Source organism: Uranotaenia lowii, chromosome 1, assembly GCF_029784155.1.
Source record: "Uranotaenia lowii strain MFRU-FL chromosome 1, ASM2978415v1, whole genome shotgun sequence".
In the NCBI taxonomy this organism is placed as follows: domain Eukaryota; kingdom Metazoa; phylum Arthropoda; class Insecta; order Diptera; family Culicidae; genus Uranotaenia; species Uranotaenia lowii.
In genome coordinates, this window is record NC_073691.1 from 67222019 (window position 1) to 67359128 (window position 137110).

General features: G+C 37.8%; 7 protein-coding genes and 2 long non-coding RNA genes across 12 annotated transcripts; 3 read left to right on the forward strand and 6 right to left on the reverse strand.

Annotated features, from left to right (window-relative positions):
* Positions 1-9752: 9752 nt before the first annotated feature.
* LOC129753534 (patj homolog) lies at positions 9753-50528 on the reverse strand. The gene is made up of 2 exons (XM_055749360.1): positions 49566-50528; positions 9753-13263 (listed from the first exon to the last, which is right to left on the reverse strand). The coding sequence occupies exon 2, from the start codon at positions 13155-13157 to the stop codon at positions 10968-10970; it is 2190 nt and encodes a 729-aa protein (XP_055605335.1). The 5' UTR covers positions 13158-13263; positions 49566-50528; the 3' UTR covers positions 9753-10967.
* A 13902-nt stretch (positions 50529-64430) lies between these two features.
* On the forward strand, positions 64431-66106 carry LOC129755263 (uncharacterized). The gene is made up of 3 exons (XM_055751668.1): positions 64431-64556; positions 64619-65009; positions 65732-66106. The coding sequence occupies exons 1-3, from the start codon at positions 64543-64545 to the stop codon at positions 66029-66031; spliced, it is 705 nt and encodes a 234-aa protein (XP_055607643.1). The 5' UTR covers positions 64431-64542; the 3' UTR covers positions 66032-66106.
* Positions 66040-66972, reverse strand: LOC129755274 (N-alpha-acetyltransferase 40). Its single transcript, XM_055751681.1, has 2 exons — positions 66224-66972; positions 66040-66170 (listed from the first exon to the last, which is right to left on the reverse strand). The coding sequence occupies exons 1-2, from the start codon at positions 66781-66783 to the stop codon at positions 66095-66097; spliced, it is 636 nt and encodes a 211-aa protein (XP_055607656.1). The 5' UTR covers positions 66784-66972; the 3' UTR covers positions 66040-66094.
* A 1660-nt stretch (positions 66973-68632) lies between these two features.
* On the reverse strand, positions 68633-74701 carry LOC129760847 (uncharacterized). Its single transcript, XM_055758524.1, has one exon. It carries the CDS (start codon positions 74699-74701, stop codon positions 68633-68635), a length of 6069 nt encoding a protein of 2022 aa, XP_055614499.1.
* Positions 74702-76886: 2185 nt separating this feature from the next.
* LOC129751073 (ATP-binding cassette sub-family D member 3) lies at positions 76887-115891 on the forward strand. Of its 4 annotated transcripts, none has more exons than XM_055746368.1 (11): positions 76887-76952; positions 77468-77867; positions 86830-86942; positions 98602-98792; positions 98873-98970; positions 99029-99279; positions 99339-99418; positions 99574-99706; positions 99772-99869; positions 99926-100411; positions 114987-115891. In XM_055746368.1, exons 2-11 carry the CDS (start codon positions 77755-77757, stop codon positions 115398-115400), a joined length of 1977 nt encoding a protein of 658 aa, XP_055602343.1. In that variant the 5' UTR covers positions 76887-76952; positions 77468-77754; the 3' UTR covers positions 115401-115891. The 4 variants fall into 4 exon arrangements, with proteins under 4 accessions (XP_055602343.1, XP_055602335.1, XP_055602326.1 ...); XM_055746360.1 differs by having other exon boundaries at positions 76893-77027; XM_055746371.1 differs by having other exon boundaries at positions 76898-77027; positions 77596-77867.
* LOC129751093 (uncharacterized) lies at positions 115752-117389 on the reverse strand. Its single transcript, XR_008738597.1, has 2 exons — positions 117147-117389; positions 115752-115943 (listed from the first exon to the last, which is right to left on the reverse strand). It is a non-coding gene; the product is annotated as an uncharacterized LOC129751093 (long non-coding RNA).
* Positions 117390-118075: 686 nt separating this feature from the next.
* Positions 118076-119943, forward strand: LOC129756709 (uncharacterized). Its single transcript, XM_055753701.1, has 2 exons — positions 118076-118265; positions 118686-119943. Exons 1-2 carry the CDS (start codon positions 118195-118197, stop codon positions 119632-119634), a joined length of 1020 nt encoding a protein of 339 aa, XP_055609676.1. The 5' UTR covers positions 118076-118194; the 3' UTR covers positions 119635-119943.
* A 391-nt stretch (positions 119944-120334) lies between these two features.
* Positions 120335-121625, reverse strand: LOC129738438 (probable cytosolic iron-sulfur protein assembly protein Ciao1). Its single transcript, XM_055729646.1, has 2 exons — positions 121234-121625; positions 120335-121171 (listed from the first exon to the last, which is right to left on the reverse strand). The coding sequence occupies exons 1-2, from the start codon at positions 121508-121510 to the stop codon at positions 120432-120434; spliced, it is 1017 nt and encodes a 338-aa protein (XP_055585621.1). The 5' UTR covers positions 121511-121625; the 3' UTR covers positions 120335-120431.
* Positions 121626-128506: 6881 nt separating this feature from the next.
* LOC129739933 (uncharacterized) lies at positions 128507-129753 on the reverse strand. Its single transcript, XR_008736020.1, has 3 exons — positions 128857-129753; positions 128694-128792; positions 128507-128621 (listed from the first exon to the last, which is right to left on the reverse strand). It is a non-coding gene; the product is annotated as an uncharacterized LOC129739933 (long non-coding RNA).
* Positions 129754-137110: the final 7357 nt, after the last annotated feature.

Consider the following 137110-nt stretch of genomic DNA (forward strand, 5'->3'; position numbering starts at 1 on the left):
GGCAGCGGCCTAAAGAATACTGCCACTGGGATACTGGTCCATGTCGTACGAGGCGACTTATCCAGTACTTCCCAGATACGTTTATCTCATATTTCTGTCTATTGGAAATCAATGAGGCTGTATCTGGGCGGGGGAGAAAATAAGTCAAGGTCAATTATTGCATGCAGAGTTCAGAAGTTTCTCAAGTTCAAAACATTGGAAGAAAATGTTTTGAATCTGATCAGTTTTAAATTCTTGCTAGTGTTTTTTAACCATTGTACGTATTTTCTCTCGAGAAGGGTATGCCAATAGTGCATATGTAGTACATGCATAGGCACAAGCTGTATTCTTCCATATTTTCTCGTTTTACCAATTTGGAATATGATTCTTCATTTAACTAATCTCTTTGCTCTCCTAGTAACTCCGTTCAATAAAATCAAGTGTTCAAATGTGAATCGCAAACGCATCGCTTATGGTCCCATTGCTTTTGGCTATCTGTTAATATTAACCGATTTGAAATCATAGAAGAATATGATCTAAGTAACATCAGTTATATCTGTTACGTCAAGCGCAAAATTAGTGTATTTTCCTTATAATGGACAAGTATTCAGTCCCTTCTATCTTTGGATTAGTAACAGAATTTTGTGGAGGTAAATGTCCGTTCATATAAAGATATTTAATTGTTAAAATTGCGTCATGGTTATTCAATCATTGAAGCCGTACAAATATCGTTTCCGTGGAAAAAAAATTTCAAAAAAATATTTTTTTTAGATTGCCAAAAGACTTCAATATTCCCTATTAAATCAAGTTTTTGACCAAAACTTGTATTCACCTAATATATGTCACTTCTCTTGTATTGACACATGTTCCCTTAGCTTTAGAATGGTTATAGTGTTAAGAAGAGTCAAAGCTCCTTCAATATCGTACTCTGATATTTCGTATCATACGTCAATCCTGGTTCTGGAATCCACTGATACAGCTTCGTGCAGTGTTAATATCGCTTGTTTCAAATATGGCGTCACAGAAGCTCATTGTAGTCGTCTAACCAGAGCGCTAACTGGTCAGTTAAATAAAAATATATAAAATCAAGACTTTGTGCTCTGAATCTCCTGTATGGTTAAGCTATGATTCAGAGGTACTATTGTACCTATATTTACCTTCCTTTTAGTGTGTACATGTCCCTCTTTTGCCCAACTTCATTTTTTTATATATGTCAGAATTTAACAAAGAAAGAAAGTTTAAAAAAAGTCCTTATTTCCAATATTATTATTCTAAAAAAGGCTTCATTGCTTAAAAATCCCAATGTGGATAGGCTAAATGCCAACTTTGCCATTATAAAATCGTTTATTTGCCCTCATTGTAGCATCCTGGTTAGAACATTTTCTGATCATTGTAAACTCAAATCTCCTGAATTTTGTAGTTGTGAATCAATAATGAGTGATTCTTTTTAGCTCATATATGCCTGTTTTTCGTTTGCTAGAAAGCTCGCCTATCCTGTTACAAGTGTATCTAATTCTAAGAATTTAAACTAAAATAACAATCTGTCATTTTTCACCCAATGTGGTTATAAGCTTCGATGCTTCAAAATCCCTACGTGGATCGGCTTTATGCAACAAATATTTATTTATTTTCTAATCCTTTTATGGTTTTCAGGTTTCTCATGTACATATATGATGAAATCTGTAAAAAAAACGGCTAGGCACAATTTTCCCGTTTGTTTGGATAACGTGCCGCTATCAAGCCTACCCCTTTTCTGATACCTGATACCTGATGCAAAAGCAGGAACGCGAATGTTATAAAATGATGTAGGGGAGATGAGGGCATAACGAGCACCCGAGGCATAATGAGAACTACGCTTTTCAACGAAAGTGCGTATTTTCTTAAATAAATTTTCATGAGGATTTGTTTCGTACTTCCTATAGTATTAATTTTTCACAAAAAAAGGAATCTCCTTATCATCTTTACAGAGATATTTAAAAAAAACTAGCTTGGTTCTCAAGTTACGAAAATATTATAATTTTTGAGCACCACGAAATAAGCTCTTATGATCTTAAAATAACCTTGATCTATAATGTACGCACTGCAACATGATGTACACATTGTTTCTCAATTTTTACCATCATAAAATTTTTGATTTTTCACTTTTATCAATTTTAAAACACGTTTTTACTTAAATTTGTTGACTAGGGGCATATAGAGCACCATATTATCGAGGCATAATGAGCATTTTCTGCCGTAGAATCTAGCAGCGAATTAAAATTGATTTATAGCGCCACACCTTGACTAGTTTTCATCCGACAATTTAGCCTATTGGTAAGGTGTCGGAGAGGTAATCAAAAGACTAGAGTTAGATTTCTGTTCGAGGTGATTTTTTTCCATTCACAATTCATGATCGATTTTTTTATTGTTACATTATACGGCTAGTAGCATCATCCTCCGAACAAAGCACTTAATGTGTGAGCGTGCGTGAATTGTTTGTATTCTACAAACAGACCTAGATTATTTTGTTATTGCTTTGTTTGATGAATCTACGACTCACCTGACTTCATCGAATTGAATTCGCTGCTAGATTCCCCGGCAAAAACGCACATCTTGCTCTGATTAATGGTGCTCATACTGCCTCAGGGGGGGTTCTCATTATGCCTCCACAGTGGCTGGTTTTCAGCTTTTGGCAAAATTTTTTAAAATGCATTTTTTAACGTTTTCATCTAGTTTTTCACGTTTCAGCCCGTTAGGGAATAGGCTTTTCAAGTGTCTGAACACGAAACAATAATGTAACCTCCATATTATAGCTATTTTCTATGGTTAAATAACCGTTTTCCTTAAGGTGGCCATTATGCCCCCATCTCCCCTATTCCAACAGGTGGAGGTTGGATGAAGAAATATGTTTTTAATAAAAGATCTAGTATTCGGTTCCACGTTCAAGATACTAATGAACGAGAATTTGTTTCCTTATTTGAAATAGAGTATTCAAGTTCCCATTTTAAGTTTGCTCTCGCTTTTTTGATCGATGCAAGCTTAGTTCGGCTTACTAATTTTAAGGTTAAACACAACAGTAAATGAAATTCTGAAAATTTAAAAAAATCACCGACTAAAGTTTGAAATATGAAAAATTTATTGGCATTTTAAACTTTAAATCGACCATTTTTCTCTTATAACTCTTTGGCTCTGAGGGCCTCAATTGAGCTATCTTCAAAGCATTTTTCCTAATACGCCACAAGAAGATGATGACATTTATCGAGAAATCAAAAACTTCAGCTCAATCAACTATGTTGTCTAATATCCGTATAGCTTCATTCGAAATAAGCAAAAGGAATACTCCTCCAGTTGTCAGTTTTGATTTTTTGTATTGAAGGTTGCTTAGAACAAAACATTTTTAATACCTTGTTTTTATTTTAGAAGGTCATTGGAATTTTATTTCATTCTTCTTGATAACACCGGTCCAAACAGAGTGTTTTAAGAAACATAGCAACAAAATTTGATGATATTTCGATGAAAAAGAGACTTATCGTATGTTACCAACTCGGTAACATTGTTTTTGTTTTTTTTTATAATTTAAATTGATGGATCGGAGTTAGGTTTTAAATTATTGTAAATAGTTAGAATAGATCAACGGTGTATTCAGCACGCTTTTGGAAAGAACGCAAGTGTGCAGCGCCGTGGTTTCTTGGTGAGGAAAGACAGTCCACCAGCTCTCTTGGTTTCCGGCATATACGGATGCATCCAGCAAGCGCTCCGCAAAAAGTGAGTTCGACAACGAGTTTCCACGGTCCGAACAAACTTCAACGATAAGCCGTGCGCGAGGTAACGAATAGTGTGTGGTGAAACGAAACCGTAGTCCGAGGTGTGCCAGCCTATTCGCGCAATAACCCCAAAACCAAGAAGCAGTTTAGTTGGTTGGACTTGCCATCTTTTGTGTGCTAGCCGCCAGCCCAATCGAGCCGCGATCAGCCTTGTGTGCGCGTGATCGATCAGCTAAACCGAACCTCATCGAAACCTGTGGCATGTGCATAGCCATTAGCGCGTGGTTGGTTTGCCGAGTCGAAGAAGAAAGAGACAGAACCGCATCATCCAGCCGGTAGTGCGTGATACCGCGTACCAGGCGTCGCCCGGCCCGTGCCGACTCAGACGATCGGCCGAGTGGGTCGACTGTCCCGTTGCCTTCCCGATCTCCGTGTGCGTTACATCCCATCAAGAATTTGCCGAATACATCGATTTTACCAAAGGAATTTATCTTTTACTAGGAATCCACCCATCCGGAAGCTCCCCCAGCCTAACATACGCCCTGAGACCCAGGAACAAAAGAGGCCTTGAGCGCCCAAACCCATTAGTCCCCGTGGCTTTAGACCAGGGACTGGGTGTTGATGGGCAGCCCCTTCTGGGCTGATCCCGTTCCTGGGGAAAAACCAAAGTTTCACGTATTGATTTTCAACTAAAAGCACAAAAAACACCCTACACTGCTTTAAATGACGCAGTAGTGATGTTTTCTATTAATTTGAACAGAATTATTGAAAAAGAATGCTTTTTCAAAACTAACCGATTTTGTCACTGTTCCCAATTTGTCACTCTAAAATGCATCACGGGGGTGACAACATCGGGGATTCACTGTATATGTATCCATTCGAAAACCACGCGAATTTATAATTGTTTTTTTTTTTATTTTCTTGGTGCACTCAGAAAACGTTGATTTGCGTTAGTCAACCGAAGATTTAAAAACACTCGTTGATCGATACCTAAGCCTAGGTCTAAACAGTTTATTGTCTTTCCTCGGGCGGCTCTCATTATCTTCTCCTTAAATGCGTCACTGGTAAAACGGACCAAAATAGGCGCAATGCCTTTTGCGTTCGAAGATAGTCGAGTAATTCCCAAAATATGCTCAGCATCCCAGTCGATGTCCAAGTAGGCTACTTGAAGTAGCTCATTATTCCGTGAATGATTTGCCCCAAATCCTCGTCAGCCAAGCGTATCACATTGCATATCAATAAGTGACTATTCAAAGATGACTGTTTCAACATATTCATCTCAAAGTTAAGCTCCTCGGTATTTCGGCGCAGTTCGGCATTTGTCGGCATTCGTTTGGGTTATGACAAATTTGCCACATTTCGGCACAAAAACAATATATTTGACATTTTAACACTCCACCGCAGTTTTCACGTAATGGCACGTTTTCAGATCCAACCAAAATAGAGAATCAACTTTTTTAGATCTATTGAGTGCTATGCAGGGAAAACAGTCGCATTGGGAGTAGAGTGTCCATGTCCCGGCCATACACAGTAAACGAAAATTACCGAGTTCGGTAATTTTCTTACCGAAATCCTAACATGTGTAAATCGTTAAACTGTTCGGTAATTTTTTCGGTAAAAAATAAACGAACATCGGTAAATGAAGAATCGATTTCCCGATGATCGTTTATTTTTTACCGAAAAAATTATCGAACAGTTTAACGATTTACACATGTTAGGATTTCGGTAAAAAAATTACCGAACTCGGTAATTTTCGTTTACTGTGTATTTGATTGCTTCTTGCTGCAAAATGGATAAAATTGAGAAAGATTTTTCACTATCGATAGAAGCTGATTTGCTAGACTTCATGCTATCATCAAATCTGGTAAATTTTCAGATAGCAGAAAGATCTAAATAATATATGTTGCTAAATAGAGAATTCCATTTTTGTTGTTGTGTTGCTTTATGGAAATGGTTTGGTATCACATATTAGTTGTTTTTCATTTTTAGCGCACGGTTTTCGTAAAAACTCTTTTTTAATTATATTATATTTTGTTGATGTCCATGTTTTAATAATCTAAAAAAACAATAAGCCTTTACCATAAACCAAGGTAGAACAATAATTTTCCTTGCTGATTATGACATATTTTTCAATTTACGTAGTGTAATTTTTCGAAAATATAGCTCGATTTATTGTGACAGGGAGCTCCCAGGATTTTTCAATCGTTTCCCGGGATTCGGGAACTCCTGAAATTGTTTGTTTCCCTGGAACTCTCGTGATGAACACTCTAATTTGGAGGCAGTCTTCTTATTATATTTATCCATTCTTCGTGTCAATTGTTATGAAATACTGACTTATTTGCAGCTTCCACAGATCGTCAGCATCCTCATCCAATTGTTCTATTTTTTTTTTCTTGTTAATCTCCGAAATGCTTGACAATGAAAAGTTTCTGGCTGGAAACCTGCTAGGAGTTCACTTAAGAGCTCGTTTTGCTGTCCATTACGAAAATTAACAAGTGTTCCCCCGCTATCGGTGCCAATATTTTGCGCACGAATTGACCACCGTATTTTGATTTTACCGGAGGCAGCTGTTTTAACATGTAGAAATGAAGTTTGCCTGTTTATTTGTCAGAAAAAAAATATCTTTTTTACCACTTTGCTTATAAAAATATTCGAATTTCGCTTGATAAAACTTGTCACATTCCTCAACTTCATGGAATCAATCATCTTCACATTTTTTTTTATACTGTAAGCTCCTCTAGGACTTCTTAAACGATTAACCACATAAATGTTGGTCAAATATTTCATATACAGTTGGTTTTGGGTGTCGCACTGAAATTCTCCTGGATTTTTCGCTATCCTGCCCAAAAAATTTGTCGGATCGCTTATTTAACTAGCTAAAAAATTTACTTCCATAAATAAACAAGCACCCAAAAATGGTATCGGTTGGAAACCTAAGGTTCATAATAAAAATATGCTCATATCGTCTTAATTTTGTCTTGCTCTTCCACATGGAAAAGGAATTTTTCATGAATTATCAATAAGTCTCTCAAATACAACCAATTTGAAAATCATAGCTTGTGGGGAATCATGGGCCACATAAGGTGGGGTATTTTAGTCCACCTATATTTTGGTGTTTTTATACATGTTTATAACTTAAACTACATTTATCTTATCTGTTATGTTTCCTGATGTAAGATGAAGAGTTATGAAAAATATTCTGTCAAGTTAAATGCGATAGAGATAAACAAAAATGTTATATAAGAAATTTTGCCAAAACATTCGCGAACCAGTTTTTTTTAACTATTCGATTATAAACAACATTCACATTTTTTTTACTTGCTTTATAATAATAACTAAATGAATTATAAAATGTTGTTTAGGATCAACTCATCAACTTTGCATGTTGTTTGGTCAATTTGGTCTTGGTGGCCCACGATTCCCCATATTATTAAAAAAAATTACAACAGTCAGAACTCGGGGAAAATAATTTATTTAAAAAAAATTTAAAAAAATGGCAAATGATACTATAGAAATGCATAAAACCATATCATCAATCTTTTTTTTATCTTTTATAATGAAGAAGTTATGGAACAAAGTAAAAAGTGGCCCATGAAAAATAAAATTAAATAGTGTAAACTGTGAAAAAGTGCTGTAATCTAGTAAAATCCGAAGATAAAAGGTCCGCTGACTATTTCACAGTCTGTTAGTATCAGACAAGGAGAATTCTATAAGTTTGTCTACTACCCAAGAGTCTTTGCATACTATAAGGCGCAATTTTCTAGTATATAAATACAGTATTTTTAGTCCTTCTTAACAGATAATTACTGAATAAACATAACGGAATTTAGTAATTAGTAATTTCATGATAACCAATAATCACGATCCAAGTATATCTTTTTGGACTCTAAGGATCAATTATACCCGAAAAATTAGGGGAGAATGTGGATACTTGATCCCTGGGAATACTTGATTCCTTAGCTATATCTCGAAACCGGAATGTCTTACAAAGATCAAATGTTCTAGAAAAATGTGCAAAAATGAGCAAAATAACAAAACTTGTAGTTTAAAAAATTTTAACAAAATAATTGTTTAAGTATTTGAACTTTGTTTGAAAAATTTCACAAAATGTAACTTGAAGATCTTTTTTCATCACTTTAAAATGTTCCTTACATCGGGAAATTATGAAAAAAATATTTGTTCCAATGTATCAATCGTTCGAGTGTAAAATGAATTTCATAATGCCATATTTTTAAAGCAATGGAAAACTCTCAACCTTTTTCAGAAAAATTTTTCTTAAATGTTGATTATGGGTACATTATGGGATCCCCTAGACTTGGGTACAATTGATCCCCCTTCCAAACGGCATATTCTTCTTCTGAATTGATCGTTATGATTGCTGATTACGAGATTACTTATATTTATCCAAAAACTAATATTTATCAAACAATTGTCTGAAGAAAAAAGCAAAAATAATTAATTTTCTCTTAATTATAAAAAAGAGCGCCTTTAAGTATGCAATGTTATTAGCGTTAAGACAAAGTCATAGAATTTTCTTCATATGTCTGCTATAAATTGTGAAATGAGAACAAACATGACCAAAATACTCAATTAACATTCTATCTTGGGGTTTTGTTTGATTTTTATAAAAGAATTAGGGCTTCCTGAATAAAAGATCAAATCTCCTTTAATAGGGGATCAAGTCTCCCCTAACTTCAGAAAAATCGCATTTTTTTTTACTCCCACGAAAATGCTTCTAGTTCGTCAACGGGTTTAAGTATCGTTCTTATTTTTGGAGCATAGAAACTTGAAAATACAAGCAGTCAGAAAATGTCAAAGACGGCGAGTTGCTAAATTTTCCAAAAAGCTATGGTGAAAATAAGAAAAGAGGATCAAGTATCCCCACTCTCCCCTATTCTTAAAAAAAATTGAGAGTTAACTATTGCTTTGAAAATATTGGATTATGAAGTTCATATTATACTCTAACGATTGAAATTTTGGAATAAATATTTTTTATTATAATTTTGTCATGTGAGTAAAATTTTAAAGTGATAAAAAATGATCTGCAAATCACATTTTGATAAATTTTTCAAACAAAGTTCAATAACTTGAAAACTAAAATTTTTAAAATTTGTTGAGGTAACAGCATTGTTGTTTTGTTACATTTAGCTTATTTTTCTGTAACATTTGCTATTTGTAAGGCATTCCTGTTCCGAAATACACCGAATGAATCAAATATTCCCAGGGATCCTCATTCTCTCCTACTAAAATGCATTTTTTTTGGTTTAAATCACTCTGAAACAGTCGACTTGTTTAACCAGTTCAAATGCCGCAGTTTTATTTTTTAAGTCTATTAAGCTAAAACCTAGAAAATAAGTGACTCACTACAAAACACTTAATTCATATAATCGAAAAAAAATTAACTGAATAGAATGTCATCACTAAGTTCATAAACCGAACACTGGGCCACCAACCAAACAGTTGTACGATAGTAGATATAATAACGCCATGTAAGAGCGTTGATTGAACACTCTTAACGTATCGAGACAGTCGAAGATTTTGTTTTCAAAAAAAAAATACAAATAAATCTGTTTCAAACTGGTACTTCACAGGTAAGCCGTTGCTCGATTTTACGGTAACAAATCGTCAAAATTAATTGTCAGCTTTCTTATTCCATTGAAACATTCTACTATTTTCTTCTTCACTTATGTACTCTTTCTTCAATCCTTGTTAAACCAAGTTAAACCCGTCTTCCCCCATCCGAAGTGTTTTTTTTCGTTGCTTCCTGTCGTAACGCGAGGGACGAAAATAGGCGTGGAATCTTCATTTTCCGCTGACATAGACGACAGCAATGTGCCCCGACTACATTCGAGGATTCGAGTTATTAGGACCGGAAAAAGCCATTGGAAGATTTATGCTTGTTACGCGCTCGTGATTTTTGGACTGACTGCTTTTGCCCCATGCAAATCGGAAAGCTGGTCGCTATCTAAAGTTTCATTCTTTCATTTCTTTTCTGTTCCGCTAACTAACAAGTATGGGGGTTAGGGTTTTTTCAGAATATTTTATTATTTCGATTTTTTGTGTTCAATAACTTTTACTCATCCACAGAGCCGTGTTCTATTTGGTTCTCATAATTTAAAAAGCTTTGCTTTTTTCGCTTCGTTACTCGATTGTGTCTATATATTCTAGAGTGATGTGTATTGAATTTCTTTTGTTGTAGACTATATTCTCTCTTGTTATACGATAGTATTTTGAAATTGGAGTGATAAAATTTGTTCGAAAGTTTTCTTTCTTCGTCGGTGAAGATATCGTACAGTTTATATGTCATTGTTTTGCTCTTATTGTTTTCATTGACTGTCTTTTTAACCTAGATCGAAGCTTTTGTTGTGCTGCACTTTGTGTGGCTAATAGCTTGTATTTCTAAATTAAAAAATTTGCTACCATCGGGATGTCACATATAAAGAATTTTTATTCCTTTATAGTTTTTAACAAAAATAAAACATCTTAGGATAACATTTCTTTAAGAATAGATAACACGAGTAACATTTTTGATTGTAACTGGAACTGATTGTCACATAGAAACACAAATAAATTATCGTCCTCAATGTCAATAGTGAGTTCAGGATACCGTTTGTATTTTCATTAGAAACAAAATATCTTGTGCAGTGTTTCAATGCGCATTGTTTTACTCTAGCAATTTGCTTTGTGTTTAGTATTTTATGTGTTATTTTTCGATTTTAGCAGCGAACTAATAGAATTTACGCAGAACGTATTTTTTCCGCAAGCCGTTTATCAAAACTACTTAATGTTCCTCGGTTATTTTGTGTCCTTCCTAAGGAAGGTCTGGCCCACGAAATGCGACATAATCTCGTTTTATGTTTTCCTCCCGTTCATTATCTCTTAGTCAGCAGCATGCATGCTACCCTCTGTTGCTAAAAAACATAGCCATAATTCAACACTTTGTGTTTGCCTGTGTTCATACTGTTCAAAACCTAATAAAATTCGCACTCATTAGCATATCGTTTGCGGTCAAGTAATTTATGAAGTCGAAGTGTCACATTTATCTACAAGCGCACTCAGGATAGCTACTGCTTAATATCCTACGGATGGAATTGACATCTATAGGAAACTGATTGTTGAACAACGGAATAGGTATTGGAACTAAAATGAACTGATCTGCTTTTAACAGTTGTACCGAGACTTGCAACCATCTAGATCGGGACGAGATTAGATGTCAAGCTCGAAAAACAGATCAATTATCTGTAGTTAGGTGGTAGGTGTTTCCGGTGTGGACGAAAGGTTGTTATCCGACGTTGAGAGTGGCCTGCACAGACCTATCCGGGCCGTTCCTAACGGAATTCCTTTCAGTATACTCACCGCCTGGTCCAACGTTGCCCCTTGCAAGCTATGTTCGTTTACCGAAACCAACCGATCACCAGGAAATATGAAGTTTGTTGCCTCAGCTGATCCCCCGGGAATCAATCCTCGGACCACGATCACAGTTCCTTCCGTGTCCAACGGATCCTGGTAGTCTAGAATAGAAAATCCGAATCCTCGCTCGGTCTTTTCGATGTTGCAGTACATTACTTCGTTGGTCCACAGTGCTAATCCGGATATCTGTTCAACAGACTTCGATCGCTGTTGATCAGTGAGAGTTGCTGTACTTGAAGTGTACAAGGAACTCTCTGACTGAGCCTTCGTCAGGATACCTTGAAGGCTCTGTAGGCCTCCGGCTAAGATGCTTCGCGCTTCGAAGGCCTCGGCGTTTTGCGAAGTATTGATCACAGTCGGTGCAGAAGTACCACGTGCACAGATAACTCGCACTTTTGATGGCAGCTCCTTGAGAATTTTTACTACTTCGATATGTTTCAAACCCTGAAGACGATGTTCATTGACTTGTAACAGTTCATCCCCCGGTTTCAAAGTCCCATCACGACCCACTGGCCCATCTTCCAAAATCGATCTGATATAATGATGGGGACGCACTTCTACTCCACCCTCTACCTCAACCGTACCTTCCAAACTTATCCCTAATCCAGATAATTTGTGAATATCCGCATATATCACTAGATTATTAGGAATGTCTCTTTGCCACATCGACACAATGGGATCTATTTCCACAATTGGTGTCACCAGCTGAGAAGCACTACGCAAATCATCACTAAAGCAATCTATCATTAGGTCCATATTCTCCCTCATAGGTGTGGCAGCAGTCGAAGCTGCCATTGCCGCTATTATTGCTCCATTTTCATACAACCCATTCTCACTACAATCGCCGTTTTCCAACATATAGATGTTGGAGTCGTAAGTCGTAGCCGATTCCATCTCTGGATCAATACCGCACTCACCACACTCGGTTACAATCGAGTCTGCATCTGATTTGGCTGGGCAAATAGACAACGTCGTCACCGATGGTGACTGCACTATTGAGCACCTTTGCTGACACTGGGAAACGTGCGAATTGCTCGCATTCTGTCCATTAGACGAAGCAGTATCGATCAAGGCCACCTGCAGGTGTTCGAACTTTCGACCTCTCAAGAACCGTTCCAACTTCAAGTTAACCGCTATATCTGTGTTCCGCAAAATCTCGACCGCCTGATGATTGGTAACTCCGCTCAATGATTTTCCATCCACAGCGACTATACGATCATTGATCTGAATTTCACCACTCATGTCCGCAGCACTGCCTTCGATGATACTTTTCACAAAGATCCCCGACAGGTCTTCTTCCTCACACACATATCCGGCAACCGTTATTCCTAAGCCATAAACGTTTTTCCTCAGCTCTACCTCATACGACTCCGTTTCGGGTGTCTCCGGGGAGTCAACGAACGGTTGCTGAAGATCCGGAGAAGTCAGCTGAGGTGGGAGCTGCGTTTGATGCTGCTGGCTCAAGTCCAGCAACGGTTGGCTAAGCACTTGTGGAATTGATATCGATGAAGGCGAGATCAGCGCTAAACTATTATTATCGATATTTATTGTATTATTGACGGCAACCACTTCGATGTGAGTAGGACAAAGTTCTTCCGATTCTTCCATCGGTGACTGCAAGAAAGCTCCGGAAGTGTAGCCAGCCGTCTGTAGCAATGTTCGATCCAGTTCCTCCGGATCTGTTAACATTTTGGTCGGTATGATTGGGGCATGGCTGGCCAGCGCCTGATAGTCCGGGGAGGTTGGCTCCACCGGTCTAGCCACTATCAATCGCACTTGCTGCCCGGTTTGCCGCAGCACGGTAGCTACCTGTTCGGAGCTAAATCCTCGTAGGTTGACATCTCCGATCTGTAGCACGTGGTCCCCACTCTGCAATCGGCCGTCTCGCTCTGCGACAGATCCGGGTATGAGTGCCTTGATGACAACTCCGGTACTACGTCCACCCACTAACATGAAGCCGAGACCGTTGCCATCGTTTACCAGATCGATTATCTCCACCTGGGACCATTCGCTGCTTAAAACCATGGTTCTAGCGAAATGGGTGCCAGGCACGCACAAAATTGCATCACTGAATGCGTGGGTCGCTTATGTTGACTACTTTAGTTTTAGGGTTTATCCAATGATGTTTCATCTGTGGAAGATACAAAAAACATGTATGAGAACTTGAAACTTAAACAATTATTCTTCAATCGATTCCATAATTGATTAATTGATGTGGAAAAAAGGTTGGACTGGACAAGAGAAAAAATATTAAAAACCGAGTTTCCAATCGTTGTAAAAGAACTGCTATATTTGAACTCAAAGATATTTTCAAGTTACCACATACATTTTATCACGGAACGAACCACTTTCAGTTGTTTGTAGGTAAGGTCTAGCAATTGAACTGCTACATAACTTCAACAGTGATTATCACGAAGCATACAAAACTAAACTCGATGACCGACCACTTGATTACATCATGACTTATTTGTAAGTAGATGAGTTTGTTACTTTTGTATTCAAGTGTTATCCGAAAAATAGGCCGAAATTCTAACGTAACACTATGATTGCCTTGCTCTCAGCTTGAAGAAACCGTAGAAAGACAATGTTCGTGAGTTGACCGAAACACGACATGAAAACTCAATATCAACATTTAATACCCAGTACCGAGAAGGAAATCGAGCCCATACCTTCACTCGACCTGCGATTACCGTCTCATGACCCTAGCCGCTCGATCACCGAGGCGATGCGTATTATCAGGTATCAGATATCAGAATGGGGGTGTGCTTAATAGCGGCTCGTTATCCAAACATACAAAAATTGTGCCTAGCCTTTTCTATCCAAGATTTTATCATTTACCTATAAACCTATAAAAGGAAGAAATAAATTCAATCTATTAAAGATGGCATAAAGCCTATCCACTTAGGGATTTTTAGCATTAAAGATCTTTTCCACATTCAGTAAGGAATGATAGTATGTCTTTCTTTTGTCACATCTGATTCACAACTACCACATAGGGGAAAAGCGGGCTATATGCGCCTATTAAACAGAATTATTCTGATTTAATCAAACATTACACCGAATTTGTATACAAAAACTATATACACAAGAGCAGACATCTGTTTTCTATACATTGGAGTAAATTTTATGTTGAAATCTCATTCGGTATTTGAGAAATTGTAAGCGTTGCTAGTCAATCGAAGGAGGCCGCGGTGATCTTGTTGTAGTTAAATTAAATAAATGTTGCAGTGTTGTTTGTGGGGGTTAAGGGGTTCTCCTTGGTGGAGCAGTTCACCAAGCCACGCTAACCAGGCGAACGACCGAGCGAAAGATGGTCGTTCAATAACCCACCACCAGAGCGCAGTGCAGAGATGTGAGTCGTTGTCTTCGAGCGAAGAGGCGAAGCGTGCGATAGGGCGAGGCGAAAACGAGCACGGGACGGGGGCAATGAACGGCAATGGGGTCAGAGCAGGTCGTAAAATAAATGACCATTTTACTCAGCCATTAGTTCGCGAACGCATCATAGCGATCCCAAAATTTCAACGATCGTTTGCCAAAGTTTGGTGCTTTGTTCCATCCATCTAAACGGAACAGGAATCATCGCCATTGAAGGATTCCATAGAAAGGAAAATCCAGTCTTAAGCTGGAATAGATTGGAACTCCAGGTAACCCTACGCCATTTTGCCCCTGCCCAAATTGTATCCCTAATATGCTCCTGAATTTTACCAGGACCCCGCTGTTTCGGATTGATTTTGAATCAACCGAGCCCTGAGAGCGCCACAGCGCTCTACCACCTCAACCGACCGCCGTCGGTGTTACTCAATTCCGTACCTGGTTCAGCACCCAAGGTGGGGCCAGGTACGACGTCGCCACGCGCTCCGTTCTTCGTCAAAGGACCTAGTGCGCCACTGATAACATCGACCGACCGCCGCCGGTGCTACTTACCCTCGTACCTGATTCAGCACCCAAGGTGGGGTCAGGTACTCAGCATCCACGCCGCTTGCTTACCGTCAAAGGACCATCAGTGCCCGGTTCAGCACCCAAGGTGGGACCGGGTACAACAACACGACCCGCTAGAGCCAGCCAGCTTCCAAGCCGACCTCACCGAACCCGAGCTCGACGCCAAGGGAGAAACGGAAAACTTGTCAGTGGAAATAAGGTCAGATAATTAGTTTAAGAAAGTGGTGGGTGAACAAAAAACTGCAGATCATTAAACGGTACCGAATTTTATCCGAGGAGTTTTCTTTAGCTCTCCCGAATTTCCCTGCAACTTAGTTAGTGTAAACTTTCCGACCCTGGGATTAAAAGGGGTTCACCGCAAATCTGCCGATTGGCTAACAGCCAGTCTTACACTTTGGCGCCCAACTAAAACTGCCTTACCGTTACTAGTTGTAGGGGTTCCACCGGTATCCGTTGCAGAATTCTCTGGGAAAACATCCAGGTTTCCTTTAAATAATTTTTGCAGTAATTGGTTGAATTACAAAACTTTCAACCGCTTTTGAAATTTATTTCATATTTAACAGAGGGGTTCTGAAGTTCAAATGAACGGGGAAAACACGATTGTTTAAAAATTTAATCGGAGTGAAGTTGAATTTAGAATTTATCTTTAAATTGGAGCGATTTTTAACTGTATGTTGTGATGATTTGGTGTGATGAACTGTGATATTGAAAAGTAAAACAACAAAATCAAAAATTTCTTTATTTTAACCTAATTAGTTTTGTACAATTACATTTTAAAGTGGCCTGTTATGTGAATGTACCTACTGTAATCTAACATTTTAATCTATTTTTTTTAATTATTATTTTTTAATCATATGTGTTTAATTTATTCCCTTGGTGTTAATTTGATTCATGATTTTATCTCATTGACATTGCATTCATTATTTTGGTAGTTCTATATAACTTTTCTTTTGCTGTTCTTGTGGATTTTCATCTATCGTTTAGCTCTGAAATTCTCTGCGCGAAAATGGAATCACAACTAAAAGAACAGTATTTAACGATTAACCCAGCTCATCTTTCCGATCAAGAACTTGATCATGAGTTGCGTATCCGCCACACAGACGTGTCTGATTTGAGGCGCAGCAGCCAGGAACGCGCTCTACGAGAGCTGTTAAAAACTGAAAGAGAAAAAGAAACAAATGATTATGAAATACTATGGGAAAAGGCAGAAGACGAAATTAATGAATGTGGAGTCAAGTTAGATGAGATTAGGAATGCATTGAAGGGCAAAAAAGCAAAAAAAGTTCCAGACCGTTTATACAAAACCAAACTCTTACATGTATATTTCAGGATGCAACGATTAAAGTTACATGCTAAGAACGAAGATGACGTTAACAGCATTGCTATCATTGCTGTTGAGTGCACCAAACTTCTGAGCATGTTCTTTTCAATCGTTTCTCCACTACAAGAAATTAGGCAGGCTGAATTGAGCGCAATAAACGAAAGTATGCAATCTGCCATGAATATCGAACAGAATGTGGATGAACAAGGTGTACACGAAAATGAACAAGCTATGAATGAGCAAGACGGTTACGTTGACCAGATTTCTAATGCGGAAGAAGAGCACGATGAATTCGGAAATAATTCATTTGATGCGGATCGGGAAATTGCTTCGGGCTTATTAGACGAGAAAGACAAAGCTATCCTCGAACTGGTAGGCGAAAACAATAAACTGAAATCAACGGTCAGCCAATTGCTCGAACGCATTTCGGCTTTGGAACGTTCTCGCGACAAAAATGAGCCCGTGGTGTATGCAACCGGAAAAAAGTCGAGCAGTTCCGTCCGTTCAGAAACTGGCAGCACAAAAAAACCGACTAACTTTGATGAGTGGTTGAAAATCAAAGGTGCTTCGTTACCAAGTTTGGTCGAGAAAGTTAAACCACCGTCTATCTGCGAAATTAATGAAAACAACACCGAAATAAGATCACGTCGTGACCGCCTACCCATTCACAAGTGGACCGTTCGATATGATGGCATGGATAATGGTAGAATAATTAACGAATTTTTAAAAGAAGTCGAGTTCAATGCAAGATCGGAAGGTTTCTCTAAAGCAGAATTGTTTGCGTCTGCGCATCACCTTTTCACGCGTAAGGCACGTGCCTGGTTTATGGAGATTAACGGCTCCAACGAATTGGGTTCATGGGACAATCTCGTCAAAGAGCTTAAAAGCGAATTTATGCCCATTGATATGGACTACCAATACGAAAGGTTAGTCAACTCGCGTAGACAGGGTCCGCGTGAAAAATTCCAAGATTTTTACCTTGATGTCGTCCGTATTTTCCGTTGTATGTCCAAGCAGTGGGATGACCAGAGAAAATTTGAAGCTTTGTTCCGCAATACCAGGGAAGATTGCAGGACTGCGATGCTGGCTGCCGGCATTGATTCAATTCCTAAAATGAGGGAGTTCGGTAAGCGATTTGATGCAATCAATTGGCAAATTTATTTCAAAAAAGAAAATCGTTTTCCGGGGAGATCGAATGCGGAAATCGAAGAAGTATACGATCAAAGAAATCGTTTTGCAAACAGTTTTGAAAATGAACATAGATATAAACGAAATACAGATCAATATATGAAAAACAGTAACAACAATTATAAACGAATTCAATATCCTAATTACCGTAACAAACCGTTAGAAAATCAAAGATCGGGTGAAACTCAAAAATTTTCACAAAGACCTAAAGCTAAAACAACAGAAAATTTTGCGGGCTGGAATCAAAACCCCAGCACAAGTGGAACTGATCCAATCCAAAGAATCGTTAAAGCTTATATCCCGGTTAAATACGGCTGCTGTTTTAATTGCCACGAGCAGGGCCATGATTTCAAAGTCTGCGAAAAACCCCGGAACATGTTCTGCTGGGCTTGTGGCTTTCCAGGCTTCGCCACTTCGGAATGTCCTTACTGTGACACAAAAAACGCGAAAAAGGCTGTTCAATGAGGCAGAGCAGTCAACCAAATTCTGTAAGGCCTCAGGTTCTAATTCAAAAGATCCAACAGACATTCTCCAGCAATTGGGTTATACGAAAGTAACGAATCGTGCTAAAGATGACGAGATTGCTACGTTGCTCGTAAATCTTAGCAATGACTCAAGACCTTTCGCGAAAATCCAGCTGTTGGGGATTGAATTGATCGGTCTTTTGGATAGTGGAGCTGCACGAACGGTTGTGGGTGTTGGGGCGAGAAAAATAATTCAGTTATTAAATTTAAATCTTGATCCAGCTTTCGTCAATTTGAAAACAGCCTCTGGGGAAAACATTGAAACCCTAGGGTGTGCCGACGTTCCCGTAACATTTAATAACACGACAAAAATATTAAATTTAATATTCGCCCCAAACCTCAAACGGATGTGCATTTTGGGGTATGATTTTTGGCAAAAATTTGGTATCATTCCTTCGATTCAAAATCCGCCAGCAAATTTAGATGAATGTGAAACTTGTGAAATCACCGAAGTTCAAAAAACTCTTACCGAATCCCAATTACACGAATTGGAAAAGACAAAAAAGATGTTTTTTCATGCCGAGGAGGGTAAATTTGGAAAAACGAACGTCCTAGAGCACGTCATCGAATTCAAAAATGAGTTCAAAGATGCTGCTCCAATCAGACAGAATCCCTACCCGTGGAGTCCGCAAATCCAGAAAAAAATTTACGAAGCTCTGGACAAATTATTAAAAGACAATATAGTGGAACCATCCAATTCGGATTGGTCGCTGCCCATCATACCGGTCGCAAAAAAAGACACCTCCGAAGTAAGAATTTGTCTCGATGCGCGAAAGCTCAATGAGCGCACAAAAGGAGATGCCTACCCTTTGCCGCACCAGAACCGAATTCTGAGTCATCTAGGTCCAGTGAAGTACCTTTCTACCATCGACTTGTCTCAGGCTTTTTTTCAAATTCCATTACACCCCGAGTCCCGGAAATACACGGCATTTTCGATCCCTGGAAGAGGACTCTTCCAGTGGACACGTTGCGTAATGGGGTTATGTAACTCGCCAGCCACTTTGAGCAAGTGTATGGATAGAATTCTGGACCATGGTGCTCTCGAGCCGTCAATATTCGTGTATCTGGACGACATTGTGGTAGCATCTCAAACATTTGAGGAGCATATTCAGCGCCTGAAAGATTTGGCTGAACGCTTGAAGAAAGCGAATTTATGCATCAACTTGAAAAAGTCTAAGTTCTGCTGTCAACAATTGCCGTATCTTGGGTACGTCTTGTCCCAAGATGGTTTACGGCCTAATCCCGATCGCGTTCAAGCGATCGTTGGATATCAGGTTCCGAAATCGGTAAGACAGCTCAGGCGATTCCTCGGTATGACCAATTACTACCGTAGGTTTATCGAAAACTTTAGTGAGATTACGGCACCTCTCACTGACTTGTTGAGAAACAAGCCAAAGAGGGTGCAGTGGACCACGGCAGCAGATGATGCATTCAGGACAATTAAAGATCGCCTCATATCGGCGCCTGTAATGGCCAATCCTAATTTTGCACTTCAGTTTACTGTTCAAACTGACGCTAGTGATTCGGCTATTGCAGGTGTCCTCACTCAGGTGCAAAATGGAGAGGAAAGAGTTATCGCGTACCATTCCGAAAAATTAAAAGGGGCTGAGCTGAACTACCACGCGGCTGAAAAGGAAGGACTAGCTGCACTTCGCTGCATTGAAAAATTCAGAGGCTACATTGAGGGAACCAAATTTATTTTGGTTACCGATTCGTCTGCTCTGACTTTTATAATGCGTGCGAAGTGGAGGTCGTCCTCCCGTTTAAGCCGGTGGAGTATCACGCTTCAGCAATTCCAAATGGAAATTCGTCACAGAAAAGGAAAGGAAAATGTGGTCGCCGATGCTCTTTCTCGATCTATTGAGACACTAGATTCGGAACCGGAAGATGGGTGGTATGAGAAGCTGTTCTTGGAAGTTGAAAAAAGCCCAGAAAATTACATCGACTTTAAAATTGATAATGGGAAACTTTATAAATTCGTAGCAGCAAAGGCAGACACACTGGACTACCGTTTCGAATGGAAACAGTGTGTCCCTGCCTCGCTGCGAACCCACATTCTTGAAGATGAACACGATAAGAGTCTTCATATTGGCTACGATAAGTGTGTAGAAAAAATCAAGCGTCGATTTTATTGGCCACGCATGTGCAGCGACATACGCAAGCACGTTGCCAAATGCGTTCCGTGCAAACAAAATAAACACGCAACAACCTCCAGCGTACCTGAAATGGGCAAGCAGAGAATCGCCAGCCGGCCCTTTCAACTCATTTGCATGGATTACATCCAATCTTTACCGCGGAGCAAGCAAGGCAATAGTCATTTATTAGTTGTCATGGATATTTTTTCAAAATATTCCTTGCTTGTCCCCGTTCGGAAAATTTCGAATGTAAATCTGTGTAAAGTGTTGGAAGAGCAATGGATCAGACGTTTCTCTGCTCCCCAAATCATCATATCGGACAACGCAAGCACGTTCTTGTCCAAAGAATTCAATAACTTTGTTTCGAAATATGAAATACAACATTGGACTAACTCGCGCCACCGCAGCCAAGCTAATCCGGCTGAACGGTTAAACCGCACGATCAACTCAATGATCAGATCGTACGTTAAAACTGATCAAACTTTGTGGGATACACGTATCTCTGAAATTGAGTACGTAATCAATAACACAGTCCATGCATCCACAAAGTTCAGTCCACACTGTGTAATATTTGGCCACGAAATAGTGACTAAAGGCTCTGATCACCGTTTAGAGTCAGTCGATGATCTATCGGAAGAGCAACGGATGGAAAAATGGAGGGGAATAAGCAAAAACATAAAAAGTCTTGTGGTAGGCCAGCTCAAAAAAACCCACGACGAAACAAAAAGACGATACGACTTACGCCACAAGCGCTACTCACCCTCATTCCAACCGGGCCAGCGAGTGTTTAAACGCAACTTCCGACAGTCATCAGCTGGCCAAAAATATAACGCCAAACTTGGGCCTCAGTACCTCCCTTGCATAGTCCTCAGTAAACGGGGCACAAGCTCGTACGATCTCGCGGACCTGGACGGCAAACCGTTAGGGGTTTTCTCGGCCGCAGATCTAAAAGTATAAACCTTGAAAACTTCGCAAATGTTCGGGTTCGTACGCAAAAATAGGAACGATTTCTGAATAATCATAAGCATAACAGCATAACATCGCATCGCAAGAGCATAACATTGCAACACCGTTCTACGCGTCACGATCAACCCTGCGTTTAAATATATCATCGCAGCTCATCGTCGTAAAGCAAACATCATCGTAAAGCGATCGTTATCAAAGAGGTGGCACAGTGGGTGCACTCATGCCTACCATCAGTGAAGTAGCCTTCATACATGTCCATCATTATGGTCATCATCATCACACATCCATCTGAAAATTGAAAACAAAAAAAAAAGTTTGGTTTAATTTATTGCATGTCTCGAACATTCCAATCGGTAGTGTAAAATGAAAGCAAGTATGAACTTAAGTGATGCATTTGCGTAGGCACTTATTCATCCGAACTGCACCCAATCGTTTGTCTTAAGCAGTCGTAAGAATATTCCAAAACGGTCTTACGCACACTAGTGTTCAAAACGAGCTTTCGTAGCTTACAAAAAAAACCATGCTGCTTTACTTACCCATAATGCAGCTAAGTCTTATCAGGCAAATTTCAAGGAATAGCCGGGAATTATCCATAAACTTCAATGTTTAAGGAGAGCCTCAGGCCACTGCCCGCCAAAAACATTAAAATTAGGGATATTACCATGAACCTTGCCTAGAAAAATTGCCTGATAAAACTGTACCTTCTATCCGCATGCTATCCAGTTTGTGTTGTTTACGTTTGCCATCAGTTTGACAGATCAATAAGATCCATGTGATCACATATACAGTTGAAAATGGTAAATTTAGTAGAAAATCGCAACTCCGACAGATCGCGTGAAATGTTTCATTGATCATGTTCAAGCATAGCATGACTGTGATATTTTTGTTTGTAGATGCTCCTAATAAATATAATTGATTGTTTTAATTTAATTTTAGCTCATAATTTTTAATTTGTTTCACGTTATTTATTTATTAATTTTAATTCGTACTATTGTAAAACTTGTTGGAATTTGTAAAAACACTTGAAATTTATATTGGAATTTGTAAAATATTTTTAAGCAATCTAAATAGAATCGGGTAGTATTGTGTGAGGTTATCAAGTCCATGTGGCTTTGATATTTTGATCGCTGGAGACCGGAGTCGAAAGACGCTGATGGTCAGTACAGGACCAAGTGTCCCGAAACTGAGAGGAGTCGGGAAACCGATGATGATAACTTATGACCCCGATACTCAAACCACAATACTCGAAGATTTTATGCGTTTTCCTCTAGTAAAATGTTTTTCGGAATCTATTACGTTCAGTGTGAAATATTTCTCCAGCAACCGTAAAGTTCTGTCAATTCAACCGTGCGATTATTAGTTAGTGGAAACAGGTTCAGAGCTATGTGTTCTCGGTGTGTTCGCTCTAGACTAGTGATGGTTTAAAAGGAAAATATTTACTTTGTAAATATTTTTCCCCGAGCAGTGGGAGAGTGTAAGCGTTGCTAGTCAATCGAAGGAGGCCGCGGTGATCTTGTTGTAGTTAAATTAAATAAATGTTGCAGTGTTGTTTGTGGGGGTTAAGGGGTTCTCCTTGGTGGAGCAGTTCACCAAGCCACGCTAACCAGGCGAACGACCGAGCGAAAGATGGTCGTTCAATAACCCACCACCAGAGCGCAGTGCAGAGATGTGAGTCGTTGTCTTCGAGCGAAGAGGCGAAGCGTGCGATAGGGCGAGGCGAAAACGAGCACGGGACGGGGGCAATGAACGGCAATGGGGTCAGAGCAGGTCGTAAAATAAATGACCATTTTACTCAGCCATTAGTTCGCGAACGCATCATAGCGATCCCAAAATTTCAACGATCGTTTGCCAAAGTTTGGTGCTTTGTTCCATCCATCTAAACGGAACAGGAATCATCGCCATTGAAGGATTCCATAGAAAGGAAAATCCAGTCTTAAGCTGGAATAGATTGGAACTCCAGGTAACCCTACGCCATTTTGCCCCTGCCCAAATTGTATCCCTAATATGCTCCTGAATTTTACCAGGACCCCGCTGTTTCGGATTGATTTTGAATCAACCGAGCCCTGAGAGCGCCACAGCGCTCTACCACCTCAACCGACCGCCGTCGGTGTTACTCAATTCCGTACCTGGTTCAGCACCCAAGGTGGGGCCAGGTACGACGTCGCCACGCGCTCCGTTCTTCGTCAAAGGACCTAGTGCGCCACTGATAACATCGACCGACCGCCGCCGGTGCTACTTACCCTCGTACCTGATTCAGCACCCAAGGTGGGGTCAGGTACTCAGCATCCACGCCGCTTGCTTACCGTCAAAGGACCATCAGTGCCCGGTTCAGCACCCAAGGTGGGACCGGGTACAACAACACGACCCGCTAGAGCCAGCCAGCTTCCAAGCCGACCTCACCGAACCCGAGCTCGACGCCAAGGGAGAAACGGAAAACTTGTCAGTGGAAATAAGGTCAGATAATTAGTTTAAGAAAGTGGTGGGTGAACAAAAAACTGCAGATCATTAAACGGTACCGAATTTTATCCGAGGAGTTTTCTTTAGCTCTCCCGAATTTCCCTGCAACTTAGTTAGTGTAAACTTTCCGACCCTGGGATTAAAAGGGGTTCACCGCAAATCTGCCGATTGGCTAACAGCCAGTCTTACAAAATTGATTTTATTTTAACTGTTGTCAAAATTACCGAACCTTAAACCGTGCGGGCTAAATGCGCCTATTCATGTTTTAGACAAAATTTCTGTGTTTTTGACGATATTTCCGTAAAATTTCATTGGGGATGCTAGAAACTGATAATTTTAATACGACAAAGCCGAAGTTTTATAAAAATATATTTCTTTTATAATTTTATAGAATAAAACAAAAGTTAGGGTTGCCATATTATAGAGGCAATTCATCCATAAGAGAAGCTGTATCAAATCTTTTTTGAGATCTTCAATTCTCTCTAAAGGTGTTAATCAGAGCCTAAATTTGAAGTTTTAATGATGAAAATCATGTATTTATTCTTTTTAAACTGTTATTTTAGGATACTGGCATTTTTCAAACATGATGGGGGCATACAAAAACACTCTCTTATTCCACTTCCCAATCATTTTCAAACCATCATAAAAGCTTAAATTTGTTTTACTTTTAAGGTTCATTTGAATTAGAAACAACAACCTCCCAACTTTTTGTTTTGAGCTTCTTTCTAATTTAATGTATAATTTTTAAACGTCAAAATATTATATCAAAAGGTGTAAAAAACTTGTATGAATTTTTAAATTTTCTTGAGTTAGTTTATTAATAAAATTCTTTCTTGCCTTATGTTCAAACCGTATTACCCTCAAAATGCATTGATTAGATATGCTGTCTTGTCAGCCATTTCGTCAAACGGCCGTAGGGTCATTTAACCCGATAGGCCCATTTAGGAAACCTTTTCCTTAATCGGGTTCTAATTTTAAGTGCGTTTTTTTTTAATGTCACCCAAAAACCGAAAAGCCGAATATTCGGCACACCGAATATCTAAGTATTCGGCCGAAGATAGATTTATAAAACTTATACAATAACAGGCTTGTCAATTTTTTTCTAATGATGTTGGATAATTTATAAAAAGTCTAAAATTAATATTAAAAAGCTACACAATCATCATAAACTTATGGTTTCAGTAAAGTTGTATCCGTGTATCTTTCATGAATGATGTCTTTACTTGGTTCAGATTTGCCCTTTTTTACCATTCTGTCTGGATACGTTTGTATAGTATGCTTAATGTTAAAGATCGTCGTTGTTCTAATCTTATTCGATATTTAAAAAAAAGCAATTTTAGATTGCTTGGCACCTGCATCGACATGTTTCACAGGAACCGAATCTCTTTGGTGATAAACGCTCAAGAAGCGACAAACCAGCTGATGTCCATTCAGTTATTGGTGAAGTTTTGAAGATATGATAGACTTCTACTTGAAAAAAGATCTTGTAATGCATCATCTGGTTATATCATCTGGTTGAAAATAATCGACTCAAAACATGAGGGGCATTAAACTGCAAGAAATATAAGGTAATTGAAATAATCGCTTTTGTTTTTTTTTTTTCATTACAAACTCAATAGAATATTCGACCCAATACCCAATTCGACACAATCTTTGCCTTCTAGTGATGCATGCGCTACCCAAGTTTATGCTGATATCAATTCAGTGCCGTAGCGTTCAGTTCACAATAGTTCGGCCAGCAGCGATATTTCATCGACATCTAACTGGACACCGGGACGCACCACTTATGGCAATTCGGAAGTTCTCTACTCTGGCCACCAACGACCGAATGTTCCTGCAATAAGTCGTCCCGTTTTTCGGTCAGGTGGTCCAGGGGGAGGCTTCCAATTGCCATGCAACGGCAAGTATTCTTCATTAATGACCATATCGCCTAGTCACACACCTCTGCTTTCTAGCTCCGCCCAGAGTGTGCCGGACCAACCATCCAGAATCGTGTCTTCGAGCCGCTCTAATCATGGAGCATGGTGCTACTACCAAAACGTCCGTGGTTTACGCTCCAAAACTGAAGTATTGTTTCTGGCAACGAATGATTGCGGTTACGATGTGGTCATTTTGACTGAAACTGGGTTGACTGACTCCTTTGATTCGGCTCAGATTTTTGGAAATCAGTACGCTGTTTTTCGCTGTGATCGTAGTCCGCGAAATAGCGTCAAAAAAAAATCTTCGGAGGTATTCTGATTGCAGTGAAACAATGCCACGCCAGCAGTTTTGTCGATACAGAAAATGGAAACGAACTGGAACAAGTTTGTGTTGCTGCCACAATTAATGGTAAAAGATTCCTATTCTGTGCTGTTTATACCCTACCTGATAAGAGCTGCTGTGCCCAATCGTCGAATCCCACGTGGCTTCTATTCGTGAATTGTACGCTAAGGCTTCTCGTGATGATTCCGTGCTGGTTTGTGGTGACTATAACCAGCCTCGTTTGATGTGGGAAAAATGCGAAATTGGAGCTCAACTGTTAAACGTAACACCCCTTAGTGCTGCTGCCTCTTGCTTGACCGGTGCGCGGTGGTACAAATTCGTTGAATCTGTCTCAGTTTAATGCAGTCAGGAATCCCGTTGGAAGGACATTGGATCTAGTTTTTGGTCCGAGTTTGAAAAAGATTGATGTTAGTACAGCTCATGAAGTGTTAGTACCGGTTGACTTGTATCACCCTCCCATTGTCTTTGACTTACCCTCAAATTATTCGATAGGTAGCATAAAACCTTTAAATTTCCGGAAGACAAAATTTGCGCTTCTTTCGCAGTATCTGAGTAGCATTGATTGGGATGCAGTTTTAAGTAACTCATCGGTTGACAACATGACTGGAACGTTTTGCATTTTAATCAGCAACTCCTTGAATGAGCATGTTCCTAGATTCAAGCCACCTGTATCACCTGCTTGGAGCACTACGACGTGAAAAAAAGGTTTGTTTGCGTAGACTTCGTAAGAATCGGACAGAAGACTATCAAGCACAATTTGGGATAGCTAGCACAGCATACCGTCGACCCAATGCCTCACTCTACAAGCTTCATGTGATGCATTTACTATCCGGTCTGCGCAGTAACCCTCGAAGTTTTTGGAAGTTTGTAAACTCAAAACGGAAATCAAACGCAATCCCTTCGTCAGTGTTCTTCCATGAGACTGTAGCTAACTCTCCACAAACGTGTTGCAATCTGTTTGCTGAGCATTTCTGGTCAGTTTTTTCGGACAATGCTTCTACTGCACGTGAGTGTATCGAAGCCATTAGCAGTGTTCCTATCTATGCAATAGACTTTAACACCTTTGAAGTCAATCAAGAAATTGTCGAAGCTGCTGCAAAAAAAACTGAAATGCTCGTTTGCGAAAGGACCTGACGGAATCCCATCAGCTATTTATTGTCGATGCATCGAAGCAGTATCATCACCTCTGGTTCGAATTTTTAACCGGTCTTTCCAGCAACGGAAATTTTCAGAGATGTGGAAAACTTCGTTTATGTTTCCGATTTTCAAAACTGGCGAACGTCGGAACGTTAAACAATACCGAGGAATCACTAGCTTGTCCGCAGGTTCCAAGCTGTTTGAGATAATAGTTAGTCAAGCCTTACTACTGGCTTCTTTGCAATATATTGCTTTGGAACAACATGGGTTTATGCCTAGAAGATCGGTATGTACGAATCTTGTAGAATACACTTCGTTCTGTCTGAATCAGCTTGAGAATAAGAAGCAAGTTGATGCCATATACACCGACATCAAGGCTGCATTCGATGCCATTGATCATCTAATTCTTCTTGCTAAGCTTGCTAAGCTTGGCATTCATAATAATATGATTGATTGGCTCAAGTCATTTTTAACTGAAAGGTGCATATAAGAATTAAAATTGACGATAGCCTCCTTGCCTTTTATAAACCGATCTGGCGTCCCTCAGGGTAGTAACTTGGGGCCTTTGTTATTTGCATTATTTTTCAACGATTTGATAACCAGTTTAGACGATGGAACAAAAATTGGATATGCTGATGGTCTGAAAATATTCGTTCCAATAGAATGCGCTGCGGACTGTGAATACCTCCAATCGTTGTTAGACCACTTTAATGGATGGTGTAGACGTAACAAATTATCTGTTAGTGTCTCAAAGTGTTCTGTAATAACCTTTCACCGGAAAAAATCGCCTGTTCTATTTGACTACTACATCGGAAATGAGCACATAAAAAGAGCCTTCGAAGTGAATGATCTTGGTGTTATCCTTGATGATCAGCTTACCTTCAACAATCAACGTTCTTCGGTCATTAATAAGGCCAATCGACAACTCGGCTTCATCTCGAAAATATCGCAAGAATTTGAAGACCCGTATTGCTTGAAGTCACTTTACTGTGCACTCGTCCAATCAATTATTTAGCACGCTGCAATCGTTTGGGCTCCATATCAGCTCAGCTGGATTTTACGAATCGAACGTGTACAAAAACGGTTTACTAGATTCGCTTTACGCCTTGGAGCCATCCCGAAGATCTGTCCCCTTATTCTCATCGGTGCCAGCTCTTGGGTCTAGACACTCTTGAACGTCGTCGAAAAACTCAACAGGCCACGTTCGTCGCAAAAATGTTGAACGGAGAAGTGCAATCGCCAAACCTGCTAAGGATGATTGGCTTTAGAGCTCCGTCAAGAACGTTCCGATCTCATTCACTGTTGTCGAATTGAACTCATAGGACATCTTACGGCTACAATGAACCAATCAGCGCAATGATGCTCATATTCCAGGTCAATATTCAGTATTCGGTTCATATCTAATCATCACATAGGTACCTACCAATTTTTTGTTCAACACGGGCCAATTACTTACTATAAAGTGGTAGATACAGATAGAGTTGCATCTACCACCACACATTAGTAGGCCAAGCGTGGTTCGGCCGCTCTTTTAGGGCGAGCCACGTTTGGCAAATTTCCCCCTTCCCTTATGTTACAATTTACAAATGTAGTTCACTCCTCTACCTCCACTTCCCCCCCCCCCCCCCCCCCTATGAGCGTTACGTAATAAATAGATGCCCCCTTACATATTTTAACATTTGGCCATACCGTTTTGGCTCTTACTCTTTATAATTTGTTCAGTTTAATTATCTTTTTGATCTTTTGACTTATGGCTTTCGATAGTAACCTAAAGTTTTTTTAGCAAATGAAAAAAATGTCTGAAATTTACAGATTTTAAATGTCGATTTGAAGTCCTGATTCTGGAATTTAATTCTGAGTTCAAATATGTGAGAGGAAATCCTTATTTATACATTTGAACTTTATTTCAGGTGCCCTGAATGTGGGTTCTCCTTTTCTCAATTTCAAAAATAACAAGATATTCGTTATTGATGTGAGCAATGTTTATGACCCTCACTTTTTCCACCAAAACGAGTGTCAGCAAGCTCTCGCCTCCAACTCACGTAACATCATCATGAAAATTGCGCTACCGCACCATCGTCAACAGAAAAAGACGAAAAAAGGCAAATATTTTACATCAATCTGCCAGCATCCATCAGCTGCGGAGAGAGTGCCTCGGAGTGTTCTCATTACTGATGCAAACGGGTCATTTTTCACTAGGACGACAGTACCCACAATTTATGAGCGACTTTTACACCTTTAAAGAAAATTTAACAAGTAGATTACAACCTGTACCTAAAACTTTGAAATCCGAACCATAAAACGTTTCTCGACCACAAATTCGAGCTCGGTTGAGTAACAGGAAAAGTTGTCACCCTACTGAACACCTACGCGTTTTATCTCTTGTTCCGGTTGTGCCCCAGATATTTGCCAAACCAGAAGGTATGACTGTTTGCCGCCCTTCTTCGGGTGAACCTTACACCAGGACCAGCTGTTTATGCACTCGGAAGGTACACGAAAGCTTATCATTGATGTTCAAAAGAGTAAACACATTGAAATTCAAAATGCAAATTATGATACAAGAAAACAGATAGCTCTATAAAGTATTAAAACTGGATCGAACAATATTTGTGCTCACTTTTATGGCGTACTGCAACAGATTCCATCAGTTTATAAAAAAATTTATAAAAAAAAACAACGTCACATTCAATATAAGATCACGTTCCTCGGCTTTGCACAGACAATTTCTTAAACCTACAAATCAGAAAACCTCATTCTAAAATCTGTTTTCAACAAATTCAAAGATCTCTGGTCATAAAAATACATCAGTAGAGATACATTTAACAGTTTGAATAAATCAGCGGTTAAAAGCGTAAGACAATAAACAAGTGAATGCACACAGCGCTCCAGAATCCTGAATCATTGAAGAATCTGCTAGGTACCAGATGTATGCCCATTAACATCCTTGCGAAGATACATACATACGTTCAACCCAACTGTCAGCCAGAGGACCCGCCCAGCCGCAGCTCTGTTTGCAATTATGCCTGACGATAAATAATTTTCTGTTACACATCGTTACCGCCAAAACCGAACCGTCCGGAATTTCCTTGATGGTTCTGCCTTAAAACATCATTGACAATACCGTGTCGCCAGCCAGCCAGAAGTCGTCGACGGCAGTGTGTCAATATTTACCCGTTAAAGCCATACGCGGTAATGATAAAAGGGCGGGGACGTAGCGGATGTGGGCGGAGGGTGTGATACAAACTAGGAGGAGCAAATGTGGGCGGAAGGTTCTCTGGAACATTTGCCACTGATATTGTGGATCTTGGATAGGGGACACAACACGACAAGTAGTAAGTTGATTTTGTGGATGGACGACAGAAGTACCATCTGAGCATAAATATCTTCTGCCAATGGACTAACGATGAGCATGAAGAACGGAAAAAGGGCAGAGGCGTCGAAAAAAGCGAATGCTGCCTGCTCGGATCGGCCTTAGAACACTCATTTAAAGTATTTTACTAGGTACTTTTTTCTGATCATGAAATACTACAAGTTTGTTAACAAGTTATTTAGGCTGGAACAAATATCAATTTCTTCTTTTGTCACCCCTCCTTTCGAAATTTGTTCCGGCCTTATTGAAAAACTAGATGATATTTTCTTTTGTTTCGCAATCATTTCTCGACAAACAAACATATCAGAAATGTTGGTCAAATGTTCGTTGATCTAAGATGATTGCGTCTGCTTTTCTTCTAAAAGCTATGAATACTTGAAATTGAATATCATGTATTCGGCACTTGAAACACACTTCTCAAGTTTCCAATCTGACGTGTCATGTCTCAGTCCTATTCCACGGTATTACTTCTGATGTATCACGTATTACGTGTCACATTTCAGCTCTCAAATTTCACGTTTCACATCCCATTTCACAGAATTCAAAATAAATCAAATCTGTCCAGGATATCCAGATGTTGTTAATCATAGTATATGGAAAATAACAGGTAGGCCATTGCGCTTAACCTCACTCGAAAGCTCCGTGTATGTACGTATATACACGGAGCTTTGAAGTGAGGTTAAGTGCAATGGCCTACCTGTACTATGGTTCGTCACAAGTTTTCCACTAACGGCTGTCATTGTGTTCGTTTATCCATTCAGAAGCCCGATCAGAAGAGAAAAAAAAAATTATATCAAGATGAGTTATTTTGATATTCAATTTTTCCATATCAAAATGAGATATAATTTAGTACTCTTGGGATGTTAAAATATCTCAAATTATATCAAAAAGTCCGTACAGGCATAAATAAATTGTAGCACCCCTTGATAGCATTATATCAAGTTTATATCACACTAGCTGACCCGGTGTGCTTTGCTACACCTTTCAAAATCAAATGATATTTTAAAAAATTATTCAAATTTTTATTGTTTTATTATTTTTGCTCATAATTTATAAGCAACCGCTATAAAATGAGAGCTGCAGCTGGAGTTTCGAATTGCAACACAAAGATAACTCAAACGAATATTCTAAATCTTGCTATATAAAGTTGTGTTAAAGATCTGATAATTTGAAGCTGTCTGGACGGTCTCAAATTAATCGTACGCAAACAATCTAACTTATAAAATATGGTTGTTTTTCCTTGATATGTTCTGGATTTATGCTGGAAAACTGATAAGAGAGCCCCTCCCCGGTCCTTACCTTCACTCCCTGCTGAATGGAGGTCGTGATTTTTAATAATCATACCTAATTTTTTCGTTCCCAAAAATCCTCTTATATAAAATATATATCCATTGGTTGATAAGTTTTTAAGCTTTACAACAAAATTTAAATGAACCCTCCTCCTTTCTTCCCCTATCTACTCTGTGAAGTGTAAGGATCTATAACAATCGTAGAAACATATCCCGTAATCAAGTACCTTTCTAAGCCATATTTGTTTCCATTTGTTGGCTTCGTTAGCATAAATTGAGAACTTATGCTAACAAAATTGTATTGGGCTCACCTCCCTCCTCCTATGTACCTACTCACTGAAAGGAGGATGGTGTGTCAGATAATCATAGAATCATACCAAAATGATTTTCCATGTTAAGTTTTGTCCATTTCTCGGATTTTGTAAAAAAAAAAGTTAAATGTAAGCCTCCTCTTCCCTTCCTATATTCCCAATTCTATCATCCTACTGCAAGAAAGAAATTGTTTCACATAGATAAAGTAGTTTTCGTACTCAAATACTTTTTGATGCCAAATTGGGTTTTATTTGGTCGATAAATTCTCGAGTTATGCAGGTGGGGCTTCAATTTATGAACATTTCTCGAATCTAAATACCCTCATATGCCAAATATGGTTCAATTTGCTCGACCAACTCTCCAGTTATACTGAAAATTGTAAGGGAGACCTCTCCTCCCCCTTTTCATCCACCTCTTTGAAGGAGTGAGGGATACCAAATATTCAAAGAAGCATTTCTCGTACCCAAATATCGTTCCATGCCAAATTTGGTTCCATTTGCTGTTGTAGTTTTTTAGTTATGATGTAAAAATTGTATGAAACTCCCCTCCCTCTTTCCTTTCTCCCCACTGGAAGAAGGAAGGGTTCTCAAACAATCATTAGAACATGTCACGTTCCCAAATACCCGCCCATGTCAAATTTGGTTCCATTTGCTTAATTAGTTATTGAGTTGTGAAAAAAATTGTAAAAAAGGCCCCTCCCCCCTTTATTTCTCCCTACTGGAAAGAGGGATGGGTCTCAAATAATCTTAGAAATATTTTTCGTATCCAAATACCCTCCCATGCCAAATTTGGTTCCATTTGCTTTATTAGTTTTTGAGTTATGTAAAAAAATATGAAAGAGGCCCCCTCCCCCTTTCTACAAAAAAGGGGGAGGGGTCTCAAATAATCATTGAAATATTTTTCGTATCCCAATACCTTCCCGTGCCAAATTTGGTTCCAATATCTTGATTAGTTTTCGAGTTATATGAAAAATTGTAAGGTAGCCCCCCTCCCCCCTTTCTTTCACCCCACTGAGAGGAGGGAGGGGTACCTTTTATTCATAGGAATATTCTTCGTTCCCAAATACCACCCCATGCCAATTTTGATACCATTTGCTTGATGGGTGCTCGAGTTATGCAAAAAATCGTCTTTTGTTTGGGAGGCCCCTCCCTCCCTTATTGAGAGAGGGAGGGGTCTCAGACCATAATAGGAACCTTCCCCGGCCTCTAATACCCCCACCTGCCAAGTTTCACGCAAATTGGTTCAGTAGTTTCCGAGCCTATAGGGAACAGACAGACAGACAGACAGACAGACAGACAGACAGACAGACAGACAGACAGAAATTCATTTTTATATATATAGATTCAGATATGATTGAGACTACCAAAAATCCAAAAATATGAGTCTTGCATAACAACTTATATGCAATGTGTGTATTGTACTCCTTACTTGTATGCAATGTTGAACTGCCTCCTGCCTTGTTCTCAAACTTCCATGCATTATTTCAAACTTGAACAATTCTTGAACAGTTTGGGTACAGCCGGGAGATTCGAGACCGACCTGTCGGGTCGAGGGGCGCTCACCCTACCTCAGAACCATGCCTGGTGCATTGGAATGAGAGCTTAAAACTTCCAATAAAATTTTCGAAGCAGGCAGATTGAGGCATGAAGAATAAATGTTTGAATCAAAGGAAACATAATAGTTTATTTTCGATACGACTAAAACGAAGATTTTGATAGCAAAGCTATATCTGAATAAGATAATAATATATCTCGATCAAAATACTTAATAACACCTTGATATGCTCTCCTGATTGGGTTGTTTCAAACTTGCACAACTCTTGAAAAGTTTAGGTACAGCCGTGAGATTCGAGCCCGGACCTGTCGGGTTGAGAGGCGCGCACGATACCACAGAACCATACTTTATGCATTGGAATGAGAGCTTCAGAATTCCAATAAAAGCTTTCCGAACAGGTAAATTGAGGAAGGAAAAATAGCTGTTTGTATCAAATGAGAAACTTTTTTTTTTCGAACCGACAATACAGAAGTTTTTGACATCAAAGCTATAACTGAATTAGATAATAATATTTTAATGAGATGGGTTTGAGTAGTAATTTTGCTACGCTTTCCTTATCAGGATATAAAAAATAAGTTGTAAATTGTGAATATTAAATACTGAGCTTCAAAAAGTTAGGTAGAAGCGACTTTCATCTGCTTATAATCAAATGGTATGGCTATAAAAACTTATTTCTTCTAGGTATACGATTCTCATTACTTCTCACTTCAGTTTTTTTTTTTTTTTTTTGTATGAGAAAATCACTTCAGTAACTAAATTCATAAATTGTAATCTCGTTTGAATAAGCATATTTAATATTCAAGAATAATAATTACTTTTAAATGAACTGTCGTTTTTATTTTATCTCAAAATTTGTTCATTTGATATGATTCCTTTTAGAAAGGTAATCAGTTAGCACCATTAATTTTCCATAAAAATAAAAATAATTTTAGCAAAATTGCTTTTTTGAGCCGGTGAGTCACAATTAAAGACTCCTCTCAGGCCATCAATAAACACACTTTGATTTTTAAATCAATTTTCTATTCAGAATTTATATTTGAATCCAATTTGTGGTTTTAAGTATCTTTTCATGATTTTGCGAGCACAGAATTTTGCATGCAGAAAATATCCTGAGCAAAATGTAACTCGACAATAAATTGAAAAATTCAAATGTTTTAACCCTTCGTTTCATAAAGTAACAAATTTGCAACAATCAATGTATGCAAAAAGTGAAAAATCGTATTTTTCCTTTTTTTTCGTAATGTTTTCTCAATGTACCAATAATTTCAAACTGTTTAAAATGATTTTTAAGGGAAAATAAAAAATCATGAAATGAAGGGTTAAAAATCTTCAAATAAAAATTAACAGCATTAACCCTAATTCACTCTTTTCTCGCTTTTCTCACTTAGATATCTTACGACTACACTTGAAAAACGCTTTCAAAAGTTATTCGCAAAAGAAGTTGGTTCATGGAATTTTGGGTGCAGTCCTCAGTTCCGAATATCGAATTTTATTTGAATAATCAGGCTTCGAATAATAAGATAAGACTCACTAAGGTTAGCTGGGATGTTGCCCGAATTAATTCATTTTATTTGCAAAACCAAATAAAAATTTAAATTGCGTTATCACAATTATGTTTTTTACATCCAAAACAGTTTTTTGAGCAAATTTAACCCAAAAAAAAGTTGTTAATTATTCCGAAGAAAATAACAATTTTTGATTTTGATTTTAACTGAAGAATTCCCATATTTTCCCAGATATTGCCCAGAGTTTGGGTTGTAAACTTTGAAATCGATTGCCCGGATTTTGCAAGATTTAATGATGAGATAGCCTAGATTTGCACAGTCAGGATAGGTGCCAAGAACTATCTGGCAAGCTTAGGTTTGAATCATTTCCGGTGGTCTGGTTCCAAAAACAAAATTGGTGCCTGTGATCGGATTCTGGAATCTGTACCCAGTTTATAAATCTTGATTTTCATTTCGGTTCATCATCGGGACCAAGTCCTGATTCAAATCTTGGTTTTGCATGTTCGAAATTCATAAAACCTGAATATTGAAAGAAAATATTTAAAATAACAAACAATTTTTAAGATTTGGATTTGAAATTTTACTTTTAATTCTTAAGGAGAATTGAAATTTAAAATAGTTCCATAACGATGATCCAGAATTTAAACATCAGAGTTTCATCATTCGAAATTTATATTCAGATTCACTAGTTGCATTTCTTACAAATAATGGAAGAAAGAATTCATATAAAAAAATCAAAGATTCATAGCTGTAAAAATAGATTTCTCGTTAAGAATTCTGTTATAAAATGCCCTTTTCCGTTTATAATTATTGGGGTTTTTTGTTTAGAAATCGATTTCAAATTAGAAATAAAGCATTTTTATTCAAGTTCAAAGAGCAGAAATCAGATTTAAAATTTAAATTTAAAATCGCAAAAAACACACAAATAGGTAAAAATCACTATCACGTTTTTCCTTATAATTTGATACATTTTCAAAGCTTCAAAAACTGGAAACTTTTTGGACTTACTTTCGAAAGTTATGTTTTTTAATGAAAAACTTTGAGTATAAAAGAACATAACTCGAAACGTGAGATTTACTATTTTTTTACTATTCTCTATGTACATAAGCCTTTTTCAAGCAAAAAGGTTATAGGAAAAAATATGTCACCCAACACCCCCTCCCCCCTTCCTCCCATGAGGCAATTTTTCCTACGGCCACGGTGGTGTCATTGCATTTACACTGCCATACTTTACCCAGATATGATAAATGTGAAATATTTTCTGAATATGGGATGAATGACATTTAGAAGTTAAAATTCATCCAAATAAAAAAAAATCTGAATTTGTATCCACAAGTCAAGAGAAACAAGAGAGATCTAGCGGTTTTAGTCAGGAGTTTCAAATTGACACTCCAGGAACTCTAACGGTTAAAAAATTCTGGAACGGATGAGGATATAGATGAATTTTTGAATATTTCAAATCTCATTAAATATTATAAAATAGTGTAAATATATTCGTAATTCTCAGATTAAAAAGAATAGAATTCAGAAAAAGTTTTAAATATTAGTTCAAGTTTTCGTTTAATAAAATACATAAAATTTAAATAAGCTACATTACTAGAATTAAAATACATTAATAAAATTAAAATAAGATACAATTACCTACAGAATCTAATCCGACGAAGATGCAAATGGATTTCTGCCAGTAAACGCTTCAACGGAACAGGAGCTGGCTGTTATCGAAGCAACAATAGCATCCGGCTTCTCACAGATGTGCTCTCTCTTTAATGTCAATGGGAGAATTCTCGACTTAGTTTTTGTAAACAGATCTGATATAGCCAAAATTGTACACCTTCCACATGCCATGTTAAAAACCGACAAACATCATTGTCCTTCTGTTTTATTACTCGACAAGGCTCCTATGTATGTATGTATGTATGTATAAAAAACCCACCAGTGGCTGATAGGTCTTTCGACCCGAGGCGGTACGGGAAGTCTCGATCGCATATTCAAATATTGTTCATGCTTAACTCATCAACAATAATTGCAGTACAACCAAGGGGTCCGTTACCACTGGCTTGGGACAGGTTTGACTCATCTCACTCCCTTCCAACTGTTCGAAACAAATAAAGAATTCTGAAAAGGTTCTTAAGTAACCTTCTCATCATTCTCAATTTGTCGAGATACTCCGGCTGGCTTGAATCCACAATCCATTGTATATCAGTCTTCCGATCGTTTGATGTCCTGTCCAACCCCCCACTGAACCCCATGATAGAGTTAAGCTATTTTGCACATATGAAAAAAACACTTTTTACATCTTACCTCTTTTTCATTTGAAAAGGATACATGTTGAAAGGGATATTTTCCGGGAATATTTAAAAGACAGGAATGAGCAAGCCTGCAGCCAAATCCGCCAGTTGCCAACAATCGCTCTTCTTGCACTTACCGGGGGTGTGAAAGGGTTTGAGAAACGGCTAGTGACCAACAACACCCACCTTGCGAGCAACAGCAATTGCTCAGCAACATTTGGGACGCGTAAAATTTCAACGAGTTCCCAAATTTAAGGTTCGGCACCACCATTGCCACCCGGTTCACCACGTACGATCTTCGAGCCCCAAGACATCCCGCAGTAGCATTTCCTGTTGGACGACCACCTCTTCGGGTACACACTACACGGTATTTTGGATTTCTTGATTAGTGTCACCCCCTCGTCAAAGTCGATCCGAGGTTCTTCGTAATTGTGCTCTGCTAGCCAACCAAAAAAGGCCGTATGAGGCACATCCTCACCAGAATCCCCGTGGCTTGATCAGGAATTCGAGGGCTGTTGTAGCTAGCCCTTTTGGTCAGGTAATAATAAACTGGGCTGTCGCGAAGCGTTGATGTTACTTCCCGAAACATTGGTTGCAGAGGACACTACTGTCTGCTGTTAACGTCGTGGTAATCGTTCCGGACGTTCTTGAAAACAGATTGAGAATCTCTAACATTTGAACAAATTTTCAACACAAATGATAAGAAAAAATGAATTTTTCTCCAGGAGTTAAAATTGGCAGCGAAAAAAAATCACACCCGTCGTTCACGGCCGCAGCCTACTCTGTTTTATTACTCGACAAGGCTCCTGACGACTTAATAGACGCAGCTCACACTCGTGGACAGAACTTAGACTTCGGGCACTGTGAAATCGATCGTGTGGCAGAACTGTTGACGGAAACAGACTGGCCTTCAGCATTTGAAAATTCGACAATCGATGATACACTTTCTGCCTTCTATGACCATCTTTGGGGAATATTACATAAGCACACTCCTTCTAGACGGTTACACTGTCACAAGTCTTTCAAACTCCCTTGGTGGAGTCCTGAGTTAGAAGTTGTAATGCAGTACAAAAAGCCCGAAAACGTTACTTCAAAGAGAAATCCGATGAGAAAAAACTATTTTATCTAGATTGGAGATTGAGTACGCTGCTTTACGAGACTCTGCAAAACAAAATCCATCGAGTTTTAATATTCGGTCTGTATGACAGCAGTCAAAGACATCAAATAATAAATAAATAATTAATTCCAAATAACTAACAACACATTTCCGAACTTTACCCATTCTCTAAATCTATCAATCTACGTCTATAATACTTTTACTTTTCTATCTGCTCTGTACAATAGTATTTACTAGAGAATAAATGAAACGCGATAAAAACTGATTTAGCTCCTTTGAATCAAGTGTGTGAGCCGTTTTAAATAAAAACATTGTAAAAAAACTAACAACAAATAAATGTCAATATGGTAGATAAGAACACGGAATGTAAAATACGATTTTTATTCAAATATAACCTTCCTTTTACAATAAAGCTTGCTTTATTTAGAATTGGAACAAACTTTTGCTTATATTGTGGCGCTCCTGGTGGATGAATTTGGAAGTTTTTGGCGCCTACGTGGCGGGAATGTTGTCAGCTTAACGTATGTATTTTTGACATTCCGCAAATTGACAGTGCTTTGTAAACAATCAACAAGGAAGCCGAAAGAAGGGAAAATGTGTATAGTTATTTGGAATATTCATTATTCATTGTGGTCTATATCTAGGCTAGCAGTAGGGTTACCATATCCTTCAACGCTAAAAAGAGTACGTTGAAATCATATTTCCAAATATTCAAGAGAAACGGGAGAAACCAGGAAATTTTAGGCCATTCAAATAGTTACAATTACTTGCTAGTTATATTACTTACCTGGCAATTATGAGTTTTTAATAAATACTTTTTCAAAATGAAAGTTATCGTTTTTAGTTTTTGTTCATTTTCATGCAGAGTTTTAGTGAAAAGTCAAAGGGTCGTTGGATTATTCGAAGAGATAGAAATCAGAACATTGCAAACATGAGAAAATGTTGCATTTCAAAAAGAGTTCAAATTGCTGTTGCGCTCTTTGCCAAATATTTGGGCACTCATTGCATATTCAAAGGCGCTGATTGCCTGCACAGTTTATTTCGACGCCTGGGAGAAGCTTTTGTCAAAAGCGGTTTTGAAACTTTCGAAGTTGTTGTACTTTAGTCATAGAAAAGTACTGCTGATGAAATAGAAAACTTGTTTTTAACGAAAAATTTAGAATTTAATCGATTTGTGATGCTTTCCATTTTAATTCATCGTTTGTAAAACTCAACAAACTAGAGAAACCTGAAGCACCGTGCCATGAATGCATAAAGTGTTGCATTTCTTTCGGACTTCTTGTACATATAGGAACACAAATTTAAGAACTGGAAGAAATAAGTTCATTTCTCTGATACAATGTCTATCAAAAAAAAAAAAAGAGAGAGTACAAACCGCACGATTTCACAAAAAGAAGAGTACGCCCACTTCTTGATCAAAAAAGAGTACATGTACTCCTAAAAGAGTACGTATGGTAACCCTAGGCTAGCAGATTAAGAAGAATTCCAATTTGTTGGACCGTGATTTGATCAGAATACTTGGTGCTGCCGTTAGTACCTACCGTGAGAAGAATACGGCTCCGGGAAGGAATCAAGTCGTATCGAGCTAGCAAAAGCATGGAGAAAATGCTACATTTGTATAAAAATGATCTTTAATTCATTAATAAATAACTGAAATACAAGCAATTGTTTCTGTTCCAATTCTATCTGAAGCAAGTTTACTTGACAAAAATAATATGCGTAATTTAAATTTTTCACCGAATCATATTCGCAGTAGTCACAGTAGGACACAATCCGAAACTAAAGAGACTGGATACAAAGAGGCGCAGTCTGATCCCTTTTGAAACAATAAGCTTGCAACCCTGCTGTAGGGCTGCCTTTAAGACTGCTTGGTTTTGCTCGATTGGAATGACACTGACAGAAAATCGAAAACCGTGACATTTCGTCTCTTTGTTTACTATAGGCTCGTTATCCGAAACCTTATTAACAACCATAGTACCGTAAAACGGGGTAACATTGATCACCGGGGTAGCTTTGATCAACATGAAATTATGCCAAATAATCATCGATAACTAAGTCAATAGTTTGAATTTTTGAAAACTGTTTTCTACGTTTGAAAGCCTATTAATTGAGTATCAAATAGGCAAAATTTGGTTTGTATTTGAAATTTGTTTTCTGCTAGTAAAAATGTTATTTCAAAATCTTAAAATATCTATCTTTTCCAAGGCTCGCAAACAAACAGCTCTCCTGATGATACCAAAAAGCATTTAGAAGCAAACGAGTTGTTGAATGTGAAAGAACAACTTTTTTTATTTATATTTGTGTAGTTGTAGTGCTATTTTTATAGGCATTTAGTGATAAACTTTTTATATTTAAAAATAAAGGACGTTTTCCAAGAGTAAGCCCGTATTGGAAAAATGGCTATGAACCCTATCAAATGGTTAACTTTGAAGAAAAAATGATAATGGTAATAGTGGGTGAGCCTAGAAGAACGTGAGAAGGTAAAATTTCATTTATATTTTGAAGCTAAAACTATTTAGCAATTGTTATAACTTTTGCCCCTAAATGTATGCAGCATCAGTGTTCTTTTTTAGATTATAAATGTTTTTAAAAGAAAACGTTAAAAACTAGGTCAAATTGATGAACAAGCATTTAAAATTTAATTATTATGTTTTTTTTTTGTATTCTTTATGATCAAGAAATCTCGACAAAACCGTCAAAATAGAGACTGATCAATGTCACCCCAAAGCATTAAATTCTGAACAGAGACTAAATCGATTTTTAAATCAAATTTAAAGAAGTCTCATAAATTTCTGCAACCATGTTTTACGTTCATAGGAGCCCAGTACTGGTTTTAAAAATATAAAACATGCCACATTCCCCTTAACAGAAAAAATAATCGAAAAATATTGAAAAAAGTGATCAATCTTACCCCGGATTACGGTACTTTGAAATATACAAGGTAGGCTATTCCGCTCTCTTTCAACGTATTGGTAAGAGGCCCCGAGAAATAGTTATGGAAAAAACTGGCAAATGTATGCAATTTATCAAAAAATCACATTTTTCTTAAAATTGACAAGAAATAAAATTATGAGAAAAATATGCACTGATGCGTTTTAATGCAACGAACAATATTTGGCTTTTCAACACCGCTAAATGAAATATGCAATGGGCTTTTTCTCGATTTAAAACTAAAACTTGGTGATATTTTTGCCTTGTGTGGCATTTTTTTTGTGATTTGAATAAAAATTCAAAAAAATTGACTTTTCATAACAGAAATACAAAGTATTTCAGATCATTTATCAAATTTTTAACATAGACAGAAGAAAATATTACATTGCTTGCTCTCAAAACAGAGGGACGACGATGAAAATTACTTTTGAATGTTCATTATTTTTTGATTAGATCCGAAAATCCAATGCAAAAAATTGTTTCCGATGAGCCTGAAGAATCAATCTTTAATCTGAAGCCCTTTTCAAAACAATCGAATGGCTATCGATGGAGAAATTAATAATTTTGATATCTATTCCATATAAAACTGCCAAATTTTCATAACTATTTTTGTTGGTGTACATACATACACAGCATTCCTGCATACCAACAAAAATAGTTTTGAAAATTTGCCTTTTTCTATAGAATGGCAATCAAAATTTATTATTTCTCTGACGTTCGTCCTTTGGTTCTTTTGAAAAGTGCATAGATTAAAGATTGATACTTCGGGTTCATCGGAAACTATTTTTTCAATTGAATTTTTGGATCTGGACCATAAAAAGTAAACATTGAAGATTTGATAAATGATCTATCAGAATACATTTTTGTTTATGACAAGAAATTTTGAATGCATTTTTATTTAAATCGCACAAGAAAATGGTCACACAAGACAAAAGTATCATAGAATTATGATTTCAAATCGTCAAAAATGTCCATTGGATTTTACTTTGAACTATACCGAAAGTCAAATATTGTTAGTTAAATTAATGTGGATCAGTGCACATTTTTCTCGAAATTTCGTTAGTTATCTATTTGTAGAAAAACATGATTATCTGTAAAATTCCAGACATTTGCCTTTTTTCCGTAGGGGAGAATGAGGATACTTGATCCCTGGGGATACTTGATTCCTTAGCTATATCTCGAAACTGGAATGTCTTACAAAGATCAAATGTTCTAGAAAAATGTGCCAAAATGAGCAAAATAACAATGCTTGTAGTTTAAATTTTTTTAACAAAATAATTGTTTGAGTAATTGAACTTTGTTTGAAAAATTTCACTAAATGTAACTTGAAGATCTTTTTTCATCACTTTAAAATGTTCCTTACATGGGAAAATTATGAAAAAAATATTTGTTCCAATGTATTAATCGTTCGAGCGTAAAATGAACTTCATAATGCCATATTTTCAAAGCAATGGAAAACTCTCAACTTGTTTCAGAAAAAGTTTTCTAAAATATTGATTATGGGTACAATTGATCCCCTAGAGTTGAGTACAATTAATCCCCTTTCCAAAGGGCATATTCTTCTACTGAATTGATCGTTATGATTGTTGATTACGAAATTACTAATATTTATCCAAAAACTAATGTTTATCAAACAATTGTCTGAAGAAAAGAGCAAAAATAGCTTAGCTTAGCTTGATTGACTACTCACATCCACCTTAAACTATGGAACCCGAAAATGCTTCATATTTAGTATCAAGATTTTTAAGTAAACAAAAATATAATAAAACCATTTTTTTAAAATCACGTTACTTTTAACGCATTTCGAACTCCATAATCGCAGGCGTGGCTCAGTAGAACGAATTCCAGATCGCCAATGGTTGCTATTCCGTGATTGACCGAGGCCATCAGTTCTGATCAGAGGTCAAAAGAATGGTGTCTGGGATTGACAACACATTCACAATGTCCAAAACTGATGCTCTCTCTTTAAACATCAATAACGGCGCCGGCCACGTCCTAGTAGTCAATAGATAGTAATGAAAATAAGAGAAAGGGATGAAAGAAATAATTTGTGCTTTAGGACCGAGGTTACCTCTGCATCCTAGCAAATAATTTTGTTTGGGAGGGTGGGTAAAAGGAAATGATCTGGAGACACTTCTGACAAGTGATATGATCTGTTGTTTTGAATCCTAATCTTCTTTGCTCCTATTGTTTTATTAAAGCTTGTTGCAACATGATTTTACCAGATAAAAGTGTTATAATTATTTAAGTGCCTTTGATATATGTATCTTTTTTCTAATAAAGATTTGACACGCCACTTGGATCAATGAAAGAGAACAATTTACATTTTTCTCATTTAAAACTGCTCCTATCAAAACACATAAAAAATAATGAGATTCTAGAGCATTCATTTCTGATACTTTTCTGAGTTTGACAATAATAATACGTTGGATTTCAAACCAAAATTTTGAAAACTTCTGTTACAAAGATGCACGAGATAAATTTGATTTAATGCAATTAGTATAAATGCCAATATTAAACTAATTTAGTAGTTTTTACCTTGTTAACACTTGATATTTACGCAAAATATAGAAATCATTTCTAACAAAGTTGTTCAATATATACGTAGAGAATCCGGGTTAATTGAGAACTATATAATTTTCCTGTTTTACGTACTCGTAGAAGATGAATCACAAATAGCACTGTATTAAATTTCGATTCGTATGAGTTTATAGGTTATTTCAGATCCTTAAATTTTGCTTCCATAATTTTCATTCTACTCTGATATGGACTTCTTGTTATATTTTTAATGGTTATTTTTAGAATTTATTTCCATTTAACTCCGATATAAAACGAAAAAAGATAAATAAAATTCGACCTGAATATTTTTCAGAGTTAAAAGATGTTAATAGTGTTAATTAATCAACAGAATCAGGTACGAGGAGCTGACTCCAGTGGCAAACACATCATAAGCAAACTATACTGTTAATATAAGTCCGTTTCAAAGAAGACTTACGAAGTCTTATATATTTCATGATGGCTCTGCATTTTTCATCCAAAAAACATTGAATTGTGATTATGATGAAATCGTAATTGATATTCTCTGAGAAATAATCAATATTCTTCGTTTGTTGAAGCGCCCGAAAGATAAATACGAAAATAACTGAAAAATGGAAATCTTGCCTACTTTGCGGCGTTTATGAAACTAATGTATACATAATGTAATATAATGTATATATAACACTTTTTTCTCAATCTGATTGTCTGCAATCTTTATTCAGGAAATGCTCTATTCTATTTCGATTGTTCAATTCTTTCAATTTTAGAGAAATTTTTTATCAATAGTTATGTATGTCATGGAATTCTTGAATATAAAGTTTAAATGTGCAGTATATTCTGTTATGATCAATCAAAAAATAGTGTTATGAAATGCCTGTGTGTACACTTATCTCTATCGTAATCTAAGACCCAATATAAGACTGTGATAGAGTTTTGTTTCTTTATAACGTACATTTCGATACGTACTTCAATTTTGAAAAGTTTACAAACTGAACTCTACACGTAACGAAACATTGATATCGGTTTTTCTTTAACAAAATGTGAAAAATGGGCTTTCACAATATGGAATCAGTTATAACAAAATTAAAATATAAATTAAACAGAACAATAAAAGTTCAACGGTGTTTGGCATGACGATCTAGCTTATCAATTAGTTTAATTATAGTTCTAAAACTGATTTGTATATGGCCTCAAAGTTTACTGTAATGAAAATATACTTAGCTTGGTTTCGTCGCTGGTGAAGATTGATGAAGAACGCTAACGTTTTTTGTTTTCTACGAATAGAAACGTGTTCAGCAGAAAACAGTGCTCCCGTCGCCCTCTGTCTGAAGAAAAGAGCAAAAATAATTAATTTTCTCTTAATTATAAAAAATAGCGCCTTTAAGTATGCAATGTTATTAGCGTTGAGACAAAGTTATAGAATTTTCTTCTAATGTCTGCTATAAATTGTGAAATGAGAACAAACATGACCAAAATAGTTAATTAACATTCTATCTTGGGGTTTTGTTTGATTTTTATACAGGGATTAGGGCTTCCTGAATAAAAGATCAAGTCTTCTTCAATAGGGGATCAAGTCTCCCCTAACTTCAGAAAAATCGCAATTTTTTTACTCCCACGAAAATGCTTCTAGTTCATCAACGGGTTCAAGTATCGATCTGATTTTTGGAGCATAGAAACTTGAAGTTACAAGCTGTCAGAAAATGTCAAAGACGGCGAGTTGCAAACCTTTTTCCAGAAAGATATGGCGAAAATAAGAAAAGGGGATCAAGTATCCCCACTCTCCCCTAACTATTTTTTGATACCTCCTACAATGCGTTTCAAAAGAGAGTGGAATAACTTTTCTTGATATTTCAAAGTACTGTGGTGAAGAACTGTTATGCCTCTGCTTGTAAACCAAAAACGCTATTATATAACCAACAGCCATTTTTGAGCCTATACATCTCGTTTAACAATATTAGTAGGGTAAATGTACCTAAGACAACGGCTTAAGGAAGCTGTTTTCATTTATTCAATAGAAATGCCCTCCATGTTGATTTGAAACTGATATTTATTCATTGAACTATATTTCGAATACTGTTTTATGAAACTAAGTAGGAAATAGATCGATCAATTACGTACTTTCGAGTCAATTTATGATTTATTTTTCTTATTCAAGTTCCTTCATTGTCGTACCAGGTTCCTAATTCCGTCGTACAAGGAGACCGAAATTGTCTCAATTTATTCCACCCTCTTCAGAAATACATTTAAAATTTTGCGGTTGCGGTTCATGCAATTAGCATCAGCTTACATCGAACGGATCAACCGCACAGGATAACAGCAGAAGTTCTCTCGAGTAACCAGTCGCAATAAGCTATGAAACTAGGATAGCTTTATTCTAAACAGGTCTACCATTGCTTGGCTAATGCATCTGCAGGCAGCAAAGTACTATACCCTCTATTCAATTCTACCGAAATTGTCTCAAGCTATTCCTCCCTCATGAGGGATAGATTTGAAATTTTGCGGTTGCGGTTCATACAAATGCGATTATTTACTTCGCACGGATCAACCGTGCAGGATAACTGCAAAGTTCAAATGAGATCTAAGTCGCAATAAAATGGACTTGCCAAGAAATCCCAAGGTAGCGTTTTTGTAGCTAGGTACCATTACTTGGCTAAGGCAATTGCAGGCAGCACAATATTAGACCTTACATATTGAATTCACTCTGCAAATGTATTTTGTACCAACACACTCTCCTACGAACAAGGCTGCCATGATCCAGGATTTGTCTGTAAAATAAGATTTTATAACATTCATACAGACACTTAACACAAATTACAATGCACAAATTTACACAGAAACTGCACATATTTAAAGAACATCAATATTTTTAATAGAAATATATGTTTTTCTACGTAATGAGACTGAATAGTAAGACATTTGAGGAGAGGCAGAATCACATTTGCGTTTTGTCAATATGTGTATTCTTAAACGTGTGGGAACCCTGGCGAAGGATATCGAAACAAAGCAACACCGAGTTGATGCGTGTAATGCGCATTAGACTGGTTCAGCTCATCTATTCGAGTTTTTTTTACGAGCCATAAAAGTTTTTGCAAAAATGTTTTTTTTCGGAAATTGACGCTTCGTTATTCTAACATTTTGTTGGTTGGGTTCAAATTTTTGGGAAATGACGTAGAGTAATCCAACTGAAATTAAACTTTTAGACTTTTTTCATTCGAATTGTAATATGTCAAAAACGACAAAACATCTTTTGATGAAAATTCACTGAGAATTTAGAAAAATGCAGCAAACATGAGTCAAGTATTAAAACTTATATGGTAGAAATCAGAATATAAGCGGGTTTGATTTCGTTGAATTTTGAACGACTATATGTACAAAAAATCATATCTACCGATTTTTCATCCAAACTTGTATTGAGATCCAAACCAGAGACTCATGAACTTTTATTTCAAAGTTAAAATGATCAATTCATCCAAATTCTCTTGACATTTTGACCTTCAACGGGAATTTTTTGCATCGTTTTTCCATGCATCGTAAAGATTCAATAAAAATCGAGGTTTTCGGTACAGGAAATGAAATTTTTTCCTCGAGTTGATCCCCATTTAGAGAATTTCTCAAAACTGGAGAAGTTTTAGTTTTAGTTTTCAAGGATCTCTCAGTGACCATTCTGTAGAGCAAAGCGTTTGGTCGTATGTGAGATATTGCAGCTTGAATGCAAGAAGTTTAAAAAGTCTAAATAATTGATGTATCTCATGTTTCAAACACTTGACAAAGGTTTAGTGTCATCAGATACCACGTGGACAGAAAAATGAGATTTTTGACCCCCTACCTCCCCCCCCCCCCCTCCGTGGACAAGCGTGGACATTTGGCAAACCCCCTACCCCCTCTCCCCGGATGTCCACGTGGACAGAATTGAATTTTTTTTTAATCTAATTTGACAGTTAGAAAATACCACTTTTTGCCTTTTTGATATTGAAATGGATGATTTAAAAAAAAAAAAGAGTTCATCATTTCCTGATACCTATAAAATAATTTTATAAACTTTAAATTTCTAAATCTAAATCATATGTGTTTATAACTCGCTTTCAAGTAGCTACTTATAGTTCAAACTTATACTGGAAAGCTTTGAAATATTAAGATATTGATTTAAAAATCTTAATAAATATTCACATATAGAAAATATTTGAAAATTAAGTTTGTCCACGTGGACATGACCCAAACCCCTACCTCCTCTTCGTGGACAATCGTGGACATTTCCATACCTCCCTACCCCTCCCTAAGTTGTCCACGTGGTATGTGAATGGCCCTAACTTGGAAATCCATTATGTTCATTCTCTATGAGTGCGACTGTGTTTAGCAAAAAATAGTAAAAATGAACCGGTCTAATTCCAATTCTTGAAAAACGGATTCCTATTCCCGTCGCAAAATTACGACGAATTATGGGGCCTGAGCGATTCGATTTCAATCGAATATTGACAAATTTATATTGTTCAGATTAGTTTGAAATCATTTTTCTAATTTTATTTCAACACTTTTCTGTCGAATTTTATGATTTTGATCGTTATATGCATTGACAGGAAGCGTTAAAACAAAGAAACACGTTGGGGGGATCACTAAGTTCGTTTTACAATATGGCGGAGTGCGTGGATAATTGAATTCACTTCGCGATTTCAATATCATATAAATTAAGAAATAGTTTTAAAAGTGACAAATTTGTGATAGAAAATAAATTCACAAGCTTAAGTTTATCATGTGAAGTAGCCAATTAAAGTGGAAAGTGATTTTTCGGCTCTAAAACATGCATTCTTGAATTGCGACGAATCAGAGGGATACGACGGAGGAGGGTACACCTACCCTATTCAAATTAAGCTTGTTTTCATCGTAATTTTCACCGGTTAAATAAATTATTATCGCGCCAGCACTAAATTTTACAGTCCGGACTTCCGGACTTCCGACTTCCGACATTGGAAAATGAAGTGCTAGAATGTCGGAAGTCTTTGTTCTAACAGCGACGTTTCTAAAACATTGCGCAATACTTAAATTCTGAAATACAATACCCTTCAAATTGAAGTGTACCACACTTGTGGAAGCTAAATTTAGTACATATTATTTGATAAATACGCACGTTCGTTTGCGAAATAAAACATTGATAATCGAAACACTGGAGAAAATCAATCATATCCACTACGAAAATATTCCATCGTCGCCAATGAACTGTGGAAGCTAAATTTAGTACATATTATTTGATAAATACGCACGTTCGTTTGCGAAATAAAACATTGATAATCGAAACACTGGAGAAAATCAATCATATCCACTACGAAAATATTCCATCGTCGCCAATGAACTTCGATGACAAATTTTGAACTATCAGATAAAAAAGCGGTCGTGGTAGGGGTAGGAGCAGTAAAGTCACAGACAGTTTTGTGGTGGACCGCGGTAGAAACGTGATAAATGTCAAAATACACTGTATACACACAATGTTACACTCACTCACAAACGTCCATATACCTTTAGTCCTTCTCTCTGCTACTATCGAGAAGTTCAGTGGTAAAAACGATGGAAGGAGTTGGGGAATCAAGGATATGTTCTGTTTTCCTCACCTGACGCATAACAGTCAGACCACCATCAGGTAATCTTTTAGAAGGCTTTTTACTCCATCCAGTTGGCTCAGTTGGAAGGGGTACGAATTTATTCTATGGAAATAGCTATTCCTTCTGATCTGGTGATGCTATCTCGGTTAGATGTATCCTTTTGATGACCGACAACATTTTTATTTTTTTGTCAAATGTTATCCTTTTGATCCAGTATTTATCTAATTCTTCGCTTGGTTTCCAATTGGTTTTACCCTTAGTAGTGACACTGTTGCTCTTCTAAACACAAATTTATATTCTGGTATCCTTTTAGGGGTTTCAGTGACAACAACCCTCGGCCTATTTGCTCTTAGATTGCTTCTGGCTTATTTAGATTTTCATCACATTAATATTCATACGGCCTTCTCAACTATTCGTGAAAGGCGAAAAACCTTGGCATTTCACGGAGAACAAACTTTTTTGTTTCTGTTCCCTTTCCCAGAGGACTCTCGGATCCTGGCCGAGTTCTAGTGCTCCACTTTCCCGTACATGTAACACAATGGTCTTTCGCGAGGTTTGTATATTGCAAGAAAACACGGCTGCTCCTTGTCTTCTGGCAGCACCACATTCACCTGACGGCCACCCACCGACCTACATGAGGGAGGATATTCCCTATAATCTTCTCACACCTCGCCCAATTTTCACGAGAAAATTTTTAACTCCTCACAACTTTTATTTGGCTACCGAACAAAGTACGAGAACAATCCGCTATCCAAACCGTAATCCCATTCCAGCGAAGGATATTCAGCGAAGTTCCATGATAAATTGAATAACCACATCGAAATTTTCACTGCACCATCCTGTAAGGCGATAAAAAATCGAATCGTTTAACTTTACGCGGAAAAACTCTCGAAATTTTCTAGAAAATTTTGGGAAACCAGACTCGACAAGAAACGCGCCCGAATCGAAGCGAGAACGAATAATGATTAACCCACCATCAAATATGTGCTGCTAAACCACACCGAGAGACCATCATCATCAAAGACTCTCGAACTCAACCTTCAATAGAATATCGTAAACCCTCACCTTTGTGTGTGTTTCTTCCAGTTTTGTTCACCAATACAAACCAAGAGCGCGGAAAATCGAGAAAGTTATGTGGTTTTTCCACCCACTCTTGGGCGACCGCCCATAATAAAACAACCCTTAATAAAGGAGCTCTACAAACAACGCCAGTTTAAACTTTTCCAGCACACACATTGAAAGAGCGTGTTTTCACCACTACGTACCTACGACTTTGGCCGAGGAAAATCTTTCTCTGGAATTGCATTTGTATGCCGACGGAATGGGGATTAAAGTGGAAACCGCAATGACAGTTGGGGCACGCCTGCGCTCGGCTCCTGGAGCACGTGTTGGAATCGAGTTGTCGAAAGGAAATGCCGAAAAGATGAACCTGTTTTTCGAGCTGGAGCAGCGAAGTCTTTCAGTGTGCCGGTCGGGTGACCATGAAATACAATTTCATTGTAATAAACACATTATGAAAGCACGCCTGCACCGATAAGCGTTTTCAGCCCGCTCTGTTTGAAAAATAACCTAAAAATCAAATTAACAAAAAATATTGAAAAGTGCTAGTGGTGCGGATAGTTCAAATGCTCCAAGCCTTCAGGCAGAGTAAACATTTTTTTCTAAGGCGTTCTGGAGGAAGGAATTCTCTACATAGCCTTCAGCAACTGAAGACGATTTCCAATCCCCGAGCCTTTTCAAAACCGAATTGTCCACTCCAGTAACGGCAAGAGTAGACGCTGATGATCTAGGCTGAGTCGATTTGTGGTCATTTTTGAATTTCTCAAACCCTAGGATCTAAAGCTTCGTTTTAATTTAAAATTCATCAATGATTTTTTGCAGAATTTTTATGTAACATTTACATGAGTAAATTTGAACTTTTAGGTTTGAATGAGAAAATTGAATACTATACTATGTACTGAAAAATCAACATACTTTTTGTTTCTTCTGTTGAACCGAGCCTGCTAATGGTTTTTGTGCCAATTTATAAATTCTCTAAAGAAAATTTTCCGCTTCTGCCTGCTTTTGATGCTGCTTCCACGTCCATTGGACCGTCGGAATTCAAATCACTCATGACTTGAAACTACAGATACGAATAAAAATGATGAAAGTTATACCACGTAGGGTTTAAAAGGTCATTAAAAGCAAGTTCACTAGAGTTAAGAAAAAGTGGTAGATAAATATTTCGACACTTTATGCACATTTTGAAAATTTTACCATGCATTTTCAAGATCTGTCGCCTTCAAGTTTTTTACAACACGTGTTGTATTTTCGCATGCTGGTGATGTAAAAATAGCAATATTTCTATCACACACGCTGTAAAAAAACACAACGCCCAAAGATCTTGAAAAGATTTTTGCATGGTAAAATTTTCAAAATGTGCTACAAGTGTCAACATTTCTACCACTTTTTCCCAACACGAGTGAACTTGCTCTAATAAAATTTTAAAAAAATGTTATACCACGTTATACTGATTAGAAATATGTATTTGGTTGTTTGCATGGTCGTCCATATATGCAATAGAGTGTCCCAAATTTGCAGCCTGAAATTGATCCTAGGCTTAGTACAAGGCCTCATGTCAAATTTGGGACAGATCGGACCACGGGAAAGGGTCGCTCAAAGAGCCTGAAGTTTGTATGGTATTGTCAGACATGTTGTTCGGGGAAACATAAAAAACCAATTTTTCATCAACAATTTTGGTCCTCTTCGACTGATTTTTTTTGAATAAAGGTTTTCTTTAACCTTAAACTATGACAAATATTTCATCCAAACACTCCATTTCGAATCACATTAAAATGAAAAAGTTATAAAGCCTAGTACACACTCGGCAATTTGAACTGCGATTTCAGTTGCTGAGACATTTTTGTGGCGAGCATCGTTCGATTTTCTTCAAATGTTGGACTTCTCCATACGACATAATCAATGTGCGCATAGTCCTCGCCACACTCACATAGGTTGGAGTTTGTAATATTGAATCTGAAAAGATGCTAACTCAAAGTTGTGTGATTAGTAAAAATACGTGACATATTTTTCACAAACAATTGATTTGTGCAAACCAACACTGAACCTCGAAAATACCCAAACTTGTGAACTTTCCCCACCAACCCGAATGATACTCCCTCCCTGCAGGTTTGCTATTGACGGAAGATAAGCTCTTGAAAGATAACTTATGTAGCAGTCGCACCATTGAAACTTCGATATAATTCTTCGAACCAACTAAGCTATGTTGGTTCAGCCTAGAGGGTATGCAAACAGGTCAACACTGTTTCGATCCCTTGTCTTAATCGAGTAATCGACGACCTAAATGTCCCCAAGTAACATTTAAAGTTTTATAGCAGGCTACTAGGTAAAGTTTTGGTTTTATAAGAGGCTTGAGGAGTCCAATAAAACTATCGGTGTTACTTGGGTCTGGCTCTCTCACTTTAAGATCGTGTCCAGACAATTATTCGGAAGGGTTGGGATGAGACATACAGGCCCAGAAGACGATCGGAAAACGAGCGACTTATTTGAATGACAATTTCACGAAAATTTTCTAAAGACCATTCGGGAAATGACGTACTTCCGTCCGAGATCATTTGCCCTAATATGAGGCTGCACACCATCGATCACTTCAATCTGGATCGTGATCGCGTGTGGAAGTAGTTTGTTCGCGCCGTTTTTTCTAATTTGAATTTCAGTAGAGGTATAAGTGATGTGGAATCAATAGTTCGGAGGCTAAAAATCTTTCTTTTCGTTCAGCAGCAAGTAAAGAAACTGCTACGATAGGGCTAAAGTGCGTGAGTGCGTGTATTCAAAACTACATAGCAGGTAAAGTCGTGCTTAGGGACCAAACCGTGCTCGTGCTGTGCTAACTTTTCTTGCCTGATTAGGCACACCCTTTTCGCCAACAGCAGCAGCCTGCACGAGAATCTACCGCCCAGCAATCATCGTTAAGACGACCCGCGATCCGGAATTGAATCTCCGGTTGATTAAAAGGGACATTTTCACCCCGAAGTCAACCCGAGCCCAGCCCAAATCGACCACTTTTATGCTGAAGCATAAAACCGCCCCAGCATCATTCATCCTCGGGATTACCAACAGCCTCCCGAGCATCAACCGATTGCGATCAGCGATCTGATCACACTAAGCCCCGAGACGGTCAACGACCCAGCATCGCTTGGGTAGAAATCAACTGTTGGAGCAGCGGTAGCCGTAGCAGCCAAACAAGCAGCACACACGGCCTCTGCCGTAAGTAAGCTACAAGCGAAAAGAATACAACTCCGGTGAGTCAATCTATTGATCTCCTTTTGTCCCATCAGCAGCATTTATGTTCGTCCACGAAAGACGAACCACATGGTATATCCGACATATTTTCCACGGACCACTTATCCGTTGGACGCGTCCAAGATTTTTATAATGTGGATGGCATAAAAAGTATGCATACTAATTTTGAACATTAATTTATGAACGCCCCACATAAAATCAGCAAAGCATAACACTCGAGTGTGGTAAGCGTTACGCTTGCCAAATGAATCTTCGGCCCCTTCCTTAGCACAGCACGGTTCCAGCTACTGAAATCTGAAAGAGAGTTAGAGAGAGAGAATTAGTTGCACGCACTGGTAGGAGAATGAAATAGATAGGAAACGAGAAACATAGAATAAACACTAGACTGCCCCAAATGACCCGACTTTTGAAAAAGTTATACGCTGCAGGCTAAAATTGATCCTGGGCCTAGTACAAGATCTCATGTCAAATTTTGGCCTGATCGGACCACGGGAAGGGGTCGCTCAACGAGCCTGAAGTTTGTATGGGATTTTGAGACATTTTGTTCGAGAGGAACATGAAAAACCAGTTTTTCGTCAATAACTTTTGTCTCCTTCGACCGATTTCTTTCAAAAACGAGTTTTCCTAAAGCCTAAACTATGACAAACATTTCATCCGAAGGTTTCATTTCAATTAAAGTTAAGATAAAAAAGTTATTGAGCTTCAAAAATTGGCTAACTTTTTTAAGGATGATATTCATCACTGTTTTCATGAGGCGGCTAAATGTTCGACCGGGACACTCAATGTGAAATGCATGCTGTCAAATAATGACCGATTTTAACCATTGTTGTTGCGCTCGATTTGAATTTTTGATTTTTTTCTAATATTTGTGTTTGGATGATATTCACTTGATAGTTCGGAAAGAAGTAAGGGCAGAAAATTGCTTTACAATATAAAAAAAATTGCATAACCACAGGGGCTTAGGAACATGACTGGACGATTTGTGATGCCAATAAAATTAATCACCCTCATTCTCTAGCAAAAGAAAGCTACAGCTAATATAAGAGAAACGTGAGAAAAATGGGAAATTCCAAACCTGTGAAATGTAATGCGCTGCAGGCTAAAATTGATTAGATATAGTCCTAGTAAAAGATCTCATGCCAAATTTGGTCCCGATCAGATCACGGGAAGGGGTCGCTCAACGAGCTTGAAGTTTGTATGGGATTTCGAGACATTTTGCTCGGAAGAAACATAAAAAACCTGTTGTTCGTCAAGAACTTTGGTTCCCGTTGACAGTTTCTTTCAAAACGGTTTTTCTTAAAGGATGGTATTCATCACTGTCAATGAGTCGGGCGGAGTAGTGAACCTTCATATAAGAGAAGCGACATCTGATCCTTCTTAAAATAGAATATGTGGCAACATCGCCGAAATCTTGGACAAAAAAATCCCCAGCACTGTTTTCTGGATCAATGTTCAAGCTCTAAAGTGAACGCTCCTTCAATCCAACAAAACAACATTGAACTCGATGCCCAAAGGATCGCGATAAACGGTATAAATGACTTGAATTTCGTTAATAATCAGTTAGTTTTCTAACTAGAAACATGATACAAAAAAGCATTAAAAAAAATTGCACCTAATCATAAATTCTTATGACCAGCTAAAAAATTATCTGTTTGAACTATAACATCAATCGCAATACCTTCCTTGGTTGAGTTTTCAATAAGAAAGGTAAAAGCTCTGCAACAAAATGCTCGGATCGATTGGAATCGATTTTGACAGTTCTTTTGCTCGATTGGAATTTTGTGTTTCAGATGTCACTTCTCTTATATACAGGTTCACTAGGGCGGAGGAACATATTGTCGCCTCATTAACCGTAATGAATACCACCGTAAAAAAGTTAGCCCATTTTTGAAGTTTAATAACTTTTTTATCTTAACTCTTATCGAAATGCAGTCTTCAGATAAAATATTTATCATAATTTAGGCTTTTAGAAAAAAAATTTTGAAAGAAATCGGCCGACGGAATCCAAAGTTATTGATGAAAAACTGTTTTTTTATTGCCATCAAATATCGTCCAGTCATGTTCCTAAGCCCCTGTGGTTATGCAATTTTTTTATATTGTTAAGCATTTTTCTGGCCTTACTTCTTTCCGAACTATTAAGTGAATATCATCCAAACACAAATATTAGAAAAACATCAAAAATTGCAATCGAGCGCAACAACAATGGTTAAAATCGGTCATTATTTGACGAAACGGCATGCATTCCACATTGAGTGTCCTGGTCTGACATTTAGCCGCCTCATGAAAACAGTGATGAATATCATCCTTAAAAAATTTAGCCAATTTTTGAAGCTTAATAACTTTTTTATCTCAACTTTAATTGAAATGAAACCTTCGGATGAAATGTTTGTCATAGTTTAGGCTTTAGGAAAACTCGTTTTTGAAAGAAATCGGACGAAGGAGACAAAAGTTTTTGACGAAAAACTGGTTTTTCATGTTCCTCTCGAACAAAATGTCTCAAAATCCCATACAAACTTCAGGCTCGTTGAGCGACCCTTTCCCGTGGTCCGATCAGGCCCAAATTTGGCATGAGATCTTGTACTAGGCCCAGGATCAATTTTAGCCTGCAGCGTATAACATTTTACAGGTTTTAAATTTCCCATACAAATTTGGGGCAGTCTAATAAACACAAATGTACATTAGACTGGCCCATAACAAAAAAAATCCTTATATTCCACGCGGCACCCCCTAGGTTGGTGCATTAAGGTGAAAAAATGACTTTCTGAAAGTTTCAGATCATTTGGAAGAAGCACGAGCTGGCGCAAAGGACTTGAAATTTGTATGGAGATTTTCGGCAAAATGTATGAAAAATCGACATACTTTCACTCTTTGTGTTCTAAAATATGTTTCCAGTATGCTAGAAAGCTCAGAATTTCAGGAATTGTAGTTCAAACAATGACAAACAAGTTTGTAGGAGATTGTGACGCAATACGAGTTGACTGTGATGAGTTATCCGTAATTGAATGTGTGATTTTTTTCTCATTTTATCGATATATCGTGAACGGTGCATAGTTGGATTAATAGTACTAACTTGATCACATTGTCACACAATGAGAATTACAGATAGAAAGTTTGTGTTTTCGGCAAAGTTGTAGCTTATTTTATAACAAATATCTTTGCAAAAAATGAAAGAAAGGTTTGAAAAACTATAAACTGCTGCATTGTACGACAACGCGATCAAGTTAGTGCGATTATTAGCCCATACACCGTTCACGATATATCAATGAAATGCGAAAAAAAATTACACATTCAATTGCGGATAACTCATCACAGTCAACTCGTATCGCGTCACAATCTTCTACAAACTTGTTTTCCATTGTTTGAACTACAATTCCTGAAATTCTGAGCTTTCTAGCATACTGGAAACATATTTTAGAACACAAAGAGTGAAAGTATGTCAATTTTTCATACATTTTGCCGAAAATCTCCATACAAATTTTAAGTCCTTTGCGCCAGCTCGTGCTTCTTCCAAATGACCTGAAACTTTCAGAAAGTCATTTTTTCACCTAAATGCACCAACCAAGGGGGTGCCGCGTTGAAAAAAATGTTGAAAAAATCATCCCATACAAATTTGGGCCAGTCTAATGTACATATCAATTAGCTAATAATCATTTGCCCACTTAAGTCAATTAAATGAACATGAAGTAAATTGAAACGATCGTACTTACCTGAAATACACTTTTGAATTCATTATGTTACTGCAGTAAATCATTGTATTTCAATTCTATCTCGAATATACTATGGGCTCAATTCTCCTACCCGAAAGTTTTTAGTGGATGAAACACTGATATCACATCACTACGCGTAACGTCGTCCATGTGTTCCGAGCCATGTGCTCTGATTTTGAAATTGCTCTTCCACTACCGTTCGCTTTCTAGTGCGATGTTTTCTTTGGTCCTATGATATTAACTTTAGGTATGGGTGATCTCTTACCGGATGTTTTTAGGGAGTTCTAGGGTTTTTGAAATTCATTTTGAGTGAGGCCGAGTTTCACTCGAGTTTTTCGTTCCTCTTTGCAAGCCTGCCTGAATCGATCCTCATAATCTTTCCGGACTATCTTCTTGACTCGCCCTGAAGAGAGTCCCAGCCGGGCAATTTAGACGTGATGTGCAATCTTCGGTAACGAAGTGGCGCATAAGTTGCATACTTGCAAGGGATCGATACAGTGCTGGCCACACTTATCCCCCAAAGTCTGATACCGCAATAAATTAGAAACCTAAATTCATCAAATAGCCGAGATTCGATCCCACGCCATCTATCATGAAAGTTTAGGAGGCTAACCCCTTCACCACAGTGAACGTCGAGAAATGTGGCTCTCAAACTTAAACAGTTTGAAATATTTTGATAGTAAATGAACTCGTTGAATATCAGTTCGCTTATCCCCCAAAAACGTTCTTGGTCGATTTTCTTCAATCATAATCTCTTTTATAGATTAAGATTAAAATTTTGTTATCCTGAGGAGATTTGTAGAAGTGTAAATAGCAGAAAAGCATTGAAAATTTTTATTAGGTACATCATGTACCATTTAGAAGTAAATGATAGTTTGAAAAATTGTACTACACTCAAAAACTACTTAGAAATGTTTTAAACTGACTGGAATAAAAACAAAAAATTAATAAAAAAAAAAAAAGAATCATATATAATTCAGAAATAAGGAATCCATTAGTGTGTCATATGTTTCCAAAGATAATTTACACTCTGTAAGAAAAGCTTCAATCCACTGTAAAGTGTATTAAATCGAGTTTTTTTAAATATCGTTTAACTGTTATTTAGTTTAAGCAAAGTTTTTTTTTTCAGTTTATGAGTAAATTGGGTTGATGTTTGAAATTGCTTTTTCGATAAACTTATAACGCTTCCAACTAACTTTTGATTCGATCATTCTGATATCGAGAAGACTTCGAAAATTAAAACAAATCTCAGTTCATTTTAACAAGAATTTGATATAAATGTAGAGTATGTAGTATGTAGTCAATAAGTATTAAAATATTTCCAAATTTAGGACAAAATTGTTGATGTGTGTAAAAATTACAACCGAAAAAGTTCTGAAAGTCTTGTTCCTAAGCCCCTGTGGTTATGCAATTTTGAAAAAAAAGTATAATAATCCTCAAGGATAAAGTTTTTCGTTGAACAAAAGTTGTCTAAAATCTTGACACTAAGCTTTTGTGAATTTTTCAGCGAAAAAAATTTAGTTTTAGAGGATTAATTTTCCCTAAAATAAATTATGAAAACAGGAAACGGGGATTTGAGTTAGTCGCCTGAACTACTCTTCAAACTATCATGTGAATTTTATCCTCAACAAAATGTTTGAAATAACTACAGATTTTGCAATCCAACGTAATGTTTTGAATCTCTATAATGATTCTTCATTCTATGATGGCGATGAAACATTTTTTGAAAAAAAAAACGAACACAAACACATGCAAGGATCTCAATGAAACTTGATGTTTCCTCGAAGAGATTCCTTTTTGCTTTATTGCTGATCCACTCTTTTTTTCTATTTCTGCGATAGCTGATCTGGGCTCCCGTAGGGTACCACTGTAAAAAAAAATTACAGTATTCAAGAAAAAAATGAGCATTGTTCTACATAAGGATTATTTATCGACTGAAATTAAATCGGATGAACAAGCGGAAAACATTGAAAGATGATTTAATAAAAAGTTGTCAAACAAACATGTATACCAAATATTATTATCGGATTATCTATTGTTTATAAAACAAAAAATTGTGTTTGCCTTGAGCTTGGTAAATCAGCGGTCAAAATCACGGAAAAATGAATAATAAAAAAAAACCTGTTTGCGATGGGGGCAATCAGCGGACAAATTCACGAAAAAAAATGAAAACCTGTAGTTGTAAGTTTAGAGTTCGACGACACGGTAGCGATCATTCATTGCATGTTGGATTTCGTGCTATGTTTTGCAGTCGGAGTTATCCGTATAAAGTTTAACTGATAAGCGGTTAGCGTGTAGAAAACCGTCCGATTTTATACTGATTTGACAGATCGCACAAATTTCGCAGTTATGAGTGCGCAGTCCATTTTTTTGCGATGCGAATGGTTATTTCCTATAATAGATTATTCACCGTACACAACTCCTTTTTTAACTTCTCATATACGATTTGTTACGTTTTAACGACAACATAATTGAATTCGACCAGCATATAAAGTATCAAAGACGCATTTATCGCATCAAAAATCTTCGTCATGCCAAATTCGTTAATTCTCAGGCTATGGAAAAATGTGTTTTCAATAATGTAGATTATTTTTTGTTTTGTCTGGGATTTTAGCGCTCGTAATTAATTCAATCTCAATGAATACTAAGAATAATAATATTTCATTCCGATGACTTCATGTTTTGTCCTCTCTTGCAAAATAATGATTTGAAGATTGATTCAAGAATTTACTCCTTTACTTTTCAATGAAATTAGTGAGTAAGAGTGAATTTTTTAACTGTGTTTACTGCTCCGGCTAGCCTACCGCACGGAAGGCTACCGTCGCGCGATTAGAAATTTTCCCAGTAACCGCAATACTCTAAGGCCGATGACATAGTGAGAACGATGCGATGCGAATTGGCGAACGCGGCCAATTCGAACTTGAGCGGCGGAACAAATTGACTTCTGATTCGCCGCGTTGACTATATGTCAGGTTTAAGCGATTCACATACATTTTCATCGAAAGTGATTCGCCGCATTAAATCGCATTCGCCGGTTCGCATCACATCGCACTCACTATGTCATAGGCCTAAGCGTATCTACATCTTTCGAGGATATGATGGCTAGCATTTTACAAATGCTAAAACCATCAACCCACAGGAAGTGTACTATGTACGCCGTGACCGGGATTCGATCTCATGCCCGCTGGCTCAGAAGACTTGAAGGTTATCCTCTACGCCACGGGCTGCAGCTAGAAGCGATTTCTTTGTCCAGTGTCAATCCACCAATCGATATGATATAAGGGGACGATATTTTTCCGATTTCATTCGTGGTCGGAAATGATTCGAGGCTTACTGGGGGAAGTTCGCCATGGCATTGGAAAAATTAAAAGAACATTCATGGCAATATTTGAAAACTATTAAAACTTACGTTGATTAAATTGAGGTTTCTTTTCGTTCTTTTCTCCTACACCTTCAAGTTTGGTCCATATCGTCCAAGTGGATGTACATATCTGAAAAAAATTAAAACTGTTTAAGAAAAGAACAGCTTTAAAAATATTCACAACAGATACTTTTTATTATTGTTTTTTTTTTTTTTCTATTTTCTGATTCAAATTAATATCTTACTTGTTCTTTTTAAGCCTGGTTTACAGTTCTCGTGAATAAATCGTATTTTGGCAATAAATAATAAACGCGACACAAGTATTTGGTATGTGTGACATAATGGAATCGATGGGCAATCAGTTCTCATTGGAGTGTCGTGCGGTACGGTCGATTTCTTACTCTGGCTCCGTACGTGGTGCGTGAAATTGTCAGCGGTGCTCGAGAGCTGGATGCGAACGAATCATGTGTATTTTTTTTCTTGATTTGGTGCTTCGGTGGATGGTTTCTTTGGTGTCACTGAAACCATCATAAGTGTTTTGAAAGATTGGGCTGAAAATTTTGAATATTATCCTTATTAGGGGAATGGCGTCAGTTTTCATCGCATCATTGCAGGGTTGATGGGTGTCGTGCAATGCGAGATGTAGGCGATGTAGATTCGAATTGTGATTGACATGTGTAAGATGTCTCGGTGTGATGGCTAATCAGACATTTTTAGTGGATAAAGTTGGAAAGTTGTGATTTGCGGACGAATATTTAATGCTGAAGAAATTGAGAAAATGGCGGCGTTATTTATCAAACGCTTCGTGCAGAAAACTTGCTAACAAGTTTTGATGCAATGTGTAGTGCAAGGGTTGGAGGGCTAATAAAACAAACGCTTAATCTTTCCAACGCGAATTAATCTCGTTGCGTTTGTTGATGGTGACAAGGTTTGTGTATAGGGAACTGGAATGGAACATGAGGAAACCTGCAGCCATGAAACCAAGCCTGAGAGAAATTGGTGAGTTCGTTCCATGATTATTCATAAATTTGAAATCGATAATACGTGTTCCACTGCTGTATGACTTAATTGAGATTGAATTCAGTATCAATTCAAAACGTATCCTTTTAAAATATCATGATAATCATTATTGTCATATATGTTTGTTTATTATAATTATCAATATAAATGTTTCTTTATATGCTCATATTTCTTGTTGTTTAGAATTCCTTAATCTGCAGATAAAATAAATATATTTTTCAGAAGGAATGCAACTGGGGATAACCCAAAGAAATTATTGCAAGCGGCACGGGTAGCCGGCCATTGTAGGTTTCTGCGGGTTGGATGCCTTCTTTCGACGAACCATCGGACCGTGGAAGCCCTAGAAGAAATTCAAAGGCCAAGCCACACAGCCATAGGCAGGACCTTGCTACCGATGGGGGAACCATACATACATACATACATACATACATAATGGAATCGATGGGCAATGGTTGAAGGGTGAAAGTCTGGTCTTGTTGTTTAAAACCTCCTAGAACTGATTTTATTCCGGAATTTCCATCATGGCGGGGAAATCGGAATAAAAACAGTTCTAGGAGGGTTTGAACAACAACACCAGTTGGATTTTCATCATTCAACCATTTCCCATCGAATCCACGATGTTAAATAATCAAGTTTAGTCGTGTTGTTAAGTTCTGATGAAATAATATTTTTCACGTTCATTACCACGGGAAGTGTAAATGGGCCTCTAGAAACAAATGTTGGCTGAACAAAATTCGAGGTCTAGTCAATCATCAGTAATATTTGAGAACTAACTTTCAGATTGTATAATGTAGACTAGGAAAAATAAAAAATATACAAGTTAAGCGATAAGCAGTTGATAAATCATCTACAGCCGATTTTTTTTTAAGTTTTACTAACGACACTTCTACAGCCAAATCAACTTCACATAAATACATTGATCGTAGTTATCGATGTTGATTGAGCAACATTATGGGTTCAACCAAAAACTGTTATATGAAATGGAAGATCCAACCATACGGATTTTGTTAACAACGTTTAGAGTTTTTTTATCCTTGAACTCACATGCACATGTAGCTGATTTCTATGACTAAATAAGCTCCCTCCTTAACCCTCATCCGCATCAGATTTCATTACCCTAATCAGCACTAGGAGTGTCAATTTGACACTACAAGCTAAAATCGTTATAACTTTTGGCGTGTTAAACAGATCTAAACAAAACTTATATCAATAGAAATGTCAGTAAAATATGTTAGAACATTATATATATATATATATATATATATATATATATATATATATATATATATATATATATATATATATATATATATATATATATATATATATATATATATATATATATATATATATATATATATATATATATATATATATATATATATATATATATATATATATATATATATATATATATATATATATATATATATATATATATATATATATATATATATATATATATATATATATATATATATATATATATATATATATATATATATATATATATATATATATATATATATATATATATATATATATATGAATAGCTAAAGCTTTTAGTTTCCTCGTTATTCAGCATGAAAAAAAATCCGAAATAACATGCCTCACGAAAACTGCTGTAGTTCATATGTTACACGTCCAAAAAAATATTTGTCTTATGTATATGAAAGCTGAAGTTAATGTCTACATCATGAAGCCAAGATATATTTTTTTAAATTTTTTTAATGAAATGGTCGCAAAAAGTTCAAAACAGTGGTCTGAAAAACCTACCTTTCATTCGATTGCTTGTAAATACTGTTTGAGCGATGGTAGAGTTTTTCAAAGTTCACTACTTAGCGCGATTTTTTTACAAATTGAAATTTCATCTGTTTTTGTGGTCCACCGTCAGGTTGTACCCGGATTTTCAGTGCTTTTACTTTGATTGGACCAATCAAAAGTATATTCATTGGAAAGCAAATTTAATCTACATTCTAGTGAGGTGCAACAATTCACGCTGTGAGATTTCACAAAAGTATGATAATTATAAACGTAAAATCATTCCTGATGAATTTCTAGAACCACAAGCAGCGCGTCCAGCAAAACGTGTTTGTTGGCTCTCCGAGTAGGTACGGTGGGTGGTGATTTGGTCAGAGAGCGAAGCCGACAGACGAAATAATGATGCGTGTCGTAGTTTCTTGGTTGGAAATTTTCTATTGATAGTAGTTCACGTTTGCTTGTCACGAATCTAAATAGGAAGTTTTAAACATTTAGTCCCGTTAAAAAAAATTCAATTTTTTTTCATAGATTTCACCATGTTACAAAGCCAATATGTGTCGCTTTTTTGAGTTATTGACAAAATGGGATTATTCACTCTCATTTAAACCTGAGGTGTAACGCATCCTCAATGTGCTAATAATAATGTAAAAATTTTAAGTATTTTTATTGAAAACTTTTTGAAGAAAAAACCTGAAATTGCTTTCAAAGTTTTTACTAGTGTAATATTAATTCACATCATACACTGTGGTAATTTGGAAGATATAGTAAACTGTGAACACTGGATTGATTTATTCTTGATATAATAATATTGCAAATTGCATTAATTGACTACAGAATGCGAACATTGAGGTAAATAGGTGTTTTCATTTCAATACGCTTGTAAAAATTATTAGTTCATCGATTTGAATTAGGTATTTGCAGGTTTTTTGGGCTCCGGTTTACGAAAACAAAAACATTGGCAATCAACTGTGGCAAAGTGCACAATCTTTAATGAAAGCTGAGACGTCGCGACGCTTCTCCAGCAAGGCATTCGATTGGAGCCCAAGAAAAACAGCAGCACCAACACCATCGTTCGCTCCACACGGGGGAGCTTGCGTTGTTGCAACAAATACACCAATTATTGCAAATCTCCATTACCGGTTGCTCTCGACGAGGCCTGATCATCCATCAGAAAAAATTATCACTTGGCTTCATACCGGATCGTTAGCAACACGTCGACGATTTAGTGTCAGTCGTAGTCCTCAGTTCGCCATCGAAGTTCCAGTTCACGGATCACTACCCGTAAAAAAGAAACGTAAAATGGTAAGCAACAAGTGGTTTTAACAGCCTTGCATCATAATTATCGATTATAACGCCCTATAAATCATATGAAATGAGGTTTATTTCGGGATAACTAATTGCAAATTTTTAACTCCACCCCTATTCACCATCTCGAAAATAGAAAGTAGATTAACTTGTCAAGTTATACTGCAACGGGTTGATCTTGCCAACCAATCATGCATCCTTTCCAATTTGTAGGGAATGTTAGCGTAATATATTGTTGGTTTTTTATTTTTTCGTATTTTTTGAAGTAAAAAGTGTTTGTTATGATTTCTGTAACTCCGTTCATGAGTCCGAACCAAGAATCTCCATCGACCTGCTTTATTAGCTATGATAACCCTATACCACTGATCATACCTATACTGTCGTTCAAAAATTTGATAACACAACTAGCAAACATGAATAGAGTATTGCATGGTTGTAAATGTAACTTATTCCAAAATAATCATAGGATTAACTTTTAAAATGTATTCTGTAGTAAATCAAGCATAGTTAGTAATATCCTTAAGAATAGATATTCTAGTCTATTTTTTAACATCATTCATACACATATAGTGAAAACAGTAACTTGGGGTTCTTCGTATGAAATTTTCACGTTAAAAGATTGTGGATTTGTATGCACACGTATGAAACGCGTTTCTGCCTTGTGTTTAAATAATCAGTTCTATGTGGAAAATTAAAATGAATTCTGATGTTTTTCACAGATTGTAAAACTTACGGAAGACCAACGCAAAGAGCAGCTGCAACCGCTGCTTGACGCCGGCTGGACCATGGTAAACGGACGGGATGCAATCTACAAGGAATTTTTGTTCAAAAACTTCAACGAAGCCTTCGGTTTCATGACTCGGGTAGCTTTATTAGCTGACAAGATGGACCACCACCCAGAATGGTTTAATGTGTACAATAAAGTACAGGTTACTCTGGCTACGCATGATTGTAGCGGGCTCAGTGAGCGCGATGTGAAATTGGCCAAGTTTTTGGAGGAAATTTTCGGAAAATACTAAAGCCGATGTTTTTGAGCTTTATGTTTACATTATTACATTAAGATTGATAATAAAAAATAATATTTAAATCATTAATTTGCTTAAAATTTCATAAGCCTCGTTGTCTGCTTTATCAGGAGACATTTCATCAATATCATACCTAAAAGAGAAAATTTATGTATTGATTCTCCAGTAAATCATAATCATACTGACCCTAGATTTTTGTAGAATCTCATGCCATCGTCGTTATTCTTAAGAACTGTTAGCACCAGTCGTTCCATTCCGAATCGTTTGGCCATTTTCTCCAGGGCAAGCATCATGAACTTTCCCAAGCCTTTCCTCTGAAATTCGCTTTCGACTTGCATCTCGTAACAGTACAGGACGCTGCGGCCATAGTCCATATCAAAGCGGAACATTGAGTAGGCTGCTGGTTTGCGGCTTTTTCTGTCAAGAGCAACCAAGTAACGGGCCCAGTTTTTGTTTAGATCGGCCTGTTTCACTTTGGGCTGCCAACCCAAACTGCAGCTCTTGTATTGTGGTCCCACATTCTTCTCTGCCAATTTGAAAGCCCATTTGAGAGCCTTAGGTTCCATATCTGCTTTCCGTCGGCAGTATAAGTCGAACTCGCCGGTACCGTCGGGGCCGTCATACTTGAGCAGCTCCGGAAACGGTTCCATTGGATTTTTCTGGCGGTTGGCATTGTCGATACATTTATGCTGATCAGTTACCGAGATCCCTGAGTTCGTGTTTGTAATTTCTTCCAATGCAGACATTTCTACTCACTATTTAACTATTAACAACAGGACTTAACTAAGTGTTTAAACGTTTTCAGATGAAGATCCTGCGCCAAACTATCTTGAGAATTATTGAGATAAGATGCGGGTTGGAAGGCGCGAAAAGATTATGTGCAACTTGAGACTTGAGGCGTACCGCGGTATATGCTATAAAACATAGCAAAATAAATGCACTCTGCTCGAGTGCATTCACTGCTCGAAATATAAGGTACACGTTTTTAGAAAAAGGACTAATCTGAAAACATCAGCACCTCAATAATCGCGATAGATCGCGATGACGTTGAGTTCACGTTCACACTAAAAAAACTGGCGTATCATTTCATAAGGGCTAAATTTCCAAATGTAAACAAATTGAATTAACAGTCATTCTGGATGTACGCGGTTGCACTTTACTTAATAAACGCGGTTTTATCTTATACCGTATTTGTTTTTATCTGGTGAAGCACTAGTTGTGCACTAACTGCTGTCATCTTCATATCAAAAAACGCTTTGACAGCACTTATGCCGTATTCGTTTTCACCCATGGTGATCTATACACTGACAAAACATTTGACACACTAGTGTGAAATTTCACACATTTCAGAAATAAGTGGACCAACACAAGTTAAAGTGTCATTTTTTTAAATATGATTTGATAAGATTGATGATGTTCCGAAATTTCAAACGCGTTTTTCTCGTTCCGTCTAACTGCTAGTTTCGCCCTTATAAAATGAGGGCGAAACTAGCCCTCATTTTATAAGGGCGAGTACTTCTTTTTTGTAGTACATACTTCTTTGACGGCTTCAACAGTTCACCCATTTCGCTAACTCATGAAACGGAATGATAATATTTAGAACAGTCCTCTCGCTTATTTAACACGAATAAAAAAGACAGCATGATAAATATCTTCGGAATGGCGTTAGCGCAAGCCAGCGCAGGAGAATGAACATCCTCACTCATACTGTTCCGAGTTGTATGTAGGGGAGGAGGGGAAAAAGACACCGGTCTTGATAGCAAAGCAGCTTCAAGCTGTAATTTATTGAGTTTTGGTTAGATGACATAATTTTAGTTTTATAGTAATTTGACTTACAAAATCAGTGTTTCGAGTCGATTTCCCTACAACCGGAACGATTCTAGGCAAAGCTGACCAAGGCTGCTAATGAAAGAAAGCGTTAGCATGAACCGTTTTTGCATGCAGCGGGAATTGCTAACCTGATAGTGTTACACGGCTTGATAGAGCAAAGTTCTCGGAACTTGGCTGGAGGAGCCGGAACTATTCACGAGCTGTTACTCGGACGCGGCTTGAGAAGGCTAAGTTCGATAAACTTGGCTGGATGAGCCGAAACGATTCACGAGCTGTTACTCGGATGCGGCTTGAGAAGGCTAAGTTCTATGAACTAGGCTGGAAGAGCCGGAACAATAGTCGAGCTAGAAAGCGCTGGATGGAACACGTTGTTGTTTAGCACAGTACTATGCTCTACACTGGGCCGGATGAATCCGAAAAGGTCTCACTGAAAACTAGCTGTTTACGTTCCACTGTCTGGTTATCGTTCGTTTGTTTCACTGCACTTGGTTCGGCAATAGTTTTAGCTTAGGTTAGGTAGTTTTTTTCAATTGTAGTTTAAATAGGTAGATATAGTTTTAATCACGAAGAATAGAAATAAAGCTATCTGTTTGACTCTTCTTGAATGGGTGGTGTAAGTTTTTTCCCGGAACTCGTAGCTGTCAAACGGGAAAGCGTCGCGGCTGGCCGCTGAACTGCAGTTTAGTATTTGGCGTCGAAAATGTCGCGCCGCTTCAAAGTTGGCAGTGCTCCCAGTTGCCAACAGCCTCCCCCCCGTAACACTGGTCAGGATGATCCCGGGTTACCCTTAGTCGCAACTTCAAATACAGCTAACTTTGAGACCTCACCCCCAACGTCAAGTACAGCTAGCTTGGAGACCGATTGCCTAGTGAGCCCCCTATGAGTTTGAACAATCGCCTTTCTTACACGCCCATCTTGCCCTGGAATTACCTCATTAACACGTCCGCGGACCCAACCATTTCTTCTAGCCTCATCCACAATGATCACCAAGTCTCCTACGCAAATCGGTCGAGTTTCACTCTGCCATTTTGTACGCCGAGTCAAATCCGGCAAGTATTCACGAATCCATCGACGCCAGAAAGTGTCCGCTTGAGTTTGTATTTGGTGCCAAGTATTTTTCAGCGCCAATTTTTCGTCTACCTGCTCCACAGTCGGCTGCTTGATACCGTTGGAGCTTCCGATTAACAGATGGTTAGGAGTAAGAGCTTCTTGTTCCGCTGCCTCAATCGGGAGGTACGTAAGCGGTCTGGAATTCACTATTCCTTCAGCCTCGACTGCTAGAGTCCACAGACCCTCATCGCTCAGTTTTCGACACGCGCTCACGCTCGTCTCCATCGCCTTCTTCACCGAACGAACCATGCGCTCCCAAGCGCCGCCCATGTGTGGTGTGCCGGGTGGTATAAACACCCATTTCGTTGCAGTATTGGTGAACGTAGATGCCAGCCCTTCTTCGATGTTGGACACTTGTTGCTGCAGCACGTTATCGGCTCCCCGGAAGTTGGTGCCGTTGTCTGAATAGAATTCTAGTGGTGATCCTCGCCTACCAGCAAACCTCCGAACCGCCATAATACACGACTCCGTACTTAGGTTGAATACTACTTCGACGTGGACAGCGCGCACTGTTAAACAGGTGAAGAGCGCGATCCAGCGTTTAACCGAGCTCCTACCCACTTTAACCTGGAGTGGACCAAACAAATCCAACCCAACGAAAGTGAATGGTCGTGTGCACGTTGCTAACCTCGCCGCTGGTAAAGGAGCCATCCTTGGAATTTGAGGTCGAGCGTTGTTGATTTTACAGTACTGACAACGCTTCACGATCTGCTTCACACGGGATCGTATTTGTGGGATATGGTAAACCTGACGTAATTCGTTCACCACGGTCTCGAAATTAGCGTGATGGAACTTACGGTGATAAAAATCGATGATCAAATCGCTGACACGGTGTTGTTTCGCGAGAATCACTGGATACTTGATGCAGTTGTCCACATTAACCGCCGCTCCAATCCGCCCGTCGACTCGCAGAACTTGGTGCTCGTCCAGGTAAGGTGACAACTTATACAGTTTGCTGCCTTTTCCTACGGTGACCTGTTTCTTATTCGGCTCGCTGATTTGTGCCAGTAGTTGGTGAACTTCGTCTGGAAAAGCTTCTCGTTGAACCATTCGGAAAAGGTAATCTTCGGCAAGCCTCAACTCGGATTGCGTGGGATACAAACTACTGATCTTGCAACGTGTTTTCTTGCAGTTGTTGAAATATCGGAATACGTAGGCCATTGCTCTGGTCAGTCTCTCCCACTTAGAAAATCTGGATACATCAACCAGCGGATCTGGAATTTCTAGGCTTTGATGGACCCCACACATTTTTTGTTCTTCTACAGTTGGTTGTATTGACTTGGGACGCGGCCACTCTGCCTCTTCCTCTTTCAAGAATTCCGGTCCGTTGAACCATGGACCATCCACATCCAGTTGGCCACCTTGTCCCCATTTTGTGGCCAGGTCAGCAACGTTCATCTTCGTTGAGATCCATCGCCAATCAGCGATAGAAGTGGTAGATAATATTTCAGATACTCGACATGCCACAAACGACGAATATCTTCGATGGTCCGAGCGTATCCAGGCTAGTACTGTACTCGAATCCGACCAAAATACCGTACGATGTATTTGCAATGTATGGCCTTCTTTAATAAACGTTTCTAGTCGCGCAGCTAATACAGCAGCTTGGAGTTCAAGCCGGGGAATCGACCAATGTCGTAGAGGAGCTACCTTCGTCTTTGACGCAACTAAAGTGCACTTATATTCCTTGCTATTGATGGAAATACGAAAATACGCTACGGCTGCGTAAGCATCTTCGCTTGCATCGGCAAATATATGCAGTTCAAGATTATTGTAGAGTGTTTCAGTAGCATCTAGATAGTAGCATCTTGGAACCTGGAGGTCTGCTATAAGTGGGAACTGATCTATCCATCTTGTCCATTTTTCGAATACTTGGTCGTTGATTTCTTCATCCCATTGAGTACCGGCTCTCCAAATATCTTGGAGAAGTATTTTGCCTTGAACGACAAAGGCCGCTAGAAGACCGAGAGGGTCGAATACACTCATTAAGCACTTCAGTACTTGTCGTTTCGTTGGCCGCATTCTGTTTGAAATAATGTCGTTTATTTGTGGCTGAAAGTTGGTGGAATATGCCAGAGTATCTTCATTGGGAAGCCAGTGCATTCCAAGAACCCTCTCGATGATGCCGTGCTGTGTGTTTAGTTCTTTGGGATTAGGATCTGTTGCCTCTCCAAGTCCTTGGAGTATTTTCACGCTATTGGATCTCCAACCACGAATGTTGAAGCCTCCTCGCGCGTGCATGGCCTTGACTTCTCGAGCAACTCGTTGAGCTTCTTCCTCTGTCCCAAAGCTATCGACGTAGTCGTCCACGTAATGGCAGTCGATGATTCCTTCAACAGCTCGAGGATAGACATCCGCAAACTCTCGTGCGTTCTTATTCTTTATGAATTGAGCAGATGCTGGGGAGCAAGTTGAACCGAATGTGGCCACCTGCATAACAAAAACGTCGAAAACTTTATTTGGATTGGTCCGCCAGAGAAAACGCTGAGCTTGCTGATCTTCGGGACGAATACGGATTTGGTGGAACATCTCGGATATATCACCAGAGACTGCCACAGCATATTGTCGGAAACGGAAGAGGACCCAGGGTAGTGTTGTTAGTTGATCTGGCCCTTTCAAAAGCATGCTGTTCAACGAGACACCTTTAACCGTAGCAGCTGCGTCCCACACCATGCGAATCTTCTCCGGCTTTTTGGGGTTTACTACAACGCCGAGTGGTAGGTACCAGGTTTTCCGAGGATCTGAGTTTCTGATTTCACCTTCGGTGGCGAGACGGGCATATCCTTTCATCTGGTATTCTTCTATTTGCTTAGTAACGTTTTCCATCATCTTTGGGTTTCGTTTAAGCTTACGTTCTAAACACTCGAAACGTTTTTCAGCCATAAAACGGCTGTCAGGAAACTCATAATAATCGGACTTCCAAAGTAAGGCAGTTTGGAATCTATCACCTTGGCGACTTGTGTGCTCTTCAAGGATTCTCTTGGCCCGTTTATCGTTCTCAGATTCTAGAATGGCTGTCCCGGTTATCCCCACGTCTTCTAAAGCAAAATAGTTCCGAACAGCAGTGTGCAATGCATCATCACCAGAGCAACTACAACGGTGCACGTACAAAGATGTATCTTGATATCCTGTTCCTCCGTAGACACACCATCCCAACCTTGTTTTAGTAGCTATTGGGTCTTGCGGCTGACCTTCTTTTGTACGAAGCGGAACGGTCAAATGAAGGTTGTTAACCCCTATCAAAACACGAGGAATTGCATTCCTGTAGCTCGCTATCGGAAGTCCTCGTAGATGCCGAAATGAAGCCGACAATGTACCAAAGTCTAGTGTTTGTGGGGTAAGAGCTAATTCTTTGACTGTGCGAGTATCTTGTAGTTTATGATGCCGTTGATCGGTTCCGGATATCTGAAGCTCAATCACCTTGGAGCCATGTTCCGTTCTCGTCTTATTGCCCGTCCATTTCAAACAGAGTGTTCGTGGTTGTCCTTGCAAACCGAGTTCATCAACCAGTTTTTCTTCGATAAGCGTGAGTGATGAACCATCATCCAGGAAAGCGAAAGTGTCAATTTTCAGATTTCCCTTACCGTGTAATGTGACCGGCACAAAGCGAAGCAGGCAAACTTGAGGAAAACTTCGATGCACGTGGATGTCGGCGGGCGGACTGGGTTCGAAAGCGGATGGTCCACGACCATTGGAGTTGGACTGATGATCGTTTGAACGTACTGAAGATTCGCCTGCATTATTCTGCATCTGCTGACCCCCGATGGAATGGAGAAGAGGGTGGTGGCGGACTGTACAACCATTAACATTGCAATATCCACTCAAACGACAAGGTCGGTGGCCGTGGAAATTCAGGCAATTGCGGCATAGTCTTTCTTGCTCCACGACTCGCCTGCGTCCTTCAAGGGTGAGCGCTTTGAATTCGTCGCATTCCTTCAGTTGGTGGTTCCGGCTGCACATGCTACATCTCCTCTCTCTGTGGTTACTGGCTGGGTGACTGCTCTCGGTATGCGCGTGTAAAGCTCCTCGCTTTGGCCGAGTCCGTTCCTCAAGCCGACTGGGTACAACACATATTTTCGAAGAAGTAACTTTGCTTGCTCGTTTCATTAACATTTTCATAAATTCACCAAATTCTTTTAAGCTCACTTCACTGTTGTCGTCTGTATATGCTGACCACTGCATTTGGTAATCGACCGGCAAACGGTTCACTAACGCGGCGAGCAATGATGGATTTGACAGATGGGCGTTTTGATCAGATGCTTCCAGATGAGCGCAGTAATTTTGAACGGCTGTGCCGTATTCTATCAGGGATTCTAATTTTTCAGCTTTGGGGGCAGGAATATTCCAAAGTTTTTGTAAAAGGCCATTAATTATCAGGTCAGGTCGGCCAAAACGAAAGCGTAGCGTGTCAATTATCTCAGGCACTAAATCGGGCAGAAGTAAGCTGCTTCGCACCGATTCAAGTGCTACTCCTTTGAGGCAACGTTGAAGACGAGTCAAATTTTCAACCGGGTTGTAGCCACAGGCTAAAGTGGAGGTAGTATAATGGCTAATAAATACTGGCCAATCTTCCGGGTCCCCTGAAAAGATAGGGAGATCCCGGGCGATAACCTGACGTGCTGCTAGTTGAGATGGGGTAGGCGAAAAACTATTCATATGTTGGGTGATATTTGCGTACTCGCTTGGGGGGCAATGTCCCAACTGTGATATCAGGGACTCATGGGGCTCATTACATTGATCGGAATTTAGGCGAAAAGAATTAGGAACGGTCTTACCTTGACGTTGGTTTCTTTTATACTTGTCTTGAGGGGGGTGAGGCACAGGCGCACGGTCCTGGGATGGCGCACGTGGAATTGGTGTAACCTGCTCGCCATGGGGAAAGAAACCGGCTGGATTTCGATGATATTGTTGTTCGGGAGCTCCTACCGTGGCTATCTTATCGGCAAATTGGACTGCTGACCTTCTCTTTCCACCATGGTTGTCGGTTGACAACTGCTGCATCCGTTGACCCAAGTTGGCTTCCGAAACAGCGGGAAAAATTTGGGTAGATGCTGAATCCGGAACGACCAACCAGGTCGGTAGATGAGTATCACTGATGCTCCGACCACTGGTTGTGGGGAAAGTTGAACCAGCGATAGGTTGGTTTGAACTAGTCGGAGGTGTGTTAGAAGTTGGACCGTTCAGCTGGCCTGTAGGGACCGTCGGAAAAGTTGCATCATTGGTTGGAGCACGTTCGGGAGTTACAACGACATCGGATATGCTTTCCAACCAATCAGTCGTAAGCTGACGACTAATCCTCCTGCTCACCCGGCTCTGAGTGTTGTTCGTTTCATCCACATCGTTGACGGTGGATTGCAAAAGTTTGTTTTTCGCATCGACCAGTCGTTTCTGGGCTTCGATTGCTTCCAAGCGGATCTGTAGAGCCTTAAGCTCTAAGTTACGGTTTTCCTCCAATTGCTCCAGCTGTAGCTGAACCTTTCGGGAACGTTTACTGGAAGCTGTCGCACTGCTGTGAATGCTGAGCGCTGGCTGGCATTTTGGACAGGACCAAGGGCGGAACTCAATGGATGGTGTAACTCCTGCACAGGTTAGATGGTACCAATCATCGCATACGTCGCACTGCACCATGTTCCCTGCCGAATCAGGGAGATTACACGCCACGCAGTTGGAAACTCCATCATTGGGTGTCGCTGGAGATGGTGCATCGTCGTTCGCAGTTGCCATCTCCCGCGATGGATGATGATTTTCTTGAAGAATGTTCCGAGTTGTATGTAGGGGAGGAGGGGAAAAAGACACCGGTCTTGATAGCAAAGCAGCTTCAAGCTGTAATTTATTGAGTTTTGGTTAGATGACATAATTTTAGTTTTATAGTAATTTGACTTACAAAATCAGTGTTTCGAGTCGATTTCCCTACAACCGGAACGATTCTAGGCAAAGCTGACCAAGGCTGCTAATGAAAGAAAGCGTTAGCATGAACCGTTTTTGCATGCAGCGGGAATTGCTAACCTGATAGTGTTACACGGCTTGATAGAGCAAAGTTCTCGGAACTTGGCTGGAGGAGCCGGAACTATTCACGAGCTGTTACTCGGACGCGGCTTGAGAAGGCTAAGTTCGATAAACTTGGCTGGATGAGCCGAAACGATTCACGAGCTGTTACTCGGATGCGGCTTGAGAAGGCTAAGTTCTATGAACTAGGCTGGAAGAGCCGGAACAATAGTCGAGCTAGAAAGCGCTGGATGGAACACGTTGTTGTTTAGCACAGTACTATGCTCTACACTGGGCCGGATGAATCCGAAAAGGTCTCACTGAAAACTAGCTGTTTACGTGCCACTGTCTGGTTATCGTTCGTTTGTTTCACTGCACTTGGTTCGGCAATAGTTTTAGCTTAGGTTAGGTAGTTTTTTTCAATTGTAGTTTAAATAGGTAGATATAGTTTTAATCACGAAGAATAGAAATAAAGCTATCTGTTTGACTCTTCTTGAATGGGTGGTGTAAGTTTTTTCCCGGAACTCGTAGCTGTCAAACGGGAAAGCGTCGCGGCTGGCCGCTGAACTGCAGTTTATTAGGATATATTGACAGTTTTACACGAACACCACCTTAGCAGGAGGCCTCAGCCCTAACCTCAAACCATGGGAGAACAGAATCAATTTTTGAAAAGGGCGCACGATAAACGCGATTTGGCGGTACTAATATCGACAAATTCGCCCTGTGGAAAAGCGACACACAGATGCTCGTGTTTTGATTTTTTTGGGTGTTCAGGGCTGCCAAGTGCATTGATATTTGGAAAATATTTTTATTGAAAAACGTTTTCATGAGTACTGAAAATTTGCAACTTTCCCGTAGATTTCTACTAGAATATGAAATTAAACGCAACATTTATCTGAACTGAATAACAACTGTCTGTATCGCACACTTAAACGATGTAGCGAATTATGAGAAAATATTATTAATAAACAGAGCATGCAGGCTATTATTTTCATAGTACGTGGCTTTCATTCATTTACTTTTTATTGTAACAGTGAATGATTTTGCATTCGTTTAAAAGTAAGAAATAACTCTTTTTAATTTACCGAGAAGTACATGAAAAATATTTCAGGTGATTTAAATTCACCTTGAAAAATCATTAGCGAAAGATGGCTTATCTTCATCTATTTAAAGACGCCCCCTAATGAATTCAAACGTTTAGCTGTTGATTTTAAAAAAAATAATCAATTCAGAAATATTACAATTAGTTCAAAACAAACAAATACTGATTTTAGTAACGCACCTAGCATCACTGGTGAGGCCGTTAGCTCATCAAAGTTTGAGGTTATGGCTGAGGCCAATTTTTCGCCAATACTATCGCCCGTATATACCCTTATAGTATTTGGCGTCGAAAATGTCGCGCCGCTTCAAAGTTGGCAGTGCTCCCAGTTGCCAACACATACACTGAACCAAATCTGGCCATAAAATTTTAATAAATATTTTTTCTATAAATTTAAGCAGTTTAAACTTCGAACCTAATCTGGCAATTTATTTGTCGTCATAAATGATGATCCTATAGGATCATTCCAACAAATTTTAAGTGAAATAGTCCATCCGCTGTAAGCGATATAAAAAAAATGAAATTTCTTCTAGAAACGAATATTATATTTGAATAAAAAATATTTTTCTTTCTAAGAATCATTGAACCAATCCAATCTTCGAAGTTCAAAAATTGAGATCAACTGTAACAATAACAAAGCGAACCAGCGCGCGTCCTTCTCGTATGAAAATACCTGATTCATTTCTTGTTTCGACCACTAAATTTCATTGAACAGACTTTTCATTGAACAGGCTTCTCGTTTGAAGCGTTTGTAGGGGAAAAGGGGGCTAATGCGTTTAGCCAGTCGAACCGCTGCTAACGCCTTGCTCTTTTCATTGAGTTCCCTGTCAGCAGTCAGACAGAACAGGTCGGTTTTGCACAGTTGCCGTGGTCGTTTCCGTCGTCATCCAGGTAGTTGGACTTTATTGATCCACAGTTCTCGATATAATTTTGTGCTAAGTTAAAAGTTAAGGTGGTTATCATTTGGTAAGAGAGTTTTTGTCTTCATTGAATTTGATAGGGGTGCTGCAGAAATTTTTGTTAATAATAATTTGATCGTGATCTGAAGTGTGACAAGCTTTTAATCCAAAAATGTGTGTCGGCTAATGTGCCTCAATTTTATACCTACTAATTGAATAGTTTAAGTTGTAGTCTTCAATGCAGTTATTTCGTAAGAATTCATGTAGTAACATTAGTAGATAAAAGTTAATGAAAGTTGGGGTAGAAGAAAGTCTTCTAAAAACTCCGAACACGAAACAAGTGCAATGTCAGCACTTGCCAGCTCATAGAGCTCCAAAAGCGTGAAGAAATTAATCAGTGCAAATTAAGTCGTGCTTTTGGAACGAAGAGGGGTAGTTGGGGCCTGCCATTCTGCACTGTGAATTGATTCCAATTTATTTCTATACGCTTTCCATTCCGGTCTACAGAAGCTACAAGAAAAATTGGTATAAAGAACGTGTGCGGCGTAGGAACGGGTAACTTAAATCGGTTCCGGACCCCCCAAGAAAATCTTAAGGCAGGCGATTGTTGCAACCATTTTCGTGTGTTGGTTTAGAGTTCAGTGTTCAGTGGTTGTGTGAATGAGAAAGCCCCCGAAAATAAAGGAAAACTTCAAGGTTGAAGACACAACAACGGAGCTGGTGAAGAGTTGTTTTACAGTTGGACGACAGTGTATCAACTAGGCCGCGAGCACAATTTTGTTCATCGAAACCAAATGGCTCCCAACTTGAGTAAACTGGCCGGCAACCAGAACGTGGCCATTGCCATCGCTGGATGTACTGCCGCCACCTGGATCATTCTTTACGGCAAGCAAATCCACAATGCCCGGTGAGTGATGGTTTTCCTATCAGTTTTATTAGCTCTTACATATGTATTTTATTTAGGTAGGTATATTGAAATCGAATCACACTGTCGTCAACACCACTCTTTGACTGGAGCTCGGTGGAACTTGACGGTGACCGGATTGAAGATATTGCGTAATTCAACCGTGTCAGCTCAAAGATATGAAATGTGATGGTGTGGTTTGGTTACCTTTCAGCTTTTGGCAAGTAAGGGTATCGATGCTAAATAATTGCGATAACACACAATTTCCGATGATTTTCAATTTAAGGTTTTCGCAGTTAAATTCAAACGTTCATCCGTACCCTACAAGTTTGATATTTGTTTTTCCGTTCATTCTCGTTTCAATTTTCTTTTCTTTTTATAAAAATGTTTATAATTCAAAGAAATTTATAGAAAAGTGCTAGTTCCAATCTTTAAATCTAAAAAAAAATAGCTTAATTTTCCTGGATTCATCAACTATCCAAACTTAAGAATTGTAGAATCGTTTATTATATAAAATATCTTTCAATTATGCTGAATTTGGCTTGAAACACTCTTAAATTCTTTACACTCGTAGCTTCGTTGTTTATTTTATGTGCGTAGTGGTGAATAATACCTCACCGCATGCGTACCAGTTTTGGTGTAATATAGGGTTACCATATCCCGCAACACCAAAAAGAGTACATTGAGATCATTTATTCAAAAAATCAGGAGAAAAGTTGAACAGTAGAATCCCACTTATCCGAACTTCAGTTTTCTGAGCACCCGCGTTATCCTAGCCATCAGGTTGACACAAGATCCATATATTTATCAAGCTTTGCGCCCGGGTGGTATGCAAAACGATGTACAATAGAACCCGGCTTACTTGTAGGGGAGGAACCACCTCGGATAAGTGAAACCTCAGGTTGAACGGAATACATTCATAAACCCTATCCTTTTTCTCTGGTATTGAATATCATTCAGGCACAAAACTCGATTCTGACATGGTTTTATTTTTCTATTTAATAGACGTTTCTGGCAAGTTTAGCTTTTGAACACATTTTTAAATGGATTTTGTATTAAAATGGTGACTCGGATAACGCGTAAGCTCAGATAACCAGAGTTCGAATAAACAGGGTTCTACTGTACATATTTCGTGCTATCTGAGATATTTAAATTTTACCAAATACTGTTAATGTCTTGGAGATTATGTGACTTACATGACAATAACAAATTTTCTTTTAAAATATTGTTGTATTATACCTAAATTTTGTGCATATTGATTACCGTTTGCATTTTCAAAGGCGCTTATCACGCTCATTGTGCATAACGATTAGGAATTTTCGAAGCTAAATATAGAAAGACACGTCGATGCTGATAAAATGTACTTTACCGATGGATCATTTATAGAGGAATCAACGGGATTTGGAGTGTTCAATGAAATCTTTAGCGCCTCTTACAGTCTCCAGTCACCATGTTCTGTGTACATCGCAGAATTAGCTGCCATTCATTGCGCTCTGGATAGTATCGCCACACGACCTATTGAACACTACTATATTATAACCGATAGTCTCAGCTCAGTTGAAGCAATCCGCTCTATAAGACCAGGAAAGTTCACGCCGTACTTCCTCGAAAAGATACGTGATATATTGACCACTTTATCAAGACGTTGCTTTTCCATCACCTTTGTCTGGGTCCCCTCACATTGCTCGATAGCAGGCAATGAGAGGGCAGATTTCCTTGCAAAAGTGGATGCGATGGAAGGCAACATTTATCAGCGTGAAATCGTATTCAACGAATTCTACTTCTTGGCACGGAGAAACTCTCTTATCAACTGGCAGCGCAGATGGGACGAGGATGAGAAGGGTCGGTGGCTTCACTCGATTATCCCAAAGGTAAGCCTTAAACCCTGGTTTAATAGATTGAACCTGAGTCGGGATTTTATTCGTATATTTTCCCGTCTCTTGTCCAATCATTGTTCCTTGAATGCGGTACTCTATCGTATAAACATTGCTGGCAGCAATTTATGCGGTTGGGGCCTAGGTTACCATGACATCGAGCATATTGTTTGGTCATGTGAGGACCACCTTGTCGCCAGAGCGAACTTCATTAGATTCCCTTCGGGCCCGAGGAAAGCCACCCAATGTTCCAGTGTGGGATGTGTTAGCTGTGATGGACTTGGATTATATTTTTGAAATATACCTTTTCCTTAAAACTATTGATCTTCATCTATAATTCTTTTTATTTTTATGTTTCCCTATCTATCTTCTTTTTTCTTAACACAGTGAACTAGATATAAACACAGTATTGTAATCAAACAATACGAGTTTGGCTCCTTAAAGCCTTAAGGTATGAGCCGTTTCATATAAAGAATTTACAAAAAAAAGCATATTGTAAGCTTCAAAATGGAAAATATTGCAGAAGGAAACATCTAAAAGTCCTAATAAATTTTTTCACACGCAAATTTCGAGTTCAGTAAAATATTGAATGGATAAATCATCTTTTCTCGTAACTATTTTCTTATTCGAGTTTTGGAATGATTCCAAGCTCTTAATTCAAAATATTTCATTCTGAAATCCATTGGTTCAACACTAACTTAAGTTCCATAACACTAATCACTGAACTTTTTTATGCAAATGACGAAAAACGTAGATTTTTTTTCCTATGGAATGTATGAAGAATCTCACGATGTACGGTACCCTATAATTAAAATACTCTGGTAACTTGCAACAAATTTGTGTTGCTATAAAGTCCAAAACGCATAAAATCATCAATTGCAGTAATTTTTGTTTTTTTTTTTTGTAATGTATTTATTTGAAACTAGCTGACCCGGTGTGCTTTGCTACACCTTCCAAAAAATATTGAAATTGGACTTTTCCTTTATTTGCACAAATATTTGATTATTAAATGTTTCTTCTAAATAAAATTGCATTTTTTTTTATTTTGAAAACTTAATTAATATTCTTTAAAATCCTATTTATGACTCATGTTTTCTTTTCTTCATCAGTTTATGACTCTTACCAAAATAATTTTTTATATTTGGAATCTTTGCTGTCCCTTTTCAATGTGGAAGGTGGTTACAAACTCTTATAGAAAAATTTTTTGGAACAAAATAACATCACGGGAAACTCATTTTACCTGTTTGTACAAATTGTGAGAGTGACCCCTTCCCCCATTCCTAAATCCCTAATGAAAGGAAGGAGGGTCTCATAACATCAGAAAAACACTTCTTGTAGGTATACAAATACGATTCCATGTCATATATGACTCCATTCTCGATAAGTTATGCAAAAATGGGTGACCCTCTCCTTACTTTATATCTCCCCTCTGGCAAGAAAAGGGGGTCTCAAACCATCGAAGAAACATTGCCCGTACACAAATATGCTCCCATGCATTTTTTTTTCATTTCTTCGACGATATAGCAAAGAAAACTGTATGAGTGACCCTCTCCCACTTTTTATCATTCCATTGAATGGAGAGAGCGATGTTAAATCACCTGTGCTCGAATACCCTCTCATGCCAAATTTGGCTTCGTTTGCTTTATGAGTTGTCGAGTTATGCTATAAAATTAGTATCGGGGCCCCTTTTGCTACCTAGCCTCTATCTGGAAAGAGGGAATCAAGCATTCCGTGAATTCAAATACACTTCCATGTCAAATTCTGTTCCATTTGCTCGAGTGTATGATTGTTCCCATGTCATATGGCATATTCACAGAAACATTCCTTGAGATCAAATTTCGTACCATTTGCTGGGTAAGTTCGCGAGTGATGAAAAAAATTGAATGGGAGCACCCTCCTCCCTTAAGATTTTCCGACTGGAAGAACGGAGGTTTCTTAAAACATCATAGAAACATTTCTCGTAATGAAATACCTTCCCACGCCAAATTTGGTTCCATTTGTTTAATTAGTTTTCCAGTAATGCTGAAAATTGTAAAGGAGCGCCCTCCCCACTTTCTATCTCCTCACTGGAAGGAGAAATCAGTACCAAATATACTATTTATCGTACCCAAAAAACCCATGCCAAATTTGGTTTCATTACCATGATTAGTTCTCCAGTTATGTAAAAAATTGTAAGGTTAGCCCCTTCCCCCTTTGTATCTCCCCAATTGAAGGAGGGAGGGGTACCAAATATACTTAGAAACATTCTTCGTAACCAAGTAGCCACCTATGCCAACACAGTTAGAAAAATCCATGTAGCATTACATGCAAGTACATGGGTAGAAGGGAATCGGTCTTTTGCATGTGATGATACTGCATACTTCATGTAAAATCCCAGTAGCTCTCATCTGCTTTGTTTATTGGAAGTTTACATTTTATTACCCCAATTCAAAATTCTTATTGGATTGCAATGCTCGAAATAAGATAGGAAACACAAGTTTGACCAGGTATTCATACTTTATTAGCAGATTTTATGTTTGATATTTACACCTGTTAATAAGTCTTTGAAGTTCCCCCGGGAATTGGACAGCAGACTGTAGGATACAAACAAATTACTCCGTGCTAAGTCCTAAGCTGCATTAGCCCGCTGCTTTTGGCTCTTATGGTTTCTGAAAAAAAGATCATTCGATGTGAAAAGATTAGTGACGATTGGTTACAACTATTCAACACCGTCGTTTCACAAACATTTGGATGCATTTTAGATCAGAACTTACCTTGCTAGAATATTCTGCGAGCAGCAAACGGAATTCAATTCCTACGGGAATTGGAGCGAAACAACAAGTGTGTTGACAGCTTGGAGCACATGCAGTTTCATGTAAATGTCCTTTAGAACATGCATTCCTATTGAGTTTCTGCGTGTTTTGCTCGCATTTTCATGTAAATTTCATTATAGTTGCAAAGATGCTATAGTCTTTTCCATATTTTTTTCAGAAATGATGCGGAAACGTAAACTCACTTGTAAAGTAGGATTACATTTTTCTTTCTGTGAAGTTTATTACTTTACTTAGAGCAAACGCACCAATAAGTGAGTATAAGCGGCCCGGTTTTGCTCATTTCAGCGGACCGGTTTTGGGATACACACTCTTTCGTGCACCGGGCGGTAGCATAATTATTTTTAAATTTAGCATTGCACTGAGAAAACTTTTGAAGAAAATCTAAATTTAAATTAATACGTACCGAGTAAATTTTCGGAGTCGTCAGTTTTTTGCTCAAATTTCGATGAATGTTGGCCTTAAAAGGGCCTGGGGGGCCTGGGGGTGACGGGATAGCTGCTATCCGTATCGTGACGTCAAAGTCTACATCCTGGTTGAACATGCCATACAGAAGCAGCAAGGCCAAGCAGCTTCGAACACCAGCAATCGGGTCCGATGACGGATGCAGCAAGAACTTCCGAGCAGGATGTTTGCTTCGCTTGGCCTCGTCATCATATCTATAGGACATCGCTTTCAACCGGTGGTGGTTGTAAAGCGTTGAGTTTCCCTTACGGTGTTTCCAATTCCGTGTCACCCGTTTGCTGGATTGTGTTAAAAAACTTATTGAATTGTAGGACGACTTGATTGAATAAAATAAGTTCAGATAAGAATATATTTTCGAATTAAGCTCGATTTTGCTTTCAAAACGCCGGGCACTTATATTTCCTAACAAATGGTAGTTTTCGAGTCTATGGGAAATGCATTTTTATATATATAGATGGCTCATACCTTGAGCCTATAAGAAGCCAAACTAGTTTTGTATGTTTACAATTGTTTACTTAGGTCTAGATAATCACTTTTTTAAGAGAACAGAATATTGCCAGCAATATTTATACGATAGAGTACCGCGTTCAAAGAATAATGATTAGGCATGAGACGGGAAAATGTACGAATAAAATCTCGACTCAAAGAGATGAACCAGCTGAAAGCTAAAAATCTTATAATAAAGATATTAAAAAAAAAACTCGACTCAGGTCCAATCTATTAAACCAGAGCTTAAGGCTTACGCTTGGGATAATCGAGTGGAGCCACCGACCCAACTCATCAGAGTTTCTCCGAGCCAAGAAGTAGAATTCGTTGAATGATGTTGCCTTCCATCGCACCCACCTTTGCAAGGGAATCTGTCTTCTCATTGCCTAATATCGAGCAATGTGAAGGGACCCAGACAAAGGTGATGTATTTTTGGTTTTATTAGATCTAATTTTTACATTTTTTTCCTGTCAGTCCTGTTTTATCACTGTGTTTCATAGATTTAGGGGTCAAAAATACTATAAAAATGACATTTTTAATTTGAATGTTTTTATGGATGAAACTTTGATGCTAACAAACGCGTTATGCAAATCAATCAAATGTTAATGAAACAAATGAAAATACATACCATGAATCATTGTTACCTTTTCATAAAAACGAAACCTTACCATTTACTACTATACCTTATCTTTATACAGCTCAAATTTGCTTTGGCTACCACTTGTTCTTTGTGCTTCGAAAAACTCAGTTCTCTATCTATCTTTTACCGAGACGTATTCCAAGTAATGAAATAGCGCTACATTTCGATGCGTCAATTTTCAATCAATTGGTTTTACAACATTCTGAAAATCGGTACAATGCATTTTGCAGGGTCGAACATTCCTTCTGGTGACGAACAGGAAGAAATATTTTCAGATCATCTGCGTATATTAGCAGGCACACGTCGCGACGTGTCGTGCAGAACTTCGGGAAACTCGTTCATAACAGTGATGAAAAGAAGGGGTCCCAAGTGACTCCCTTGTAGTACACCACTGTTAACCGAGAATGCCTCACGTTCTGAATTTTTTCAATTAGGTAAGAGTGTATTCATTGAGGGCAGTTACCAGCAATACCATTCTTGCAAAGTACGGAGAGTAGTCAAATACATTCGACATGTCCTTGTATGTAGTATCGACTTGTAGTACTCGCATTATCCACTGTAAAGTACTCGGTTCAGTTCGCTCGTCTCTCTTCATGGAAACGGTCGTGTTTATCGTTGCTCCTCAACTGCGGTAAAAGTTAAAACCGTTTAAAAGTGTTGGTTTTTAGGCACCCGTTGCGCCATGGCCGGCGAAGGCCTTTCCTCGGTGCCAACAGATCCACAAATGCAAACGGATGACGGGAATCAACATCCCGAAGATCAACTTGATGAAGTCCACGAAGAATTAGTGAATCGTATCCGAAGCTACCCGGCCTCAGCTAAAGGGCCATTTGTAGTTTTTGTCCGCCAAGTTGAAAAACCCATAAACGTGATTCTCGTTGCCAAGGAGCTTCACAAGACTTACGAATCACTTTTAGAAACGAAACAAGTGCATTTTAGCAAACTGCGATTGCTTTTCGGTAATCGTCTTGAAGCAAATAGTGTGGTGCACAACGAAATGCTGACCAGATTATACCGTGTATATATTCCTAGCTTGAGTGTGGAAATATCTGGTGTTGTGAAGCAAGCTGACCTTGAATTCGGAACCGTGGTACTTGAAGGCAAAGGTGTTTTCAAAGACTCGAGAATTGCCCATGTGTCGGTGCTTGAATGCCACCAGCTAGTTGAATCACAGTGCAACGACGGGAGGAAAGTGTACGTTCCGTCGTTCTCTACACGAGTTACTTTCGCCGGTACTATTTTGCCAGACTTTCTGGAGGTAGGAAAAGTGCTAATTCCTGTGCGTATGTACACCCCGAAGCCCATGGTGTGTAAAAATTGCCAGCGATATGGCCACACACATCGTTACTGTGGCAATAAAGCTAAGTGTGGAAGATGTGGTTTACCGCATGAGGCTTCTCGCTGCCCCTCCCAAATAGATGCCTGTCTGCACTGCAAAGGCACTCACTCGTCTATTCGTGATTGCCCTGTATATAAAAAACGAGCACAAGCTTCGAAAGTGAATCTCATCCGAAGATCGAACATGAGTTACGCAGCAATTGTTCGATCATCTTTGCCAGATCTCCATGGATCTAACCAATTTGCTGTTCTGAGTGACACCAACGATGACCAAGAAACAGCAAACCAAACTGACACGCACTGTGTCTCAAGATCGGAAACACAGCGGAATCGACAGAAACCATCTTCTCTCCCTATAAGAACTGCTACAAAGCGGGTTAGAGAGAGTAAGAATATATCAACGGTCGAGGAGTCTACAGTCAGCCAGAAAACCTTGGATCAACCACATCAATCTCGAAGCCCATGTACTACAGGAATCCCAATTCGAAAGCCGACACCACCGATGTCGAAGCAGTCGACGACGCCACTCATCAACTACGAAAAAACGGTCACCGATCTCATCATTCTAGTTTCTCTTGTTTTCAACTTGGACGATCACTGGACAGAAATGCTGCTTCAACTGAAACCCATTTTAAGCTCAATTTTGGCAAAGCTTATTGAAACCCGGCCGCTTTTGCGGAATTTTTTGCCAAATATTTGAAATATTATTGTTTTAGTTTTAAGTGAAGTGCGGCGCTTTTATGGTTAATTACCGAGTGTGCCTTGTAGAAAATAGATTGGTGTTTAATAAAAAAAAAAAAAAGTACTCGGTACAAACTCACCGAGATTTGCCAATCTACAAAATTTATATGGTCGGTTTTTAAAATTCGATCATGGTTTTTTTTCCATTCGTCCATTGTCATCCTAGTATTTAGTTATGAAATAAATCATTAATTGAAGCATAGTCACGTAGTGTAGTAAACTTGATCAATAGACAAATCCATCCTTTTGTTTGATTTTAAAATTTAAATACTCTTACTAAAACCTTCGATTGTAGGTAAGTCACTAAGTTTCAACTAGGACTCAAATCGGTCGAACAATAGTTATCATCGAGAGCTCAAAGGTCAATAACTTCACTCACGCTACCGGTGTAGATTGATTAAAATTTCTTCGGTCGCGTAATCGAATGCGGATCTGAAAACGAGCCTGGCGGTAGACAACGACTGGGTCCGATCCGGCTAGTGGTTGATTTCTTCTTTTGTTTTATTTACATGCAAATCAATAATAATTTCCATTCCCTACTTTTGGAATTTGTGTTAGTGTTTCGATAGTAGACTTATGCATTCGTTTCTGTCCTTTCTTTATTCCTGCAGCAAACAACGACCCGAAGACGAAATCCAGTACATTATCAGCGACAAGAAGGAAAAACGCGCCACCAGAGCTCACGTGAACTCAGTTTTCTTCAAACAGCTGCGAACACTGCTGAGTAAGTTATTTTTTCATTCTTTAATTTTTAATTTTAGCTTTATCTTTTACTAGCTGACCCGGTGTGCTTTGCTAAACCTTCCAAAAATCAATGAAAATTGTGAATATTATTTAATATTGGATTTGTTTTTTAAGTAGAGGGCCGCAATTTGCGTTTTAATTTGCTATACAAAAACGATCAATCTTTATTTTCTAAAACGGTATTTTTCAATTTTCAAAAACTGATCTTAAATTTATTTTTAAATCACTGTTTCAAATCTGAACTTTTAACTTTTTTCTTTATTAATCTTTTCGTTAAGCCAAAAGTTGAGGTATTATTCGTAATGAATTCCCCTTCTCCTTCTTCCAGGGTGAGGAGGGGTCTTGAACTATTGTAGAGGAAAAAATCTTTACTGAATAACGTAAAATGCCACTTATGGCACTGAAAGAAGGTAGACATCCCAAATTATCATAGAAGACTCCCTTTTTCTCCTTATCAGCCTCTCATTGCAAGGGGGAGGGGTCTGAATTATTCCTTGAATCTTTTTTTGTACCCAAAAACCCTTCCATGCCAAATTCAGTTCCATTTACTCGATTTTTATGCACAAAATCAGGATGGCCACTCAAGTTCAATTTTTCATTTTCCGTATATTTCCCGATCTTATCCCGCATGATCTCACAAAATTTACGATTCTCAAAAACAAAACAAAAAATCAGTATCAAAAGCTTTATTCAACTCAATACAGTGTGATTTTTAAAGGTTAAAATTTAACTAATTTTTGTTTGCAGTTAGAAGCGAATCACAACAACATTAACCAAACGTGTTTCGCCGAGCTTAAGCTCAGTTACCTGAAAAAGTTTGGTGAGAGCTTACAAATGATGTTGATTTACGAATTGAACTTCAGCGATTGACGTCAATACCTTTACTCTTTTTGTCGTTTCATTTTATTTCGCTGAACGATGATGCTGTAGTATTAGGGACTTTTCACAAACAAAAAACTGCCATCGACTTCTTACGAGAAATGCAGATGGGTACTGATGTGAGCCATTCGAAGCTAAGGGTTTGAATTCAGTAACTAATGTGTGAAGTAATTATATTAATTTCAAAAATTCAAAGTTTTAGAAAAATGTGATTAAACAAGAACAACATGAAATTATATGTTTGAAAATCATTGCAAATAGATTGGCTATAATGATTATTTGCCACATTGCTGCAAAAAACATGACTAGATTTATCGATTTTCTTTTCAATCAACTAGCACCCACATCAATATAATATTAGCAATTATGCCGATTATTGAATGCTATCTACCACCTCATTCAAAGGTTAATTGAAATATTGAGTTTAACGAGACATGCGGACTTAGGCCTTCCTTCCTTATGATTGGAAACAAATCGTCCCTCTTCTCTAGTGTGGCAACTAAATCGAGTGATTTTTTATCTTATCAGATTACAGCCCCCTAAAATATCACGTTCCCGGTGAATGGTCGAGCAGCTCAAAAATTATCAACGAGCTGATTCAGCTGTGCTATGGCCACTTCTGTGAACGTGAAGACTGCAGACTTAAAACTGGTTTTCAAATCGGTCAGTGTGACTAAATGCGGCCAGAATAGCGAGCGAATGCGAACTTTGATCTCTTATTTAGGAAATGATTCCTTCGCTGGGTAACGCGAGAGCTGAAAGTTGATGAAAACCGATAGGGAGTCCAGATCTGAATGTCACATAGAAGTGTCATCATTCCATTGAGATATGCTGTAACGATTCAGCAACGACAACAATGACTGTCGATTTACTAAGCTCCTCGCACATTGAAGTATGTATATTGATGGGCAATTCAAATGATTTGCTTAAAGATCATAAAACAGAATAAAGCAGAAAATTATTTGATAAGTCGAAATTCAATCTTTCCTACCAGAAAAAAAAAGAGAAAGGTTTCGGAAAACTTAATCGACTTCTGTTCCAACTCGTTAATGTTTGCGTTCCGAAAGACTGATTCGGTGTTAGACTGACCATCTCCAAGCTGCCTCCAAGTTGTTTTGATGGACATTTGGACCCGATTGGAAAAATCTCTTTCGCGTCGATTACATCACTAATGCAACTGAATGAACTAAAAAACGAATGCCATATCGGCGCATCAATTAACAGCTTGCCTATCGTTGGGTCTCTAGGACGTGATGATTCTCAATGATTTCTTATATGATAGAATGTTTAATCTTTATGTCGATTTACTCAAGTAATAAGTTTTTTCCTATACGAAGAGATATTTGTTTAAAAAATATATTTTTTGCAAATTTTAACACAGTTTCAGTAAACACTTTTTCTCTTAATTGTATGGGCGACACGTCCTCCGATATAAAACGGCTATTAAGTCACACGTTCCACTACAACAGAACTTTGAGGCGGCGCAAAACCGGCACCTGATCGGCGAACGAAAGCGAAGCTGATGTATCATGTTTGGTGGAAAGAGGTAACAGAGACAAGATTTGTTGGTAAACCTATATACAACCATAAACCGATTTTCGCTATCTCTACCTGTCTGTGGAAAATAATACTTTGGTAGCATGCAACCAACTCATTCGATCCGATCTTGAACTCAGAGATGGATGCAGGTTCATGGGCGACCTTGAACACCATGGTGATACTTTTTTCTCAACGGCAGGCAGCAGTAAATTTCTGTACTGGTAGCGTGAATATTATATATGACCCATTCCAGCGTGACGTCACAACGTTTGCAAAACAATTTTTTGGTATATTGTGTTTATGTAAATTTTGTAGATCATAGCGGACATTGAAAAAATTATCTACACCTCTAAGTTCAAAATTTAAATCGCTAAAATTGATAAGCAAAAGAAATCGTCACAATGCGCCACTTTTTCCACTTTTCTGATATTTTTAACAAGATCGTATTTTTCTTCTCTTCTATTGGATCGAACTTTATGAAAATTTTAGAAAACTGCCAATTCTTTACAACCAACAAATCGCTATTTTAGATTTTTTTTTAAATTTCGATTTCAATTTATTTTAGAGCGATTTAGTTTCGTGACGTCACAACGCGCCATTTCTTTAAAACACGGTTTTGAAAAGCGTTGTGACGTCACGAAATAAAATAAAATAAATTATTTATCTTAATCTTTAGTAAATTAAGATTATTTTTTTAAATTAAAGTCTTAATTTACTAAAAATGCTTGAAAATTCAACAAATAATGTGATATGGTGAAGCAATAGATCCATTCATTCCCAAAAAAATAAGGTATATTTAATTCAAACCAATTTTAATGGAAAATTATTATTTAAAAAAAAACGAATACTAGAAAAACCTTATTCGTAAAGCATTGAAATGTGTCTCTGAATCTTTTTAAAATTCAATTGCAAAAAAAAGGAAAAACAAATGATAATTTCAAAAGCCTTCGATCTGTTGAAAGTTAGTTAATGGACACTAGAGTGCCCAAATCAGCCGACTTGTGGGCTTTAAAACAATCAAATTAGGAAAAAATCGGTTGATACAGACCAACATTATTAGCAGGGTGGCCAGCGGACCGGGAAAAACCGAGAAAAAATTGGACCGAGAAAACCAGGAAAAACATGGAATTTCAAATTAAAACCAGTAAAATTATTTATGGATTATTTTTCCCCATATAAAACTCTATTAGTGAAGTGATTAATACTGTTTATGAAGTCACATCAAACGCAATCGGTTTGGATGAGCTCCCAATAAAGTTTATTAAGTATTCTTCCTCTTGTTTTGAAACCATTGCTTCATCTTTTCAATGTAATAATTCGCACATCAACATTTCCCAACGCATGGAAAAAATCTAAGATCATTCCTTTTAGAAGAAAGCCCAATCTTTCAAATTTGAATATTTTACGACCCATTAGCATATGATGTGCTATTTCTAAGGTGCTCGAACGTTTACTTAAAAAAACAAATTGTGCTTCATTTAGAAAATAACTATCTCATCAATGAAAATCAGTCTGGCTATCGATTTGGTCACAGCACAAAAACAACAATGATTAAGATATGTGATGATACAAGATTCAATTGATGAAGGCAGTAATGTTATACTTGTTCTTCTTGATTACACAAAAGCATTTTATACTAGTTCTCATAAAAAAAGTGTTATAAACTTAATAGAAATTTTAATTTTCTACCATCAGCTGTTAAATTGATATTTTCTTACCTAGAGAACCGAAACAAGCAGTCTTATGTAACAATAAGTTGTCAAGATTTTCACCAGTAAGTTCCGGGTGCCTCAAGGCTCTGTTCTTGGACCTTTCTTGTTTAGCCTATACATAAATGATTCACCCAACGTTATTAAATATTGTACAATCCACATTTTTGCTGACGACATACATCTCTGGGACCGTTCAAATATTACGTAACGCACTTAGGGGGGGAGGGGGTTTGGCAATTTGTTATGCTGTGTTACGCAAAAACAGGGGGGGTGGGGCTGTTTTCAAATTTTGTTACGTAACGCTTGGTATTTTTTGTGATTACGCTTTCCTAACTTAATAGTTTCTTGTGTGTACTGTGTACATTATACACCGCTTGCTTAATATTCCAACAGTTATGATAATTTGTCAGCTTTTAATAAAACAGCCGCCTTAATTGTAGCGTTTTTTCCATGAAGAGTGTTCCAAAACTTAAATCGATTTTTCTCTTCATTGAATTTTATTAAATGGTAGAAATTTGAACAGGTCTAACACAATATATATTTATAGGAGACACTTTACTTTTGTTTTCAAATATTTTTCATTCAAGTCCAAATTTGTGCATTTTCTGAACAAAATAGCAGATTTTTTTTAATACAAGCTATCCATTGTGGTCAATCATATTCGCTATTTCGTCTCGCATGTAAATTGCATGAGGTTCAAATTCTGTTGTTTTAAAAATAATTTCTCTTGGTTCTGGTCGTTTGATTCATTGATTGTTAAAGTTTGATTTCAAAGGTTATGGAAAAATAGTGTAGGTAGCATAGATCTTTGATAACGGATAAAGTACATGGAAACTAAAAGTTGATAAGAAATCTATTCATTATCCTTTATTTAATCAAGTATAGATGTAGCTTTGAAATTCTGGTTTTAGGGATACAACGTTTTAAAAAAGATTCTACAATTATAAAAATTTCAAAAGATGGATTACAATGTTTTCTGACATCATACCAGATATTTTGAACTCATTCTACAACGTGGTTGAAGACGGCAAAACGATTTGATTTATGGTAATTGAAATATCAAAGAATTCCTGAATGAATGTAAAATTATAATTAATATTTAAATTTTAAATGAATCCAGTATTGTTACTTAAAAATTCGGTTCATCTATTTGAATCTCTACACTGAATATGAAGATGTTTTTTAATCTTTTTCCAATTGAAATATTATTAAATTTTGTTCATTCTATATATGTATAAAATTAAATTGACAACTAATCAGAATTCTTCAAATGGAGATTTGGTTAATGAACAAAAAGACAAACAATTTGAGGCTGAAATCGGACTTTTGAATGAAAAGAAATTTGTTTATGACATTATCGATTTTTTTTAAATACAATAATGATTAGTGACCCAATTTTTTATGTTGAGATTTTGGCTTTAGTCATTGTCACGAATAGAAAATATCTGTCACTTTGCTTCGACCATATCAATATGTTTAATTAAGACTTGGTGTGTGAATTTATGAAGTTATAATGGTTGTTTGGAATTCTGAACTTATTTAGAGTTCTAAGTAGAGTTTCGTAGTTTTAAGTTTTGAGTTTGAGTATTATACTTTGTTTTATGGAATAATTTTGACGATTTATCAGCGTCATATTTTGTCGTAAAATATAATGCCTTGCTTCTAAAGGTTTGAAGGATGTAATTTCAACTAAATTAAGGATTTAATTCTAAAAGCCAATTTTCTTACATGTCTTTTAACCCCTTTCTGGATTCAGTAATTTTCCTTTTTTATCATAATTAAATAACTATTCTTGAACTGAAATTTCGAGCTGTAACCAATCTCAATGGGGAGAGGGCGGGTGGGTGGTTTACTAAACTCTCCCCTCCCCTCGTTTGCACGGCATTTAATGAGTATACTGAAGAATATAAAATTTAGCTATTTTTTTCGTTTCGATTATAGTCGTTTTAACATCTTAATGTCATTCGCAACTTACATTTAAATTGAACTATTGTCTAGAATTAAGATTATATTTACATTTCCCCGACTTTTCCCCTATGTACAAAATAACCATGTGTTACGTGTTACGAGGGGGAGGGGGGGGGTTGATAATGTGTTACGAATGTGTTACATGGGGGAGGGGGGAGTCTAAAATTATCAAAAATTGCGTTACGTAATATTTTAATGGTCCCTTTACGCTTCTTGTAAGGACAGGCATATTCACGACATGAATCATCTAATAAATACAGATTAGGAATCACAGCACATTTCCTTGAATGCCTCTAAATTGAATGCTCTTTTCATTATGCGTGGTAAAGTCACAGAAAATCCATATTTATTTATTTATTTATTTATTTATTATTAAATCAACAGATCATATTGATCGAAATGATATTTTAAAATTAAAAACTACAAATACAAATACAAATCTACACTGAACTTAGAACACTAAGAATTCTTCTTTGGAATAAAACATTCGAAACGTCAAAGTCAAAATGTTCTGAGAAGCGGTTAAAAGTCTTGATGACGCCAATTATTGTAGAGTTGGCCCCGTAATTGTTTAGTCTAACAGGAACGAAGAGCTGAAGATCCCGATTCCTCAAACCACGAGGTCGGACGCTAAGTGGAAGAACTTCCAAAAGTGCAGGAGAGTCGATTCTTGATGAAAGCAGATCAGCGACGAAAGAAGCACGAGTGGCGGTCCTGCGGGCTTGCAGCGTGTCGATGTCGATCAGGCGGCAGCGGCTTTCGTAGCTGGGAAGTCGAAAAGGGTCTTGCCAGTTTAAGTGTCGAAGGGCATACCGCAAAAAACGTCGTTGGATGGCTTCGATGCGATCAGAGCCGTTTTGATAATATGGGCACCAAACCGCAGAAGCATATTCGAGGATCGATCGAACCAGACTGCAGTAAAGACTCTTCAGGCAGTAGATGTCCTTAAAGTCCTTCGTCATGCGGAAAAGAAGACCCAGGCTTCTGGAGGCTTTGTCAACGATATAGTTGGTGTGATTCTTAAAATCCAGCCGCGCGTCGAGGATCACACCAAGATCTTTCACGTGTTGAGCTCGAGAGATTGCATCGTTTCCAAGGAAATAAACGGCTGAGAGCGGGCGTCGTTTGCGGGAAAATGATATTACTACACATTTATCACGGTTTAAAGGTAGGTGATTGGCATCACACCAGGAGGCAAAGAGGTTGAACTGGTTCTGCAGGAAGTTCACATCCTCGGAGCCATTGATAGAGTAGTACAGTTTCAAGTCGTCGGCATACGCCAATTTTGGTCCATCGAGGAGTTGCAGCACGTCATTGAAGTAAATTACTAACGGCCCTAAGTGACTTCCCTGAGGCACGCCTGATGAAGCTGAGAACTGCCTGGAAAAACAGTTACCCGTACGAACTGTCAATTTACGTCCCGTAAGGTAACTGCGGAACCAGTCAATGAGAGATCCACAAAATCCTAAACGCGCGAGCTTTCCGATGGCAATATCATGGTTCACCTTGTCGAATGCGGCAGACAGATCGGTATAGATGGCATCAGTTTGGGATTTCTTTGCAAAACTTTCATGCACATACGAGGTAAAGGTTAGTAGGTTAGTTGTAGTTGAGCGTTGAGGCATAAATCCATGCTGGTCGTTGGAGAGGTTGTGCTTGCAGAACATGAAAATGGGATCTAAAACCACCAATTCGAAAAGTTTGGCAATAGCACACAGAGCTGAAATTCCTCGGTAATTATTAACATCTTTCCTATCTCCCTTTTTATGAACCGGGAACATGTAAGCTTCTTTCCACAGTGAGGGGAAGGTGGCCTGGTCGAGCGAAGCTTGGAAGATAAGCCTGATAGGAGTCAGCAAAGAAGGCATAAAACGCTTCAGGAAGGTAGCTGGTATCCCATCCGGGCCCGTAGAGAAGGAGTTTTTGAGCTTAGTGGCTGCTTTAGAGATGATTGTGTCCTCGAATGTTATACCGTTTAAAGAAAAGCCCAGTGGTGAAACACTCCTGATGGCGCGATTCAGTTGGTCGTCGGTTATTGAATGTTAGGTGGTTATTGAGATTCCGGAGTCAGAGTTCGCCATGATGCCATCCAGGAACATGCAGGACGGTGTTCCAGGTTCATTCCGCTGATTTTTAACGTGATTCCAGAAGGATTTTTGGCTAGTCTTGAGATTTTGCTGAATTCGACGAAGATGGTTTTGATAGCTACGTTGACAGGCTTTTTTATAGGCGGAGTTGAGTTTGCAATATTCTCCCTTGGTATGCGGCGATTTGTGCTTGTTGAAATTTCGAAGGGCACGCCTTTTTGTCGCTTCCAGTTGTCGTAAAGCTGCTGTAGCCCATGGAGTCCGAGGATTAGCATTGGCGGTGCGTTTCGGCACATGACGGTCGATTACGTAGTTGAGGATGTGCGAGAAAGTTTCGGCTGCAGCATTAGGGTTAGCTAGTTCGAGTTCGGATTCCCAGTCTATAGTGGCCAGTACGCGAGAAATGGTATCGGAATCGGCGTTCTTATAGTCCAAGTAGAAGGGTGTGAGTTTATCAGCGGGGTTACACAATCTAGAGATATTAATTGTAACCAGTAAAGCCGGGTGATGTGGGCCTACTTTAACTAGCGGTGCCGGTGCTGATTCGATAGTTGGTAAACGGAATCCGTCATTGGCAAAGCAAAGATCAAGCATCCGGCCGTTCTCGTTTACAACACTGTTGATCTGACGTAAGGTTGCTGTACCTACTCAAAGAGTCTAGAATAATGTTCGAGGAAGCCGAAAAAGTGGAGCGTTCAGGATCGGGATACAGGAAGCTAACTTGGCTGGAACACCACTTTATACCTGGCATGTTAAAATCGCCTAAGACGATTATGTCATCTTCTGGAGCGCAGAAAGAGCTTATTTTAGAAATGCAACTAGAGAATGATTCAGCTAAGGTCACGTCTCTCGAGCGATCAGGAGGCAAATATAGTACGCCAACGTAAAGCTTCCGGTCGCCGAGTTCGATGCGGGACCACACCATCTCAAGATTATGCCAAGATTCATCATCGATCGGTATGGCTCTGAATTTGAACCTTACGGCGAGTAACACCCCACCACCTGTGGCCTTTCTGCTGTTGCGGGAGCTTCGATCGCAGCGGAACACTGAATAATCGGATCCGAAGATCTGGTTGGAGAGAGTGTGATCGTTGAACCATGTTTCGGTAAAGGTGATAATATCGTAGCAGGAACATGAAGTAGCAACCAGATAATCAGTCACGCAGGAATTGATACCACCGACATTCTGATAGTAGATGTTGATGAAATCAAGCGGTTCTGACCTGGGGAACAGACGCGTGCGGCTACCTTCTCAGTCTGCATGCGACCAAAGCATCCACCGGGGTTGGGTACCCGATCTCCGCTTAGGTTACTCGCACCCCAGCCGGCACCGCGGGGAGGTAGAGATAGGAGTTGTGAATAAGAGGTGATATGACCACTATGGTGTCTCGTGTTGCACATTATCCGCCGTTTACCAGCAGTGACCGAAGGCAGAATGAAATCCATTGATATAAAATATGGCAATATAAATGATTTTTGAATCATTTTGAAGTCGAAGCTTGACATTCTCGTTAAAAAATTCTGGTTTGAGTGTTTTCCACATTGCACAAGTGCGTGATTATCACATGAGAACTTTTTATTTATTGTAAACCCTAAACTTACAGCTTTTTCAACAAGTTCAATATGATTGTTTTAAATAAGAAATCTACCTAGCCATCGATGGAACGATATCGCACAATAGAAGACTTAACAGAGCAACCACATGCTAATTTTTTTGTCCGTTCGGCACATGTGCACACTCACATGGCGGTCGAACCATCCATAATTAACTGTATCGAAAAATGTAGTGCCTTCTCTATTGGGTACTACTTCTTCAATACAGTTAATTGATGCGGGACAAAGAATTTAGCATGTGGTCAAGCTTCTATTTCAAATGCTCTTCGCTCTTTTCACCACCTTAGAATTTTCTTCTGATCTTCTATCCGTCTTTCATTTCAACTCTTTAACCCTCACCGATAAAAGCCGCAAACTCATTTCATAAAACAAATTCACGGTGATTTCTCCTCTTAAAATAATATGATTGGATACATAATTGAGTACTATACAGGACACATTTTCTTATATATATATATATATATTTTCATTGATTTATTGTAAACACTCGTTAGTTAGTATGTTTATTGTAAACTAGTTGTTAAATTTATAGTAATTATTTTATATTGTATGCAAGATTATAAAGTCAACGGCCTGAATAGCCTCATGTTGTGCTGATGGCCGACCAAATAAAAAATAAAATAAAATAATGTTTTCTTTATAAACCACCGTCCAAAAAACAATGAAATCGTCTGTTGGGCCTCATTTTAAAATCGGCACCATTTTTGATCGCATGAATCAATTTTGATGAAACTTGGCCCGATACTAAATCATACATTTTTACATCTTTGGACCAAATTTCAGATTTTTTCAAAGAAAACTGTCAATAATACAACGAATTTAGTGAAGCAATTTCATTTTTTTTCTTTTTTTATGGGAGCAGATCTTTGTTTTCAGTCATTGTGAAGAATTCAAACTTTGTGCAGCGTTAGTTGGATGGTTGAATTAAATTACCGAGAGAGAAATGGCAGCTTGTCAAAGTTGGAAAAGGGTGCCCATTTTTACGCGATTCCATTCTTTTTTTTAACGCAACTGTATTAAAATGGATTTTTGTCTGTATGTTCCCTATAGACTCGGAAACTACTAAACCGATTTACTCGAAACTTGGCAGGTGGGTGTTTTTTGAAACCTGGGAAGGTTCCTATTCTGGTTTGAGACCCCTCCCTTTTACTGGAAGGAGGGAGGGGGTCTCTCAAAGAAAAGATAAATGTTTGCTTATGCTCGAGGACTGGTCAAGCAAATTGGAGGAAGGGCAAGGGGGGCTAAATTTTTTTACATACCTCGAGAACTATTGGAGCTAATGGAACCAAATTTTGCATGGCAACCATATGAATATTTGTTTGCCTTCCCTTCTTCCCGTGGGGAGATAGAAAAGGGGGAGGGGGCTCCTTTAGAATTTTCAGCATAACTTAAGAACTTATCAACCAATGGAACCAAATTTGATATGATAAGGTTTTTGATAACGAAAAAACGGGATCTTTCCAGCAGTTGCAACTCGGAAGGAGAAAAGGGAGCTTCCATACAAGTTTTTTTGGCGTAAATCGAGTACTGCAATAGAGACCATATAATATGAGCGAGGTTGTTGGCATACCGTTCTCGTACTCTTTTTAAAGATATTTTTTTTTAAATTCCAAAAATGATTATTTTCGGCCTTTCTGTTTTTATTTTGCCAAATGAAACTCGAATGTTCACTTACGGTTCTTTAGAAAGCACTTCGATTAACATGGGATCAGCCAAATTTTAACTTCGAATACTCCTCTGTTCAAGCATTGAAATTACTATCTATGTATTTTTTTTATATTTGGGCAGACATCCTTGTAAGACATAATTTTACAAAAAACTTTCAAATTTATCATTGCAGAAATCATCATTCCGAAAAAATGGAGCAAGGAAAATGGACTACTACTAGTGATAGCTGCAGCACTGATTGCAAGATCGATCAGCGACATATGGATGATCCAAAATGCTACCGCCATCGAGAGTACCATCATCACCATGAACAAAAGTCAGTTCCGGACGGCTTTAGTGAAATACCTGTCGGCCCTGCCAGCAGTAAGTATTCGAATTGTCTTATTACAGTCTTCCTATAAGTATAAGAAACTAACGATTGATCAATTGATTCTGTATTACAGATCGCAGTGGTGAACAACGTATTGAAATGGAGCATCGGGGAGCTGAAGTTACGGTTTAGAACGAACCTATCGCAATATTTATACACAGAGTACCTGAAGTGAGTGATAATTTCTTTTTCGGTTACGATATTTTTGATTGATTTGTCCATTTACCAGAGGATTCACCTACTACAAAATGTCTAATCTGGACAATCGGATAGCGAACGCCGACCAGCTGCTAACAACAGACATCGACAAGTTCTGCGAGAGCGTTACCGATCTCTATTCCAATATCTGCAAACCGATGCTGGACATTGTGATATATGTGTACCGATTGACGACCAATTTGGGCGGAACGACGCCGGGCATCCTGTTGCTGTATCTGTTTTTCTCCGGCGTATTCTTGACGAATCTGCGCAAACCCACCGGTAAATTAAAGGAAATAATTGGCTTACTATACTCCTCTGATCACGTGTTGTTTTTGTAGGTCGGTTGACCGTGATGGAGCAGAAACTGGAAGGCGAGTTCCGATATGTTAACAGCCGACTCATCACGAATTCGGAAGAAGTGTGTATTGAACTCAATTTTAGGAAGCTAAGAAAGACATGTTTTCATAAAAACTTTTGAAATATTTCTAAGTATTTTGCGTGTTAAAAAATATCTATAAGCCTGTAATTTGAATTGAGGAATTTAAAAAAAAACCTATTAATTCTCAATTTTAGATTGCCTTCTACAAGGGAAACAATCGCGAGAAGCTTACAATTTTGGCAAGCTTCAACAAGTTGGTAGCCCATCTGCGAAAGTTCTTAGAATTCCGTGTTGGCATGGGCATAATCGACAACATGGTAGCCAAATGTAACTTTTGCTAAACGATTAAGTTTTGTTCAGATATTTTGACGAAAATATTTTACTTTACCTAGACATCGCTACGGTGGTTGGATTCTATGCGGTGTCACTTCCGTTCTTTGAGAAAGATCATCCTCTGCTAACAGGAAGCCATTCTGGTGAACGGTTAAGTGTAAGTATTTTAAAATTATACATAAGATCAGCTCATGCATTGAGGCTTTATTTCAGAAATATTACACCTACGGTCGAATGTTGGTCAAACTGGCGGAAGCCATCGGTCGATTGGTCCTGGCCGGGCGAGAAATGTCACGGCTAGCCGGTTTCACAGCCCGCATGACTGAGCTGACCGTGGTGTTGAAGGAACTAAACTCAGGTCGGTACGAGCGAACGATGGTTAGCAATTCCAGCGTAGCCGATGCCGATATTGGCCCCGGCAAGGGACTGCTCAAGTTCCAGGACAATCTTATCCGGTTCGAACGGGTGCCCCTGGTTACCCCGAATGGTGATGTGCTGGTAAAGGATTTGAACTTCGAAGTCAAATCCGGTATGAATGTTCTGGTCTGTGGCCCGAACGGATGCGGCAAGAGCAGCCTGTTCCGAATTTTGGGTGAACTGTGGCCAACCTGGGGTGGCACCGTGACGAAACCGCCAGCCGGTAAACTTTTCTACATTCCACAGAGACCGTACATGACCTTGGGAACGTTGCGGGATCAGGTGAGTGTTCAATGGTGTACATTGTACAATTTTATTAATGCCATGTTTATACTCGTAATTGGATTATTACGAAGAAATTAGACGGACGAAGTCTCGAGACGGTCACAGCGAATCCCATTCTATTCGGGAGACACTGGGACTGTGTCAGGTTTCCAAGGTACAACAACAGAAAACAAAGTTCGTCTCAATGAAAAATCGCAGTTCAAGTTGCCTAAAGGCGACTAGGCTTAAATGCTAAAAATTCTGATTTTGTTCTCGTTAAAACCTTTTTTTTGTGGGAAAATTGTACTTTTCGTTCGTTGCGAAAAGTATGAAGATAAATTGTTCAAAATCAGAAATTTAAACTAGATGAAGATAAAGATATGTGTGTGAATCCGGTATTAGGAAACACACGTCTGACCACCAGCGCATGAAAGAAGACCACGTTTGCTGTTGTACGCACATCGTGGTTGTAGTATGCTAGCAAGGGCAGCGTCTAGCTGGTGGCTCGTATAGAATACGACTCCTCTTCGATGGCTCGGTACTCGGTACCGTTGATCGTTGTTCGTTGCGCTCACACACATACATTTGTATGGAGGTGATAATTTACTGGGTTGTATTCATAGGGGTGCTATTTACAGGGTTGTCGTCAGTAGTACGATACTACATTCACTTTCTTTTTTTAATTGTTTTCAGAATAAAAAATCATTTTGGTTCCCTTAATAGTGCTCTATCAAATTCTGAGGTTCCCAGATTTGAGATCTGGTTGCTTATGGATAATGTTCTTCAACGCCTCGAACAAAATCCTAAGTGGTTGAAATCCTTACTGGATACTTTTTTCCAAGTGCTCATATCTTCCAACTTTTGTTTTCTTTTGCGATGTTGCTTTCAACTTGCAACACTAACAATCAAGAATTATTCTTGCTTCTTTCAATTTACCACATCTGTTTATTTCGATTCTACTTATCCGAAGTTTTAAATGTCCTATTTCCTTCTTACAAACCTCTACTTTCAACTTTTTTTTTGTAATATTCAACTTTACGTTCCAAATTTGTGTTACAACGTTTCCATATTTCAAAAAGTTTAATTCAAGCTTCAAACATGATACTTTCAGTTATATACTGGTTATTTCTCACCTTAGCTTTCTTTTCTTGTTCTTAAATATTTTCAATGTACAATTTTGGCTGCTCAATACAAGAAGTGTTCTCAAGAGTCAGATCGCTGATTCAACTATGTCGGTATTACAACATGGCTCAGTAAGGCTTCTCTTCCAACAATCTATTAAAATTTGGCCTTTTCCAACAAACTGCAGTTGGATGTCGTGTTCCGTAATCAAACAATATTTGAGTATATCACATTATTAAACAATGAATCTGATTGATGTTAAATTCTCCCATGTTTACAAAGATAGCCGACCAAATCATCAATCACATGATGTAATTCACATCTTCGTTCTTCTATTTCATAAAAATTTAGAGAATCTGTCAACGATTCTGTCACCAATTTACATTCGATTTTCTATTTTCAAATTTTAATTTCAAGCTGTCGACAATATTCGAATTGAAATACCTCAACGGAAGGTCATTAAATGTTATTTCAACCTTTCATTTCAATGGTTCAGTTTTTTTTTTTGGTATTAGCTTTTTACGCAGTGTTTAACTTCCGACTTTCTTCCACAGGTCCCACACTTTCAAAATGAACATATTATTTTCTTTACATTAAAAACCAATCTTCAATTGAACTTTTATCTCAACTAACATGAAACTTTCTGTTATTGACTACTACAAAATCATATCTAATGACGAAAAAGTTTTTTTTTCCTACTTCCAAATTAGAATAACATAAGTTTTTTTTTTTCGATATCGACCGGATATTCTTTCTCGTTCACATCCATCTATTACTCGCAAAATTCCTTTCTATCGAAACTCCAAACTTTCTGTTCTATACAAACCCTTCATATCTTTTCTTTTACAAATGTTACACCGATTACATGCTATGCTTTCTCATTATATCGATAAGGTTCGACTATTAGCTATAAAGTTGATATTTCGACTTTCATTAATTTTCAAGATCGACATACTAATTTCTTCATTGCTTAATACTATGACTTCGTTCTTCTTGTCCCTTTTCTTTTCGAATAAACTTCTCTCAATTTTTTTAACATCAATATTACAACTGCTTTAAAGAATTTGTTTCAAGATCTCATCTCTTTTTCTTTTTTTTTTTTTTTTGTACCAATCTTCATATTGAATGACTTTGCTTAAAAACTCAAAATTTCCAATATGCATTCTTTATCTCTAATTTCTTAAGTTACACAACTTTTTTCCCATTTCCTGTTTTCAATTATAACTCAAACATTCATCTTAAAATTGAATATCTTCATGTTAAATAAAACCTTATAACTTATCATCAAAACATTCAGCAATTCACACCCAACATATGAAATTACACTTTCAATCTCAACTTTCACCTTTCCACCTCCTAATTCCAATGTCTATTCAAAACTCCTTACTTCAATACTTTTACTAGATATTTTCCTAACTTTTTGTTAGCTGAATTATTTTGTTCAACCTTCAGCTTCCCATTCTACTTTTAAGAATCAAATTTCAAATAGACTTCGCTTAAACCAAACATTTTTCAAATACCCTCACGATGGGTCATCGATTTATAACATTGCAACTTAAACCCAGAGATGTTAAAATCGCGAGTCTACATACTCGCACTTTGCCCTTCTTTGCAGAACGATTTTATTTCGTTAAACTCAATCTGCAATGATGCTATCTAAAGCGGGCCATAGACTACACAAATTGGCCTGTACAAATTCGATGATTCCGCGTCGATCGTTTGATCTATGCTCGCCCACACACTATACAAAAATATTTCACGCGAACACAAATGATTGCTGGCGAAACAGCAACAGCAACAAAAAAAACCATCTCCACCCCGGCTGGGAGAATGTTTTGTACAAAATATTTCGATCCCGACCGATTTTACTCCAACCGTTTGGGCGCTCATTCAAGCAGTGCCACACACTATGCAAATCGTGTTTACAGCGACAAAATTTCATCGAATTTCATCGCATTTGTACAAATGTTGTGTAGTCTGTGGACCGCTTAAAGCGGGCCATAGACTACACAAATTGGCCTGTACAAATTCGATGATTCCGCGTCGATTGTTTGATCTATGCTCGCCCACACACTATACAAACATATTTCACGCGAACACAAATGATTGCTGGCGAAAACAGCAACAGCAACAAAAAAAACCATCTCCACCCCGGGTGGGAGAATGTTTTGTACAAAATATTTCGATCCCGACCGATTTTACTCCAACCGTTTGGGCGCTCATTCAAGCAGTGCCATACACTATGCAAATCGTGGTCACAGCGACAAAATTTCATCGAATTTCATCGCATTTGTACAAATGTTGTGTAGTCTGTGGCCCGCTTAAAGTTCAACTCGGAAAGCATCAGGAAGTAAGCTTCGGGTAAACTCGGCAGGAGTAAACAGCAATCGGGGCCCGAATACGAAAATATTGTAACATAACAGTTCCTGTTGTCGTTATAAAACGATTAGAAACAGCGTAAAAAAACGTTTAGAAAATGATATCTGAAACCATAAAAAACATTGCACTTATCTTGAATTCCAAAACGACGGTCTGTTGAATATGGCGTTAAGTTATGTTACTGTTTAAAACTGTTAAAACAATTGTATGGGGAGACTGTTCTAGAAACAGTTTAGATAAAATCTAAAAATCGCTTACGGAAACGTATTTTTTGCATCGAACTGTTTTTGTTACAGTTATTCTTAAAATTCCCTTATAACTGAACTTTTACAGTAATAGTCACAAAACGATTCGATTTGACGTTCTTCCAATGTATGCGTATACTGTATTTTGAATCGTAGGGAAATGTAGCACGCACACATACAAATGAATATTTTCTTTATGTGAAAAACAAACTCAATTCTAAATTTTATGAATATTAATTTTATTTACTCCACTTGTACCACTTACGGTTATATGATGTCATTGTAAGCTCCTTTACCAGGAGGAGGTCTTATTTCACGGGAATACACGGGCGGGACGTTATCGTAGCTGCTGGACATTGGTCCTCCCAGCGTGTCGCCATTGCTCCTCCAGCTCCCGTCGCTGAAATAAAAAAAACCTATTTCATATATTGAATCGACACAAAATGCTAATTAAACTTACCAGTTGCGAACATCGCAGGTGTCCTTCTTCCGGTTTGTCTTAAAAATATAAAATCCAACGCACGGAGAGGACTTTTGTTGCTGGTTTGTTTCCGTATGGAAGAACTTGGGGATGCGAAAAATGAAGAGTTGTTGTTTTTTTCTGTTCTTCTCTTCCGTTGTCGGCAGTGGTGCCGACTAGACCGATTTTTCAAAATTGTACCGGTATGAAATTAAGATGAGAAAACATAAAATATATATAACTTTAATGTTTCTATGTCGTCTTTTTGCATACATGCTAGAAACGCCAAATTTTTAATTGCTGGTTGTTTCTTAACATGCATTTTTTCAATGACAAATGAACTAAAATTGTAATTATGTATGTTATGTATATGTAAATCGCTTAAACCTGACATACTCAACGCGTCGAAGCAGATATCAATTTTCCGTTGCCGTCAATTGCCGTTCGAGTTCGCATAGGCCACGTTCGCAAATTCGCATCGCATCGCACTATGTCATCGGCTTGAAAGCGAATTGGTAAAAGCGACCAATGCAAAATCGAGCAGCGGAACAAATTGGCATCTGCTTCGCCGCATTTAGTATTTCAGGTTTTTAAGCGATTCACATATATTTCCATCAAATGTGGTTCGCCGCATTCATTCCCATTCGCCGGTTTGCATCGCATCGCGTGCACTATGTGAGCCTAAATCAATAGCTGATCAGGTGCAAACTTTGTTTAGTATATTGATAGTAAAAAAATAAAACAATTTTCATAAATGGGTACCAATTTTTATACAAAACCATCTGGCATCTTTGACGGTGCGTTTCGTTCATTTTGACGCGAGTATGACAGATGGATGAACGATATGTGTAACGGTTCGAGTTCAGTTTTACGATTAATTAAAATTGAAGCAAATCGTTTTATTACCTTTCCGGATAACATCACGTTTTCACATGAACGTTCATATTTCGTTCTTATTGTTGGTGGGATACAGTTTAGAAGAACAGCTACGTTTACAGATACAATCACTATTCCTGATGTCGTAGATGTATCGTATAGACTGTTTGAGGTATGGTATTTTAGCATGCGGGGGGAGAAACATCAGCGAAGCAAACGAACAGTTCAGCGAATTAAAGAAAAAATCGTTTTCGTTCGGCAGCCGAACACATCAATCGGACAACGCATGGGGGCGTGGCTAAAAGTGATAGATACAAGGGAACGGGAAACGAGCGAGAGAAGGGTGCGAGGAATGTTAACTCGGTCCGTCGGGCAACGATCGCTCGTGAGCATTCGTGTACGGTAAGCTTCGTTCTGTTGTTTCATTGGTGTGATTTTATTCCTGCGAGGAGGGGAAAACATCAACTCGGAACTGTTCTCTTTGTTTTGTGTGCAATCACGTAATGATTGGAACGAAGATAAAATCAATCTGCACACAACAAGTTAAACTCGGAAAAAATCAGCCGAATGATTCTTTCCGAGGCGAGTTTAAACACCGCTGCTTAAACCTTCTTTTTCCATAATTTAACTTTTTATTATTCAACATAAATCCTCATTGAATTACTCGAACATTAGAGCTTTTCATTTTTAAACTCACATTGTCATAATCCTTCTAAAACATTTCCAGCCTCGATGTTAATGCCCTTCAATTGCTATCTTTTAATTTATGAATGAATTTAAACTGTGTTTGTCTTATCTTGGCCTTTATTTCCAAAGCAAAGCATCCAACTGGCAAATGTTAGACTTTTGTAAAATAACAGAACATTCATCTTACGCAACGGGCAGCTCTTTTTGCCAGCTTTCGCTTGGTTTTTCTGAATCTCCTTCGCACACTATTGGACAAACACTCTCTCTCTCTCTCTCTCTATCTTTCGTCGGATCGTCATCTTTCGGCTATACCCGCTATACCGTGACCGTTCTCAAGTGTTCCCTCCTCACTAATACAAGCAGATCCACCTCTTCTTCCGTGCATAAAATCGTCATCGAAAGCGAATCCCACATTTTTGTCTTCTGTCTTGTCTTGTCGAAACGGCATTTATTAGCTACTTTCATCGAACACTTTCACAGAATTGCATCAGTCTTATTAACACCGCATTTAAGCGTCTGATCAACTTCAAACTAAATAACCTGCTGTATTGCAGAATGGAATCAGTCTTTTGTATTCCACGCATTTAAGCGGCTGATCCATTTCGACTCAAGTTTCCTGCTTTACTGCAGAATGACGTCAGACTCATTTTTTTAACCTGCATTTAAGCAACTGACTCATTTCATATTTAATTTTCCTGCTTCTCCGCAGAATGGCGTCAGACTTTTCGTTTTTTCAACCTGCATTTAAGCAACTGACCCATTTCATATTCTTCTTTCCTGCTCCTCGCAGAATGGCGTCAGACTTTGATATAACCGCATTGAAGCGACTGACCCATTTCAAGAAATTTTCATACTTCTCATTATTTTCTTCATTTGCTATCGAATCAACTTCATACTCACCCGGGAGATTCGCCATCCTCGTCGTCAATGTAGTATGCTAGCAAGGGCAGCGTCTAGCTGGTGGCTCGTATAGAATACGACTCCTCTTCGATGGCTCGGTACTCGGTACCGTTGATCGTTGTTCGTTGCGCTCACACACATACATTTGTATGGAGGTGATAATTTACTGGGTTGTATTCATAGGAGTGCTATTTACAGGGTTGTCGTCAGTAGTACGATACTACAGTGGTGACCCAACGTGAACAGATTGCAAACCGCTCAAATCCGTAGATTTGATCCGTTCTCAAAATCCGTAAATCTATCAGGAATAGATCTGACCACGATTAGGTGTTTAGTTATTATAATTATTATTAACTAGCTGACCCGTTGTGCTTTGCTACACCTTCCGAAAATAAATGTAACTTTTAAAAATTTATGCAAATTTAGATTTAAGGGAGCATGTTTTTAACTCAAACCTCATCATACTTCAGAACCAACAACTTTGAAATGAGAGCTGCAGCTGCAGTTCTGAATTGCAATTCATTCATTGATCTCTAAACTCGTTTTTCAAGATCTGAAATTTGTAGTCTGTACCCAAAAAACCCTTTTTAAATATGGTCCCTTCTTTGAAAAGCTCTTTATCTCAAATTTACATGGGAGCTCTCCCATCTTTTCCAATTTTGTCCCACACTGCTTGAAGAAGGTAGGCAAATTTAACAGGCTTGAGTTTACATATTGCGGTTACTGGGAAAATTTCTAATCGCGCGACGGTAGCCTTCCGTGCGGTAGGCTAGCCGGAGCAGTAAACACAGTTAAAAAAATCACTCTTACTCACTAATTTCATTGAAAAGTTAAGAAGTAAATTCTTGATTCAATCTTCAAATCATTATTTTGCAACAGAGGACAAAACATGAAGTCATCGGAATGAAATATTATATTATTATTCTTAGTATTCATTGAGATTGAATTAATTACGAGCGTTAAAATCCCAGACAAAACAAAAAAACAATCTACATTATTGAAATCACATTTTTCCATAGCCTGAGAATTAACGAATTTGGCATGACGAAGATTTTTGATGCGATAAATACGTCTTTGATACTTTTATGCTGGTCGAATTCAATTATGTTGTCGTTAAAATGTAACAAATCGTATATGAGAAGTTAAAAAAAAGCAGTTGTGTACGGTGAATAATCTATTATAGGAAATAATACCATTCGCATCGCAAAAAATTGGACTGCGCACTCATAAGTGCGAAATTTGTGCGATCTGTCAAATCAGTATAAAATCTGACGGTTTTCTACACGCTAACCGCTTTTCAGTTAAACTTTATACGGATAACTCCGACTGCAAAACATAGCACGAAATCCAACATTCAATGAATGATCGCTACCGTGTCGTCGAACTCTAAACTTATTTAAACAACTACAGGTTTCCATTTTTTCTCGTGAATTTGTCCGCTGATTGAACCCATCGCAAACAGGTTTTTTTATTATTCAATTTTCCGTGATTTTGACCGCTGATTGACCAAGCTCAAGGCAAACACAATTTTTTGTTTGGTATACATGTTTGTTTGACAACTTTTTATTAAATCATCTTTCAATGTTTTCCGCTTGTTCATCCGATTTAATTTCAGTCGATAAATAATCCTTATGTAGAACAATGCTCATTTTTTTCTTGAATACTGTAATTTTTTTTACAGTGGTACCCTACGGGGGCCCAAATCAGCTATCGCAGAAATAGAAAAAAAGAGTGGATCAGCAATAATACTAATTGAAAGAAAAAGATTTGCATATTGGAATTTATTGCAAATTGTACTTTATGGAGAGAGAATTTTTTAAATCGATGAATAGCGTGAATCGAGACAGTTTTTTGAGTTTATTCCTTATAGTCTGAATTATTAGCACTTCCAGCTCCTGATAAGCTTTAGATGGGGTATTATTTGGAGTTGAAAAAATAAGCTAAAGAAATTTAAAAAAAAAAACGATGAAAAGGATTTTTAATAACCATTTTCAAACAGCTTTTTTCACCATCCTCGCCTACGAAGCAGTTTGAATATCTGTCCTTTTTGCGCCAAAATTATGTTAAAAAAATGTTTTGCCATATTCCAAACTCGTGGACAGACATTATAGCTTGATGTTTTCCCAAACAGCACTTATCATGGTAATGAAAAATATATTAAATTAGTTATGTATTAAATACAGTGCAAATTTATTTTTTTTTAAATAAATTTACTACTTCAAAAATATAAATATTTCAAAAAATATCAGTTGCATCTCTAAATAAGTTCTCAGGTTTTTTTTAGTTTCTCTTTGAAAGTCAAATATTCGAAAATGATGGCCAAAACAAAGTTCTAAGTTAACATTTGTCCCGTATATTGGGGAAAGTGTCAATGCAAAGCTTATTTACAGATGCTTCATAGTAATGGCTTTAAAATGGATTTAATACGTATTCCTGTTTTTTTTTTGTTCTATCAAGTTTCACTGATATATCTGCAGTATTCCTGCAGTATAAATGTATGTTTCTTACTCCACTTTTAACGAATGCTGTTCAAAGGGAATGACCTTCATTTACAATGACATTTAAGAATTTTCAATATCCGCTTCAGTTTCAACATTCGGAATACCCCTTCTGGTCTTTCCCACATATTGAATCATTTTGAGGATGAATTTCTTAAAAGTTCGACGTTTGCCCTTGCCCCACCGTGTAAGTTGACAGGAATATTAGGTGGTATGAAAAACCCCTAGCAATTGCTTTTGCTAAACTAAATCGAGCATTCGAGCAGTCGCAGAAAGCAATTGCTTCGATTGATATGAATAAAGTTTTTTCTGACAGCTGTTTTCTCAGTCAGGAGCTTTTACTTTTAGAACAAGCTAGTTCGGTATGAATAAAGCCCAAATCTGAAGCAATCGCTCGAAAAATCTCCTAGCAATTACTTTATTTTCTAAGCATGCTTGGTAGCAGACTTTTCCAATAAACAAATTCTTCAACAACGTCATGAATTTATAAAATTAGCAATATTACACTTCAATACAATTTAAAAAGGCATTTTCAACATAGATAAAGAACAGTCGAAGTGATAACCCAACTTTTTTCATATTCCTGTCGTTGTATGAAATGACTCGTCTAAGATGAAACAAAACAAATCAATTAGTGAATATTTCAAATTAAAAAAATCCGGCTACAGTGGAAGAAGTCCCAATCGGCTTGAAGTTGGAAGAAAGTTGTAATAATTTAAAACATAATTCAGATCTCCCAAATTTTTATGATTTTTTTTATAATTCAAAGATTAAAAAAAACATCTAAGTTAAGATGCGCGCCTATTGCCTATTTTTTTTTATACATCGGATTATCCCGATCCGAAAACGTGTGGGAGAGCTTATGATAAATGTTAAAAAGCTAGGCCATTTTTTGTTTGACAATATTCAATTTTCTTTAAACATCAACATACGAGCATGTATTGACTTAAATTTTTCCGATCGTTCTTACACCCACCACCCGCACCGTCGATTTCATGGCTATTTTAGCCGTACTTTTCAATTTTTTGATCGTCTTCTTTCATTTTACTTTAGAAAATTTCAGATTCTGCTGGTTGGATAGCTCTTTTTTTCGAAGCAAAAGCTATGTTCTAAGACTTTAGTACATATCTGCTAAGCAAACGTTTATTCATACCAAACTAAGCAAATGCTTTGGGCTTTTGCTTTGCTTGATTTCGAGCAAAGTAAAAGCTACCGAAGCAATTGCTAAACCTTATTCATACCACTAATTGTTCTTAACACTGTAAGGGTATACTAAAAAAAATTCATAAAAATTTTGCGTCCAGTTGAATATTAGTTCTGAAGTCTCGCTTTTCAAAAACGGAGCGGATCAAAAGTCTCTTTTATGCAGCTATGTCACACAAAAACACTTATCATGTTTAGTACGTACTTGAATTGGTTTGTAATCAAAAAGTACGATGATTTTTTCAGAATTATTTAAAATAAAAAGCTCCCATTTTCATTTCTTAATTCGTTTCAGTTGTCTATTTGAGCAGAAGTAAAAATTTCTTGAAGAAAACATAATTTTTATTTTTTTTAACAGAAAAAGTTGAACGTTTGAACGTGTTCTAATGTTCCTTGAACGAAAAATCGAATGCTACCTACATTAACACTAACTAAATATGGAAGTATTTTTGCAAATCTTTCAATTGGTTTTGATTCGATTGATAAAATACCAATCCGTGTCACATCTAGGCGTCATTTATCACCACGTGCAATTAAGCAAGAAAAAAACGCATCTAGATTGCATTTCGCCCCCACGTGAATAAGAAACATAGGTACTTGGTTGAGAAACAGGCGCCTGATTGTTAAATTTTTCCAACGATCAATGAATAGCATGCTTATTTAGTTACTATCCACTTGCGACGACGTTTGTTTGACCATACAAACCCCTCAAATAAAAGAAAATCTCTGAAAATGGATCCCATAACTTTTCAATTTCAGATTTTGAAAAAAAAATGTAGGTTTATGTTTTATCCGATCGGCAAAATGTCAATCTGGGTCTCATCTAGGCGTCATTCATAACCATGTGCTGTACAAATGAGCTAGGAATCAAGTAGAAAAAATCACATCAAGGCTTCTTATCGCCACCCCTTGCATTGAAAATATTCTTGGTTGAAAAATACGCGCCAAAATATTTCCAATGATCAGTATGCTATGCAATGGTTACTATCCTTTTGCGACGTTGGCTCGACGCCTCGACCTTGGAGACGAAAAACAAACCGCCCAAAGGGTGAAAAAATCTCGGAAAATGGATGTCATGACTTTAATTTGTTTCGAAAAACTATAAATTTTGTATGGAAGCCCCCCCTCCCTTAAGTCGGATGGAGTTTTGACTATTACAGAAACCATCCCCGGCCTCAAAAACCCTTAGATGCCAATTTTGACGATGATCGGTTCAGTAGTTTCAGAGTCTATAGGGAACAGACAGACAGACAAACATTCATTTTTATATAAGGTACACCGGGGCAAGTGCAAACTCGGGGCAAGTGCAAACGTTCGTCTTTTCTCTGTTACAAAAAAAGTAAAAAATATTTCTTCTTCTAGAAATTGTTATTTAGCCCCAAACAAACAATCTGACATAGATAAACTAAACTTTCTTTAAATTTTTCACTTAAAACACGGCACTGTTTGATCACACACGAATTCAAGTTCGTACTAGACATGAACAGTGTGTTTTTGTTTTGCATATTTTGGCTACAAAAAAAAGGCATTCAAATCCGAATTTTCGTTAAAAGGTGAGTGTTTGAGACTGATATTCAAGTGAAAGCAGAAAATTTTTGATAAATTTTCATTACACCCCGAATTTGTGAAAATAATATTCGCTCTTGTCAACCCACACTGTGGGGCAAGTGCAAACGACACTACCGGGGTAAGTGCAAACGCACCTTTAAGCCATGCAACATCAGCCATTTCAGAAAATTCATTACCAAAATGGTTCAGCATTATATTAAAATGGTCAGAAGGGGTATCCAAAGTGTTGTATCTGAAGCGGATGTTCGAAATTCCTTAATGCATTAGTAAATGAAGGTCTTTTGCTTAAAACAACAGTCACCAAAAATGGAGTTCCAAAAAGTTATCAATATTGCGAGAAAACAGCAAACATATTAATCAAAGTTGATAAAACGTACCGGAACATGTATTCAATTCATTTTAAGACCGATACACTGACTCGTCTGTGAATTAGTTTGGAAAAAGTATTGCGTTTGCACTTGCCCCCATAAACGGGGCAAGTGCAAATTTTGAAATTTTTTCACAAAAGCACCGTTACTTTTTACCAACATTTTTTAATTTTTCACTACCAATGGGAATTTGTTGAGAACTATTTTAGTGATACAACGAACGATAATTGATAATTTTTGAACATATACATATTTTTCTAGGACATGTGAAAATTGAACTATGGTGAAAACCGTTTGCACTTGCCCCGGTGTACCTTATATAGATTTAATTTAGAACATTTTACCAACTTTTGGAATTCGTGTCCGAAGTTGTTTAGTTATGTTTTAGTCATTTTCAGACTAATTACCTATTATTCTTATAATTTAAGTATTTGTAAGTTACTTAGTTCAGAACTAATTACGAATTTGGGTAGCATAACTGAATGTAGTTATATATTTTTATATTTCGAAATTAAAAGGCAAATTTAAAAGATTGTGAATAAGATCAAGTTTCTTTCTTTGTCTGAAAATCTCAAAAACTTCATCTGACAAAACGAAAATTTTTCAATGTCAGCATATCCTTATAGTTTCTGGTAATCTTCCTTGCCATTTAAAAAGGTGTTTTATTGACAATTTATATCAGTGTGACCTGACGAATAAGCCTATACTTATTTTTTTTTTTTTTTTGTGGCGTTTAAATAGCTGTGAGAAGCTGACGCTGAAAAGGAAATGTGGGTAGAGGGGTCAGGGAAATAAAAGTTTAGAGTAGGCAGCTTAGAATAGTAAGCGATCTTGAGACGTTGGCTATACCATCTTGCACTTCCTTAAGTCCACTTCGGATGAATATGAACTTAAAGCAGAACAAGATAGTGAACTAACCCCTCATGATACCAGTTAGAGGAAATACGTTGGCGGTTTGAGACAGGTCGCTTAATTAATCCCAACGAAACTAACTACAGTATTTATATATAATTGAAAACAATAAAATAAAATGGAACGCTCTCACCATGTTATAGAACTCTCCTTGGGATTCGAAACCATCTTAGGGGTCCAATGTTGAGAGGATATATCTTGAAGGCTCGTTCGTCATCATCAAAAGGTCACATGAAAAGAAATATAAAAAAGAAAAGAAAAGAAAAAAAGAAAAATAGGATATTAGTTCATTTTATCTATCAATATATAATATGAAGCCTGACTCAAACCAGTAATAATCTAGCTTTAGTATCTTTATCGATATCGTCTACTTATCAAAAGAACTGGAAATGCACAATGCTGTTTTTCTAAAACCTAATCACTTATCCTGGTCAGCCTCTCTGACAAACTATGCTAAGTCTACATAGGGGTTCTATTAAAATATACCATGTGCCTACTGTAAAATGCCCGAAATCAGTGAACGAAAAACGTCTAACCAAATGAAATATAACATTCTTCAAGAACAGCATTTCCATCCAATGAGCCTCTAGTTCTTGTAAAATGCTTGATTTAAGAATAAGCCAACGAAATTCATAAACCGCAAATACACACTTACTAGAGCATTGGGGAGGCGAATACCATAATCTTTACCTAACATCGTAATACTTCTAGCACGTTTTCTCTATTTTTAATTCTATAAGACTAAATCAATTAACTATCTAACCAAACGAATTATGCCCTATTGAAAGTATCAACTTTTATTATGGTAAATTGTGATACTTTCACTACCAAATGTTGCGATTGTTCTGCGGAAGGGAGGGCAAGTGTTTTAACTCCCATTCATCTTATCAACATGGATCATGAAAAAAATAGACATCTTTGAACCTACTGCTGAATTTAAACTTAATAAAGATGTCCAGCTCCTCTTCTAATTTAGGCCATATGATGACACCATGTTTAACAAGATTGTGTGTAACGACACTGTCAGGAAAATGATGGTTTGATCTATCATTTTCACAAACATACACACCGCAGCCGTTAACCCATTGCAACTTAGGGTACGGAATAAGCCTATACTTATTAAGTTTTTTTTGTTTCGATTATAGTCGTTTTACCATCTTTGTGGCATTCGCGACTTTATCAACGTTGCAGTTGGCGGATCGTTATTGAAAAACTTATCCGGTACGATGTTTACTCTTGGGCTCGAACTCGCGGACATCGCCTATATTAAGTAAACTTGATTAAAGTTCCCGTTATTCATCAACTTCATATACTACATCCATATACTAGATCCGTCCTCTGTGTACAAAAGCTGATTACAGTTCTCCCTTCCAGATCATCTACCCGCACACCCACCAGGAAATGAAACGGCGTGGCAAAACCGATGCCGATCTGCTTTCCTACCTGGACCTGGTCCAGCTGACGTACCTGCAGGTGCGGGAAAAGGGCCTGGATGCGATCGAGGATTGGATCGATGTGCTGTCTGGGGGAGAAAAGCAGCGCATCGCCATGGCCCGACTGTTCTACCACAACCCGCAGTTCGCCATCCTGGACGAGTGCACTTCGGCCGTGTCCGTCGACGTCGAGGGTAGCATGTACGAGTACTGCCGAAAGGTGGGCATCACGTTGTTCACCGTTTCACATCGCAAATCGCTCTGGAAGCACCACGAGTACTACCTCCAGTTCGATGGACATGGTGCGTTCGATTTTGCCCCGATCGATGGAAACGAACAACAGTTTGGATCGTAAGAATCCGACCGGGCCGCGAAAGTCGCACAGATCGATTGGCGATCTTCTTTCTCGGGTGTGTGTTTGTGATGCATGAGTGTTATTTTGTTGATTGTGCATGAGGTTGGATGAACCATAGCTAGCCAGCGATTTAGCATATTTGAATTCATAACGGTATAAGGGTGATAGATGAGGTTCCCGGAATGCGGTGCAGGATACCCGGTTATGTGTAGCTTATTCCTACTACCAAGTGGAGCGGAGTTAAGTAGACGAGTTTTATCTACTAGGCAGCGAAAGTGCGTTTGAAAACACAAAGCGAAAAGAAGGCTATTAGAGGATTTCTTTCAATTCGAAACAATAAGAATAAAACAGTTAACAGCACAGCTTAGGTTTATTTTTGCTTCCTATTGTTCCAGTAGCAGGTATACTTTTTGTTGTTCAGCAATGTAATCCTTGAATGTTATTTTACAATTTATTACGAAATAAAGATACCATTTGTTTTGTAACAAGTATTCTCTTTTTTTGCGAAGTCCGATGACATAAAATAGCGCGTACTGCATTTATCTGAAAAGATATAGAGAAATGGGGTAAAACATAATTTTAAACAGAAGATTTATATGAAATTGTTTTTTTGAATGACTGCGTTTTTAAACAGATTTGGAGAAAAAAAAAATTCCAGCAGTTCGAGAAAAACTGCAGCGCATATTAAAACCTCAACAAAAAGGATGAAATTACTTTTTAAAATTTTGTCTTCTTCTTCTTCTTCTTCTTCTTATAATCGAGCCTTCCGTCGGAGGACTCTAATTGTAGGGCACAGTTGCGAGACTATATTGCCCTAAAATTTTGTCGTCAATAAGGCATTTCCCCACTCGTCAAACGAACAGCTGATTTCTCATGTTAACATTTTAGGGTAAACATAAATACATTACGCATGTTCAATAACCAGATAGTAATGAAACAATATTGGCAATGCAATTGTAGTGGTTTTGCAAGGGCACCTTGGTGAGAATATCAATTGTTTATTTAATTAATTATTAATTTATAGCAAGTTAAGACATGAAGGTATGTTATAATTTTAATTGAAGAAGTTAAAAAAAGCATTGAACAGATCATCAAAGATCAAAATGGCGACCAATTGGTGTTTACATTACATTTTTCAAAACAAAAAGTTACACTACCACAATCTGTCTCAGGAAATACTGCATGGAATGGAGTGGATGAATTAATAAATTATCTTTATCTTATTGGAGGGGAAAAGGCCCATATGAAAAAGATTGACTCCGTCTCATGTGCGCGTAAAATTACAATTTAAATCTAAAAGATACATCGAGTACTTAAATTTATCACACAATACAATTTTCGATAAAAATAAAACTAAGCCCAAAACGCTAAGGTTAAAAAAAACGAAAAATTCTATTTTTTTTTTGAGGATGAATGAAAAGCTTACAAGTTATGAGGATATCTAATTGAATCTCGTAGATATGGATAGATCGAATTCCAGAATGTTTAGAAGAAAAAAAAATGGCTACAGCTATTTTTCTCCTGCCATATTCCTTTCAATATTGCGAATCTAAAGAGCAACTTGGTCAGATATAAGAGAATTTTGTTCTAGACGAACTAGTAATGAAATTTTCCGTTGGAATTGTATTGTATTTTCCTTGAGCAACAGTTACATATAACTTTAAGGCTACCGTTATTTCAATGAATAAATTATAATACGATAGCACAAGGCACAAATTGTCAAATAAAAGAGAAAAAAAAACTTACCTTAAAAATATGTTTGAAAAAGTACAACAAATGTTTTCGAAACGTGATATTGCCTCTGCGAAATATTCTCGGCTCCAAAACCGCTAAGTGATAGCGGATTGGGTGCCAGAATATTTGCCGGGCAATGCACGTTTCGATTTGGCGGCCATTATGGAATGGCTTGAACTACACGGACACAAAAACTGACAAAACCGTCCTTTCAAGACGCGATTCGGAAAGCAAATGAAATGCGCATTTACGAAGCGCCCGTCCCGCACTGCATCAGAAAGTGTGATTCGAGCAGTTCGTTGGTTCACGTTCAGCGAACTCCTTTGTTGCAATTCTATGTTTTCGATGTTTTTGTATTTCGGGCGCGTTCAGAGGTTAATACACGGAAAATATTTTATATCAATTTTTACCGTTTAAAAAAAAGAAAATTCAAAATGAAATAAATAGTTAACGAAAACGTAAAAATTTTGTCTTAAAGAATTTGTTCCTCACATTTCGTGATTTTAGGATTTTCTTCAAATAAGAGCATACCATGATTATTTTGGTAAAAAGGGGTTTCCTAACAGCATTGATGATGTATTCGAAATGCTATAAACGGCATGACGTGATTATTTTCATAAATCATGAGAAAATAAGTCAGCCTAGCAGGTTTTTAATAAGAAGTTTCGGGGTTTTTCTTTTAAAAATCTTAAACCTTTTCAAATTGTTTTGAAACATAAACTGGAACAGTTTATACTAGATCATTATTTTATAAGTTGATGATTATAGTAAATTATTTTGGAATATTTAAATATATTATTTCGAAGTTATGTTACTGATCTCGTCGGAGAGGATGTGTAGAGACACACGAGTTGTGCAAAATACAAAAAAATATCCTGAAAAAAATTCTAATTAATTATTAACCATAAAATAGATAATGGTGTTGGATAGTGTAGCGTTATTTTTGTTTGTTTTCTTTCAGTGAGTCACGCTTTTTTCAATCATTTTTATACGACCTGAAAGCATCCGGAATATATAGGAATCCAGAATTTTCATACAGTTATCTACCTTGATCATAACCATGACAAAATTCATTTACCGTTTGTTAATCTTTGGCGTAGTTTTTATGCTTGGTCTCTCAACAATCCAAGGGTAAGCTTTTCTCAATAACGTAGATTACCGTAAATTGAACTAATTCGTGGATTTTATGTATTCACTTATTTTTTTTGCTTTTTAGCCAGTATGTAGTTAGTTTTAAAAACCTCAAATTAATCATTTAGAAACTAGGAATTAGATTTTTCCAAACATATAAAGGTCGTGAACAAAAACATATAAAGAATGTTTTTTTTTCGAATACAAAGAATATATTGACTAAGCCGGCAAATAATCTGTACTGTGCTGCTACCTACAGTGTTTTGGGCTGCACAAAATAAGTTTTTTAAGCATTTTTAACTCTTGTAACAGAATAGAATATCAAAGTTCTTAAATATTCAGTTTAAATAAATTTATACATTCATTTTAATCCGAACAGCCCAAACAAAACTGAAATATTTTTTTATTTTTTTTTTTTAGACAAGACGTACAGGATTGTGGACAAATTCTAAAATTTGTTAAAGAATATGGAGCTTTTCTAACTATTGTCCCTAGAGAAACATACCCAGTTTCAAAAATTTGCTCTAACGAAACAGTGTACAAGCATTACACTATCGCAAATGAAAATTACCAAAATGCTACACAGGATAAGCTTTGCATTGATCAGCTGCAGAATAATCGGATGAATTGGATCAAACTGTTGCACGATCAAATGTCGTTCATTTGGCAAAGTGCTAACTGTCAGGACTGCGTAGATCATAGAAACGAAACCGATCAGTTTTTTAAACACTGGGAAGAGCTGGACCAATGCATGGAAGAAAACAAACAGAATCAAACGGCCCTCTGTATCGCATGTAACGGGAACTATTCGATCGTTCAAGATTATTACGAGGGGCTGCCCAGCGTTAAACATCGGCAAGTTTGTTTCGACATCGAAGATCGGATGAATCAAACCCGGCGAGATTGGAGTGCAAAGTACGGTTGCTGCAAGGATAAGCAACATTCTCAAACTGCGTTTATTCTATATGCGGCAGGAATTTGCAGTCTGCCTGTGATGTTTTATGCAGTCATGTGCATCGTGACCTTGCGTAAGAGAAGCCGTGATCTGACTACAAATCCACCGCTACTGGATGACAGTAATGTGTCGAATGAATCGCAATCAGAAGTTACTGGCGCAGAACCAATGCCAGGGCCCAGTCAAACAAACGGCGAAGTCGTTGGAATAGCGAAATCCACTTCTGAGATCAAAGAGGTTAATTGGAATATTTTGGACAAGCCTGGCCCACGCGAGGATAAGTTACTTGATTTAACTACTGATACCGATTCACTACCGGTTACAAAATCGATCGCCTTTGATGATGATGAGGAAGATGAGAGCTTGTTGGATACCATTCCACAGAAAAAAAAATCCGAAGATCTATTGGCATAGGAAATCTATGATCAATTTTAAGGCAGAGAGACATTGAAAACCAATCGCGTAAAAACGCTAAATATTTGAATTAAAAAATAAATAAGAGCAGGAAATATTCGTTAATAATTAAAATAAAAAAAAATATCAAAAAATCTTATCGAAACAAACCGTGTTAACAAAACAACGTGAAACGTGTACATTTACGGGATGAATATGCAAACAAGTTTAAAATCCCAGAAAATAAGTTTATAATTAACTTTTAAAAATGTTTCCATCAAAAGGAATGGAATGTAAAATTGACTGAAAAATATAGTTGTAACGAATCTATGGGTTATGTTTCTTTTCTGGGAGTAATACTTTACGTGGAATACGGAATTAAATTCGTGGGAAAGTAAACTTGCATAAATTGTTCACTGAAACATGAATGAACAAACAGAATAGGCTAGTCTTTACCCCTTGTAAATATGTAACAGCATCAAATCTGCCTATACGACGAGTTAATCTACAACTTAATAAGCAGAAAAATGACTTTCTCAGTAGTTGCGTGTTTGGCTTAGAATTTCCTCTTTACGGGTTAATCCGTGATGAAAAATACTCTATGCAATTTTGTGGAATGTGAGTTATTGCCTCAAAATCACACTCCTGGTGTGAACTGTCTCAAAAGGTTAGAACTGTTCTTCTTTATAGTTCTGTTACAAATGCAATTTATATTTGTTTTAAACTGTTTAATGTTATCGTCCTTGGTAAACCATCAAAATGATAAGGAAACTAACAAAACTTTCTTCCAACGATAGCTAACTCTAATCAGCAAACCCTTATTCCTCTGCGTCAAATTCCCATAGCTTAATGGTTCCATCGTCGCTCGTTGTAACTAGCAGATTGTGCACAATTGGATTCCATTCCACTGTGTTCACGTCCTGTGAGTGGGCTAGTTTGGTGGCCACCAGTTCGAAAGTCGGTTCGTTTATGTTCGATCCTTCCACTTCTTTGAATATCCGAAGGATATCGTCTCCGCAAGCTGTCGCCAGCAGACCGGTCTGTTTGTTCCAGCTTATATCGTAGATGCTTCTGTTATGGGACCCGGAAAGTGTACAGACACATTTCCAAACGGGGACGTTATTAGGACATACTACTCCCACCTCGTTATCCGGTTTGTATTCTTGCCAAATTTTTACCGTTTGATCATCGCTGCATGATGCCAGACGTTTCCCCGTTCCGTCGAATGAAATGCTCCAAACCGTTGACTCGTGCGATGCCATCGTTTCGAAGCTGGCCCAATCACCATCGGCCATATCTTCCTTATATAGTTTGATCGTGTTATCGTAACTGGCCGAAGCCAGAATGTCTTCGTGTGGATGCCACTCGACTTTTTTGACGTCCTGGGAGTGGGTATTCAATACCGAGGCACACTCATACTCATCTTCCTGTACAACCTCCCAAACCCATACGGATTTGTCTCGACTGCATGTTGCCAACAGGGAACCTGACTTTGACCAAGCTACACTTTTGACCTCGTTTTCATGACCCTCCAAAGTTGCATTGCATTCAAATTCACCTTTGAGTAAGATTGTTATCATAAATTAAAAGTAAGCAACCCAAAATCTTCAAATATATTACCCGACTTCCGGTCCCAGATAGCTACTGTGGCGTCGAAGCTTGCCGACGCTAAATATTGGCCACAGGGCGACCAGGACACATCGCGGATTGTCCGGCTGTGCCCATCGGATAGCACTGTCTTGGCCAGCCATCGTCCACTGCCACCATCGTTGGACCATACCCGGATAGTTTTGTCCTCGCCGCAAGTGGCCAATACATTACCTTTCGGATGCCAGCCGGCTCCCCAGACTCGACCCTTGTGGCCATCGAGACTTTGCACCATCGTCAGTTTACCCATCGTTTTCCGGTGGAATGCACGGTTTTAAGAATAGAAATACCAAAATTTGATCAGTCCCTCGACAAAATTGAGCTGCGATTTGAAAATAAATATTTTGTTTTCACGTGCACACTTTTCGTGTTTATAAACTTCACTTGACGTTAAACACGCCAAGGATCATTGTAACGAGTTGTGATTGTTTTTAAACCAATTAAAGTGCTTTTGATTTGATAGAAAATTTCTGGTTAAATTTTAATCATTATTTATTTATTAGAGATATTAATAATTTTTGTAATGTTTATGTTTTAATTTTTGTTATTTTTGAAAAATATGCAACTTTTGCAATTTTTCTGTTTTTTTGTAACTTTAGTTCATTATTTTAATAATTAATTTATTCAGATTATCTAGCATTTTTTGTTATTTTGGTCATTTTTTTTATTCTTGATATTTTTGTGATTTTAGTAATTTCTATAATTTTTTAAAATTTTATAATTTTTGATTGTAGATTTTGGTATTTTTATAACGGAAATTTATACTTTATTTTTGAAATTTTTGTATTCATTTGAGTTTTCCATTAATTTTAGTTATATTTGTAAATTCGGTAACTTCAGTAATTTCAGTAATTTTTGTATTTTTTTTTGTACAATTCTCGCGTGAGCTTTCATTACGTCGAATGAAACAAAATTTGAAAAACTGAGATATTCACTAAAAAAGCTTCATTATAACATTATCTACCTATGTGATTGATAAAACAATCAATTTTAACCCTTTTAATATATACAATTTAAGACTTTCAAAATGACGAATGAAACAAAACCTTGATTGCCAATTTCAATGTTGCTTACGTCCCTTCTTCCAAACGGCGAATGTGCAGAGGAAAAAAAAAACCTAGCACATTCGCTATGGATTCCATGAGCAAACAACCCAGCCAACAATTTGGTAGGTATATCAAAAGATATACGTACGTCTATGTCGACACAAATCATCGTATACATTAGAAAAAAGCATATACCTACCAAAAGTGGAGGCAATATACGTACATGTTTTCGTTATTTTCTGGTTTACGACATCGACAACATCATATGTGATGTCATTTACGATGTTAGAAATACTTTGGTACTTTATGTCGCATTGGCGTCGTTTTGTACATTACATTAAAGGATTCGATTCATGCGCATTTACGATGATGGGAGGATTGACAGTTCCATCCACACTTTATGCGATGTGTGTTTTACCCTTTTACGACTTGAAGCGATATGATGATAAATTGGTGATTTAAGTCACCCTTAATGCGAGGTGTGTGTGGGATACCATAAGTCGACCTTTGGATAAAGCTATCAGAGCAAATAGGCAATTACCAAATGCAGCGAAAATGCCATCGAAACACCCCTTGGCGAGCAGCGAATGAAAGGCATCTATCTCCATCGCACACCGCCTCTCGCTCTATCAACGTCAGTCAGTCGTGTTCCAACCGATCGCTCGAGGCGACGCACATAATCTACCAGTGAAGCGCAGTGACGACCAAGACGGTTCCTTCCAGCAGTGTCCGAATATACGCAAGGTAAGCGTCAGCATATCCTATGGTCAACATGTTGGCCCTAGCCAGGACCCACAATTGGCGATCCAGCCAGGTTTTCCCGTTTTTTTTTTTTACCTTCGGGAAATCAAATTCACACAGAACTCTGGGAATAAATATGTCAGCCATTTTGTTTTTATTAAATGCTGTGATAATTTTTGGAAAGCGCAGTTCGAATTGCAAAATTCAAACACAAGTTTATCTTGTATGTTTTTGCTGCTGGTTTAGAAGAGATCCTACTGGATACAACAAAAAAATCCGGGTGAAAATTAAGTTAACGCTGAACCTTGGTTTTAACGGTGAAAATTTTTAAAGAGATGAGCGCGGCAAAGGCCACGGAAATATTGTGTTGTTGTTTGAAGATGGTGCAACGAAGACCACCGCCAGAAATTGCAATTTATTTTGAATTCCCTAATTTTTAGCTTTGCGCGATGCAGACTTCCGCAAAACAGGGAATGTACACATGTTTCAACTGGCGCGACGAAGACCTCCACCACAAAAATGATGAACTGTTGTTTAGTGAGTGGCGCGACGAAGACCTCCGCCACGAATGTGATGTTGTTTGAGATCCCTGATATTCAACTTTGCGCGATGCAGACTTCCGCAAAAACAGGGAGTGCAGATGGGCGCGACGAAGACCTCCGCCATGAAGATTATGAATTTTTGTTCAATGAATGGCGCGACGAAGACCTCCGCCAGGAATTGAAATTGGTTGAGATCCCTGATATTCAGCTTTGCGCGATGCAGACTTCCGCAAAACAGGGAGTGTAGATGGGCGCGACGAAGACCTCCGCCACGAATGTGATGTTGTCTGAGAATCCTTGTATTCAGCTTTGCGCGATGCAGACTTCCGCAAAACAAGGAGTGCAAATGGGCGCGACGAAGACCTCCGCCACGAAAATTATGAATTGTTGTTTGATTAATGGCGCGACGAAGACATCCGCCAGATTGAAATGACTTTGATATTTTTGATTATCGACTTTGCGCGATGCTGACTCCTGCAAAAACAAGGGAATGTAGACAAAGACCTCAGCCACGAAAGTTTAAAGACATTGGAAATATAAATCAGATCTGAGATCTCTGAAACAATTAAGATAAGCGCGATTCAGACTTCCCCTAAAATGACATATCAGTGATATGAATATTTCTAAGGAAAACAGTTGTTCTAAATGACAGAATGAACTAATGAATTTCTAGCATTGATTTATAGGTGTGTTACGTTTCAAATATCTTTACCATTGCTGATGAAATGACTCTTTCCTAAATACCTTAGGAAATTACAAAAAACCTCGCGTGGATGAAAAAGAATTCGAATATCAGCCCAACGTATTCCATAGGAAAATTGTTAACCAAATGTTTAAAACTAATTAGCTTTCCCTTCCTCCCTGTTTGAATTGAAAACTTCATAAACGCTTCTGTAAAACGATGAGGAACAATTCTGAGCCTCAAGGGTATGCGTAAGGCTCTGAAAAATTTGGAATTTTTACCCCTCAATGATTAAGCGAATTCTGAAGTTGTGAGAGGGTTGAAACCGACAAGTTGCTGGTTCGTATATGTGAAGGCTTACATTGCAGCACCGACGCCAACACATATTACTATTTAAAACATTGCACAAAGAATGACTGTGATCAGCGGTCTACAATTGGAAAAGCGAAATGAGAAAATTATTGCAAACAAATCAGATCCTGCAGATTTCACTTCATCGGTATTGGCATTTCATGATAATGGATATCTTCTACTTTTGCAGATCACCCAGGCTGCTCAATAATTACCCTCTATACTATACTGACAATAAATCGCCTTCGAGTGACTGAATATATATGAGCAGGTAATTCGCAATATGCGAATATAAAAGAATTTCTGCTTTGTCAAGCGTTGGCCAACGTGTATTATGCAAACACAAACGCGGCGTAATACCTTCGATGGTAATATATTTGAAATTGTTCTTATTAGTAACGAACGAGCATTTGTTTCTTAACAATCTGCCCTCAACCAGTGGGTTTACGGTTGCGGCTGGTTGAAGAAGTCTCAATCGATGGAAGAGTTCTGGCAATAAAGAAACACGGACTACTGAGGATTTACGTTGAAGTTTTTTTTGAGTCTGAACCTTTGCCACCGTATTTTAAGCCTTTCAGGAATGCGTTCCGCAAGTAACATCATAAGACTTTAATATGCCTTCGAGGGCTTACATGCATGTCGGTCGTCCGTCCGGATTTAGGTGAAGTAGGTGTTCAGTTGTAGTTCTATTCGGTCGTTCGTAAATCGACTTGAAGCTTGCAGTACACGGTAAACAAAGTTACTCTGTTCTGTATAAAAATCCATACAGATTCGAGAAAAGTGTCTCCACTTAGTTTTATGTTTGGGCGTTTTACACAGAGCGTGAGCAAAAAGCTTTTACACATTCGAAAGCTTTCAGCCAGTTAGTCAATTCTGTATATTTTGACATGGGGATGTCCATGCATTTTGAAAATTTCTCGGCAAAAGTAAAGTTGATAAAGTTTTCTTAAAAAAAAAATAACTCTTTTTCCAAAAAATATTTTTTTATTTCTAACAATTACATAATTCAAGGCAAGTGATATCCACGATTCGAACGCGTTAAAGCTTACACTTCTTGGTTCTTAAATTCTTATTTCATCAATCGAGCAGACCAAAAGCCGACATCCAAGTTCGAACTTTGATCTGTCTTCTTAAGGATTGTCGCTATCTTCGGATTTACTCTTTCGAAAACAAACCGGAATGGGATATCTAAACATAAGGCCATCTTTATGTTTCGCCTGGAAGGTGCTCCCCATGAGGTGGTGTCTGATGCAAGCTATTATGTGAACTATAATGAAGAACGGGAAGACAAGGTTCAGCATCAGTTCCTCACCGACGTCACCGCGACCACTGACCGTGTCCAGAGTACCCGATAGGTCCTCCAGTGCCGTTTTCTTAACTAAACACTCAGCTCACTCAGGTTTTCTGATCGGGAGCAGTAGCCGCACTAGAACGATAAAAAAAAATTTATGAGTTGTTCATCAATGCAATGGTTATATTGACAAATGCAGTTATGTTGTTCACGTATGTGATACGAATAAAAACAACAGGAAAACGAAATTCAATCGTAACTTAATAGCTACCTAATGTATTTACAAAAATTAAAATATTTCTATAATGTGCTATCTTGTCGATACCTAAGTTTCTAATTAAATTTTCGTTCCAGAACCAAGCAAAAAAATCAATTCCAAGCTGTGAGAATTTGTTTTCGTCTGATAACATAAAAGTTGGAATAAAAAATTGTCATGTCTCGAATATAACATTTCTATCTAGATCATGAACAAAAATACTAATAGGTACAACATCTAAATTCAATTCGAAGAAAGATATTGTAAATCAATTTCAATACCGAAATCAAATTACTTTTAGATTTCTTGTATTCATTTCGGGATCTTATCAACAGCAACAAAATAATTCTGAAAAAAGTGCCAAGAAATTGAATACTAATCTTAATTGTTAGCATCGGAATTAGATCAATGCTTGATGTTTCTACAGCGTCGAATCAGCCTCTACGCCGGCCTTTCTCTTAAAGGGAAACGACTCAATAGGAATCTGCAAACAGATAAAATGTACAAGAAATGATGAATAAAATTCAAGGGCCGAAATGCAAAACAAACCTGTAACGATATGAAGGTGATTAGGCAACAACACATTGTCCATGGTCCCTTCCAGTAAGTGACCAGTCTTCCGGTTTATCGGTTCTGCCATCTGTTGGTTGAATGAGATTTTAGAATTAAAAACAGATAAATTCAAAACATATTAAAAAAAAAATATTGTATTCAATTGTAGAATGAATATTCATATTTTGAAACCCGAAATCTTGAATTCACCAAAAAGGTTTTCACTGCGTTCAAATTATCAAGGATATTCTGGTGCAGATATAAAATAAACTTAAAAATACGACTAATTTCAACCTTATACATACCGCGTTACCTTTCTCCAGCAGGAACTCGGTGAAATAGCAACTATCCTGCTAATGGCTAGTTGAAGCTATTTTTTCGGTTTATACTCTAGCTTCTAATTAACTGTTGACGTACATTCTATTGGAACTTTTTGACGTTCCGGAACACAGAATATCCTGGACAGTGTCCATTCCCATCCTGGATGATGGGATAAAAGATCTAAATTTTCTCTCATCGTACCTACATAAAAATAAATCGGAAACTTTTTCAAAATCTTTTCCGGCTAGTCGTGTTCCTCCATCGTTTTTGCGATAGCCTAAAAATGGATATCCGTTTCTGCCTGGGAACGACAACATCACTTTTCTTTCTCAAAAGTTAGTTCCTTTTCGATGATTTCCTTCCGCGTCATTATGTAATTGCAATTGTTATATTTTGTCCTGAAATCAAATAAAATTCAGTCCGGAAGATCCGTCATAAATAAATTTTATTCGTCATCATTTGACTACGGTAGAAAAGAGTTTACATTTACCTACATACTAGCTTCCGGTACACCACACGAACCACAATCGATAACGAACGAAGTTATGCTCCTGCAATTGATTCACATTAATTTCTATGATTTTTCTTTTATGATTCCCGCGAATATTTACAAATGAATGCTTGGCACTCCCATGCAAAATGCTTCTCTAATTTGCTTTGACATCCCCTTCCAACTGATTCCAACAACAGCAACTTTTTATACAGAGCTGAATAATCGAATTTTAGTTTACATCTGTATATTGGCGACCCAAAACTACCCAAAATTGAATTGGGGATATTCAAATTTTGATCAACAACCGATTAGTTATTTTGAATGTGTAATCACAACACATTTTATGAATAACTCAACTTTTCCGTGTACAATTGCAATTCGTGCTGATATGGAGCAAAGCATAGAAAATAGATAGATCGTATTAGATACACGCTTTCCGTATCGTTCGTGCGGGATCCGCAGTGTTTCTTTTTTAATGTTCGCGTCGCGTTTACGAACTATACATCCGAAGTGCTTCGTCTGAAATGCAGTTAAGGAAACTGAAATAGACTGATTTCTAAAGATTTACCTCAATAACTTCACAGCGCAGGCGAACCACTGAGCTTACATCTTTTGCACCTGCTGGACATTTTGGAGAGCTATTATTTCTCTAAGGAAGCAGATTCGTCAGGGGTGATGGAGTTATGCAGTGGTTAATACGTCGAATAAATCCACGAACCAACACAACACTGTGCCTTCAACTTTTTCAAGCGCAAATACATTGGGTTGGCAATTTACGGTTAGTGACCCAAATTGGCCTTTCGTCTGCCCAAAGCTAATCTTGTCCTTAAGCCATCGGCCAGCAATAGGTCATACCAAGTTTCGGCGTCGTTGGGTGACAAATAAGTTGAATTCCAGACAAGTTGAATTCCAATTATCACCACTAACGAGCCAAGTACAGCAAACCGAATTGGCAGTATCGAACGGATCAACAACTTCTTTTTGAGGAATACTTTGATCTGTCTGGATTTGTAAACTACCATCTTGTAAAATCCGATAGCGTGTCGTCCCAGAACAAAAAGGCACTTCTGTCGGAATCTTGCAGCTCTGTAACGGAAGCAAAAAAAATCGTTAATAACAGTTAATTTGCGAAGGCATCATTATCTCATCGGTCCAAACCTGTGCTGCATTGACCAGGGGAAAACACTAGCTTGACGTCCGTGCCTTGGAGTTAAAATGGCATCCAGGCCCATATTCATTTTTGCTGCACACACACTTCTGGTTAACGTAAAGGACAACGCGTAAAATATTCTGAAGAATTTTTAGCATGAACTTTACTCACTTTTGTCCTGCCAGAGTAGAAGACCTTTCCGTAGGATCATTGCACGTTCAAAGCTTAGATATTGGCTAGTAAGCATTTTCGCTTTACGCGTTCTGCACAAGCTTTTCAATATACGGGGTATTTTGTCTTCGAAATCATGTCTAAAAAGCTGTAATAAAACGACCAGGTGAGAAAAGAGAAACATTATGCGCCCGGTATGCTAGAATGAAAAAAAAAAAAACAAAAAATTAAAGTGCAAAGGATACTTACTAGTCAGAATTCTCCTGCTTTTGAGATTTTTTTAGTTTTCTCTATATTCTCCGATTTAACAGCGCATTGGTCATCCAATGCGATAGTTTAGATTACCAAATCGTACAATATCTGTTGAAAATTATCTGAATAAATTGCTGATTCGAGTCGAAGGGCTGGTGGTTTGTTTATGTCGTATTTTTGTTGACAATCGTACACGCTTAGAATCACATCATCGAACGGAGGTTAATAAGTCAGGAAAAGCATTTGAAAATGGTGTAAACCTACAAGAACAAATTTTTGTGTGCACTGAGGGTAGTTTTAAACAATAAGGCGGAAATAAATTAAAAAAAACTGAATTTAAAATGCAGGATACAGTGTTTTTTTTAACTTTTTTTTGAGAGTAAATGGGAGATGTGGGATACCATAAGTCGACCTTTGGATAAAGCTATCAGAGCAAATAGGCAATTACCAAATGCAGCGAAAATGCCATCGAAACACCCCTTGGCGAGCAGCGAATGAAAGGCATCCATCTCCATCGCACACCGCCTCTCGCTCTATCAACGTCAGTCAGTCGTGTTCCAACCGATCGCTCGAGGCGACGCACATAATCTACCAGTGAAGCGCAGTGACGACCAAGACGGTTCCTTCCAGCAGTGTCCGAATATACGCAAGGTAAGCGTCAGCATATCCTATGGTCAACATGTTGGCCCTAGCCAGGACCCACAGTGTGTTGAACTCTTGTACGACTTGAAGCAATCTGACGATGAATTGGCGATCTAAGTCACCCTTTATGCGAGGTGTGCCGAACTCTTGTACGATTTGAAGCAATCTGTCGATGGATTGGCGATTTAAGTCACCCTTTATGCGAGATGTTTTGTACTCTTGTATGACTCGAAGCAATCTGACGATGGAATGTCGACTTATGTCACCTTTTATGCGAGATGTGTTGCAGTCTTATACGATGTTGAGAGATTTTAGCATTGGTTGACATCTTAAGTCACATTTTATAAGATGTGTGTTGTAAGCTTGTACGATATGATGCAATTTGACATTTGATGGACTCTTTAAACGATATTTTATGTGAGTTGGGATGTACTCATGTACGATTTGTATCATAAAACGATTTTGCGGACCACTTTATGTAGCATGTTATGTGTAATATTGTGATTGAAATACGACGCTAGGAAAAAATGAAATTATGTAGTATTGTGCTACACCTTGTATATGAAATGATTGACGGCTGAGGCCTCTGCATCTACTCACAACACTGAGATGGGTTCAACAGCGAGAGTACTGTTAGTTGTATTGCAGAGAGCAACCAGTAACGACGTATTCTAGCCCCAGCTCGATGAACCTTGATACTACATTTTGGCGACGAGGATTTCAATGGCGGATCAATTTGGTAAGTTGTTCAGCCGAAAAATTTGAGAAAAAAAGGTATTTATAGAGAACTGGAAAAAGTGTTAAGAAATGGATCAGTCGCTTAAATGCGGAACGTAGAGTCTGATTCCATTCTGCGTAATAGCAGGAATATGTTTGAAATGGATCAGTCGCTTAAATGCGGAATGTTGAGTCTGATTCCATTCTGCGTAATAGCAGGAATATGTTTGAAATGGATCAGTCGCTTAAATGCGGAATGTTGAGTCTGATTCCATTCTGCGTAATAGCAGGAATTTGTTTGAAATAGAACAGTCGCTTAGATGCGGAAGACTGAAAGTTCTGTTCTATTCTGCGAAAAAGCAGGAAAAATGGTGAATCGCTTGGATGTGAAAGACTATTTGTTTTGTGGAAACAATTTAGGATTGCTTTGATGCAGATAGAAAAAAAAGAGAAGCCACCCTTTGATGAAATGTTGGAGCAGCAAGGAAGGATGGAAACGCAGTTTTTCACTTCTGTAGACACTTTGGCTCTTGTAGAAGAAAATGGAGAGAGAATGGGAGAATGACTAACCGGTGTTTTGATTGTCGGTGTTATTGAACATCGAGGTAGGCGTTGCTGGGAGAGTTGTTTCGTGGCGAGGTGTGCGAGACATAACATTTCGATGAAATGCTTATGGTGTCTCGTTGAATGATTGTGGATGTTTTTTTTTTTGATGATTCGAATCGATGTGTGGCTTGCGAGCGAACGAGGATTGTTTGCCATCATACTGATAAGAGGAGAAAGTTGCTAATGGTATTCAGTGGTTTGATGAGAAGAGCGGTTATTCGAAACATTACCTGGTATTTAGTTGTATTAGTCTGCTGCTGGCGAACATGAATGCGTGCGCATTCGCATGCTGTAGGCTAAGAGGATATCGTGACCAGGTTGAAAGGATTGATGTTTCTCCCCGAAAACAGTTTGACGTGTGAATGCTTCGTGAAGAACATCAACTCGATTGTAAATGTAATGTTGAGTGGTTCTAGAATCGTTTGGTCCGAGACGGGATTGAAGGAGGTGTTGACAGTCTGACGGCTCTGGGATTTGCTCAGTTTCTGAAGATGAGTCTCGAGGCGTTGTTCAAACGACAAGGATCGCGGAGCTTGGAATGCGTTTCCTGATATTGTTTGAAAATTGAATTGCCCGCACGAGAACAGGTTTCAGTGGTTGCGGATAGCGTGAACAGATGTGTTTCAGGCGAGGTGTGGGGTGCACGACAACCAGCAATGCTGGCCGTGCCGCACGCAGTGTAAAGTTCAAAACTGAACGAGTCATTGACTTTCGGACAGTAGGGGGATTGAACGAAGACGCGAGTTTAATCAAAGAATGAATACGTAGCATGAAGTAAAGGTTCGGTGATCGGACTAATTGGTTTTCGTAATTTTTGGAGGGTATTATTGAATCTGGATTTTTTTCACTGGATTTACATTGAGCGAACTTTCAATTAGTTCCACATTGAGATTCGATTTTTAGACGGCATGCCCCACGGAAAAAAGTTCTAGTCAGGCACTTATTAATGTAGAGTATGAGTATTGAATCAATGCGGGAGTGTTGGGCAGTTTCTGCAATGATAATGGGAGGTTCGAAAATTGAAGATGTTGGCAATATAAAGGTTGTTGCGTTTGTGTTGCTATATAAAGTCAGCCAAGACGTATCGGCGAATCTATGTTGTGCTGGAGGAACTGTTAGCAAATTTGTTAGCTAAGTTGCTGCGTGAAGAAGTTTTAGAGACAATGGATGATCTTGATGTTGTTGTTGGTATTGGAATCTTGAGGTATCGTGCTGGCAGTTGGCAGCCTAGCCAGTCAGCGACAATAAAATAGCGGTGTCACATTAATTCGGTAATCGATAACCCTTGCTGCACTCCTTCAAACACTTGGAGGATGTTTAATACATGTCTGGTCGAACTGACGTGTTGTCAGTGAAAGTCGCTGGTTCTGATATTGACGAGGACTCTGATTTGGGGATTTAACGACAGTAAGGTTTCAGAAATGTAAAGCAACTTTTCCTATATTAATTATTACTAACGTGTAGCAGTGCTTATACCACAAAGACAGGATTCCTGATAATCAACTGTGGCGGTTGAGTAAGTTACAAAGTAGGATTGTTTGTCAATATACTTTTTCCTTGATATGTTGAATCATTAAGGAGATCGAGACATGAACAGATTCAAAGTACTTCGATGAAGATCGAGCTCAATTTGTAGTGGATATTAGATCGGGTAGTATTGAAGCCGTTTATACTGATACCCTTGAAGTCGTAGTTTTGGCACGTTCAACTAAGGTTGAAGAATTTAGGTGTCTATGGGAAGCGGTGCAAAACCATCAGTTTGGTTGAAAGGTGTTTCCGCATATGACCGCTCCTTCGAATTTTTCAACGAATTGAACGAAGGACAGCGTGGGTGTGGTAATGAATGTGCGTTATGTGTGAAGTTGTTTCGAGTGCTGCCAGGAGGCATCTTACTTTCAGGTTTATTAGTTGAATTTTTCTTTACTTTAAAAATGTTCAAGACCGAGCTATGTTTCACGGTGGAAGTATCGGTAATTAGTACGTCAAAGTTTTATCTAGGATCCTAAGATAAACGTTTATCTTGGCATATTGGTCGATACATTGACAGTAGGATGTTGTGCAATGTTTGACAGTCACAGGTGTTCGTACAAAGGTTGACCATAAGGAAGTGGTTACTTGAAGAAACCCGAAACTTTATTGCACATAGTTGATGGTTCGCACTAGCATGTGTAACAGTTATAGAGTGGGCTGTCCAAGAAAGTGCATTGCGTGCTTTACATTCTTTACCCAGGCGTCATAGGACGAACAAAGGTATGGCAGGCGATTTTCGATAAAGAATTGGGAGAACGTGAACTAGAAGTGAAATATCGATTTAAATCAACGCTAATTTTTCAGATAAAAAGAGCATTAATATCCACTAGGTTTGACTTTATGGAATAAGGTCCGAGCCAGAAAGGAGAAAACGAGAGTCACGTAAGCGTATTAGCAGCACTTACTGCTTCAGAATTGATGATGCCTTTAGCACTATGAAAAACTTACATTTCCTTAATCTTGGCGCTTGAAATAAACTTTCAACGGGGAGTGGTTTTAGTTAAGCCTATTAAGGAGTTGATGGTTTGCCATTTTCTACCACTACAGGTAACGGTCAACAGTGAATCAGAAAAAAGGAGTTATAGTGGTAAACTCGTCTTGACAATTTGAATTGGCTTCTTAGATGTTGTTGGTCATGGTATTTATAAGAATGAAACATGCAGCAATATATACAAAAATGTGGAAAAAAATTAAGAGATGAACAAAAGATAGAGAACAGCTAGATATATGCCGCAACATCAATCCAAATGTAATTCCTGAAAGTGTTGAAATATTTTTCATGAAGATTACTATACAACTTTTTGAATTTGTAGTATTCAGTGATAAAAAGAAGAGGCAAGGATTTGTACTGCGAGCGAGTTCAATTGACACCGGACACATATCATCATTAGTATCATTTAAACGACTACGCACTATTGCTTAATCTAAAACTGCTTTGATATTTAAAAGTACATTACGACTGCTATCTTTACAACCTTTGAATTTGTTGCACTACTGCAGGAATTTAAAAAAAAATTTAAAGAAAAAAGTAATGTAGTATTGTGCTACACCTTGTATATGAAATGATTGACGGCTGAGGCCTCTGCATCTACTCACAACACTGAGATGGGTTCAACAGCGAGAGTACTGTTAGTTGTATTGCAGAGAGCAACCAGTAACGACGTATTCTAGCCCCAGCTCGATGAACCTCGATACTACAAATTAATTGATGATTTTAACTGATTTTTATTATAACAGTTATAACAGTTACTAACGTTGAAATGCACTAATTATATTTTCGTAGGAACCGCAACCGGGCATTGTCCCGCTCGCTACTTTCCTAACTGCCACCGCGTCCATGCCTCGCTCAGGATCTTTGACGCCTCTTTCTTTCGGGTTTACAGCGGAATTGGCCGGGCCACAATTCTGTCTGTGAACATTTCTGATACTCGTAGTCACATACAAATCGCCGGGTATTTATCCGGCGGGGTTTTTTTAGTCTGAGCCTAGTAGGGGAGAGTAATCCTGTTATTTTTTAAAGGAAAATGTTAGTGAGGTTTCTGTCCAACGTCGTTTTTCCAAAACCTACCTTTATTATTTTATTTCATCCGTTTGCTTGTTCGCTTTAGTCGTCAACTTTCACAAAATTTAAATGCTGATACTAAATTGCAAGCACGATCGCAAAATTGCACATCCACTGAACACGATTTATCACGATGATGTTTTAATATCATGATGAGATGTGGGCGAACGCTAAGTATCTGTTAATACGAATCTGAATTGATCGCATTAAATATATTTATATCGTGGGTAAAGTGACCGATTATACGATTATAATTAAACTTGTTATAATATTTGTAGCTATATCGGAAAGACACGATGTTAATTTGCCTACTATATGACATTCAGGTAAACATACAACGTGATACGAAAGACGATGCTTACGTAGTATTCTTTACGAATTTATTCGAAGTTTTTTACGATTTCGATTCGAAAGTAATTTGTGTACCAATAAAATGCTTCTTAAGAAATCTTATGCGATCGTTATAAGATTTCATTTGACATCGGTGGAACTAAATACGACTTCATCCAACATATCGTAACTAAGTCATATTTCATTGAGATGTTGCATCTTCTACGATAAATAAACGATATGATCGAATGGTAAGTGTACATATTTACGATTCCGATTTGAATGGCATCTATATACGAGTTCGACGATGATTTCTTTTACGATTTCATGTTGGCTGGGAAGTGTATACAGGTAGAGGTTATCAGAATATCAACCTGGCAATGAATATTATTTCAGATTCTTGTTTTCAAACGTTCTTAAATCGATATTCAAGCAGGCTTTCGAACGCTGTAAAATAATGCAGCAAGGAAAAGAAACCGAACAGCAGCAGTAGCAGCAAAACTAACAACTAACAGTAGCAGGCTGATCGGCAGCAGCCTGCTGCTGTTAGTCACCCAATCACTCGATTCACACTTTTATTACGCATTCACTAATAAATTTACCGCTACACTCGACAACTCCACGAAGTAAACATTCACTATGCCGAGAAAATTGAAAATTTACCGGTAATTGCCTCAGAAACATTTGGGCGTAAGTGCAAGTTGAACGAATCAAAGGACGAATGAGACAAATTTCCCCTCCAGCTGATCGGCAACAGAAAGCTGATCAGCAGCAGCGAGCTGGTGTGACCGATGGCGCACCCGATTCACATATTTCATTATGCATTTACTCACCAGTTTACCGCTACACTAGATATTTTACTTATTAAACAGCCACTACGCCGAGAAAATTGAAAATTTCCCATAGTATTTGCATCAGAAACATTTGGGCGTAAGTGCAAGTTGAACGAATCAAAGGACGAAAGAAAAGGGACGAATGAAACAAATTTCCCCTCCAAACGACGAATGTGTTCAGACGTATGAACGATTTTTGTTCGAATATGTCGTATGTTCCTATATGATCAAAAAACAGCTCTAAAAATTGCAAAAAATTAAATTCATAATGTGGAATATCTGACACAATGGAATTGTGGAATCAAAGCAATCGAAATATTCCCTTCAATTCAACCACGACTCGAGGTCCACGAGTATTAGAAAATTTCAGAGACCGGAATTTTCGATAGCTACTATCTCTTCAGAGAGCGTTTTCGATTGTATCACTGAAGAAGATAGTAAGTTGCTACCGAAATACCGGAATATGGACTTTTGTTATACCGTGGTTGAATAAAAAGCAATTTTTCGATTGCTTCGATTCAGTAGAATTATTCAATCAAGTATGCTCACAACACATAATAGAGTATTTTTTGTCATATTTGTTAGATGTGTAATTTCTATAATATTTGTATTTTTGTTATTATAGTTATTTTTGTAAATATTTTAACTTGTGTGTTTTTTGTCATTTTTGTAAGTTTGTTATTTTTTTGTAATTTCTTTGTTTTGAAATGGCTCATACCTTGAGGCTTTGAGGAGCCGAACTAGTTTTTTATGTTTACAATTGTTTGCTTAGGTTTAGATCATCACTTTTTTAAGAGAACAGGAAATAGATAGGGGAAAATTTTAAATAAAATGAATTATGACGAAGATTTCGGACATGTAATCAATCCCGAATAGAAAAACATTGTGAAAAAACCATGCATGAATTTCATTTTCACCTTACAATGGATTTCATAGTAGAAACCATTTAACCCATGGCACAAAAAAACGATGAACGTACAGTCAATGTTAACGTTTAGGCACAATTTTCTCGCATGTTTGGATAACGTGCCGCTATTAAAGCCTACCGCCATTCTGAACTTAACAATGAAAAAATCAACTTTTTTCTATACATTTTGAAACACAATACGATATATTTATGGTCATGACACCTTCTAATTTTGATCTAGAAGTTAATGCAATTCATTGTTATCCATTAAATTTTCATCTTTTGATTTACAATAATAACCAATGTTTTTTAAATCTTTTATTCTATTTGCGGAACCGTGAAATTTTATGATTTTCTTTAATTTAAATCCATTTT

Bases quoted from the DNA above. Each gene is read 5' to 3' on its own strand.
- LOC129756709 (XM_055753701.1), top strand. From the start codon at position 118,195: ATGACAAAATTCATTTACCGTTTGTTAATCTTTGGCGTAGTTTTTATG. The intron at 118,266-118,685 runs GTAAGCTTTTCT...TTTTTTTTTTAG, and splicing joins GGTCTCTCAACAATCCAAGG to ACAAGACGTACAGGATTGTG.
- LOC129751073 (XM_055746368.1), top strand. From the start codon at position 77,755: ATGGCTCCCAACTTGAGTAAACTGGCCGGCAACCAGAACGTGGCCATT. The intron at 86,943-98,601 runs GTAAGTTATTTT...TTATCATTGCAG, and splicing joins ACAGCTGCGAACACTGCTGA to AAATCATCATTCCGAAAAAA. The intron at 99,707-99,771 runs GTAACTTTTGCT...TACTTTACCTAG, and splicing joins CGACAACATGGTAGCCAAAT to ACATCGCTACGGTGGTTGGA.
- LOC129755263 (XM_055751668.1), top strand. The intron at 65,010-65,731 runs GTAAGCAACAAG...TGTTTTTCACAG, and splicing joins TAAAAAAGAAACGTAAAATG to ATTGTAAAACTTACGGAAGA.
- LOC129755274 (XM_055751681.1), bottom strand. From the start codon at position 66,783: ATGTCTGCATTGGAAGAAATTACAAACACGAACTCAGGGATCTCGGTA. The intron at 66,171-66,223 runs GTCAGTATGATT...TTTCTCTTTTAG, and splicing joins AGATTCTACAAAAATCTAGG to GTATGATATTGATGAAATGT.
- LOC129753534 (XM_055749360.1), bottom strand. From the start codon at position 13,157: ATGGTTTTAAGCAGCGAATGGTCCCAGGTGGAGATAATCGATCTGGTA.
- LOC129738438 (XM_055729646.1), bottom strand. From the start codon at position 121,510: ATGGGTAAACTGACGATGGTGCAAAGTCTCGATGGCCACAAGGGTCGA. The intron at 121,172-121,233 runs GTAATATATTTG...TCTTACTCAAAG, and splicing joins TATCTGGGACCGGAAGTCGG to GTGAATTTGAATGCAATGCA.
- LOC129760847 (XM_055758524.1), bottom strand. From the start codon at position 74,701: ATGGCAACTGCGAACGACGATGCACCATCTCCAGCGACACCCAATGAT.